Source organism: Sceloporus occidentalis, unplaced genomic scaffold, assembly GCF_023333645.1.
Source record: "Sceloporus occidentalis isolate IW3139 unplaced genomic scaffold, rSceOcc1.0.p SCAF_10, whole genome shotgun sequence".
Lineage (NCBI taxonomy): Eukaryota > Metazoa > Chordata > Lepidosauria > Squamata > Phrynosomatidae > Sceloporus > Sceloporus occidentalis.
The window spans coordinates 37,301,407-37,424,790 of NW_028316990.1; the positions used below are offsets into that span (position 1 = coordinate 37,301,407).

The following is a 123,384-nucleotide window of genomic DNA, read 5'->3' on the forward strand; positions in this document are numbered from 1 at the left end:
GGGCAAGCCACATTTTCTCAGCCTCAGAAGAAGGCAATGGCAAGCCTCCTCTGAACCAATCTTGCCAAGAAAACCCCACAATATTGTTGCCTGAGGGTCGCCATAAGTCATTTCATTTCCATTACAGCAAATTGCCAGCATAACCATAAGAAAAAATACATTGATATTGGGCAAGTTATACTTTCTCAGCCTCCGGGGAAGGAGACGGCAAACCTCTTCTGAACCATTTCTGCCAAGAAAGCCCCAAGAAAGGGTTGCCATAGGGTTGCCATAAGTCAGAAATGACTTGAAGGCACACAACACATGCGCAGACAAATACGACTGCATTCATTTATTTGGGTTACTCTGTTCTAGGACATGCCCTAAAGGAGAACGTCTGGCGACACGGACGGAACAGTCTGCGGCGGCCTAAATAAAAGTGTATTTTGGGATCGGGAGACCCTTGTTGTTTCCTAATCCAGGCCATGTTTACACTTCAAGAAAGAGGAGGGACTAGGTACACAAATGAAGAGCTGGGATCCCTGTGCAAGGGCCATTGATGGAAGCTTGTTTGTCCAATGTGGAGGCATGAGTCAGACTCCTGTGAGCATGAGGTCAGGCAGGGAGAGAGACTCACATGATCCCCACATCTTGCGTTTGCGTTTTCACTCCGCAGCACATCGGCTTTGGTCACCGTCTCTGGGAAACAACCGAGGCCTTCTCAGCCCTTATTGCAGAGCCTGGGAAGGTTGCTTTTGTGGGATCGCAACTAGTGCAGCGGTTTGAGCATTGCCACTACACTGAGCATGACTCTGGAGACCAGGGTTTGGATCCTTTTTCAGCCTCAGAGGATGGCAAATTGGCAATGGCAAAGAAGAAACTTCCTAAGAAATCCCCACAATAGGGTCGCCGTAAGTGAGAAAGAACTGGAAGGCATGCAGAAATAATAACAACAACAACTGGTGTAGTGGTTTGAGTGTTGGACTATGACTCCAGGGATCCAGGGTTCGAATCTCAGCTCAGCCATTAAACCCACTGGATGGCCTTGGACAAGTCACACTCTCTCAGCCTCAGAGGATGGCAATGGCAAACTCCCTCTGGAGAAACCTCCAAAAAAAAAAACCCATGATAGGGTTGCCCTAAGTCAGAAAGAACACAAGGAAGGTACACAACAACAACAACAACAACAACAGGTGTAGTGGTTTGAGCACTGGACTATGGCAATGGCAAACCCCCTTTGAAGAAACTTGCCAAGGAAACCCCACGATAGGTTAGCTTTAGGGTGGCCACAAGGGAAACTACTTGAAAGCAACAACAACAACAACAACTAGCGTAGTGGTTTGAGCACTGGACTATGACTCCGGAGACCAGGGTTCGAATCCCAGCCCAGCCATAGAAATGCACTGGATGGCCATAAGTAAATCACACGCTCATATATTTTCGGAGAGCCAGCCTGGCGTAGTGGTTTGAGCGTTGGGACTAAGACGCTGGTGGATCAGGGTTCGAATCCCAGCTCAGACATGGAAACCCATTGGGTGACACTGTCTCAGCCTCAGGGGAAGGCCATGAGGGCAAACCTCCTCTGAGGAGACCAATCTGGCGCTTTTGCGTGCCTTCAAGTCGTGTCCCACTGACGACAACCCTAAGGCGACCCTATAATGAGGCTTTCTCAGCAAGGTTTGTTCAGAGGAGGTTTGCCATGGCCTTCCCCTGAGGCGGCTGAGAGAGTGTGACTTCTTGCCCAGGGCCTTTACACAACCAGCCAGGATTCGAACCCTTGCCAGAGACAAGGCCTTCTTCCTCTGAATTTCCATTCTTCTCAATTGTAGTTTATTGTGGAACCAGGGCTCTTTGACAGAGAAGGCTCAATAGCTCACAGTCCATAGCATTGAGCCAGGGCAGTTAAAGCGGTCTCAAACTGGATTATCTCTGCAGTGTGTTTTGGATTGGACCATAGTCTCATGCTCAAACCACTGCACCACACTGCCTTCGCAAAATTCCCTACAAACCCTCATTGAGTTCAACAGGCCTTGGGCCTAAAGGCTCTAAGAGAAAAACCCTGACTCACGCTTAGTCTCCTTTTCCCCGCCATCCAAGAGGCTGCTGGAGTGACATAGCAGAACCGGCGTCAGGCACTATAAGACGGGGGCGCTCCGGATTGGTCAGGCGTTGGGGTGACGTCACGGCAGGCGCCGCCGGATTGGCTGCGGAACCAGGAAGTGGAAAGATGACTCAGCAGAATGGCGGCCCAAGAGTGCATAAAAAGCCCTGAGTGAGCCAGCAGCAAGGAGTTCATTCAAAGGGAGTAACGCGTTACATTGGCTGGTAAGCAAGTTATAAAATGTAACGGATAATATTAATTGCAGTTTGGGGTTTTAATATTTGGAGAGTCTTTCTTTTTCTCCTCTTCTGCCTCGTTCCTTTATTTTATTCTTTGCTGCCAACAGAGAATATTATTTTTATAGATATCTTTATTTATATTATATTATATTGTATTATATAGATATATAATATTATATTTTTATATTATTTTTATAGAGATTTTTGGGAAGTGTGTTGATCAATAAAGACTCCTGTGTGGACCTTTAAAGGCTGACATGTTTTGTAATTTCAAATTTCCATAATATGTATATAATATGTATATAATATGTATATAATATGTATATAATATGTATATAATATGTATATAATATGTATATAATATGTATATAATATGTATATAATATGTATATAATATGTATATAATATGTATTATACTAAATAAAGTACTTTATTTAGTATAAAACATATACTCAATACTCACATATAAAAATCAGACGTAACAAAACATATAACGCATCGCATATCCTTAAAATCGATGTAATTTCAAATTTCTGAGTTTGGAAAAGCCTGGCTCCCTTCATGAAATCGTGACTGAAAGTTGGTGGAAAAGCCTCAAAAGTTAATTGTTTTTTAAATTATAATTGTAATTTATTTATTTATTTCAGGTGCGAAGAAGCCTTAGCGATAATAAAGAAGAATGGAGTTCCCCAATCTGGGCGAACACTGCTCTGAGAAGACCTGCAAACAGTTGGGTGAGACGCTAGAGACGCACAGAGCGCTTGAAGATCCCTTTTCATTTAACAGTAAAAGAATAATGTTTTAAGAGGCCCGCCATCGTGGTTTGTGTTTTTAAAATACTCTCGTCCCTCCATATTTGCAGATTTGATTATTCACGGATTTGATTAATACGTTCTCTCTAGGAATCTCCAGTTTCCTCCAATGCAACTCCAATCTCTAAATGTTCATTCTTCTCCTTTGCAGACTTTCTGCCCCTGAAATGCGATGCGTGCGAGGAGGTCTTCTGCAAAGACCACGTTGCGTACAACCAGCACAAGTGTTCCTCTGCGTACAAAAAGGTAGGTTTGGTAGTTAAAATCCTCTAGATCTGGGAGAGGGAAGGCTAACAAGGGAGAAAAAGTGGACTTAGAATGAGTAGGATGGTTTCAGTGGAGAAGGCCAATGTTTTATGCGAACCTGGGATGATGAAATGTACCTTGGATCTTCAAAATAAAACCTAGTCTCTTGTTTTGTTTTGGTTTTGTGCCTTGGAAGTTATTTCTGGCTTAAGGCAACCCTAAGGTGAACCCATCACAGGGTTTTCCTGGCAAGGTTTGTTCAGAGGAGATTTGCAATGCCCTTCCTTCGAGGCTGAGAGAGTTACCCACTGAGTTTCCTTGGCCAAATGGGGATTTGAAACCTGGTTTCCCAGAGTCTTAGTCCAACAGTCAAACCACTATCCCATGTTGGCTTTGGCGTCTTATGTATATTACTATTTACTTCTTATTAACTTCCCTGTATGGATTGAGGAGGGTCACAACAATAGATTAAAATGCAACAATAGATTGAGCACAACACCAATTGAAAAACAAATAGCATCAGTTAAAAGAGCACATGAAACCAATGCATATTAAAATCAGTCAATACATTAAATGTCTCAGCAGAGTTTAAGAGTGTGGCTAAAGGTGTGAGCTGGTATATTTTTCTATTTATGCTGCTCCTTGGCTGTGATTTTGATCACTCTCCTGGCTTCCTTGGCCCAGAATATGCATCTGTTGCCTAGTCTCTTGACAGACATCTTGCGAATTCTCCTTCCTAAGTTAAAATCTAGGCACTCTTTTTAGGATGTGCAGGTTCCGATCTGTCCTCTTTGCAACACTCCCATCCCAGTCAGAAAGGGGGAGACGCCAGACGCGGTTGTCGGTGCCCATATGGACCGAGATTGCAAACCTGATTCTGCCCAACAGAAACAAAAGGTAAGGAGCATCTCTCAAACTTCTTCACTGTATGTGAGTGGTTGCTCTTATTAATTGCTGTCCAGGTCCCTCTATCATCAACTGCTCAAGACTTGCAGACTTAAGGCAGCCATGGATTCCTTGATTGAATCCATCTATCTGGAACACAGCCTTCTTCTTTGGGGGGCTCACACAAGTTCCCTAGCTTCCTACACTTGCCTATACCTGAACTGCATGTTTCTCTGCATCTGTTTAACCTCTTCTAGTCGTTGTTGTTGTTAACTGCCCTTGAGTCATCCCCAACCCGTGGCAACCCTGTCTATCTCCTAACTTGATGTTTTTGGGGAATGTTTAGATCTTCACAAACAAGTGCTTCAACCCAGGCTGCAAAAAGAGAGAGATGATGAAGCTGGTTTGTGACCAGTGTCACCAGAACTTCTGCCTCAAGCATAGGCACCCTCTGGACCACGCCTGCCCAGGGCAAAGCCGTGCCATTTCCAAAGCAGGGTAAGGATATGGACTTGGGGAGCTGATAGTCCTTCGCTGGTTGAAGCAGATGTCTGCTGAAAACATTCAGGGTCATGTTGGGGAGACTTTCTAAAGCAAACCTGTGAAGATTACCAAGTACAAGTTTTGGCCTTGACTGAGTGTGGCCCATGTTGCCTCTCCCAGGGACTGTCCCTCACAACATTGTCATTGTAGTCTCACCAAAGCCCATACCTTGTGGTATCACAAAGAGCTTATCCTATTGGCCCCAAAATCTTAGGGCCTGGGATATGTCCTGGTGTAACCCATATGAATTATCTGTTCAGCCAGTGGGTGGGAAAATGTCTACTAAGGGATTGATTTTATCAGTAAGTCAAGAAAGAAAGGGAGCTGGAGAGGAGCTGCACTTGCCAGGGATAAGGACTGGGCTGCTTTCCCCTTGAATATGTGTATGAATGCATGGTCCATGGAGATTCACATCCCTGCTATAGAGTGATGTAAACCAAAAGATGCAGTCCTCTGCCTTAAGCAATATACAATAAAGTATTTTATTTTGGAGTAAGGGATGATTCATGGTTGGGAAGGATCAATGTGGCAGTGACATGATCTGAGATTATGTGCCAACCTAACTAGTAGCTGAGTGGTATTCAAGGGATCTTGTAGCACCATTGAATCTCAAAGGTGCTACAAGATCCCTTTGCATACTGATATTGCTGACTAGTATGGCTATGTCTTTGAATTCTAACAACATAGTTGAGCAGTGTGGATTTGAACAGTGAAGACCTTTGCCATTTCTACTGGGCTTCTGCAGATCGATCAATCCCCAAAAAGCATGTAGATGATAGTTGCTTTCTTGTAATACAGTGCAACCTTTCCCCTCAGGCAAAGGACTCTTTGCTCCATACAGTGAAGCTTCAAGAGTAGTTGAAGGGGAGAAATACTGTACAAAATGTGGGAACACAACACAGTTGGCTGGAGGACTTGGGATGCTGAATGTGGCTGTTTCTTTGCAGATACGCTGCTTTAATGAGATCGCTGGAATCCCAGACAATGTCTCTGAATTATCAGCTTCTGAAAAACAGGTGAGTGCTGGTGTCACACTTGTCTGATGGCTGTGATCTCGAGCTTTGTGTCCTTTATGCAACAAGTCACACAATTCCCTTGTAACAGCAACAGGTTAAAAACTATTAAACCCTAAACCACATCGGTCCAGTTCATTTGAAAGGCTGTATTATTTCTTACAAACATGTCCATGTTTTGAGATTTCTGGGGAGACCCTTGTCTCTGTCCTTCCACTCCCAAATGTACATCTGCAGCAGCATAATAACATCCGTGGCTCAGTGCTGTGGAATTGTGGGATTTGTATTTTTGTGAGGTATTTAGCCTTCTCTATCAGAGAGCTCTGGTGCCGCAACAAATTGCAAATCCCACAATTCCATAACATTGAGCCGTGGAAGTTAAAGTGGTGTCAAACTGGATTGTTTCTGCAGTGCGGATGTAGAGTAAAACCTTCTCCAATGCTCCAAGCTGTATTGTGAATGTTCCTACATCGACAAATAAATAAACATAAATAAATAAACAAACATAGACAGCTCACTTAGAAAGGCTCTGTGTCTCCTTAATAGTCAAACCCTGTATCTATTTGTACTGCTTTTCTGTTTCAGGTCCCAAGCGAAATGCTGACGTCTTACAACCAGAATCTAAAACTACCTCATCCTGTTGATTGCTGTCGAAATCCAGTTCTTAAAACCTCTATGCTTTTTCTGTACAACTTTTGTATATGCATTTTCTTCTCAATAAACGTGTCTTTTTGCAATATTAGTTGTTTGGTGCTTTAATTAACAGGATGCGAGTGACCAACTTGTCTAACCTTGTATAAAGTCAAGGGTTGCAAGGGAAGGAAGACTGTGATTGTAGTTGTTGCTGTTGCGATAAGCTTTCAAGCTGACTTTTGGCTTATGTTTTCTGTATGTTAGCCGTCTTGGGTCCCACTTTAGGATAAAAATAAAATTAATAACAAAATTAATAATAATAATAATTGGGGAAGTGAACATGTGGACACCTTGTTTTAAGCATTTTATTCACCAACTAAAATGAATCATTTTATAACCCATATATTATAGATTCAAAAAAGGGATATATTTTGAGTTTTTGTTTTTCCCCTTCTGGGCTTTTACATATAATTTGTTTAAAATGCAAAATTGTGGTTTTCTTCATTATTGTTTGTTGTGGCTGATGGGAACTGCAATACAACAATCTGAAAATTGCACCATTGCTACCTTGATAAATGCTCCCTTGAGGTCCCTTTACGTTTAACTTGGTAAAGATGGAAAAAAGCCCTTATCCAGGTAAGAACACCTGAGTTTTTGTGCGACTTTCCAGTATTTGTATGACTTTAGTTGCAATATCATGTTCAGCCACAGGATGTCACAACGAAAAGAAGCTTGTTTTTTAGTTCAGCCAAGACAACAATATTGTCGTACTACACTGTTAGTGCCATTTGTTGTTTATTGTTATTTATTTATTATGTTTATTCGCATCCCACTCTTTCCCCATGATTGGGACTCAGAGCGGCTTCGCAGCATTAAAAACAGTACAATTACAATAATTTAAAATACATATATTAAAAAGGAATTATTACAGTATTAAAACAGATAGTTATTAAAAGAATAAAACATATTTTTAAAAGATAAAACTATGTATAGAGAAAAAGCTGAAAAAAAACCTTGTGTATCTTATTATTAAGATTTATTTATAAAGCGCTGTAGGTTTACACAATGCTGCCTCTGACTGGATTAATGATTATTTAATTTTAATTTAATTTTAATCTTTCATTCTTTTAATTCTTGATTAGTTTATATTTTTATTGTAATGTTGGGAGGGAGTAGGGACTTAAAGGATGCATTTTAATTTATGTTGTATTTAATGTGTTTTTATCTGATGTTGTAAGCTGCCTCAATCCTGTGGGAGAGGCGGCATATAAATAGAAATTTATTATTATTGTTGTTGTTGTTGTTATGTACAATCAATTAAAATAAAAAAGACCTGCCAGTTGTGTACACTCCACAGAAAAAGAATGGAGATTAGTTCAAATATTAAATTAGAAGCGATAAAATAACACAGGTTAAAACAGCATAGGCTAACAATCATGTAAGGCCTGGGAACGCTTCAAGTCATTGTATATATTTATATTATATATATATATATATATATATATATATATATATAATATAATTTATATTTTATATTAATAATAATTATTTTATATATTATATGTATTATATTACTTACTATATATTTTATTATATGTTTTATATTATATTTTATTATATATTTTATATTAATAATTATTTTATATATATTATATTATTATTTTAAATACGTATTATATATTTTATTATGTATTTATATATTATATTGTATAATTTTTATTTTATATTAATAATAATAATTTATATGTATTATTGTAATAATTATATACACACACACACACACACACACACACACACACACACACACACACACACACTTTATTATGCTTCCACTTTGACTCCCGTGGCATCATGGGGTTTGTAGTTTAGGGAGGGGCCTTTTAGAATTGTCAGCCATGGACCTTTTGGGGCGTCGCTGAACTACAACTCCCAACAATCCACAAAGAAAATCTATGAACGATTGGCGTGATAAAAGCCCTGTCAGCGAGGCAGAGGACGGCAGACGTCACTCAGGTGCGCCTCGACCAATAGGAAGACAGGGAGCGGTCATAAGCGCCCGCCCTCTCCGGAGTCAAATGGCTCTTCCCTTCCAACCGTAAACTTCGCGACGAGGCACGCGCTGCCGCCCCGCCCACCTAGCGTCGAAATGCTCGCGCCGAGGGAGGGGACAAAAGAGCGATACTGGACTCTCATTGGCTGAGCTGTTTGATGAATGCGCAAGGGAGCCAGTAAGAGGTCGCGCGCGGCCGTTCTGAGGCGGCAAGAGCGAAGCCGGTTGAAGTGAGGGCGACAGTTCGTGGAGTGCGAGGTGGGTGGCTTGTGAGGGAAATGGCGGAGGCCGGTTTGTGAGGGAAAAAGCAGCGCTTGAGTAGAAGGAGGAGAAGGAGAAACAGAAGGACTGAGGGGAACGCTGGGGCCAGAAAGAGGCCCCTTTGCCCCTCGTTTGTGGGTGCATTTCAAAGGAAAAACGTTTACATCCCAGTCCTTTGGTCCTGAAGGGAAGGCATGCAAGGAACGTCAGGAAAAGTTACTCTTGTTTATAAAACAAAACAACACGAACATTTATTTATATCCCACTCCTTTGAGCCTGAAGGGACTGAGAGAAAGTCCAGAGCCTGGAACAGGATAGGAAACGAGACAGAAATATGATGGAATAATAAATAAAATACACTTACAGTAATAATAATAAAATCAAATAAATATTTATGTACGTCCCTTTGAGCTGAAAGGGACTGAGAGAATATAAAACAAAACAAAAATATGATAAATGAAATAATAAATACAATAAAAACTAATAATAATAAATAGTAAATAAAATACATATAATGATAATAAATAAATCAAATATTTAATAATATCCCACTCCTTTGAGCTGAAAGGGACTGAGAGAATATAAAACAAAAGAAAAATATGATAAATAAAATAAACATAATAATAATATTTATTTATATCCCACTCGTTTGAGTCTGAAGAGGAACGAGAGGAACCCCAAAGCTTGGAAAAGTTACTCCTGTTTTTAATTTTAAAATGTTATTAAATATTTATTTATATCCCACTCCTTTAAGAAGAGGAATGAGAAGAAGCCAAAGCTTGGAGATATATATATATATATATATATATATAATAATTTTATTTTGAATAAGTACATATCCCACTCCTGTGAGCCTTAGGAAGCGGGGCTGAAAGAACCGCCAGAGCTTGGAAAAGTTACTCCTATGTTTATTTCAAATGAAATGACTGGACCAAGAGCACCTCTGCCTCTGGAAAAAAACTCAAATAATAATAATAATAATAGTAACAATAATAAACACTGTTCTTTTTACCTAAGAGAACACCTCTCTAGGAATCTCTTGGTCCTCCGGTGCAACTCTATGGTCAACGTCTGCCAGAATTTGACCATGGAGTCACGGCTGGAGGACCTACAAATGCCCAGAGAGCCGCTTTCTCCAGGAACTTCTAAGTTCTCCGGCACAAATCTATGGTCAACCTCTTGGCAGAGTTGCACTGGAGGGCCTAGAGAGAACATACGAATCAAAGCCGCAACTAATCAAAGCCGCAAACGTGGAGGTATATATTAGTAGTAACAATGGTCCTGTACAGCCAGGCCAAAATAAAGCTGCTTTGGGTCACTTTGGAGGTATGCTGTTTAAAGGATGCACGTGTCCTGAGAGGTCAGAAGCTGCTCCAAAGCCACGCTCCAGTACTTAGGACTGGAGACTAGTTTTGGTGCAGCTTCTGGACTCTTAGGACATTTAAACATCATACTTCCAAAGTGACCTGAAGCAGCTTTATTTTGGCCTGTCTGTATGGGGCCAATGTTAGCACAAGGCATTTCATCACCAAGTGAATTGTTAGGCTACTTAAACAGAACATTATGGCCTGTTACAGACTGTCAAAATAAAGCTGTTTTGGGTCTCTTTGGGGGTATGCTGTTTAAATGATGCATGGGTCCTAAGAGTCCAGAGGTCGCGCCAAAGCCACACTCCATTCCTAAGCACTGGAGGGCAGCTTTGGTGCAGCTTCTGGATTCTTAGGATGCATGCATCATTTAAACAGCATACCTCCAAGGCCCAAGTATATTTATTTAGGTATAAAATGATACACAGTATTTACCATATATATATATATATATATATATAGGACCTTGAGTGATACATTTCTACCAATCTTGATCCCACCTAAAACTGTTTCCAAGTTCCTTTACAGACGTGGCAATGGCTGGACTGTTACAGATGTGCTGCTGCTGCTGCTGCTGCTGCTGCTGTTGTTGTGTGCCTTCAAGCCATTTCAGACTTATATGCCAACCCTAAGGCAAACCTTTCATAGGGTTTCCTTGGCAAGCTCCTTCGGAAGGCGTTTGCCGTTGCCATCCTCTGCATCTGAGAGAGAGTGACTTGCCCAGAGTCTCCCATTGGGTTTGCATGGCTGAGACCAGATTCAAATCCTGGTCTGCCAGTGTCAAAGTCCAACGCTCATGCACTGTCTCTCTAAATATTTCTTTAGGTATAAAATGGAAATATAAAATGCTATCCAGTATTTACAATATATTGCTCAGTGTTTTTAAATTCTGGAGCTGGTACATTTCTGCCAATTCCGATTCCACCCGAAATTGCCTCCAAGTGGCTTCACAGCCCCAATAGCTGAGTTTTGTGTATAGAGAAGCGGATTCCTTCTCCACACACAAACACACGGCTCCTTTTCAATACGCTCCTCCTGCAGTCGCAGGTGGCAAAGGGTTCCCTGTCTCACAAAAACAGACGCAGCAATAGATTTGTTGACTTTTAAGGTGCCAAAGTCTTGTCTGTGTGTGTGTGACAGATGAGCACAACTGCTCCACTGAAAAATACAAGTGTATGTAGACACTTCCATCCTGTGTTTCACAGAAGGAAAGCTGAAGGCATACTTGCTTCAAGAGTAGTGACTGCTACCTTGCTGCAACGCTTACATTGTATATTGCATTGCATTTACATGGTATATATGTTCCCAATTATGCAGATTTGGATCTGTATGCTTATGCTTAAGCAGTTAACTCAGAAACATTGCCAGTGCTCTTTTTTTAAGGCCGCTCTTTGCTTTTTTCCTGGGAGGATACTTCTCCCTACTGCCTTTTTTTTTTCAGAGATAGATTATAATGTTTCTAATTAAACCTGGAGCCCAGTTTCCAAAATGAAAAAATAGGCGTACGCAGTGTCTTATTACATCAAAAGGAGAAAATATATTTGCTTAACGTCCCTTCCTTTTCATTTATAACCCACACATTGACATAAGAAATGTTTTTTGATTTGATCTGCATCTTGCTTATGATACTGACCTCCTCTTTTACCGCACACTGCTTGCTGCTTTTTGTTTTTTGGAAGGGGTTCAAGAAGAAGCCCCCTTGTCCCAGGCCCAAACGCGGCGGCATCTGCCCACATTATCCAGCTTAGTACGCTCTCAGCAAGGTAGCCTCTGCCATCTGTTCTTGTGGAACAAGGCAGAACAAACTAATCTGGAGGCCTCTGGCTATTTGTTTATATATTTAAGGAACGTGGCACGGCGTTCCATATTTTAGGAGACGTTAATCCCCCGGCTTGCAAGCCCAATTTCGCCAGGAGAACAATTAATTCCTGTTTTTAAATGGAGCGATTAATCAGTTGCATGAAAATAAATCCCATCCACCAAATCTTTTCCAGGAGGGTTTTTAGTAGCCCTCTATCTAGCACAGGACTATCCCCGTTTGATTTGTTGAACTCATAGAGTAGGGGTTTAATAGTATCACTGGAGAGAGGGTTTTGGTGGGGGCAATTTTGCCTTATTTTAGTCCTATTACATATTACATATGAGTAGAGAAATCTTTAAAGAAAGAGCATAACACTCTTGTCCAAGATGTTTAATCCTTTGCTACCTGTTCTGATTTTCCTTTTCATTCTATGTAGGACAAGGCAAAAGCTGACATGTTTACTTGTGGTTCATTAAAAACAAGGATCCATCTTGGCCAGAGTTTGTATGGCTCTAGATCAGTGGTTCCCAAACTTTGGACCTCCAGGTATTTTGGACTTTGAATCCCAGAAGCCCTAGCAGTTCGGCCAACAATCAGGAATTCTGGGAGCTGAAGTCCAAAACATCTGGAGGACCAAAGTTTGGGAAACGCTGCTGGATGGAATCAGTAAACGCTTTCTGGAATTACATACAGCACTTACCCCAAGTGACAAGGTATTTAGCTTAGTTGTACAAGTGCAAGAATGAAGTATATGTGCAAGGATGATGTCTCTAAATCCATTGCGTAAATGTTTGGAAATCATGCACTTGCCAGGGTTATTATAGTGGTAGTTTTGAAAGTGGGAAAACATTGAGAAGATTTTCTGACTTATAACATAAACCTTAAGGAAAAGACAGCAATCCTGATTGTTCTTTCTTTGTGCATAGCTTCTTTCACAAACCCTGTGTCTTTCAGCTGTTGAATATAGACGGCCCAAGAACAGACAAAACTGCAAATAACAAAATGGAAAAGGGAAAGAAAAAAACGAAGCCTCTCACGTCAAGAAAGGAAAAGATGGAGAAGAAGAAACCGAAGCGTCTCATGTCAGAGAAGGAGCAACAGGCGCATGAACCGAAGATGAAAAAGCAAAAATTGGAGATGAGCAAGCAAGTATGAGTCTTCTAAATGCATTTGCATGTATATTCATATGTTCAAAAACAGTGCAAAACAATACTTAGAATTGCAGATGTACAAGAATTTGCAAAGTGAACATTTTATTGTGGTGCATGTCACCGCACTTTGGTATGTTGCCGTCTCTAGGAATAGACACTTGTTTTCTGGCTCATGTATTGAATGAGTATAAGATGAAAGTTAAAACTGGATCAACAGATACCAGCATCTACTAAAAAGGAGTTGGCCAAGATGCTCTCTATCTTAACCATAAACATATACTTGGGAATCTGATCTAGCAATCTACACATTGTGTGTAACACAGTTCTGTAGGTAGGAGGAAATAACTACTGTAAAACAGAAACGTCAGCAGGCATAATTATCTTCCACAGAATGGATGTATACATTTCTCCCACAGCTGTGTTGTTAAAAGTATATAGTGTTTGAAATCAGAGACTGGATCCTAGTAAATGGTTATTAGTTCATTATAAAGTCGTGGAACAACTCCCACTTGCAGAAAATGGATTGCAGGGCGGTGAGTCTCATCACTGTCTGAAGTCCTTTGGGTTAACCTACAGAGACTGAAATTTCACTGTTCTTATCTGCATTATATTCTGATTTTGTCATAACAGAATCCTGCAACAGCAGAAATGCACCCTGGAAAGTATCTCTACGCTCCTTTTAGATGAATTTTTAGATGGAGTTAAAATGTAAGATACGAAGCAGCTTTCGGATGTTGTCATTGCTCCTGTAGCCTGGCTCTGGAGAGCAGGACCTGGCTGACCGGACCCAACCTTCCTGCTGAGATAAGAGGAAATTCCTCCTGGGTCCCCTACTTCCCAGCCCTGTAGGGAACAGAGAGGGCAAATAGCTGGTTTGAGCTTTTGGCATCTTGTTTACAATGAATTCATATCCTAAGAAGTGGCAGCACACAGTTTTGAGAAATGCCAGTACATCGCAGCTGAACTCTATGAACAGTCCGAATGGTAGTTTTGTAACTGAAATCCTCAGCTTTCTTTAAGGAAGCAATGTTTGGGGGGGATGGGGGTTTGGTTTATATAAAATATGTATTTTCTAGATACCAAAAAGCCAACATTGCTGCTTAATTATAAAGCTGGGGGAAGATTTTCTATTTGATCACATTTGAAGGCAAAGATAATTTCACCAACCCATTAAGCTGCTGCATTTAGTGGTGATTTAAATCACTTTTCTGTCTGCATATTTCACATCTCAGAAGTTTAAAATGCAGGTTTTTAATGGATTTTGGGGTAGAGCAGTGTAAAGGCAAGCTAAAATGTTTTATTCTGGGCCTAGTTCAGTGTTGTATTGACCAACATAGTAAAATTTGTTCAAACAAAAGTTGTGCCAGCATCAAATAAGTCTATTTGCCTTTAAGACATGTTGACCTTTCAAAACAATCTTGTTACACTGATTTTTTTTATCTCTTAATTTCCTTCCTTTAACATAAAATAGCAACAAGTGACTTAAGTACTACGCTAAGGTATGAATAGCCTTAGAAGCCATAGACTGCTGATGTAAACCCAATGCCTTAGATCTCTTAACAATGCGCTAGAGATAAGGAATAGGCTACAGAGCCCTCCTTTTTGAACTTAAATACTCCTGACTTTTACATGCAGCCTCAAATGCGGTTAAGCCTTACATCTGCAGGGACATTTACCACACTTAATGCCAACCAGGTTAACCAGAATTTGCTAACCAGTAGTTTCAATTTCTAAGAGAGCACATGATTTAGTAACTCACATTAACACTGTGAGTATTTTGCCATGCTCATTTGGGTTATAGCTAGTTGGGAAGGATACTTCTATTTTGCTTTCAATCAGTCGACTTTAACACATTCCTAGAGAAATGCCAGTTGTTTCTCGTTTTTAAAAGCACTCTAGAAGTTATATAAATACTTGTGATAGTTCAGCGTTAAGATTTTAGGGGCGATAGTTGTTGCCAATTGCAATATTGCTGTTGTTGTTCTGTCCAATTACAGCAAATATTGATGTTTGTCTGAAGCTTGTTGTTCAGAGCTATCGTATTTATTATGAATGCTTGCTTGCTTATTAATGTTTTGACATCCATAGGCACAGTGTTGCTCTTTGCCTATTTTTGTAATGTCAATAAGACAATATTAGTTTACTTTCCTTCTCTGTGAACTGTGGAAATGCTTTCTTAGTCTTCCTGCAAAGCCAGTGTAACTTCTGCAGAGTCAAGGTGATGTGGATTAAATATTCCCTTGCTTTTGGAGCTATAATAGTAGTCTATGAGCTTTCATGTTGATGAAATCACTGTCAGCAATTGCTCAATAAGTCAGGGGTTTATTAATACTGTACTCCATCTGAAACTGCTGATGAATCAGTTCCCTCAAAATCCTTTACAACAGGGTGGACCGTCAAAGAGTAGGGAGGATTACTGCATCCCTATTCTATGTTCTTTATTTGGTCTGAGGAATTGCAGAGTTTCGTGGACAAGTCACTGGTACATGTTGGTTTACCAAACAACTTTGGGTTTGATAACTTGACATGCCTCAGTTTGCGCTATTAGGAGGCCAGTAGCTTTTTGAACAAGTGAGTCCTTTCTGCTGTCTTGATGTCTTGCTATGTCCCTAGGCATGCATTCTAGAAGGATCTCCATCCAGACACAACAACCGCTTTGTGGAGAACAGCCAAAACTGGGAAATAATTGACACTTTCCTGCAGTCCTTGATGACTTTGTTGGATTGAGCCTGTTTGCGAAGGTTTTGGTAGGGATGTCTCAGAGTCTAGTGACAGGCAAATGCTTGTCAACTTCATGAGCTGCTCCCTACAGAATCCCATAAGGTTCCCTCCTTCTTCTAGCTCTGAGCTCTAGTGATAGTCATTTATACCATTAGAACCTCTTGACTACTCCAGGACCATCAGACATGATCACTATGTGCAACAAGTATACAATCTAGTGGGCTGTCTGCCTTGTGTTGGGCCTGTCCTGATACATAACACACCTGCACAGTTCAACAAGCAACAGAGGACAAGGGGGAAAATACATGGAAAGAACAGATAGGAGTAGCGGCAGTTGGTTCTTCCCTTAGCTTTAAAAGCAAGAAACCCTACTCTTGCCTCAGGTAACTTGCCAGATAGCATTTTGAAAAAGACCAAGTGAATGTTTCTGGGGAAAGACCACAGTACCTTTTGCAAGACATCATAGCCAGCTAAAGACCACAGGGGCTATGGAAAAGGCTTACATTTGGTTTTGTGTTGTTGTTTTTGCTTTGTGCCTCTTAGGTCAAGACCCATCCTTTTTGTTTTTGGTGGCAAGGCTTAAATGGGTCATTGTGGATTTTTGATTTCTTTTAAAAACTGGCAGGAAACTTGTCAGTTGTTGCTTTGCGTTGTTTTTAAGGCATTCTGCTGCCATGATAGTAAATTCCCCAAAGTGTAAAATATGCCAGAAATATTTAAATGCATAAATGAGGCTGAATAATTTTGCATTCCTTTGAATATTAGTCTAATGGGTTGAACAAATTTCCCAGGAAAGTATATTCACAGCTGGGAAAACAGTTCCTACTTTGAAAATGGCTTTCCCAGGCAAAAAGCTTGCATCTCCAACTGTTTCTGGTATAAACACAATATTTTGTGTACTGTTTAGCTGGGTTTGGAAAGGTTAAGAATGCTTCGCCGGGCATTAAACAATGGGATGGAGCCCCATATATATACATACATTTCATGCTGTAGTTATGTTTCTCAGTTTGCGTTTTGTTCAAAGTTAAGAGAGTCGAGATAACTCAGGTTCTCTTTTCGTTCTAGATGCCCAAGATCTCCTTTTCATTCTAGAACTCAGGTTCTCTTTTCCTTCTAGATGCCCAAGATCTCCTTTTCATTCTAGAACTCAGGTTCTCTTTGCATTCTAGATGCCCAAGATCTCCTTTTCATTCTAGAACTCAGGTTTTCTTTTCGTTCTAGATGCCCAAGATCTCCTTTTCATTCTAGAACTCAGGTTCTCTTTTCCTTCTAGATGCCCAAGATCTCCTTTTCATTCTAGAATTCATGTTCTCTTTTCGTTCTAGATGCTCAAGATCTCCTTTTCATTCTAGAATTCATGTTCTCTTTTCGTTCTAGATGCTCAAGATCTCCTTTTCATTCTAGAACTCAGGTTCTCTTTTCATTCTAGATGTCAGACATCATGAACGATTTTGAAATCCCTGGAAAACTGTTACTTAAAGGTTGCTCCTTTTTTTCAATATAGAATTGTCTAGAACACTTATAATTTTTTATAAGACCAAGCAAAAAGGTTTCCTTGAGAACCAACCGTGTGGCTATGGCTCAGGATTGTTCATGACCAGCTTCTGCGTATTTCATTAGGCTTAACTGGTAATAAAGCTCACTTTACAATGTAAACTCATTGCCAGCATGTCTCTCAGAGGAGGGTAGACAAAAATCATCCAAGAACACTTGACCTTTAAGGGGAAAATATGTATTTTTACAATAAAGAAGCAGTCTCTGTAAAGAAGCAATCCACTGTCTCTGCTTTGAATGAACCCAAGACTGGGCTTGAGACCTGGGTGGTATTATTGGCACTCCCAAGCTCTGATTTTTCCCCAGCCACTTAATATTGCAACAGCATTCATTAGAATTGCTTGCTATGGCAAGTCAGGCAGCCTCCATGAGATGATAAGGTGGAACTGTGAAGTCTCAGCTCCTCTGAACAAAGCAGAGCTGGCAGCTTTCCTCTGTTGCCAGCCAGGATAGCTGGCTCAGCAAGCGGCTATTTATTCTTAGCCTCTGGTGTTGCCGTATCCCCGGGCGAGGGAAGGAAGACTACACTCAAATGCAAATAGAAGCTTGAAATGTTTGCGTGTTATATATGTGGTGCATCCTGAGCCATATCCCTCCACTTGAACCCTCAATGAATGCTTATGGAATCAGACCGTTAAAGTCTGACTGTGAAGGGAATGCAGTGCATTTGGTTGGTTGTGCCTTGGGTGGCCATGATATCTCCGATTGAATGTTCTCGGGTAGCACAGTTACACCAAAATATCCTTGGGGACTGTGTGGCATTTCACATGAACCAAATCATGAAGCCATGTTAAAATGCATCAAATGTCAAAAATAATAGTTGAAGCGATAGTAGAAGATGGCTTAAGACCAACTTCTGGTCCCAGTTAGAGTTTATTCATTGTGTCAGTTGCTGAACACTTCAATAAATCCCACTGATTCAATGTGTCTACTTTTATCAGGAATAGCACTTGGATTTAGACCTCAGATACTAATCCTAAACCCATTTTTATATACCTTTCAATCAGAAATTATGGCTTCATAGTTTGTAGCCAATATACCAGAAAGAAAGTGGGGCCTTGTATCACCAGCACAGTTCATATCAGGACATAGTTATGGCCCCAATTGCCATAGCAGCCACAAGCTATTACAACCTTTAAAAAAAACATGGGGCCATCCAGGGCTCATATTCAAATGTTAGTCTACTGTAAAATTATGGTATCCTTTCCTTTCATTAACAAGATTATGATCTCTGTTAGCAGAGCACCCATTCATGCCTATTGCATGGACCAGGCACCACCCTTTTACCATAGGAAGAGAACATGGGCCTCCATCAACTACTGCTGGCTGCCAAATGGATTTGACAAGCAGTCTTTGCTTATAAATCAGAACCACACATATCAGTTTGGCCTTCTGCAGAATTGTTTCAAGTCTAGCAGCTTCATTAAGCAGCTCTTGTGACACACATGCGGAATGCATTCTACTTTTGCAAGCATCATTTTGAAACCGTGTCAGATGTCAGCACATGCTTGTTTTGTTGCTTGGCTGCCAAATGGTTGACTTTGAATGACATCCCACATACCAAACTCTTCTGGACTTCAGACATCTTTTCACATTGAGATTTTCTCATGAACTGCTCCTCTTGTTCCTCAACTACACATGAAGTCTTTTTGTCTCTTTCACAATCTTGTAATGCCTTTCTGGTGGTCTCCTATCTTTCTTCTCTCTCACTTTCCCTCTGTATGGCAGAGAGAAAGTTTTAAGAGTGTTGATCCTCACATCTTATCTTGGTGGTATTTTAAAATTACTGTATTCTTGTTATCCTTTTGTGAACAGCACACCTTGTGACCAACATACTGTGTTCAAACCACCCTGAAGTGTTCCACAAACAGCTCCTCTCTGTCAGATAACTATGGGAGAAGGGAGCATGATGTTGTTTTAACATTTAATCCTTGCAATGCTGGAAAGATGCCAGGCAAAGCCAGCTAAAGGCATCTTTTTTTCCAGGAAGTGTACAAGATGCTGCTGACTTTCCCACAAAAAGCCAGAGGTTGCTTGATTCTTGATCCAGTCGGCGTTGGCTGCACTTAGGTCCCTTTAAAGTCAAGGCAAAAACTTAGACATTATTTAGTCCCACTTGATTAAGTGGAATTTAACTGCAGTTATTTAATCTAGCCGAACCCAGTACTAACAGCACCAACAATATAGAACTTTGATATAGAACTTGAGAGCATCCAAGTGTTTTACACTTAGTTATTTTCCCAACATTTGAGCAAGACAGGGCAGTATTATTGCTCATACTGCAGAAAGGGCATCAAAGCTGAGAAGGGTGGCTTGTTTGAGGCCACCAGACACACTCCTGATAAATTTGTCTCTGTTCTCTTTTTATTCTCTAAGGTCTCTTTGCCACTATACAGTTATAACACTTTGATATCCATTTCGCTGCCATGATGGCATCCTTTGGTATTCTGGGATTTGTAGTTTGGTGAGGCACTAGAGCTCTCTAGTCTCTAATCATTTTCACTGAGATTATTCGTATAACTTTTGAAGGGGAAGGAGTATGGTTCAAGATATGAGACAAATGATGTTGAAACATTTTCAAGCTTAGAATTCCCAATGAAAGTTCAAATCCCAGGATTCCTTGGATGGACCCATGACAAAGTATCAGAGTGATACAATGCTTAGCATGAACAAGATCTCTGTCTCTGTGATGTACAAGCTTGGTGATACAATTGACTTTTGACTGGTACACATTATATAAACCTGGCACTAAATAATGTTTATGAAATGCTTTAAACACTTCAGAATGCTGTGTTGAAACTCCCAGCATCCCTCCACTTGCTCTGGTGAGGGGTGATGGAAAATGCAATGCTTGATTCCCATCTCTGGTCCCAAGACCCTGGAAAGAAGTGAGCCAGTCAAACCGGTCATTCAACCAAATGTTGTAGTGCGTCTTTGCCACATAAGAGGTATGTTGTCAGTCAGCCTCAGACAAAAACTTTTGAAAGGAAGGATATTTTAAGAGAGGAGAAGCAAAACATGATTACCACCTTCAGACTTTCTTTGGTGTGCTGTGTTGCGTGTTCGAAGATAAGGTGTGAAACTGAGCACTTAATTGCTATATTTTGTGTGTGTGTGTGTTGTGCGGAGTAGAAGAAATGGGGCCTTTTCTCTTTCTCCTGAAACATCCTTGTATAGTTCTACAATGAGAGCTTTCACCATTCATGTCATGCATGCCTCTTTATGATACCTGCCATAAACTCCTGGGAGCTTGAGCATCTGAATTTCTCACAGCCCTCCATTCCCCTCCATTTTTCCAGCTGCTGTTATAATGTTCTTTGTCTCGCCTACTCTGAAGCGTAGAATTAAATGACAGAGTCACATTTTCAGTTGCAGGAGACACCTTGCCCTCCTCCCTGGGTGCAGTGGTGAATGGTGGTTTCCATATCACCGAATCCCTTTCTGCAGTTTAGTTTGAACTTTAAACCTTCTGAGCTCATTATGGGAATAGGGCTAAGAACATTGGCTAGCTCTCTTAAAGTTCAGACATTAACCTGGACAAAACTGACCGGCCCATTGCTAATGCAGAAGTGACCAAGTGACACTGCCTGAAGGGCATTCTTGGGATTTTAGCACAGATGATGTTAGGCAGCAACATGTGCTCATCCCTATCCTTCCCACCATATTTCAAACCTGGAAGTTTCATCTTGTGTCTCTTTATCCATAGAGTGTAATTGCCATGTGGGCTGTCTGCATTCCCTGGGCCATTCCTGAGGTGCTAAAAAGATTTTGCTTTTAATTGGCAAACCTACATAATAGACTCAAGTGCTGTCGTTCTGCTGATGAAACCACTTTCGTCAGTGGAGAAACCTGTTCTGGACCTTCGAAATCTGTTTGGTAGCTTGGGGGGGACATGACCTAGAATAGGAGGTTTGTGAGTTGCTTCCTTGGTTTGTTTTGAGTGGTAAAGCAATGGCTAAAAGTCTAGTTGCATGACTTTGATTTGATATTTCTGCGCATCTGGCAGAGTATGTTCAATATGTGGAAACCATTACCTTATTTTGGATGGCTCCTGGAAATGTCAGAGATTTGAAAATCAGAAAAATGTAGCAGGAAGAGGTCTCCATTGTAATTCTAGAGTGGTTTTCTGTTTTCTTAAATCACTGTATGTAACAGAATGCATCTGTCTAAATATAGTCCTATGCGCTGAACCATGTAGCTCTCTTCTAAACCAGGTTTGCAACGTGATATACTAGGATGGAAAAATCAATGACTTTTATTTGTGTCCATAGCAATATGTGCTATTGCATTTTTCCAGTCTTAGTGTTGTTTTATTGTTTTGTTCTGTTCAGGGCATCCAACATACGCAAGAAAACTAACAGCATTGGATAATTCTATTATAGTCAGGTCCTTCTTTCATTAATATATCTGGTATCTTATTATTTGTAACTATACAGATTCAGCCTTCCATGAGCCTTTTATTCCTATGCAGACTTAATGAGATCTGAATAATATGTAACCTTTTACATATTCTCATAAAAATAGAGTACAAATCTGTCTATATGGCAAATGCACAATTTTTCTGTTAGTAATAAGCATTGTCTCGAGGTCCATCATGGTACCTTTGACGCAGGTTAAATTAAACTTCCGATTGCTCAGCGCTGTCAGTAATGACCGATTTCAAGGTAGCATGACAAAAGCGGTGTAAAATTGACACTTTGGTTTTCTGTTCAATGTACAGTTTTAGTTTGTCTCTGAAAGTTTCGCCTAGGAAGCTGTAGATAAGGGGATTCAAACAGCTGTTGGAGAAGGCTGCAAGGTTCACAATGTGTCCCGTTAAAGGGTGATTGTGTCTGAAAGACTGACTCCTCAATGCGTTTTGGTCTGTCTTTTGGAGAAGCTGTACACTTATGAAGACATTTTCAGGAAGCCAGCAGATGAAGAAGACAAGGACAACAACCACAATCATGCGAAGCGCTTTCTGTCGGCGTATGCGCAGACTTCGGTGCTTGTGGGCTCGAACCAGGACTCGAACAATTAATGAATAACAAAGGCCAATGATGGCAAATGGGATGACAAACCCTAACGTTATTTCGAGCCACTGGATTTCTTTTACGTCTGCAAAGCAGAAGGAAACCTCTCCGGTGTGTTGCAGGTACACAGCTGTGAAGGGAACTAATGTTGCAGAGATAGATGCCAGCCAGATGAGGCCACAGCTTAACCTGGCATGTTCCATCGTACGAAATAGGTTGGACCTCATTACTTTTGCCAGGGCTATGTATCTGTCAAAGCTCATCCATGTTAGGAAGAATATGCTACTGTACATATTGATTTGAAGGAACAAAGACATAAAAGTACAAATGATTGTGATATCGTAATACTTGACGTCAAGATTGAAAACTTCAATGAGGGAGTCAGCCACTAAAATTAGATCTGCTGCAGCAAGGTTTATAAAGTACAGGTCTGGAATAGTCATCTTTTCCCGAAAACTGATATTTACCACCAAAATAAGGATGTTCCCTACAAAGCCAATAGGAAAAAGGAATATTGTGTAAAGGCATGACAAAAAAAGACCTATAACATATTGCTGGTGTTCTGATTTGTCCGAAAGAGTTTTGTTTTGATTGTACAAACATGATCCGTTGCAAAGTACCGGAGTTGTAGATGTTGTGTAAACTTCCATGGTTTACTTTTCAAATAGGTAGATCCCTTCAGTGCCAAAGTGATAAAACTGTTGGTGGATCCAAAGTGATCTGAAGAGATAATTTCTGTAAACCTGGCAAGGCAGAAGCAGTTAAGACCCAAGCGGGAACAATTTCTATGCTGCTTCAAGAAAAAGTCGGCCTCTCTTCATGACGACAAGCAAGAGAATATCCATATGTTCTGTAATACTTTATGTATTCAATAGTGTTGATGACTTCAGGCATATACATTTTGCCTTGTTTGCCGACTTGCTTCGAGGTTGAAAGATGCAGAACCATAATAGCTCTGTTTACTTCAGTTCGGCAACAGTGACTCTGACTGGACCTGAAATTAATGAAAGGGGGGAAATATTAATCTTGTGCCTGGAAGATTGAAAATATCTCATCATTTATGACCATTTATTGGCATTTGTTCAAGCTAGTTTGTGATAAGGTCTTTTAAGTAAATATGTTCATTTAATTAATTGAACCACAAAGGCATGAGCATACATGATAAGTATCATTTTAAAAAAGAAACGTGATTACATGGGATCCATTCAGGGACAATGTGCAAAACATCTTCCTGGTGTTGCTGTTATCAGAATAGGAAAAGAAAATCGGGAATAAAGACCATTGTGGAAGCAATAAGAGAGAACTTTCCTTTCCATAGATTACTATATAAACCTTAACTAATAACCCCGCTGCAGGCATTGGCTACAAAACTAATAAACCCCTTTACAAGTCTGAGCAAAAGTGTAAGAGTCTTTCTCATTCTCACCCTGTGTTTCTCTCAAGGTTTCTTTTAAAATCTTATATAAGACTGGTACTTATCTGCACATTTGTAATTGCTATTCATTGCTTGCCGTAAGTACATAGTTGGCATCTTTTGGAAAGGGACTGTGATATGTTCAGCAGCTACCTTTTCTGTTAAGGTTTGTTTTGTTAATTGGATTAGGAAGTAGGAAGTATTCCTTCATACTATGCAGAGTACTTGCAGAATTTCTTAGCACAGCTTGTTGCAATGCTGGCTAGTTTAGGTTGAAAAACAACAGCAAAAGACTAGAGAAGTTCAGTGACAATCATCTTTAACAGTTTGATATGAAACCTCCATATTAGAAGGCCATGTATCTCTGAGTACCAGATGTGGGGATTGAGCAGCAGGGGATGCTTTTTGTCCCCTTGCCCTGTTTGGAAGGATTGAAGGCTAAAATTAAAAAAGCACGCAATCTGATCCGGCAGAGCCATTCTGATTATTTTATGAGAAGGCATGCATAAAGTAGATTTATGGGGGTTTGTTGCGTTTATTTCTAGAATGAAAATTTATTTTCACTTGCTGAAAATAAAAGCTGTGTTATGTCTGAATGACCATGAAACTTGGTAGTGTCACATTTTTAGATTAAGGCATTCTTCCAAAATGTAACTAATCTTGTAGACATTTGGTTTGCCAACGGAGGGTTTAAGAATAACCCAGCTGTGTTTAAACTTGCCTTCTTCTTTTTTGATTAATCCTTGTTTCTAAAAGATTGCCTAAATCGCTTTTATAAACCAATGGAAAGCGGACCAATAGAAATGATTAAGAAAATAATGGTATCATTTATTGTTCTGTAGTACTGCTATTGTAATAGTACTGTTTTACGGGCATCCGATGTACTGGAGTCTGCAAGGAGCCCAAGTTATTTCAGTACTGTTCTTTATTTTGAGTTGTTAGGATTTATTGTACCTTCTCCTCCTCTGCATCCATAGGCATGAACTGGTCCAGAGCTGGTTTTCTTCCAACCACTAGTAAGATGGTTTATATTCAACGATGGGTAAAGTCACCATTTACAAGTAAATGATAGCGGATTGTACTGCAGGCTGCTACTGGTACAGTTCAGTCAGAAACCTAAAAGCATCTTCTATTTCTATCAGAGTTCTTTAAAAAACCAAAGTACTTTATAGCAACAAATTCAGACCTGTTTGCAAGTCTTACCAAGAAAACAGAGCTGTACTGATGCTCAGGGTTTCTCCAGTCTATGTTCAGCTTTTTAAAGACTATGCTGGATTTGAAACCCATTTCTGCTGGCTTGTTTTTCTTTGCTGGTTTAGTCTGTATATTTTAAAATACCTTGGGATATTTGCCTCTTGTCTTTTTATCCATTGTTTGCTTTTGGGAATCCTATTTCATACAGAAGGAAAAACATGCTTAGATGCCAGTACACCGAGCATCATTTTTATAGACTCAGCTAAAAAGCAATGCCTTCAACAGATGGAGAACTTATTAACAAGGGAGGCGAAAACAGAAGCATATTAAGGGAACTTGCAAGTGAAGCTAAGGAATAAAGAGTTTGTCCTACCCTCTTTAGGTGAATCCTTCTCTTAACTGCCTCTATTTTTCAGTAAGCTCAGAAGGTGTCCTCAAAAGCACGACATCTTGCCTTGCAGCCTTCACCATCGAGATCATTTCTCTGGAACAGACTCAACAGGCTGATCCACTCCGGGTGTCGATAGTGCTTCCAAATCCTGATGCAGCAGGTGGAGGCTTGGTCTTCATCTGCCTCCGAAGGAAACTGCTTGACAACTGAACAAACTCCACCTGGCGGCTGCCAGAATTGCTCCGCTGACTGTGGGAAGTGAAGAGTCGCTCAGCCACACTGGGTCCTGCTTTCTCACTGCGAGGGACTGAGGCTAGGGCTGCTGTGCTCAGCAGAGGCAGCCTTCACTGTGGTTTGTGTTTATATATCTGTGTGAGGGGGATCTGTCTTCTTTTAGTTTCAGTTTTCTGTGTGTCAAGCACCCCTTTCTGTGCATAATAATATCTGTCTCCTGTGTGAAAAGCTTTTTTTTTGCTCATTTTTACATACATAATCAGAATTCAAAGATATAGCCGTGTTAGTCTGTAGATTCAGTATGTGGAGAGATCTTGTAGCACCTTTGAGACTCACTGAAAGAAAGAAATTGGCAGAATGAGCTTTCGTAGATTTCAGTCTACTTCCTCAAATGCATTTGGTGGAGTGGAAGCCAGGCACAGACATATATATACCATTGGTATGTGAGGATGTTAATGCAAATTACAAACCCTTTGTGTATGAAAATGAAGTTACATGTCCAGTTAGTGCACAAAGGCGTAGGAAACTGGTCTCTGTGCGTGGAGATGAGCTGGCAGATCCAGTTTTGCGATGGGACTAGCCTGTGGTGAGGGGAATAGATGAATGTAGGGCACCCCCATGAGGATGGGGTCAGATAGTGTTGAAGTGTGTGTAGTGAGTAAGGAAACCATTGTCTTTGTTAAATCCATTGCTGAGGGATTGTAGTTTGTGGATGAACCCCAATTCTGCAGTTTCTCTTTCCAGTCTATCTTTGTAGTTCTTTTGTTCAGTGACTGCTGTTCTGAAGTCTGAGATGGAATGGTCAGGGAGACTGAAATGTTCTGCCACATTCAGACATAATCAGAATGTTAGCCATGTTATCTGCACATTGTGATATCAGGACACTATTTATTCCTCGGCAGAATCAAAGAGTTAGTGTGATGTAGTGGTTTGAGCATTGGACTACAACTCTGAAGACCAGTGTTCAAATCTCTGCACAAACACAAAAACCCACTGGGTGACTTTGGGCAAGTCGTAGTCTCTCAGCCTCAGAGGAAGGCAAAGGCAAACTGCCTCTGAACAAAAGTGGCCTAGAAAACTTCAGGGAAAACTGGTTTTAAAACTGAGTTGGATCTTCAAAAGCATTTTGTGTGTGAGAGAAGGAGGAAATGCTCCTTGTAGCATTTGTCAGCCGTGGGTTGTTAATGTTTCTAAAATTGTTCTCCCCAATAAGGTTTGTGTTCATTGAGTATACCAGTTAAGCATTGCAGACCTAGGCCTGGATCAGACTGGTGTACCTCCTTCCCAGGAGCCCCAGTGCACCCTAAAACCTCCTCTAAATGCTAGGAAACCCACTGGAACATTTTCGTGGCCCTACAGGAGAGTAAGAACAGGGAAGAATATTCCATTTCCACTATCATTAAATACTAGTGCCAAATGACACTATTTGAATTTAGCCACATTTTTATCCATTGCATCATCTGCAAAAGGTGTGCAATACTTCAAGACACAAACATTCATAATCTGTTAGATTTATCAGCAAGGGATGAGTGCAGAACACAGTGGTATACTTGATTTTACCACAAGTAACAGCTATTGCTCTCCCTCAAGCCAACTGAAATTTGAGCTACAGTTGCCCCAGGAGAAAAAAAATAGGATATTAAAAACATATCAGGTCCCACAGGCTCCAGGTAAAGAGCTAATGTGTATTCAGACTAGCCATCCTTGCTCATCTTTGGATGTTGGTGATGTTCTTCCCCATTTAAGCTCCTGGGTTACTATAATAGCATTTCCTTAATTGCTGCAGGGGAAAAAAAGAAGAGGCTAAGGGCAGTTGAATAGCAGCAGGTAGATTTTCTCAGGACTGGAACAAATATCCCAACGCTGAAAAGCTTCCTGTTTGTGCTTACTATAAAATTGAATTTTGTAATAATTGGAAAATCATTTAGGCTGCAGAAATATTTTTAGAAATGTTTATTAACGTTGTACATGGTGGGGAAAAATTGAATTTGATTCACATTTAGAGAACTGAACAACAGTTTTGACTTGTTGTGCTTATCCAGATACATATAATCCCTCGCCCCACTTGAAAACCAGTTCCTAGCAGTCTGTCATCTCTTAGTGTGAGGAAGAACTAGGATGCAAGGCAGAACTAAGCTGGTTCTCGGTTGGTGGGTGGGAGGGCATGCTTAGTCCTGACCTGTATTTATGCCCCATAACCACCCATTTATTTTCACACATCCCCATGAAAGCATTATATTTGGGGATTCTGTTGCAATGAAGGCAAACGTGGCTTCTGTCTTTGAAATTAGATATTTCTGCCACATGTTTCTCAAAGTGATGGGTGCATGGACTGGTGCTGGTCCCTGAACCATCTGCTTCCAATCTCTCCAGAACCTCCAGGAGAGAAAGAAACAGTTGTAGTCAATGGGAACAAGTATTGCCAGTCTCCTGTGTCAGTTAGCTTAAGATGCATTAGTAAAGCTCTTGCTAACATGTTGCAAGGGACTGTGGTGTCCTCAACTACAACATGCAACACCTCTCCAACAATCCTCGCATTATATAAGGCCTTTCTGTGCACAGAGAGGTGTGTATATATGCACACAAGGCTCCCACATCCCTCTGTGAGAAAGATGGGCAGTGGGTTAGTAGAACAGAGCATAAGTGCTTTGCCCCACATCAGTCTGTGTCAGCCAGGCAGCATCCTCTGAGCCCTCTCCTGGCGCACGGACTTATTGCAGCACCAAACTCAGTGCATTCAGCAGCAGTTGTATCATTTCTATACTGTAAATGATGATTTCTCCAGGAAACATTGGCGATGAAACCTTGGTAGCTGCCCTGAGTCTCTGTACTGGGAGGAAGACATAATAATGATAATAAATGAAGTGCTGTTTCTGACAGCGATCATAATGTGTGACTGCACCCAAACGTTCAATGCAGTGGTAGGCCTGGAAGACTGTTTCTGAAAGTTATTCAGGCAAGTAGTTCTTTTTCATGAGATATCAGAGTATTAATGCAGTGGGCCCTTCTTGCAGAGGTTTCATTTCCCCCACCTCTGTGGATGGGGAAAACCATGGGAGCTGAAGCCCATATGAGTCAGTGGGTGGCACTGCACACACATTAGTGTGCCCACAGGGACATGCCACCATCTGCAAGAGCTCCAAACTACAGATGGCTAGTATTCATCTTAAATATAATGTATTTAAATATTCATCTTAAATATAATGTATAAACTCACTGTATTCATCTTAAATATAATGATGTGTATGATAACATAAGTGAACATAACGCTTTACAGGAGTAGGAAAGGATCAAGGACAAAAACGTGCCCCCACTTTGAGGAACTTACAGAAGCAAGGCTGAGAATGCATGAATGTGAGAGACACGCGGTTAGATGTACTTAGGCTTTACTTCATTTGGCTTTGAAGGATGTGTTGTGTGCCACACGTGCGTCCATGTGCACACACTTTAGGAATCAAAGAGACTGAGCCTGACGTTTTTCATCATCAAACATTCTCAGTGTACAACACAGGTAGTTTGTTCCTTCTGTAAGAAACACATGATTCCCTCATGAGTTCAACACAGTCAAATGTCTGAGTGTGATCTTCTTAGAGGGCTGTGTCCACTCTTCCTACATTATTCATTTGAGTTGTGCATCCTGGGTAGAATACATTTTGGTAGAGAAAGGGAATGGGCATGCAAAAGATTCCTTTATGTGTAGCATAAATGAAAAAAGCCACCTTTTTGGCCTCTTATGGATGGATTGTGTTTTTTAGTTCTGCCGAATTAAGATGTAATTTAAGAAACATTGAGTTTAGATTATACATTGTTTCTTAGGTTACATCATAATCTTTCAGTGTAACTTGTTGACCATCAGATAATGATCTGCATGCAAAGCTATCGCCCTGTTAGATGTTACTTCTGGTTCCTCTGTTCATGTCAGTTTTTTAAATTACAAAACTCTCTTAGAATTCTGTTTATTGCATCGCTTAATGAAAGAGCTATTGTCTTTACTGCCTTTAGGGTTTTCTTGCCATGGTTATTGGCATAGTTTCAGTTTTCTCTCCATAACCTTTTTAAAGGGGTCAGAATCATCATAAGGACACTGTGTTCTTCTAAGATGCCATATTGCCTTCAGTAGCTCCCTTTGTAGACCTTTCAAGTTGTTAATGCTCTTTGTCACCTTGTTTGGGTCTCTTGCAAACGTTTGCCTAATATATTTAAGCCCGCCTTAACCCCAGACAATTAATTTGCCTGAAGCTCAGAACAACAGTTTTGCTTTGCAGAAGTAACACCTTTCTCCCATTCCACTCAAAGCAAGCCCTTTTTATCTCCAATAGTGCAGCGGTTTTTTAGTTGTAGCTAGGCAGTCTAAATGAGCTGTGCTTTACCAGCAAAAAGCAATGTCCCTTTAGTTCTCCTTTCTGTTCCTTTTAGTACGCTTGATGCTTCGGAGGACGTCCAGTTCAACAAGATTGCATGTTCTTGTGTCGTTATCTGCATTGTTGTCTGGTCCCATGCACTGGAAAGCCTTTTAGAAGCAATCTCACCTTTCCTTAGATTGGTTTTACAAATCTTAGGACTGAAAAAATAGAGTTGAGATTCTGGTCTCAATGACTAGAAATCAAAGAAGAGGATCCTCTCCACAAGTGACTTGTATCCCTTGCAAATACATGTAGATCAGAACCTTTGAAGTTGGTGGATCAGGGTGGTTGACATTTTAGTTGATGTTGTCAGTATAACAGAGGCACTAGTAGAATAATGTACAGTTTTACAGACGATAAGCAACTACACTGACATCTTACTTCTCTCTCCCATGCAGTCTTTTCATTCCACTTCTTCATCCTGCATGCAGCCACTCTCATTGTAAACTTCATCATCATCAAAAAATAGAAAAATGAAAATACATGATAGAAATAAAGCGAACAGTTCTCTTGAAAAAAGCTCTTCAACCAAGCTGTCCATACTCTGCTGTCTGTACAAAAGCAAAGGCTCAACATGTAATGACAACACTTGCAAAGCTTGCGATGGTTCATAGCTGTCCACATCTCTTCTTCAGTAGCCAAGCTTTAGGAGTAAAGAAGGCTGGAAGACTTTTGTTCCTTCTGGTTCCTCATGTAAGCAGATATGTGGCTATTTTCTTTAATGCTAATAATTTGGAAGATCATAGTCAGTGTGATTCATTTTCAGAAGGCAGAGATGAAACTTCGGTATGAAATTCACGTATTTCAAGAGCACTGTTGCTGTCGTGTCTCCTGCAGACTTTCGTAAGTTTATTTACAACATTCAATAAGCCGCTCCTGCATGGTTTATGAAGGAAAAGTATGATTAGCAAACTAAGGCAGCTTTCACTGAACAGCAAGATCTCGGCAATATTCATGGTCAGCTCATGTTGGGGTGTCCCTACGCTTCTGTGTATCTTTAAGACAGTCCTAGAGAGAAGCATTATGTTGTAAAACAGGCGACACGCAAACATGGTTATTGTGATAACAAAAACAGCCAAATAAGGGTGAACGTTTTGTCTTGAGCGGTTGATTTCTGTCTGGGTTTTTTTAACAAACGACAGAGCAAAGCAGACTAGTTTGCCCAGAGAGGGAATGCAGAAGCCAAAGGTAAATTTAATAATCTCATACTCTGGCCATGCAAATAAAGGATCTAATTGACAGTCTGTGTCTTCGTGGTAATTCGTGACGCCCAGCAGCGCCACCACTATCAGTGTCACGCAAAAGGCACATATCAATACAAATCCAATGCATACCATTGTGTTTTGGTGGGCCTTACTAATCCAAGCATTCTGGGGCGGGTGCTTGTTGAAAAAGAAGCTCAGCATCATCAATATGCGAAGGTACTGAGAATTGAAGTAGCTCAAGTTGAAGAAGAAAGACAGAGTGCCACATTCCAAGTAGGATACTCTGAGATAGGCTGGCCTTGTGATGATAGTGAGCGAAAGAAGAATCATGAAGATGCTGCTGACAGTGTGAGCGACAATCATGATGTCTAATTTCTTTAAGGCGTGCTGCAGGTAGTTCTTGACGAAGATGCCCAAAATAATGAGTCCGGCGATTAAACCAGTTGGCACAAAGAGGGCAATGTAGCCGTGCATCAGTCTGGAGGTTACATGTTGCGAAAATATGATGTCTTCAATATTGGAGTCTTGGCTGTGGCTCGGGTACTTTATCCATGTCATGTTATGAGAGACCATCTTTGTGGTTTCTTGGAAGTCCTGCAAGCTGAAAGGAAAGTAAAATGAGTGACTGGGAAAATGTAATCCAAGCCTCCTATGGGAAACAGTAGCAGTGTGTGCCCTGTCAGAAAGCATCGCTTTCTGTTCCTGTCACACTGAGGTTGCGGTCGAACTTCCATAGGTTGTGAGCTTGGAGAAGCAGCACATGAACCCACCCCCTGTGTGCAGTTTCTGTTATGAGACAGCTGTTTCTTTTCACACAAAAAGACATATATTTCTACTGTTTTTGAAGGATGTTCACATGAGCTGGGGGAGAGTTTGTTTCTACTGACTGGTATTTCCTCCTTGAGCATTACAGAAGCACTGTAGTTAAATGGAGGTGGAAATGCATAGTGCTCACTTTCTCTGGCCCGATACAGACAGGCCAAAATAAAGTTGCTTTGGGTCTCTTTGGAGGTATGCTGTTTAAATGATGCATGGGTCCTAAGAGTCCGGAAGTCGCGCCAAAGCCACACTCCAATCCTTAGTGCTTGGAGCGCAGCTTTGGCACAGCTTCCGGACTCTTAGGACCCATGCATCATTTAAACAGCATACCTCCAAAGAGACCTGAAGCAGCTTTATTCTGGCCTGTCTGTATCAGGCCTCTGTAATGTATGCATTGGTTCTCAGTGGCTGCATCCACAGTACAGAAATAATCCAGGTTGACACCATTTTAACTGCCATGGCTCAGTGCTGTGGAATTCTGGGAAATGTAGTTGTGACACTAGAGCTCTCTGACAGAGAAGGCTAAACGTCCCACAGAACTACAATTCCCAGAATTCTGTAACAACATTGAGCCATGGAAGTTAAAGCAGAATCAGATTGCTTTATTTATGCAGTGCAGATGCAGCCAGTGTGGTTTGGATTTGGGACTGATGTCAGATCATCCCGCATTCATGGTGCTGAGCTAGAAGGGCCTGTCGTCTGGTCTGATCTGTGGTAGTTTTCTGTGTTCCTACCTATACCCTCCCTCTGCCACATCTTCCTATAAATTGCTTTTTAAATTCCCCTTGATTTCTTGCAATATAGGAGGGCTGCTATTCAGATAACTCCAAAGCTTCTCTCCCTCTCTTTCTTCAGCGCATAGAATTAATTGCATAGTTCCTTGACTCATGGACGGTGTTAATACCGTTTATGGCTTCGAGATTCATGCAGAATGGCTTGATGTTTATAACGGTCAAAGCCTAACCTGTCCTGATATACTGTCAGCCAGCCAGGAAAATGATGTATGTCACACACTAGACTTCTGAAAAACTAAATATATTCTACTTTCTAGCTTCTGTTTGGTCCTGCCATCATTTCAGATTCATCTTATGTATACACTGGCACAAAGGACTGCTGGTTTTTGGGAAAAGGGGGGTATAAATAAAGATGGTGATAATAAAAATGAGGATGAGGATGAGGATGCTTCTGTCCTCCCAGTGCTTGTAATGTGTCTAAGAGTTTCTCTTAGAACAATAGATGTTTTACATTAGTTGTGAAAACTACCAATCCACAACATTAGTAATGGGGCTTTTTTATTTAAAGAGCTTGGTGGAGTTACTAGGGATCGGGGAAAGTATATTGCTTCTTTCAAACTTAAAAAGTTTTAGCACCATTATCTGATTATTTGCTAACTTTGGGCTCTTTGTGTGCATGTTTATGTTTATAGCCGTTATAAATTCCTAAAGATAGGAGTTTCTTAAGGTGAAGCCGAGAGGGAATTAACTGTAATGGCTCAATCATGTGCTGCCATCATGATTCTGTTGCCATGAGAAGGCCTCACTTTTCCCTTTAAGCAAATAATAGACGACGTAAAAAAGATTCAATGGCTGTTTGCTGTACAGAAAATGACTGCAATAAATATGGAACATGTAATTCTATTGGCCACCTAAAAGCACAATTTGTTCATTATCAAAAAAGGTGATTTCCATATAGTTTGTCAGAGGGAATCTGTTGCCAATATTACTCTGGCTTTTTTAAAAAGAAGATATATGGCTTGTCTTGCGATCGGATAAACATTTCATATTTAAAATAATGTAGAAAACTATGTGGAGCTTTAAAAAATGATTAGCACATTTCGAAAGCTAGTTTGTACTGCCCACGCTTTGCGTTGGCATTAAAAATGTTTCTGCATATCTGCAATTAAATATATATAGCATGCTATGTTTGGTATTTCATCTTCTGTTCCCTTTGTAACATAAGCATTTCAGTTTTTGCATTAATCCCCAGATTTAATACAGGGGCTTCTTCAAATCATTCAATAATATGCAAAGCTGATCTGTTCAAGCTGAGTGTATCTATACAATGAATTGCTGGGGCACTGCAATGCCTTGGGTCTTTTTCTTATCAGAGGTTTCCATAGAGTCTCATCTAATAATGGAATAATGTTCCTCCATAAGGCTTTCTTCCATGGCTTATGTCTCTTTAATAGAGTTCTGTCACTGTTGAAATTCTGCACTTTATGCTATACCATTAATTTAAGGGTTCAGTCCTATGTCCATCAAAGAAAGAGCAATATAATATACAAAGAGCCCTGGTGGGTAGGACCAAAGGTCCAGCTAGTGTAATATCCCACTTCCTACAGTGGCCAAAGAGGTCCTTCTTAGAAGGAAGCAAAGCATGAAAGAATAGGTTCCCTTCACACTGCTACTCCATGTTTTCTCTGAACTGGGATGTTATCTTGGGAGTAAATCGTTTGAACTCAACAAAGCCCATTTCTAAGTAAACATGATCAGAGCTGAGCTCTATGTTGGGGCATATCCAGACTCATGAAAAAGTCCAGAAAGTCCCAGATTTTGCTCCTGTTCTTTATTTTGGAGAGCCATGCATGTTTTGTCAGTACCTGGTATGATCAGAGACTTTTTAGACCGGCTCCCTATGTTGGTTTATTTTAACCCAATATAAAATTGGAAAGAACAGGGACTAAAACGGGACCTTTCAATCAGTCTGGATCCAATCTTACTATTTTATTCCAAAACATATATCCTCATATGTAGCTGGAACTGTCTTGTTTGGGGATAGATATCTAGAAATTAAAACCCACTATAAAAATGCAGTAACAAGATCATACATATTCAGTTATCTGGATATGAGTATCTGTGTGTGAAGTGGAATAGTTTATGTAGTATTCACTCTGAATTTTTCATCTCTTACATTTTTACATTGCCTTCCTTGAAAGCCTCCTTCTCTGTGTCCTCATAAAAATCTTCTGCAGTGCATTAGAGCAACTGAAGTATTTCAGTAAAGTCATCTCATCTTTGTTGTGGCAAGGCAAGGATTTGAAGGCTGTCATCAAACATCAGTCAAATTCCAACACTAACCGTTGCACCACATTGGCTGTCTTAGTATTCACTAAACTGGACTGGAGGTTCAAATTCCTGCTTAGCCAAAATTCACTGGGTAACTTTGCAGTAGTCACAGTCTCTTATTCCAGATGTTGTTGGACAGTAGCATAGCCAACTGTGAGGAATGGTGGGAGTTGCAGTCCAACAGTATCTGGAAGGCCACATGTGTTCCAGCCTTGTGTTAATCTAACCTTTCTTTACAGGGTATTTATGACAAGGATGGAAAATACTGTATGCTCTGGTGTGAGCTCCTTGGAGGAGCCCTGCTGTTGCAATGGTTAAATGCCTGTACAGCAGCTGCGAGGTTATGAGTTCGATTCCAGGGGCTCCAGGGTCCACTCAGCCAGGCATCTTTCCGTAGATCGCAAAAATGAGTATCCAGATTGTTGGTGGCAACTAGCTTACACATTGTAAACCACTTAGGGAGTGCTTAGTTCACTGATAAGCGGTATAGAAATGTACTTGCTACTTGCTAGATAGTGTATCTGATCATTGTTGCTTCAGTGGTAGTTTTGTGCACCTCAGCATGCCTTCCTTTCTATATCATGCTCTGGTTGTATTACTCTAGATGTAACCTTCAAGATACTTGCTCTAGAGTATGTATTGAAGGTGGAGGAAGCACCTTGAGTGACTAGGCACCTTTGTCTCCAAGTACACAGCTAGAAACAGGAAGGTAAGCATGGCTAAAACGAGGCTGCTTTACCGCTACTGTGTGAAAGTGAATCACAAAATACTAGGTGTAAAAATACTGCACACAAGGCATAAGACTAAATGGTGTGTATGCATGGGAAGAGGGGGATTTGTCTGCTCCACTGACAGTCATTTGCTAGCGCTCAGTGAGGAATTACGATTTTGATGTAAATGGGATTAGTCCCTTTCCTTTCAAGCTACCAATATGAATTCTACTTCATTAATACACGCCGGAGTGAAAAATCACTTGGGAGTTTGTTATGGTGGAAAAATCCCACAGAAAAGCACTTACTGAGAATAGTAGATCTGCTGAAGCCTGTGCCGTTAGGTGATTAAAATAATGAGCTGGAAGTCAGCACACTCTGGCCCTGTCCTCGGCCTGAGGATCGAGGGCCACGGAGGGGTTGTATCCCCCCCTCCAAAACATAAAGTGCTTCATCTTCCATGCCAGAAATCTGTTACTAAGAAGTGGTACCTAATTTTCTTTTTCCTCTTCCTGCCAAGTCCTTTTTTCATTTTTCTCTAATGTCTTTGAGATTATACACCCATAGATGGGGGACTTATTGCTAATCTTTCTAAGCCACTTTTGGAGCACTTGCATGATGGCACATACCAATGGCACATACCAATCTCCCACCCTCAATGCAAGTATATTGGCTGTAAGGCTGTTTAATGAACATTACTTTTTTGGGGGGAAAGAATATTTACCTTGCTCTCTTTGATTGCATAGCATGATGGCCCATTTTATTACAGTGATTCACGGTGTATTTGCATATAGCTGCATCACTGCCACATCCTTTTGCTTTACTTACCGGTTTCTACTGAATTAATTGCTTTAGAACACTGGCATTTCATGAGATTTATTCAGAATACACTGAGTGCAAGCTGGTGGTCTTCATACTCTCTGCTTTCATGGAGCTCTTTCCACTTTTAATTTGACTGTTGAGGTTTCTGGGCATTTTTGCCATAGGAATCAATAAGGTGTAGAGCAGTGGTTCCCAACCTGTGGGTCGGGACCCCTTTGGGGGTTGAACGTCCCTTTCACAGGGGTCTCCCAAGACCATTGGAAAACACATATTTGCATGTGGCAATGAAAATAATTTTATGGTTGGAGGTCGCAACAACATGAGGAACTGTATTAAAGGGTCATGACATTAGGAAGGTTGAAAACCACTGGAGTAGAAGATTCTGCAAAGTGATCTAAGGTGTGCATTCAGGTTATAGAAGTTATTCATCTTGCAGATATTTCACATTAAATGAGTCTTTGTCGTAGAACAAGCCAGATGCAGTTTTATGCTGCATGCAGGGAAATATGGGAGGTAATGGGCACACTGTATTTTAAGGAATCCTGATATTCTCTCTGAAGAACCCCTGTTTTAGAACTGGGGAACTCAGGAGTTTGCTAGGATATAGTATCTCACTAAAGCAAGGGAATAGTATTTACCTATATTTTACAACTATGGGAAAGGGAGCACCAGTATGCAGTTTGTTTCTTTTAGAGTGGGCCCTCCACATTCCCTGGGGTTAGGGGCACACGACCCCCGCGGAAGTGGGAAAACTGCAAATAAAAGAACACTCCTTTTTTATATTGGAGAGAATACCTCTCCAGGAATCTCTAGGTCCTTCTGTGCTCAAGAGGTTGACCATAGAATTGTGCTGGAGGACCTACAAATGCCTAGAGAAGTGTTCTTTCTAGGAATATAGGTCCTCCAGAATGTAGAGAGGTCTTGCAGCACCCTTGAGACTAACTGAAGGAAAGAAGTTGGCAGCATGAGCTTTCCTAGACTCAAGTCTACTTCCTCAGATGCAGAGGTTGACCGTCGAATCACGCCGGAGGACCTAGAGATTGCTAGAGAGAACCTTTTAATCAAATCCGTGAATAATTAAATCCGCAAAAGCCAAAACCACAAATGTGGAGGGTGACTGCAAATGTTTTTTCTCCTTTAAACTATTTTCCTTCCTCGATTTGTTCATCACATTTTCTCCCAGCTCATGTTCTTCCTTTCCCCCTCTTCTCCTGACTTTGCCTGGCCACTCCGTTTTTAATCCAGAGCCCTTTTGAGGCACTGTGCTGCTAGTGTGTTAAGCTTTATTTGCTTTGGCAATGAAGGTAAAAATGTCCTGGAATCCTGTTCTCAGGCTCTGGGCTCATAAATGATCCCTTGCTGCCAATAGATGGAGCTGAACCATTCCCCGCGACACACAAGAGACGGTTCGGGACGCAAGCACCACAGAGTCAATCTCGAGAGAGAGAAAGCCAGGAGTCGGAATTATTTTCCCCCTGCGTGCGTTTGCTTACAACACTCAAGTCTGGGGACTTCACTTTAATGGCTTTAACTGACAGCTTATTTGAAAGCTTCCAAGCTACATCACTATGTTTAGGAAGCCTTGTTTTAGAAACCGAAGCTATTTTTGTATAGAGGTTTCAGTACAAGAGAGACCTACCCACCTCTCTTTTCTTTTTTTGCTGTACAAGAAAAAGACATACTTCGTCCACAGAAAGTTTGGCACACAACGGCTAGCCGTTCACGACGGATCTGTGCTGTTTTTAACCGTTTAATGCTTATATGTTTTAGCCAAAAGGTTCCTGCATAGTTCTTGTGTTATGTAGTGGTTTTCTTCTAGGAACAAAATGCATGGAAGGGATGAAAGAAATTGCTATACAGTTGAATGCAATGAGAATTGAAGGGGGGCAGCAATTATTTCTGCACAAATGTCTCTAAAAATGAGGAACAAATATATCCTATACATAGAAGAATGTCAACAATGCTGTGTTTAAAAAATATGTGATGTGTGCAACACTTAGTTCCTTTTTTCATCTAAAATAGCAAAGGCAACATTCCCGTTTAGTGCAAATAGACGATTCCCCTTCCCCCTGCTCTCTGTTTAAATAGTTGAAGCATCTGGCTTCTGCAACGTTTAAAAACTGTGACACTTTGATTATTTATCATGCCTCATAAAAGGATCCCAATAGGGAAAAAATCCAATTCTATTTAGGTTTTCTTTAAAAAAAACAACAATGTACGTTTTTTCCCCAGCTGTGATATTTGTAGGCTGTTTGCACAGTTTAAAAGTATTAGGGAAAGGAGGGAGGGAGGGTTAGAAGTCCAGAGCTCTGTGAGTACAATATTTTTGGCTTTCGCTGGTGGTGAAAAATACTTCAGGCTTAAAACAAAGCAGAGAACTTACCTGTGAAGGAAAACGTTCTGCAGATGCAACAGGCTTGGGCTCTCTTTATGATCCGCTTGATGGAAGATAATTGCTGCTCAGAGGGAAATAACAGTTTTAGTGCAACCTCAGCTTCCTGGATTGCAGTGACGTCTTTGGTTTGAAAAACTCAGACTACAAAAACCTACAGTTCTGTAGGGGAACCAGACTTGGTTTCAGAGTAATTCAAACCATACACGTTGCTGCTTTAGCAGGCATATGGCTCCATCATGTGACTTTGAAATTCACGCTGTCTTACGCAGGGGGATATTTCGGTACTTCAGAACAGAAAAGTAGTGTTTAGCCATATATTTTTGAGTATGTGAGGCCATCCAGTGGCTTCTTGCTTAGCGTTTGGTTTTTATTTGAAACATAAAGGCATTCTGCCCGTATTTGCTTGGTACTTGAAAGGTATATTTTCTGAGGCAAGATGTTTTGCATTTTAAAAAAATGCTACAAGTATGAGAAAAATAACATTATATTAAATCCAGTCCTTCAAGCTTCTCCATCACACATTCAGAGACTGATAATGAAGACTTTGATTATAATTAAAAGTTTGAGAATGAAGGTTTCTGCCTTGGAAATCTAACTGGAGTGTGTGTTGTCCACGATACATTGCTATTGTTGTGTACTTTGAAGTTGTTTCTGATTTATGGTGGTTCTAAAAGGATCTTATAGTATGCTTGGCCTTTTGGATCTGCATGGGTTCCATTCTGGAGTCCTGTGCGGACGCCAAAAAACATGGACCTCAAGTCTCATTGTTTTTAATGGCGCCACACATATGCATGGCTCTGCTGCCATTGCCACCATTTGAGAGATGGGGCCGTGCCATCCGCGGATGCTCCAATCCATGGATGGCAAACCTGTGCTTGGGGCAGGCTGGCTGTAGAGTTTTCCTGCCAAGAATTATTCAGAGGCAGTTTCCTATTGCCTTCCATGGAGACCAAGAGAGCGTGAATTGTCCAGGGTCACCCTGTGGGTTTCCATAGCTGAGCAGGGATTTGAACCCTGGTCCCCCACAATCCTAGTCCATGCTCAAAACGCCACTGCTGTCTCCCTGGATGTATTATCCCATCACCTACTAAGCAGCTGAACTGCTTATTGCTATTTCATATGGCCACTTCACAACTCCAGTGTGAGCTTGCCGTCTGTAGACAGCTGCTGTTTATTGTAGCTTTCTGGTATGCGCAACTCTGGGAGAAATGTGTAATATAAATAAATAAATAAATAAATAAGAAATAAATACTTATATGATGTGTTTGATATGTTAAATTCTTTTAATCTCTGACTTGTGTTACATTTTCCTAGCCTCTTGGGCCAAGAATGGGGTAAGTGCATCCTGAGAAACGCATAAGGCTCCCCCAGGACATGTTTAGTCCCCTGCGCTACCCTAAAATGTCCTCATGTCCCCAGACATCACTAAGTGTTTTGAAGATGACTGGCCTGTTTAAATCCCAGGAGAGGCCCTTGCTCAGTCAGGAAGTAAAACAGGCATTTCTGGTTTGCATTATGACTGAAAGAAGACCTTCCTCAAAGCATGAAACTCTCCAGGGAAACCTCAAAAGATGGCAAAATTGCCCCTGATGAGGGTTAATGAAAAAAGTCAAAAGAAGATTTTGGAGATGGCCAGTAGCTGTGGCCTTCATGGTCCCACGGAGCTCCTGAGCTGCCCACAGTTGTCCACAATCATACACATAACCCCTTATATGTAACCCTGGCCTACAGTGACTTTTACTTAATGGTGCATATGATCAAAAAGATAGAATAAAACAAAAATTTAAACAGTTTTCATTTGCATGGAGAAGGCATTTGCTTGCAGAGTTCTGTCCAAAAGCTACTGTCGTTCTTTGAAATGGAGAGAAGGAATCAGAAGTGAGCGTTCTTCTCAAGCGTAGCTCTCCTTCAACGTTTATGTAATCTTTGTTTGATTTGGTTGAATCATCATAGGATCCAGTCATATGAGGTCACTTCATTCGGTTGCCAAACAAGGGCTGCTTTTGGGGAGGGAGGCTGCGGAGCAGTGAATATTTTATAGATGTTGTTTAAACCAATTACACAATTGAAAGACACTTTAGGGCTAGCTTATTTTGCAGTTTAGGAGGTTGCAGTCCTTGTTAAGGTAAGTATTGAACAAAGTTAGAATCAGTGGGAGGTTTAATTCCTCCTTTCTCATCTCCAAGGCACTGCTGTGATCCCAGCGGGGACACTTCTGACATTATGGCCCGGCTCCAAAGATTATGATAATAGTTTCCCTTACAGTTGCTCATTTTAGGGGACAATCTCCGGCCAAGGGGAAGCTTGTTCCACATTATTAAGCACTTGTGTCCTCCTCTGGAGTATTTATAGTACTTCATATGCCTTATCTTACCATCATTTCAACCATTCTTTAGGGTAAGTGAATATTATTGTCCCAATATTGTTCCAAGTGAGAGCTGAGCCGGAGACAGGGAGAGACTTGCCGAAAGCCACCCATAGCTATTTCCTGGTTTATACCTAAGATTCATAGCTCTTTTATTCCACCAGTAATTTTTAACTGCACCAAAGAGCTTGCCCAGTGAAGACCTCACGGATAAAGAGCCTGGGCTCCTGGTCAGGCATTGCACTGTTGGATCTGAGCTTCATCCACTTGACATGTTGTTGTTGCAGTACCCGAGAACCCAGATATTATGAAGAAGGGTAAGAGCTGGGACAAGAAAGCCAAAAAGGATCAGCTGGGGGCTCTGTACTGAAAGCCCCTTGAGCACATAGGTGAATGAATTCTGGAGAAGGAACTTCTGGATTTGGCTCAGGAGATATTCATAGATTCATACAGCTGGAAGAAACCCCAAAGGCCATCCAGTCCATGCAGGAACTCATAATCAAAGCCCCAGCCGATGGCCATCCAGCCTCTGTTTAAAACCTCCAAGGAAGCAGACTCCACCACTCTCCAATGCAGCATCTTCCCCTGTCAAACAGCTCTTACTGTCAGGAGGTTCTTCATAATGTTTAGGTGGAATCTCTTTTCCTATCGTTTGCATCCATTGCTCTGGGTCCTATTCTCTGGAGCAGCAGAAAACAAGCTTGCTCCATCCTCAAGATGACGCACCTTCAAATATTTACCCTGGTGCTGCCTCTCATCAGAGGAGGTTTCATTTGGTCTGAGGTCTTTTGGGTCCTTGTTTGTGAGGGGCTTCAGCAGATGCTGATGACCCACTCAGTGGGGTTTTTCTGAGACTCCTGCTGCCATTTGGGATTAGGATAAGGATGGAAAAGGGCAAGCCAGACTGGAAATCTGAGGGTGTGAGAGTGAGAGGTTTCATCAGCTTACTTTCTCTTTCTCTTTCTCTCTTGCACCTCTGCTTTCAAATAGCTGGCGTTGGGCCTCATCCCCAATTCTAAGCCCAGACTCGACATACTTTTAATCGGAGTGGGCACTGCTCTCTACTGGATGCTTTTTATTCTTGCACCTCTGCAATGTGGTGCTGGTTCTTGGTGATGAAGTTAATAATAATCTAATCTCTGTCTGTACTGCTTCCCATATCTAATGATATCTCTAAGTGGTGTCCTTCAAGATATATATCCATAGCTGGCGGCTTCTGGGAACTAGGAATACATTTCTGAAACTTGAGATCTAAAATGGTAATTTAGGGAAGCTCAGGTTTCAAATAGAGCTAATAGATATCTGTCCCTTTCACTTCTTTAAAAAAAAGGGGGGGGGGCTGTGTTAATATAGATGCGGCAAAAATAATGGCCCTTAGCACAACCGTCTCCTGACATGTTAGTAAAGGAGTAAGGAAGTGAATGTGAGATTAATAATTTGGGGTTCACTAAAATAAAGGCCCTGTCTTGGTGGCCTTGTGGCTTCTGGTTTGGGGGCAAGACGTCCCTGATGCAAGAGGTGGTTTGGCATTTTATATCCAATACAGTTTTAATGAACCTTGAAATAAAGGGATTGCAGCAGTGAAACAAGTGGATCCAGCATTTAAGGAGCTTTATTTGTTTATTGATTTGACATAACTATCTCCTCCATTGAAAGGAGACCTAGGAATCATCAAGCATTTCCCAAAAATACTAATCATCACTCTGAGACGATAATACTGTTAATAATGGCACTCTTGTAGTCACAAATCTGTATACAGTACACCTCAAAGAACTCGAGAAGTTTATTCTTTTAAATGGCAATACATTGGTATCTTAGGAAATAATTTAATAAATTCTTTAAATTGTTCTTTTTACATCAGTAGACGGATTCTCTTTGCGAATATACAGTAATGCTCATTATAATGCTATACAGTTTGGCTCATATTTACAAAGTAACTGGAAAGCTTCAGGCATTGAAATGGAACTGCCCCACATTTTGATAACGCATAAGCTTTTGAAATATTACAACAGATTTCTGTTCTAGTTTTTAGAAATGCTTCTCTTTTAAGGCTTGGTATTTTCTCTTAACACTGGCTGCTTTTTATTGCTGTAAAGGCTGCCTACTTGTTGCCTGTTTAGAAATCTTGTTGTTGTTTGCCTTCAAGTGTTTCTGATTTAATGGCAACCCTATCATGGGGTTTTCTTGGCAAGATTTGTTCAGAGGAGGTTTGCCCTATGCTTAGCTGAACGTCACACAAACGCAACGTTTATGAAAGTGTCTGTGACGAATGGAATTCATGTTTGCCATCTTAAAGAGATAAGGATGGCAAAAAGGTAGTTTGTGGTAAATCATCTGGGATGTAACTAAAAGATCAAGCTCTCACCTAAGGAAATCCAAAGTCTTTATCACACAAGTACCACAAACACCCCGTTTTCCCTATGGAAAAGAGCCAGTGGGAAAACACAAATTGTGAAATTATCACAATTACTCTGAAGGAAATACGCAAACATGTTGTACACATATAGCTCAAAATACAAGACACAGGCTCCCAATATTAGTAGCTTATAGCATCCATTACCAAAACAAAAGTGACTGATTTTTTCCCATGAATCCAAAAGTACTTCATTTTTCATTTCACTAAGCCCAGAGCTTTGGAGCACACTTGTGAGTTTGGTGCACACTTGTGAGTTGGCGCAGCTGAACATCCTTTCATGTAAACATGCCCAAAATGCAAGATGCAGGGGACCCTCATTGAACTTGATGGGCTAATGTCAGAATGGACATAAATGAGATTGCACAAATTACCAACAAAACGTCAAGGGAAACCAAAACTGCACAGTACTTTACAGCTGGGAAATTAGCGCTAAATATATGTTTTCTGAAGCATGGAATTATTTGAGTAGCAAATACAGTTAACAACATTTTCCTGCAAATTTAAGAAACTGTGGAATTCAAACAGGAATTCACCGTAGTTTGCTTTTACAATGCTTAGACTCACACAACAGAGACATTTTAAAAATCTAGTAACATGTTGGAATTAAAAAAAATCTTATTGAAAAAAGAAGCTTTAACTTGGTAAAAAAGACTAAGACAATAAAAGGCTCTTGCGGCACGCAGTTTTCATGCCTAAAAACAGAAAAGGCCATTGTGAGCAATGTATCGTATGCAGGGCTGAATACTACGTAGATACTGCAAACTAGGATAGCCATTGCTTCAGTGATGCAATCACAGCTTTGTTCTGTTAAGGTATTTTTATGAGTTGGATTTGCAAACAAAGGTTGGTCAACACCATCTTAACACCGTCTGATGATTTAATGCATTGCGCTGACAAACACACAATAGAAATTGCGAAATCGCGTCCTATTTTTCGTGACCTCTCACTCCTGATAACCACTCAGCTAGAAATACCTCCTAATACTGTTAAGGGTTGTGTGGTGGCAAGAGCAGAAGAGAGCCATGGACTTTAGTGTCCTCACCCAATTCAATGAAAACACAAAGTGCCATTATTGCCACAACTGTCTTCTTAAAAGAAGTGCAGTATATGTCTCAGGACAAGGTCAGGGCTCAGTATCCTGTTCTGACATGGACTGCAGGTGTTTGCAAACCTAGGATCTCTTGCAGTCTTGGAACTACATGCTTGAAGGATAAGAGGCAAAAATATTGTGTTTTTGGCAAAGTCAATGTGTCTTTCAGGCGTCAGCCCTGAGATTTCATTCATCTTGCTCATGATAGGCATTGATGTTCCTCTTTCTGCTTGAGAGGAGCCCTGATTTCTGAGCCTCCATAGGACTGGAGGTTGCTCACCATGCCAATGTGACTCTTTGTCCATGTATCCTAGTTCAAGCCTCAGAATCTCTTGACAGCTGTCTCTATCATGCAGATGCCTTGCCATCTACTCACATTCACTGCTCTGTTGTGGAAGCAGTGTGTATAATTCCATAAAAAGAATGTCATCTTCAGCACATAAGGTACATTAAGCATAGCTTTGCCTTTGCAAAACATGTAGACAGCACTGTCTGCAATCCAGAGATGTTGAGAAAACAGTCAGTGAAACTGGAGACATGAGGAAATGACTCAAAATCTACTTTTAAAAGATAGTTCTGCTTCGTATGAAGAGGATTTGAAGAGAGACCTGGAGAGTGCGAAAGGAGAAAGATCATGGTTGTTTCTTTCACCTTTTTATCCTGAATTTAAACAGTACATAGTCTATAAACAGTGAAACTAAAAGAGGTACCACAGGATGTTAAAAAATGCATTTTACTAATAGAAGGATCAGAGGTGTGGAGAAGAATGCTGTTGTTGTGTGCCTTCAAGTCATTTCTGACACTATTGGGTTTTCTTGCCAATATTTGTTTAGAGGAGGTTTGCCCAGTCAGCCCTCCATATCCACGGATTCTGCATCCACAGATTCAACCGGCCACAAAAAAATCCCCAAAAGCCAACCTTGATTTTGTCATCACCATTTTACCACCTTAGTCCAACATTCAAATCACTATAACATGTTGGTTCTCTGGAGAAGAATGTACCTGTATGAAATCAGAGAAAGTAGAGGAATTATCTATTTGCCTGATGAATCATTTTTAGTTCTGGCGTTTTTCATGTACATTGCACTCTGTGTGCTTGTGTAGCAGTCCACAAAGTGTCTGTATGCCAAAGATGGAAGTGGTTTGCTGTGGAGCGCATCATGAGCATTTCTGAGACATGTCTGTAAGCTCCCATTGCCAGAGCATTGACTGATTTCTCCTCTCCATCTGCAGTCCTTCTGGGTTCATTAAAGGGTCTCTTGACCTCTGGTAAAGGTCTTCTGGAGATAACCATGGGACTAGAAAGAGTATATCAAACACTCACTTCTTATTCACTGTTGGAACATAGCCTAGGCTTTCTGTTTATACTGGTTTACTATATCTGATATCAATATTGGAAAGGATTGGCATTGTATATGGATGTAGCAAACCTGGTCCATAGCGGCACAAAGCCCCAAGAGCTAGAATGATCAGAAGTTTCCTCTTCTTGCATTTCAGAAACTATTTTCTTCTCAACCTGTGGTGCAGGTTCGTAAGAAACTGACTTGTGTTTTCTTCCATTTCTTCCATCTGTCAATACCTAGACTGTATATTTATATTTTTTAAACCTTTAAAGTTGCCCCTTTCCCCATTATAGAGGTAATAATACCTTGAAAATTGTAAGCATGTTTATTCAGTAATTAAAAGAATGCAGTACGGCTTCATGAATGTTTGTGGACCATAACAGCAATATAGATACTTTAACTCTGTGGTTGTTCATATTCACCATAACATTTATCAACATCATCCTTCATTTTACTAGGTAAAGCAATTTTTTGTTTCCTTTAAAAGTGACTACCTGTGACTGACTGAAATGTTTTGTAATGCAAAACGAGAAAAACAGATAAATGGGTTTTTGTTCTTTTTGGTTCATTGTTAACTGTAGAAAAATATAAGTACATTAAAACAAAGCTAAGTCTGCAAACACACAATTTTAGATTTCAAATAACTTTTTCTTTTAAATCAGAATATTGCAAAATTAGGGAGAACATATAATTAAATATTAAAGTAATGTTATCCTTGGTGCTTCATTGTTTAGATTGTTACACAGTTTGACCAGTCTGATCATTAATGGAGGTTATCTTAACGAAAAAGGCGCTCTCCTCCCCTGGAAATAAAACTACTTTGTAAAATTAATAATCATATTATTTTATATAAAAATACCTCTTTTTAACTCTACAGGATTACAAAGTGCTAAATGTTCAGCCAAAGCCTTGAGTAGGTCTTCTAGTGATTTTCTCCAGACAGGATTAACACAACAAAGCTTATACTGTGCGACTGAATCAGTGCATTGAAAATCTCAGCAATCAAAGGATTCTCACCCACCGACAGCTTCTCAATAGTTTCCCACACATCTTTACTACCTGTGTGCATTCAAACTGTCTCTTGTTCAGCCTCCTTGCTAGGTGTTCTCCACATGAGAGTATCCTGGAGAATAAGCTTTCCACACGGCATTCATTCGCAGCTACGTTATGACTTGCTGAACAACTGTGCGTTCATGGGAGCACCCTTGGTTTCCGCAGTGCAGTTTCTTAAGCAGCCTTCGCAGTTTATTCGGAAAGTTTTTGTTGATGTATCGATAAAGTAGAGGCATCACAAAGCTGCTAGAAAAAGCCAAGAACTTTGACAGTCCCTTGGTAAAATGTAATACTCGAGTGTAATTTTCATCCATGACTTTCCCTTGCATGCTAGTTAATGTGTTTACTAGAAGAGTTATGTAATAGGGTGTCCATAAAGTGAACTGCGTGCACACGGTTGCGATCAAAAGCCGGTGCACGGATGGATCCAGCCTTCCAGTGTCTTGGTCCAGTTGCGTCGCCTCCTTGCGTATTCGGAGAATCAACACAAGTGCGTACAGCACAGCAATGGATGGGACGATGTAGCCGATAAAAACCATGATGGCATCAGCGGCTTCTTTGTTCTGCATCTTAGAGCATTCAATGATTTTGGTGGACACATGGTTGCAGACATAGAAGAGGAGGGATGAAAAGCTTGTTAGCATAGCTCCCCCCCATATAAATCCACACACATGCTTTGTGTTGTACACACTGGACATGTAAGTTCGCGGCAGAGCACGCTCAATGTAGTAGTCCAGGCTGAGCAGGGTAGTCGAGTACATGATAACCAAAGAGGATACGTTGAATAAGATAAGCAAGGTAATGTAGACTTCATTGTTGAAACTCCAGATAGCCCATTTGGTACTGGCAGGTCCCAGAAGGTACATTGGTGCAATAGCATTGATGATGAGGCCAGCAATGGCTATATTGACAAAGTAAACATCTGGCATGGTCATAGTTGCTTTGTTGTATAGATTGACTAAGACCAGGAGGGCGTTATAGCAAAGGCCAATCGGGAAACAGATGATGAGGTAGAGCAGGGAAAAGACGGAAAGTACGAGATGGAACTCATGGCAGAGATGCTGGTCCTCTGTGGTTTTGGTACCATTGAAAGCTTCACAGCTCCACATAGTGACCTCAATATTCGCAGAGGGCTTTGCTGGTTACCAGCTTTTCTAAACAGAGAAGAAAAAGACAAAGTAAATATGCTTTTTTAAACAAACAAAAACAAATGAAACACCCACCTTTTCCCTCTTTTTTAACCATACATAGAATCATAGAGTTGGAAGAGACCACAAGGGCCACGCAGTCCAACCCCATTCTGCCATGCAGGAACACACAAAGCACCCCCAACAGATAGCCATCCAGCCTCTGTTCAAAGACCTCCAAAGAAGAAGACTCTATCATACTCCAAGGGAGTTTGTTCTACTGTCGAACAGCCCTTACTGTCAGGAAGTTCCTCCTAATGTTGAGGCGGAATCTCTTTTCCTGGAGCTTGCATCCATTATTCTGGATCCTATTCTCTGGAGCAGCAGAAAAGAAGTTTGCTCCATCCTCATTATGACACCCCTTCAAATACTTAAACGGGGCTATCATATCACCCCTTAAGATTCTCTTCTCCAGGCTAAACATCCCCAGCTCCCTAAGTCTCTCCTCATAGGGCTTCATGGTTTCCAGACCCTTCACCACTTCAGTTGCCTTCCTTTGGACACATGGCTCCAGTTTCTCAACATCCTTTTTGAATTGTGGAGCCCAGAACTAGACACAGTATTCAAGGTGAGGCCTGACCAAAGCAGAATAGAATGGCACTATTACGTCCCTTGATCTGGACACTATACTTCCATTGATGCAGCCTACTAAACATCAAAAATACACAATACTTACACTACTGACTTCCCAACCCCTAACGGATGAAAATATCCTAGGACTATCTATACTTCCTTCAAATGATAGTATATTTGTGCTTCTACTTGAACTTGAGCAAAATATTTTCCATGGGTAAGTATTTTCACGTAACCTTTCCCCCTATAAATACAGCTTTAATCACTTAATAACTTACACTTAAGAGATATTAAAAATGGTCCTCTGTCATCTTATTAATCATTTATCTAGCATATTAATGTGGCTGGTGCTTTCTGATCCTTTATACTGGAATCTTCCTTTCTGATTTACACTCCATTCCTTTATGGATCTAGTGAGTCTCCGTCATTCTCCCAGGACATCTAAATCTGCCACATTTCTCTTTTCTGTTGGTATTTCAGAACCAACATTCTCTGTGAAGCCCTTAACTTAAGCACATACTGAGGTGTCAGAGGAGTTGCCTTGGTGTAGAACTGGAGAACCTGGCCCTGGATCAACATAACACAGCTTGTAAAAAAAGCACATGTGCTTTGTTTGTGTTTCCAATTATGCGCCACTCTTCTATCTCACGGATCAAGCCAGCTCCAAAGCCTTTTTTTATCAGGTGTAGAAATGGTTGGATAATTTCGAAGAACCATCTTCCCCTCGCAGAAGGTGCTCTTTCCCTGCAGGAGCACCACACGAACCTTTGGATAATTGCTTTGGTCGCAGCTTAATTTCAAGGCGTGTTGCTTCTGCTTACAGTAATTTCCTCTTTTATTAAACTATGGCATTTGAATAGCTAACTTTATGAGTCTTGAACAATTTTAAGTTTATCTGAAAATCTCAGGCAGCGTGCAAGTTTCTACTTCGGCTTTTAATAACTTTAAATAATAATAAAAGCCATTACTTTTATATATACATCAGGAAGCTGACTTGCAGGGAATCGAGCTGCTGTTCATCTGATGCAAGTTTGTTTATCCTGAGAGAGAGGTCTATTTCCAGCTGTACCTTTTAAAAAATGGAGATGATGGGGTTAAACCTAGTGCTTTCAAGGTGTGAAATGTATGCTTTACTACTGAGCTGTAGTGCTGCCCCATCTGAAGATGGCTAGTATCCTAGTTAAGTGTGTTTGGCACGGTTTACTAAATACTGCTTGCTATGTAGCCTTGTGTCAAAGAAATGAATATTGCATGCACCCCCCTGGCCCAGTTTAAAAAGGGGCTGAAGACCTTCCTGTTCAAATCAGCATTCCCTGATACAGGCCCCAATTAGTGCTTCCCTCCTCTATGCCAGCAGTGGCAAGCTGGCTAGAATGTTTTTAATGTAATTGTAATTGTTTTATTGTATTGTTATTGATGTATTTTATAATGCTGTACACTGCCCTGGTTATATAGAAGGGCGGTATATAAATAAAATTTTTATTTATTATTTATTGTTTATTTATTATTGATTCCATCTGTATCACCTTCATCTGCTCTCATTTGCTGCTTGCCACCAGAATGTCATTTCATATCCTCAGACTTGCGCTCCATAGCCCATATTTAAAGAAATGTTACTGTTATTATTACTAATGCTACCGCTACTAGTACTACTACACTAGTTTTGATAAAAATTTATTTTTATGTGTAGTGGGATTCCTGCGTTTGTAGGTTTTATAAAATGTCAAACTTAATTTCAAAGGGCTTACGTCGTATAGCTAAATCTCAAACATAGTCTTTTATTGAGAATGAGTGGCTTTCTTGCATCTGGAATACAAAATTGTCATTGCAAATCAATTAGCTGAAAGCACAGAGCAAGAATCTTTTAAGGAAAGAATCCGATTCTTCTCCTGCTTCCTTCTAACACCAGGGTATAAGTTTGCAAAAGAAGCATTTGTTGGCTAAATACCCAGCCGGTGTATCTCTGTTCAGGCCTTTTTATCCTTCTGATCAGAAAAGTCAGTTCTGTAGTACTTTGAGAGTGGTTGCGCTAAGTGCGTTACCCTTTCCAGTTCAAAACAGTACAATAATAATGCCTTGAAGCAGGTAATCTCTGTGCGCATGGCTGCAAGTGTTTTCTCCACAATTAGTCTTGACATGGAAAGGACATTCTGAATCTCTAGATTTTAATTCTGAAGCTTGCAGAACACGACTGACTCTTTTACATTGACAGTGGTTCCTTACAACTCCCAGCTCCCCCGCCCTTTGCCTCAAACTCTCCATCGCTCCTGCTACCAAAAACCTCTTTAAACTCCTACCTTCAGTTTGTGCAGCATGTTCCTTTGTACTTCAGAGTCCAAGCATGGCCAGTAAACAACATTTCAGGTGAGAAACGCATGCCGGAGCGTGCTGGGTTTCCCCTCTTTGAATTCATAGTGATCATCTTCTGTGATCACAGGGGATCTACACAGCCCCAGTGCCTTTTTCTGTCTCTGTGTGTGCTGCACTTGTTTTTCCACTAGTAAATTACTCACAAAGTTCCTGCTGCTCTTGGCAATCCAGGGCTAACTCCTCCCTTTCTCTGCCTACAGTCAGTTTTCAAGAACTGGGAGGCTGCTCCCAAAGGGGAGTGGTTCCTGACATTACACTCCACTGAGTCTTAGCTGCTTCCGATTCATTGGTAGAGAGGGACATGTTCCTGGAATACGCTTGTTCGGTGTTGTGTTACACTTTTTGTTGTTGTCAGTTCCATCAGGCGGGTTTACGGCATTCTCATTGAGAAGGGAGTTTGCCATCAGCTGGCAGATTCCATTGAGGGGATGAGATGTCTTACTGGAAGCTATTACTGGGAAATTCACTTTCACGTTCTAGGCAATACGACTTCCCTCAAAAGACAACTGACTGGGGTTGATGGGAACTGTAGTACATAAAGCACCACGCCGGAGAAAGCTATATTACAATACAGCGTTCGCCAGAAAGTTCAAAACTTTAAACAGCAATGTTTTAACTGCACTTGAGGATGTTAAATATTAGGGCTCCCTTCTGATCCGTGTTCTTGTTTGCCTCTTCCTTTTAGATCATATTAAGCCAGGAATGGGTAGCTGTGCCCCCCCCAGCTGTTTTTGGCCTGCTATTTCCATCCTTCTAGCCAGCATAATCAGTGGTGCAGGATTAAGAAGTTATATTCCTGCAACACCCAAAGGGGTAGCAATGCCCACTCCGGGATTAGTCAGTGGACAGTTTTATTCAGGGTCTAGTGTACTAGGCCAGGTCAGCTCCGTAGCTTGGTAGTAGACGCCAAGCACATGTTCTCCTTGTGAAAGGTCCCCATGTCAGTTCCTTTCACTTCTACCCAAAAGATCCTAAAACTGGAAAGAACTCTGCCTAAAGCCTAGGAGAACAGTGCTAGTTATTTCTCAGCAAGATGGACAAATGTTCTCTTGGTATTAAGTAGCTACTTGATTATATGTTCGTATCATCTTTAATGGCAATCCCCACTTTTCCACTGCAAACACATTTGACTCATTTAAATTTAGTAGACTACATTGAATGAATTTGTAAGAACCTCACCTTGCATGAGTTAGATTTCTGTTTAAGCTTATGCAGTAAATCGTACATGGATAATTAAAGACAGAGTTCTGAAAGTCAAGGCTGAGCAAGCTAACAATGTAATGCCAAGTCTTGCAGGGACTGTTCGTTGTTTGTACGTCATCTTAAGAATTACTATTGTGCACGACAGATTAAGGACAGGTTAATGGATACTTCACCTGTTCTGGGGAATTCAGAGGAAACAATATTCACCTGGGGAAAAGCTGCCAGTCTGGTATAGCCAAGGAAGATTCAAGTGGCATGCATTGTTTCCAAAGCCAACAACTAAGACTCGCGTAATGTTTTGGGTTCATACTGCACCGTATCAAACTGCATGACATTCTTTAAGTCATTGTTAGCAGGGAAGGCAGGCTGAGCAAAAGGATAATCTTTCACTTGCACCTGACTGAGTCACCATTATTTATTACCCAGGTATTTGATTGAACAGAGATAAAATAGTTTTTGAATTAGTGTAGAGGAAAATCCTGCTTGGTCAAGGGTGTTGGCATGAATAACTTGCAACCCTTTTTTCCAAACCTGTCATTTAAGATTGCATGGTGGCGCCCATGACCAGTTTGACTAGTGGAAGAGTTCCAGCTTCAGTACATCCTATTGGGCCATCCCTAGCATACAGTGAAGGTATGGCATTCAAATGCATTCCCTGATTATTATTTTTAAGATGGCCAAAATATATCTCCTCTACTGTCCCTTTGCTCTTCCTGTGTGTTTTTTCCCCTTTTCTTCACAAGGGGTTCCTAGAACCAAAAATGTGTTTTGAAATTCGAGGAATGGGAACAGCTGGGAGAACCATTTTGAAGTAGAGAAGTACTGGGTGGGAAGAGTCAAGTATCAGGTCTCGACTCTAATTTCCATCCCCCCAAAGCAGGGTTTTTAAAAACTGTCTTGTAGCCCCATTGTCTCCTTGTTTTTGCAGTCTGAGCAGGTAAATTCTGGTGTAAAGGTTTGCTCTGGCCCTCTGCAATTTCCCTGCTTGATTTTCCTCCTCTGTTCCACATGTTTCTCTGTTGTCTTAGTGCCGCCTTCTTTGACATGCTGGCTGGGGGTGATAGGAATTGTAGTTGAACACATTGAGAGGAAGCCAGCTGTGTTTGCCCTTCTTTTCAATGGCCAGCCTAGGGGGTCTTTGGCCATGAGTGCGTTGAACTGAATAGCAAGCTCTGTTGTCTAGGAATCATGGTTGGTAGTGGGATTCTAAAATGGTTGAGACAGCTTAGAGGCCTGCTGTTTAGAGACAGTAAGAACAATCTCATGGGTCAGCTCCAAGCCCTTGGATAACATTTTGGATGCTGGCCATCTAGTACACTATCAGTGGATGTACTGGTTCCGTTTCACCAGCCCTTAGTAATTAATGGGGCAGAGGTTTTACGGTGTCATGTAATTATGTGTCAGCATATACTGTCTGTGTGCATATGGATTGTAACATACGTGAATATGCAATATTCAGCTGAAACTGGCTCACACGATACAAAGATGATGGGAGATAGATATAAGGGGTGCTTTTGATCTTCCAGTGAATTGAGAAATTCTTTTCTGCCCTCCTGTAATACTTTAATAAGGATAAAAGGTTCACAAGAGTCTAGCAAAACCAACAGCTAACTTTTCAGGAAACAGCAAGTGAAAGGAATAGTCTGCAAGCTCAAGAGACCAAGGTGTCAGCACTAAATCTGCATGTCATATGCAGGATCTTCTGGGTGTATTTATATGGTTATTATCAGGACTGAAAGAGAGGCAGATCTTGCTCTGGAGTAGAAAACAAGGATCAGTTGGTGCCTTTAATTTACAAATGATGCTATGGAGCGAGCTATTTCACATCTCCACCACTTGTCTGTAACTTTAAATTGGGGCATAGATTATCCCTTGGACCATGAGGAAAAAGAACTTATTAATTAAAGCAATTCACATAGTTTGGACTAGGATTCTCTCCATCATCCCTCCTGTCCAAAAATGCTTAGCTACAGCAGTTCAGATTCAGCTTCAGTGTGAGAAACTGCAGTACTTTTGATTTTATTGTAGCTTGGCTGCTGTTTCAGGACTAAATCTGTCTCAATGAATTTGGCACCACAGAAACAACAGCTCATTCTCTAACCCAAACTCCATTTGTTGAACTCACCAGAGCTTAGGCTTTGTTCATGGGGAGAGGAATGGACTTGGCATTGCAAGAGCATTCTCCATAGATACTCTCCTGCCAGTTGGAGAAGACTGACAGGAGGCACAGATGGTGCTTCTCCTGGAAACCATTATGCAGTGCTACTTCCTCTCAGTTAAACAAGTGAAAGGCAACCTAGGGACTTAGCAGCAGCACATTGGGCTGGTTGCATAGCAGATTCCTGCTCAAAAAGAAACTCAGGTTCTCTGGGCCCAGAATTCTGGGACTGCTGGTACATAAACGTTTCCAGAGGATGCATTGAAGCAGAACATTGTCCCCAATATTCTTGTGCAGAGGGTGGTACTTTGTGGTTGAGATTTCTAGGAAGTTTGCTGATTCCCCGATAAGCCATACTGCCTTTATCCAATCCCTAGTGAAAATTTGTGTGATACCTAAGGAACCTGATCTGTAGGTGTCTAACAAAAATCAGTCATTCACTACCTCACATTTAATTGGGTTTAAATAGTCCCAAACAACCCTTAACTCCCGAAATAGATCTATTACCTGTCAGGCCGGATTCTGGCTTAAAATACTCATGACTCGCATCCTTCTGGATCCTATTACATTCTGTCCAACTCCTACACCTGTGTGTGTGTGTGTGTGTGTATGCTTTATACTTGGGCATTATCATTCTGTAAGTATACAAAGAAGTAGGTTTATATCAATGAAAGCTCATGCAAAAATAAAAACCAGTTAGTTTTTAAGGTGCTGCTATCTTCCTTGCCCCTCCCTCCCTTCCTAACCTTTATGCCTTAAAATAGGTGAGACAGTTGAGCTAGATGACCTCTGGGTACCTTTAGACTATATGCTTATCTCCACTGCTTGTTTCGAAACATCATTCCATTTATCACCATCTATTTGTATCCCTACAAGGATCGAAAATCTAGAGACTGTATGACTAACTACAATTCAGTTTTATCATTTTCGCTTTTACATACAGAGCGTGTGTTAATGAGGTGAGTATGGAGAGTGACCATGGGAGGACAACTAAAGGCTGGAGGATGGGAGTGGGAAATGACAGACCAAACCCACAGCCAAAATTAAGTTGGGGCATTTTCTCTTACCCCTATCGTCTCCAGATGCCTTAGCATCTTGCCTGGCTCCTTTCTCTCTACTAACTCTGTAGATAAGTGGACAGAGGAACAATCGGTTCACATTCTGTGTGAGAAGGCTATACCTGATGAAACTGTTACTTCTAGACAGCTATTAAATGTACAGGAATCTTCCTTCTCCTTTGTGTCTAATGGCATTTTGGCCTCATGACATTTTTCTGCAACTCCATAGATTGTGCAAAGGATACATGCACATTTAAGAGAATTTCAACTCTTCCTTAAGACAACATTTCCATCTAGAATGCTTTCTTTGTTTTGTCTCTTTATTATTTGAAGACCTGAAGTCCTCTTAGAGTTTTTTTAGTTCAGGGACCATCCAGGTTAGTATCACTGTTAAACATTTGCAGCAAAACCAACAAAGAATCCTGTGGGACATTAAAGACTTACATATTTATGGCGGTGCACGCTTCCAAGGACTATAGTCCGCCTGGTTAATTTGTTAATCTTTAAGTACTACAAGACTCTTTGTTCTAGCTCAGACAAGGTTTCATTTTAGTCTTGCTTAATTCCACAGTCGACATGGAGACACCAGACTTATGAGAATGCTGGATGTCTCTGTATATAATTAATATATGTAGTATTGCAAAATAGGATTCATAGAGTTTTTTAAAATCAATGTTAGCATTAAAGTACTGGAGAAAGTCTTCTACAATATGATGAGGTCTATGATTTTATTCTTTCCTTCTCTTCAGTGTAATTAAAAGCCAACCAGATTGCTAGTTAAGAGCCTTAGTTGCTGACTCTAATACTGTATATTTAATAATGTATTAGATGTAAAACATAAAATGTAAATTGTAAGATGTAAAACGTAAAGCAGTTCCTTCACTGGTGTGTGTGTGTGTGAGTTTGTTGTGAATATATATCTTGCACACACAACTTTATCGTAAAAGTACATGTTTTGTGAGTGGTAAAGGAAGAAAATATGAAATTAATGTTACAGGTGTATGCAATAAGTTGCTTTCCAGAAAAATGTAGATATGGATGCTTATTGATAACATTATTATTATTATTATTATTATTATTATTATTATTATTATTGATAAAAGGAGCTGGGGTCTAATTAGAATTGAGATCTATCCTGCAAATCCATACTTTCCCCATTCTTTTTTGAAAACATAGCATAGATAGCAACATACAGTGCTTTCATATACTTGCTTTTCTTTTGACTCCCAAATCACATCCCAGCTGCATGCTGCATTCTGCTGCAGGACTCCTATGCTGCTGCTCCTTAGCTGTCTGCATGCATAACAATTAATACCGTGTCCCAGCTTTCATTCTTATTATTTTTGTAGAAAGAGCACGCCGTAAAGCCAGCCGGCCGACCACTCACCTGCTGCCCTGCTTCAGCACATGCGCTTCTTCCGATCAGGCAGAACTACATTTTGCTCCTCGAATGGGAACTTTCTCCCAGTGAGTTCAGCAGAGGCTCCGCTGGCGTCTCATCCCTACGAAGAGTAAACAATAGCAGAGCTTAGGAGAGGAATGCTGACTCCGCTGCATCCCTGTTGTTAGTGGCACTGCTCCCCGTATATTCCTGTGACCTCCCCCAACACATACATACACAACATAATCCTTTAAGCTGTGGCTGTGCCCTGCGATTGGCGGAGAGGGCTGTTACAAAATCGAGCCCTCCACAGCGATATCTCTCAGTGATTAAGTCAGGAGGGCGAAGGGGCATTAATCATGAGGTCTGATTGCTGCCCCGAGGCTGGCTTGCCTCTGCAGCCCTCCAGAGAAAGAGCCCTGCTGTCTCTCTGCATGTTTTAATAAAAACCATAACCTATTAAAAAGGCACTTTCCTAGTTAGAAAATGGTTAAACCTTCTAATACCATTTCACAATAAAACCTATATCAAATTCAGGCAAACCATGGAAGCACAAAGGGGAGTAGACTTCAGAGCAGCTTTGAATGAGTTAAAAACAGACATGGCGAAGCATGTTAAAAGCAGACGTAATGAAGCATGTCAAGTTTCACTGTGGAAGGTTTCTTTAAATCTGTCAAACATTGTAGCATTATTTTAATAAGATAGCCCTAAGATAAAATAATAATACTAGAACGATTTCTATAATACTGCGCTACAGTGGGATTTTGTATAGGAACCGTGGGCATACTGATGCATATTATTTCCCCTAGATAAAAATATTTTAGGGAGCCTTAAGTTGTTTCTGCTTAAGGCTAGGGATAGGCAGCTGCTTGTCCAGTAGTCCAGTTGAACACTGAGAAAAAAGGGGGTGGCAAATGTGGGTGCAATGGAGGTGGCCCTTCAAGATCTCCTTAGGGACCTTTTCAGGCACTCCATGCTAAGTTGAAAGCCCTGTTCCCTTGGCTCTTGGATCCTTTTTGGACTCAAATATCAAACCTTAGTACTGACTGGAGCTGCCCTGCAAGTGGTTTTTTCCTCATGGCTAGTAGCAGGCAAAAGAGCCACAAACCCCTTTCAACCGTGTCTCAACAGTGGCAGAAGTTTTTGCAGAATTTGCTCCTTAGGAATGTAACTTTTTACTCCTTCTGGCCTGCATCTTGGTTCATATGGAGAAACAGATGGTGGGGGAGAGGCTTTGTTAGAGGTCCTGTTGTTATTCCCAAGGGGAAAGTGTTATCATAGGATAGTTGAGTCACTAGGCATCGCCAGTGTTGCAGGACCTTTAGTTCTTGCTCTGTTGAAATTACGTCCCTGCTTAAACATTAGTTGCCAACCTGACTAATGTGAGTGTTTTTTCTTGGAACCCATATTGCCAGAATCCAATTTTCAAACAGCTTTTAAAGGAGAGTGGGCATCAAGTGCCAAGGGCCATTCTTTGCATGTAGAAGGTCCTTGCAGGGCTTTCATTCACCTTCATTTCGCACCCCCACTATTTTCTGAGTACAGATCTTTTCCTCTTTCCCCTCAAATCTTTGAGGGCTTTGAGGCTTTCCTGTCTTTCTTTCTTTCTTTCTTTCTTTCTTTCTTTCTTTCTTTCCTCCTAGACTTCTGAAATCATCAGGATACATCTAAGCCTACTGTTATCTCCTTGTGTGGTGGTTTGGCTTCATATGAAATGGTGCTCACCCAATAGGCTTGGGAAAGAGGAGGAATGACTGCATGAGGGAAGTAGTTCAGATCTAGAGACCATTTGGAAGAGGCTTTGTAGGAAAACTAGACAAGATTCTTGTGGCAGCTAGAAGAAAAATAAGTTTACCATCTTAAGCTTTTCTGGACCAGAGCCCATTTTATATCAAAGGATGTGTGTCTTTAATTGGTGGGGCTGGATTAAGGTAGTTGGTGCCCTGGAGCAGTTCCAAAACTAGGGCTTTATGGACATGTGTGAGCTATTGTAGGGGTTGTGGCATATTAGCCAATTACATAAATACATGCAAAGTACACTTAAAATGCAGCACACACACAAAAACTGTAGTGTGAACCCACTTTCAGCCCTGCAACTTGGGTGAGATTAAGAGGCTGATCCCATGAATTGTTTACTCAGTTACTCCAGCAACTTACAAAACGATGATGGTAACAGAAACACTGGGAGATTCATGAAGTAACTGAGGAAGGAGAAAATGTGCAACGCTACAGCTTTTCTTTCCAGCAATGGGCCCTTAGCCAGTCAGGGGCCTGGAGCACTTGCACCCATTGAACCATTGAAAAGCCAGCCCTGGTACAGGGAGAGCAAAAAAGTGAACAGGGGCCAAAGGGCTGTAAAATATAACTGCGTCTATGACATTTATATGCAGAGCCTAGATCAGTGATGGCGAACCTATGGCACACATGCCAGAGGTGGCACTCAGAGCCCTCTCTGTGGGCACATGTGCCATCACCCCAGCACAGAGTTTGCCCGAGTTTGTTACTAGAAAGCCAGAGGGACACGGCACTTTGCAATAAATAAGTGGGTTTTGGGTTGCAGTTTGGGACTCGGCCTCTAAAAGGTTCACCATCACTGGCCTAGATGTTAAGGTAACATATGTGGTGGCAGGAATCCAGAATCCCCATTACGTTAGTGTTCACTAACTAAGGATAACACCTCATGATCTGGTGAGGTGGACTCTAATCTAGAAACGCATGTGTCACAATAAATTGATTAGTCTCTAAGGTACCACAAGCCTCTTTGTTGGTGGTGGAAACCTAAACCAGTCTCCAAGGTCCTCTTATCTGCATGGCTTTCCAATGCAGCTCAAGGCACATCTTTTATCTCTTAGGCCTTCTCAGAGTCATGCGAAGTTGCATTGGTCTATATGTGCTTCTAGCAGCAAAGGCTTATCTTTCCCCCCCTTTTTAAGCCAGCAAGGAAAAGTGGCAGTCTTTGTGCCCAACATTCACAGAAGAGCATTGCTGTTTCCTACAGGATTGACGGCATGAATAATGCTCCCAGATATATATAAAATTTCCCCTTGATGTGGCTCTGTATTACACTTGCTATTCAGTACACAGGCGAGGTGTAAATTCTGTTCCATCTGTGTAAACGTCCACAGTAATATATTCTGCATTAGAATTTGACAGAATCATCAAGGCCTGGATCAGTCTGTTTGAGATAAAAGCTACCTCTGAGCAGCTTATATGATTTTATAAACGGTTCCTGCAGTTGTTTAAAATTCATTAGCGTCCTGTATTTCTGTGTTGCACATATGCACAATTTGAGTTCATTTCAGCAGCAACTGCACGCATGCCTCAATAGGGAAATACCACTCTGCAGGGGATTTAATAAGAGTATTGCTTATGTTGAGCAATGGCACGTCTCTTCACCGTTCTAAAAAATATATGGGAAACAAGAAAAGTTTCCCATTTCTTGTTATTTTTTAATATTGGATTTTATTACTGGTGGATGGTTTCTTTCCCTGCCCTGAACTTCCTTTTGTTAGTTGCGGCCTTCCTATTGAAGTGGATGAGTGCAAAAGAGGCAAATATCGGGGATCCTTTATCTCTTCAACTTATGAAACCTATACAGGGGCTTATTTGCATTTCTAATCTTGAGTAGCAGAGCTGTGGAAGTTCAGTGTTAGGTCAATGGTGGTGTGGCAGATGTGTTTAGATTGTAGAGGCCAAGTTGGCCGCTCTGCAAAGGACCTTATTCTTTGGGTTATTCCATCCCGCTTTATACAGATGCTCATTTAGGTGTACTTTTAGCTCTCTTGTTAAACTGTTATAATCTCAAATGGACTACTGCAGTGCACTTTTCTGTGGGGCTGTGCTGGCAAACAGCTTGAAAACAGTTGCATGATGGCATGCTCTTCTGCTGAACTTGACCAGCCACTAGTGAGCTTTAATTCAATTCAGTGTCCTGGCATTGGTTTTTTAAATCTTTAAAGCTCTTCATAGCATAGAATCTACATTTCCCTCCTCATCCTACCCCTCCATTACCCACATACAATCTTTAAGACATTAAGAGCTTTCTGGAAGAGTAGGGCTTTTTCAGCCCTCCCAAGGCTTCAGGTCTGCAGAAGTGGCACACAAATATACAAGGGAAATGTAAATAAATCTTGCCACTTCACTGCCACTATGGCTACTAGATTTGTTTGGGAAAACAGTGAACAATGCTCTCGGTAGGAGCTTTCTTCCCTTTGCTCTTTCACTCCCTTCTAGTTTTAAAGCGAGACCCTGTGTGTTTGAAACCTCCACTATAAGAGGAAGAGAGAGTATTGCAGCCATGCTGTTGCAGCAGCATTTCTCTTGTTAGAAATAGGACTCTGCATGGAAAATGTATAGAGGAAGCAGTTGCATTTCAAGTAAGGCAGGCTGAGGAGGAGGAGGAGGAGGAGGAGGAGGAGAGAAGAGAAGCTTCAGCAAGTTGAGCATAGTTTGGGTGATGGCCCCTCTAAATGTATTTTGAGGGCTTTCTTGCACAACGAAAAGCATAGTATAGTGGTTTCAGCATTAGGCTAAGACTCTGGAATACCTGGCTCCAGATTCAAGCAAGTGGAGACCATTGGATGATCTTGGACAAGTCACATTTTCTCAGCCTTAGAGGCAGGCGGTGGCAAACATCCTCTGAAGAAATCTTGCCAAGAGAACTCTATGTATAGGGTCACCATAAGTTGAGGTGACGTGAAGACACACATCTAATTCATAGGGCATGGGAGAAAACACAGGGGACAAGAGAAAGCTTCCATCCTTTTATGTGAAAAACAGATAGATCACTGTTTTTCTTTTTTATCCCACACAGAAAGCTTAGATCAGATAGCTGTCTTCTCTGAATTTGGTGATTCTATACAAAGGGGGGAAGTTCTAGGATGGGAGAACTAGAAATCTCCAGAGTTCATTATTAAGGATACCCCCTCTTCACAGTACTGATGCATTGCTCCCTCTAGAAAACAGTGTGCGCTTGAACAAATGGCTTTCTAACAATGCTGTGCAGTGTGGTAAGAGAACATGAACTCTGTGGAAGGGATCTCTCCAGTGCAATAACAAGCAGGGCCCTTCTTAACATTCTTGTCAAGTGTTACTTTGGCAATCCTTTGTAGCAGACGAGAGGAAAACTCCGATGAGAGGAACTGCAAATGAAGTTTCATTATGATGGAGTGAAACTGTGTGTGGTGCAATCTTGCCGTCCCCCCCCCCCCAATCCCCAACCATCAGCTTCTTAGAAATTGTTTGCTGCCAAAGAAGCATAGATTATTTTCCTCAGTTCCTCCTGGCAGTGAATTGAAATCATTTAGGCTTTGTAAAACCTCCAAAGCGAGAAGGATTAAACAGCGTAGCCATAATTTACAGTTCTGCTAGTCTATGAACTCTGGATGTCGTCTCAGCAAGGTTATTGCAAGAGATCAGCAGATACAGCAACGCATACTTCAACTGTATTTTGTAGCTTTGGGAGCGTTTTGTGGTGCATGGTGGCAAAGAGACTGAGCTATGGATCAGGAAATCCTGGTTTGCATCTTACCTCCGCCATGAACTGACTACATGACTTTACGCAAATTTCCCTCCTTGCCTCCCTGCCTCAGCCCATATGACAATAAATAGACAAGAATACCCATTGATTTTACAGGGCTGTTTTACTGTTGATTAAAGTCATCTGTGTGAAACACTCAAGCGCTATATGCATTTAAAGTGTTAATTTTTTTGGTAGACCATTGAGCTTCCCTGCATATTTTGAAAACAACACATACAACTATAAGAGTAGAATTCAAAGATATAGCCATGTTAGTCTAGAATCAGTATGTAGAGAGATCTTGCAGTACCTTTGTGACTTTCCTCCATCTGCATCTGAGGATGTAGACTTTAGTCTCCAAAAGCTCATGCTGCCAACTTCTTTCTTTAAGTCTCAAAGGTGCTACAAGATCTCTCTACATACAATCTGTACTATAATAATCGGTGCAGGGAAACAGAAGACAACAACAAAAAAGGGAAGGATGAGAGACCCCACTACCTATGGCAGTTTCAGTCTGTCATTCCCCCTACTCTCAGTTCCTCTTTGCTGGCACAGTTCTTAGCAGGAGAAGGTTTTTAGTGATGCTGACCAACATGCTCTGGCTTATCATTAATAAAGAATATGACTTAAGGGCATCTCTGGGAGAAGCCTGATGATCATATTCCTTAAACAGTGAATATTTAAAACAGGTGTTCCAGGAAGTGGCTGAGCCTGGATGAGAAGGTAATGCTGGAAAGGTGCATTGGCACGGCGAGGGAGATCTCCAGTCCTCTTTCCTATGTTCCAGAGCACAGAAACATGGAGTGCAAATGGATAGTTCTTTCAGTTGTCCTTCAGGTTCAGATGCATCAAACTGCTTTTAGACATTTGGGGGCAGTGTGCTACAGTGCATAATAATGGATGTTTGGATGTGCATAACTTAAAGCATAGATCTCTGTGCAGCCGTGCAGCTCTGCAGATGGCCTTGGGGAAATTGGAATTGCTCATTGTACCCTAATAAGTTGCCCTTAAGAGAAAGCAAATTTGACCTGAAATAATCAAATGGATGTGGGTGCTTCGTTGTTGTTTTTAATGGATTATGGTTTTACTGCAGTCTTATTTTATGTTCAACTGTTGGCAGTTGCTCCGGCTTCCACAACAGTTTTGTTTAATTGATTCTAGGTACCTCATAAAGTGTTTAAGGTTAAAGAAAAATATCAGGATTTTTCAGCACTTTGTGTATTTAAACGTACAGTACAAATAAAGCTGATAATGGTGATAGGTCTTTGGCAGTCCTGTGCACGCTCCATTAAGTTGACTTTAAAAAGCATTGGGAAACTAAAGTACAAATGGGCTGGGCAGCTGTTGCTTGGCATAAGAGATCTCAGAAGACAACTCTTTAAGATGGCATCCTTTAAGATGGCATGCACTCGCTGTATTGCCTGAAATGTAACAGCTAACCAAGATGCCATCCTGGTTAGCTGTTACATTTTCCAGTGCGCACAGAAAGTCTGCAGGAGGATGACAGGTTAAGAGACTACTGGTTCTGATGGAAGCGGAGGGATCTGGAGTAAGTGGACCATAGGATTTTGCCCAATATAAATATACATATAAATGTCCACAAGGGTTTTTGAAAATCCCCTTTTCTCTCCAGCAGCCTCAGTTTGTATGAATGGAACATTTGCTTCTCTTTGAAATATTTATAGCACATTGGTAAATAGCATCTGATATTCCGTTTACTGAACCAAAGAAAAGCTACATTCAGGATGTCGATTAAATCACACATTTTTGACGATGACGTGAAGGCGATCTGAATGTTAATGCCAAGGGAAGGAAATGGTTTTGGTGAATTACCATGGAGCAGAGCAGTCTTCTTGTTAATGCATAAGTGCATTACTGTGTTCCTGAACTTTGCCTTCTGATCTAATTATTGCTTCGGCCTAAAAGGAACAACTGTCACATTTTCCCTTTAGGATCTTGGACAGCAGAGAGCAAACGGTGCTTTTAGCAGGTAGAATGTGGCCTTCAGAAAGACGTTTACTACACATTACTTGTTAGTGGAATCAGGAAAAACCCATCAACATCATGCTTTAACATCTCCCCAATGATTCCTGGAACTGATTTTCAAAGTTCCTACCCTTTCCATTTTGATATGTTTGCCAAGGAACATCTGCATTTTTCAATGTTATATTGTGTTACAGAATTGTGCGTGTGTTTGTTGTATTGTTAGGTGCTGCTCAGCCTCACCATGTGCCAGTTTTGTGACTTTGTGTATACCTCAGGTGTCTCCTGCACTCCTCTGTGGCTGTGCCCCAGATGGGAAAACCAGTGATCATGTACATGTTGTCCTTCGGAAAAGCTTTCCCAGCATGGCTGATCTTCTCAGCAGGGAACGTCTCCACTGCGTATGAATGTTCCTCAAAAGAGGATTTGATTTATGCTGCAACTTGTTGGCCTCTCAATCCCAATGTACCTTTTCAAGTTAAATTCATTTGAGAGGGTTTTGGCATCGAGATGCGACCTCATTATTACTGACTGTATTTCATTCCCCATAAAAGCTCTGATAGGGGAAAAAAATAAACCTCACAGGATGATGGAGCTTAGGCAGAGACACAGAGTGCAAAATGACCCCCAACAGCAGTGTTTCATAGCTACAAGCAGAAGATAAAACTCCTACCACAACTGTTGCAACAAAAAAGCCAGTAAGTCACAATAAGGCAGCAGTTTTTCAGTATTAAAAATTGGCTTTGCTCCTAGTCCCATTATCTCTCCTCAATAATGCCGTTAGTATTATTTGTTCTCCATGTTAATAATCCCTGCAAGTTCATTTAGAACAGAAATGTACTGCTAAATCTGCACCAGTACAGTTTGTCACAGTGACTTTGCTTGCGTTCCTCATCAACCTCCCCCAACCCCTTATATAATGGTTTTTTAAAATCCTATTCTTTTCCACAGTGTAATAGAGAAGCTTACCTTTGCTTTGCTTTCACATTATAGCCAGGCCAGAATAATCCTGTTAGAATAACTAAGTGCACCTGGACTACCTTGAGTGCTTTGCTCTTCTTTGCAGTATTCCACAGCCCTGGGAGTGAATGCCTAGTTTGGATCCCTCCCAAACGTATGTATACACAAGCATCCTCATGCATATTCTTACAAATGTTTGTATACCCAAACATCCACACAAATGTTTGTGTAGCGTTCCTCACATATACTTGTCTGTTTACCTTTGTTGTTCTACCAGCTGTTGCAGAACAAACAAGAGGATTGTTTCTGACTGAGAAACTCTTCTAAAACGCGCAGCTTAGCGCAACATGACTAGTACGTTGTGTGTCTTGTGTTCTCTAGGAACTTGGGGCGCACGTTTCTCAAGCAGTACTCCCCCGATGTACCTTGCACATTGCTTTTGAAACTGAGACCCGTTTCAAAAGCACTTTTGTGTTACCAACATGACTGGTGTTGAAAGACAAAAAAAAGAGAGGTTGCAAACCCTGGATCCTGCCAGAAGAAATTCATGCCATCCCATCAGCCATCATTACAACACATGGTTAATGAATACCAACGCTGTTCTCATACTAACTTTCTCATTGGACAATTTGGTTCCATGATGTACTGAGACTTGAAACATGTGGTGCACTTTCTTTTGGATTTCTTTTGGATGGTAGGATTTGCATCCCTTTTTGGCCCTGGAAACCCACCAAGCGACCTTGGGAAAGTCACACTCTCTCAACCCAAGAGGAAGACAGTGAAATGTCTTCTGAATGAATTTGCTAAGAGAACCCTAGGATAAAGTTGCCATAAGTTGCAGTCAGTTTCAAGGAACATAAGAAAGAGAAGGAGAGAGAGAGCTAATGGTGTTTGAAGCCCCTTATTGAAAAGGATGCTATGAGATGCATTTCTGCTGTTGAAGTATTTCCACTCTGTAATTTCCTGAAAGATATCCAAGTTACTCTGTTGTAGCAAAATCAGCAAAATGCCTTATGACTACTTAAAGACTAACAAATTTATTATGGCTTAAGTTTCCAAGTACCACTGGAATCTGAAGCAAAGAAATCTGCACTTACAGGCTGTAATGCAACAATTGAGATGGCATTGTTTTAATTAATTTCTGTATTGACTTGAACCCTGAACCTGACCCTGAAGCTAGCCCAGTCTGTGCGGCAGAACCCAAACTTGGTTTAAAACACTCTTTCCTCCAACTTCCTTACCTTAACCGCATTCAGACATTCATTCATTCAGCCAGCCGCAGAAGTGTGCTGCTTTTGTGTGTGAAAACACTCTTTGTATCTTTCAAAGTGCAGATCAAAATACCAGAGCCTCGAAAAACCCCTGAAACTAGTTTGACATAACTTGTAATTGGAAAGTTACAAAATAACATTTCACGCAGTAAGCAGCTGTATAATTTGGATGTCCTTTGAAGTCAAATTGATTTTTCCAGCTCGGATGATAGTGCCGGTAGTCACTCGCTGTCTGGGTAGGTGTTGTTTTTCGTACTCCGTTAAAATGCCCGAAAAAGTGGATACTTAAATGATCAAGGACCAGTAGTTTTAGAGAGAAGATGATATAACAAGCCCTTTGTTAAGAACAGTAAAGCATTCAGAAGCTTCCCCGCTTCAATTTCTTTCTATAGAAATATCACTGCTATTTCCATTTCTACCGGCAGATTGAATCACTTCTTGATAAACATAAATTGGCTTGGGAGGCCAAACTGGGCATCGCTGCTGAACTTTGTGAAATGTTCAATTGTCCATACTTAATTTTCTAGATACAGTATAATCAAAAGCATTTAAACTATGGTTGCAGCTATATTACAGAAGACTGTGTGGCTTTTAGCATTGATGAACTTTCAGATGACTCTTACAGCCTTATTTGTTCATTGTTGTTTATTCATACATTAATCACGGAGCACAGTTTTGGAAGCGGGAGCCATAAAAATGTAAATGTTATTGGACTTACTGGTTACAGCTTGTTAATGGAACAAAAGCTTTTTTCATCTATCCCGAAAACAACTATGTGATGCCATAGAAGTTGGAGAAAATGGGTTTTATTTAGTGTGAAGATGATGACCATGAAACTTAAAAAGTGCATAAACCAGAAACAAAAGGTGAGGCTGTAAAAGACTAGATGACAAGCTGGGCCCAAAATATTGGTTATAATGTTCAAATGGATCTGGGGGGGGGGAGGGAATGCCATCTAAAGATATACAATTGCAGTGGTTTAAAAGAAGACATATATAAGATGGTATCTTAGTCTTGGTCTTAGTCTTTCCCTGTTGAGTTGTCACAATGGCACCAGGCTATGGCATTTGCAGGGACTTGGTGCTCCACAGTGGCACAAGGAGGGAGATTTGTACTCCTACGGGTTTTGTTTTGTGTTCCTAGCAAATAAATGGCACCCACATGCCTTTGATGCCAATAGCAAAGTCCCACAGTGGCGTTGTTACATGTTCTGCCATGCTCTGTCTGAATGCAATGTTTACTTGCTCATCCAAGAAGAGGATAATGAAATTATGATATCAGTTTACTAGAAAAAGAGTGGTAATTGTCGTAAATGCCTTGGAAAGGGGAAGGGATGGTTACAATTAGTTATGTGCATTTGCCAGTCTTGGATGAAATCAGCTTCATTTGCCAAAGGCAGGGGAGGGCAGAGGGTGGTCCTGGAGCCCTGTGCCTCTCCTCTCTAGTCTGCTCTGAATCCTCCAGACTCCAAAGACTTTCCTTTTTCAAAGAAAAGGAAGGGTGGATGCATCATACAGAAGCCCCCAGGAATGGGTATTCATTTTTAAAAAATAAGTTGTATCTCCCCCCCCCCCCCCCATTGAATGTAAAAAGAAATAGTTCTCAAAATCAGAAGCAGACTTCTGCCCTCTTTTTCTCATTCTCTCTCTCTTTCTCTTTTTCTGGCATTTTTGACAGTCTGTGCAATCCACAATTCCCACCATTGATCCCAAGACCCACTGCGGTTCACCATCCAAGGTCTTAAGAAAAGGTACAGGTTGTGCTTCTTGCATTTCATAACCAATATTTACCTTTCTTTCTTTCTTTCTTTCTTTCTTTCTGTATGCTGCAGCTGCACTGCAGAAATAACCCAGTTTGACTCCACTTTAACTGCATGGCTTAATGTTACGGAATTCTGGGAACTGTTGTTTGTTGTGGCACCAGGGAGAGAAGGCTGAATGTCTAACAAAATTACAATTCCCAGAATGCCATTTCACTGAGCCATGGCAGTTTAAGTGGTGTCAAACTGGATTATTTCTGCAGTGCGGCTGCAGCCTTTGAAACCAAAGGAGGAGGAGAGATGAAACTTTTATTGATTATTGACGTAGGCACACATCCTGGTTATAGGAAATAAGCCAACATCTTACACTTCAAAGAGACATCCCTGCATCTAGAATGCTTAGAAATCTAATGGCATTTTGGCTGGCGTTGCTTGTGTTTCCTGAATGTATTTTGTAGTGATGTGTGGAGAGGAAGTCAGTTCAATAGAAAACGAAGCAGCAGCTCCTGCAGCCAAAGCACATTGTGTTTGTTTTGTTAAAAGTATCCCAGACTTGGTTGCAGCATGATTGCTTTAACGTCACCTCTTTTGTATACGATTGCATAACAACCGCATAGTGTTCATTTCAGGTTTAAAACCTACTATTAAAAGTTTCTTTTATCATTTGCAATGGAAAGGAACAGAAAAGTAGAGATAATATTTCAGCTCCTAATAAATGAGCATGTAAAAAAATGTAAGCATAAGTGCAGGAGTTTCTGTTGGAAATGTTCTTAGAGAGCACATGCTATGCATCATAGCTGTGTTCGTCTGGAAAATAAGCATGCAAAGGGATCTTGTAGCACCTTTGAGACTAAGTGAAAGTTGGTAGCATGAGCTTTTGTAGACTCGGATCTGCTTCCTCAAAAGCTTGGGGTAGAGTGCAAAATCCAGGCACAGACCTCTATAAGCAGTCTCTGTGTGAGAATGTCCATAGGAATGTGGGTATGGAGGTGACAAGTTCAGTGTCATTGGGGAACAAGGCATTCTCATGGGCTGATAAAGCAAGGGAAAAATCAGGAATGCCTGCTTTAGGCAGCCTGGAAAGGCTCTTTATGGAAACAAAACCATCCCCTGCCCTCGCCATTGCATTTGTTGGGAGAGGATGGTTTGACACGTCACCTTCTGGCCCAGTAAACATAGGAGGGATTCTTTCAGGTTTAAAAGATTCAGACTTATGTACCCAGATGCAGCTTTGCTTCTCAGAGGAAAGCATGTTTAATCTGTCTCTGGGGAGGAAACCTGTCAGTTTAATTCCTGCTTGGGCACAACAGGAAAGCTGTTTCTCTCACTCTCCATTATCCTCCGCTCACATCCTAATGGCTAATTTCCCCACCTGCTGCCTAGACTCATTCGGATAGGCCTTTTTCATGCTCACAGATTATCTCCTTTCCATTGGCATGTGCCGTTACTCACCTAACATCTGCCTTATTAGAAAGCATTACAGGAGAAAAATCCTGCCTTCTTTATTTAGTGTGCTGGCCAGGAGTCTGTTGAATCAGAACAGTATAGGGATGCCCAGCATATAGTTTTTGGCTATCCCAGGAATGAAAACTAAATGGGATTTATTCTTTTTCCATGCACATCCATATGTGGCCTTGTGTGTAGGTGGAGGAAGGAAAACGCACAGAGCAGAGCTTCTGCACTGACACGAAGCCCAAACTCACACAGCTGCTTAGCATATGGCCCCTGCTTGAACTCATTTATCGCCTGACACTTGATAGCTGACTTCTCTCCATGCAGGAAAAGGTTGGTGGAGTGGGATACTTTTCATTGCTAATCATCACTGGATGCCATATAATATATATGGATGCTTCAGTTAATGTGGAAAGCTGGGGAAGAAAGTGCACCCGCATGTGGGCGTCCACAGAGCAATTTGAGCTAATTGAAGGCGCCACATTTTGTGTTCCTGGGGTTAGTGGTTTTCTGTGCAATAATTGCTCCATGATTTGGAGTCTCTGTCTGCTCGTGAGTTTGGCTCATTTGCCAAAAAATGCTATTTATAGCCAATAAAACTGTCATCTTCGGAATATGTTATATGCCTTGGCTAGCAAGGAGCCCGTTTATGCAAAGGCTGTGCCATTGTCTGCATTTCTTGTGGCCTTCTAGGGTCCCTAGTGCGCTTCATGACAACCAGATGCCAACTGCCAGAGCAAGCTACTACACAGGTGAAAGGTTTCCAGTGCTTGAAGGGTAGGCTTTCCTTACTAAAGCATAGAAATAGTTGGGCCTACCTCAGAGAGAACAGCGATTTCCCTTCTTCCTTATAGTCACAATCAGGCACAAATAAAGGCTGTCTGTGGCTTTGGATCAAAACCCAGGGCTTGTTAAACTCAGGAAGCAAAAAGGGAACAAGGGTTTTCTCACTGGTTTGCAGAGCTATCCATCACTACGAATATAGAATGTACACAGCCAGCCCATATTGTATTAAACACAAGTAAGAATTGGCACACACATGCCAGTACTCTTGTTTTCAGTTCCCTTGGTGATCGTTTTTGGCTCTTTGAGACAGTAAAATTGCCCAGAGTGAAGCTGTTGCCCATTTGGCTTGGTCCTTGGCAGAAGACATGATCCAAAGATCTACTTCAGGAATGCCTAGGGTGGGTTTTGCACCTGCGCAGATCAGGATGTTGTACTGTATTCTTAATTAGATGATGAAGTAGTCATTTTAAACACAGTTTTCCAAATGCCATTTTGGAATTTAGAAGATGGGGAGATTTAGGGGTCGCAGCTCAAGAAATACAAGCCCAGAGCCTCTTGAAGGCTTGGAATTAGTTACAGAGTTCTTTGGATCCAGTCTTTTGACTGCAGTGTCTGTGTCTGAATCATCCCATAGGAGCACAAGGTTTGGCTTGGATATGAGCAGGTTCTGCACGCCTAACAGAGTTTTTCTGCCTCTTTCTTCCTGCTGTATGCTCAAACCTTTACGAAAGTCAGTCCTGAGGGCCAGTGGTTCTTCCAAAGGTACAGCATGCGGCTCAGACGTTGCAGTTTAAGCAAGACTAGTGCTTTGCGAGCACACCTTGCAGAAACAAAATACTCTGACGAATGCAAGAACGCCTGTGTATTCAGTTTTTTTGACATCAGTCATCATTAACTTGACTCTTGGCACTATACCCAGGTTTCAGCTTTTGCGTATGCTTATTATTGACTTAAATAGAAGTTGCAGTACTTCTTCAGTCTTCAGTTACATACTCACTAATTCTTAACAGCAGCACTTACATCGATTACAGTAATATTGCAGATGTGATCCTGAGCAGCCAGTGACTTGCCAAAGGCCATTTCATGAGTTTATGGCTGAGGTGTAATAGCACTCTCTGAATGCACACTTTAGAACTAGGAAATGATATCTAGAATATAAATTAGTTATTAATTGACCTTTTCTTCTCAAGAAGCTTTTTTTTATAAAAAAAAATCTTGAGCAAGTCGTTTGCATGAAGATTTCTCTGGCTGATATGAGTGGCGCTGGAAACTAGGAAAGCTTGTGACATCCCTTTTCAATTAATACTGGTGGATTCATGTGCAAAAGTAGGGGGGATTTACTATTGAAGGCAAACAGGACATATCTTTTCCCCTACACTGTATGTACAATAAAAGCATATCTCCTCAGGTAAGAAAAATATATTTCTATATCTCCAAACTGCATCATCCAGTGGTAGGTATATTCCCCCATTCAGAAAGTGGGTGTTTCTACACATGTGTTTTTACAAAATCCTACAAAGAGCTGGCAGTACTGGTGTAAAAACATTGCACCTGCTTTGAACAAGACAAAACAACTGTGGGTCCTTGCAGGGCACATGGGAAATACAATCTATACAGGTTCAAGTCCTCAGGCCCCTCTTTGCAGAAATGAAGCACTACCCACATCTCCCTGGACATCAGTCTGAGAACTGCTCCAGCACTGCAGAATTAATGCGGTTTGACACCACTTTAACTGTCATGTGTCAGTTCCATGGAAACATGGGGTTTGAAGCCTGTTTTGGCATCAGAGATCACTGACGGAGAATGCTAAGTATCGCTACAAACCCCAGAATTCCCTAGCATTGAGCTGTGGCAGTTAAAGTGGTGTCAAACTGCATTAATTCTGCAGTACAGATTCAGCCATAATCTACAACATTTTCTGGAGCGTTTAATAAGAAATTATAGTTTGTGACACTACCCTTGGCCTGGTGGCATTTACTTAGTGGTCAGTCACACCGCTTCATTGCTATTGAGAGTCCACATGAATACAGGCTATCAATATTACCATTACTGTGACAGCTTATCATTTCTGTACTGTGCAGCATGACTGTGTCTCCTTTCCACCAGTATTCTTCCATTACAGAAAGTGTTGCTTTTGTATCGTGAAATGCAACCAATGAAAGAATAAACCTACCTTTGCCAATGTGGGTTGACAATTGTGGGTTGAGCTTTTCTGTTCTGCAGCCTCTAGTCCTAGACCATGTTTACTTGGAAATAAGTCCCATGACCTTCCATGGCATGTGTTTCTAATGAGGCATCCTTGGGACTTCAGCCCTGGACAAATCTATATGCAAGAAGTGGGTCCAGCAAAGTGTTTTTGTTTGTTTGTTTTAAAGGATGAGTTCTTTTTTGGAGCTGAAACCCTGTTATCAAGGGAGCTGTGGAAATTGCGCCTGGCTGAAGCATAATGAATGACTTGCCATCTTCAGTCTCATTGTTGAATTAAGCTAGATCATAAGCCTTGCGGTTAGCACCAGAGGGAATGTTATCTTCAGATGAAGGGAAATGCGGGTTCGCTAATGTTACTTGACAGCGACCGGCAAATATTACATGGCTGTTGTTGTTTTTGCTGCTGTGTCTGCCTATCACCTGAACCTTGGGAGTCTGGTGCCAGTGCAAACCCCAAGAGGGACTTCATGCAGCCAGAAAACACTGAGCCTTTGGCAGCATGTCAAGGTGGATGACTGGACAAAATAAGTACAGCCTCCGGCATCAGGTGGAAGGGCAGGCCGAAAGCTAGCTGAAGGATGTGTGGAAAGTTTATCCACTTCATTATCATTATACTTGACTTTTCCCAGCTATCACATGCATTACTATTTTTTTGTTTCAAAAAACCCTTTTGTGTATATGTGTACCTGACTCTTTGTTACTATTGCAGAGTCTTATTTATTGGTGTTCCATTGGTATAACATCAGCCAGACTTCAGGCTTTTCTGTGAACTAAGATCTCTTTCGCACTACACAATCATAGCACTTGGATACCACTTTATCTCTGGCATGGCTCCATCCTAGGGAATCCTGGGATTTACACATTGCGGAGGAGTACTTACGATCCCCAGCCAAAGAACTCTGGGTCCTTCCGAAATTATAAATGCTAAAATTCTGTAGGATGTAATTGTGGCTGTTAAAAGGCATCATATTGCTATATATTTGTGTAATATGAAAGGCACGTAAGAGTTGAAAGCAGTGTGGAACTCTCTTAAGCTCCCATCCAAACAGATGGGACATTTTAATAATAATAATAATAATAATAATAATAGGATTTATTTATATACCACCCAATCACTGGGAATCCGAGCGGTTTACAACAGAGGGGATAACAGCCTCAGAGACATGTTTTGTTGCAGAATTTGTGCAGAAGTAGACCCACAAGGTAAGCATCTTATGACAGTGCCACCTGAAGAGCTGGAAGTCATGTCAGTTGTGAGAGGTGTGTGTGTGTCTATTTTAATCTAAACCTGTTAGGAAGAAAGGCACTTGCTTTTATCAGTTCCAGCTCAGGACACAGCCGTTCCAAACTGAGTGTTTTCCCTTCCCTCTATAATTATTATGGGCAGCAAGTTGGGTCCCCCCCCCCCCCCCCATGATTCCAAATTTCTAGTCATATCAAAGTCATGACATTTGGCAGCATGACTATCATCTGTCCCATTGTTGTGCATTTCACCTAGGGATGCAGCACAACCTCATGAAATGAGCACCAGTTAGTGGTTCTTCCTCAGCTAAGGCAAAATGTATTAAGCCTTATTCAAACCTGAATTAGTATGGAAGAGGGGACGAAGGTGGTTTGGAAAGTCTTGATTTACAGTTGGCTCTCTGTATCCATGGAGTCAACCATCCACAGCTTGAAAATATTCCCTCTCCCTCAAAAGAGTCCAAAAATCAAAGCTTGATTTTGCCATTTTATATAAGGAACGCCATTTTACTACCCCACTGTATATCATTTTGGTATGTACAGAGGGTCCTGGAACCAGACCCCAGCAAGATACCAAGCTCTCACTGTACTTGCTTCTTGTTTTCATGTATGATTCTTGTATCCTTACATGAATATTTTCTTATGACATACAGATACATGTTTTCATATAAAAATAACAATCATTAAGTTGTACCCTGCATTTCTGTTCTGAGAAGCGTAACAAACATTAACTTTGGTGGCTTTTAGAAAGCAGGCAGACTGCTTAGGGTGCTCTATAGAGCTGCTAAAGTGGACGAGGCTTTCTGCAAAACGAATCAAGTGCATGCATGCTCCATTTGAGAGCCATTACTGATACTTCCAGAAATGCAGTTTGCTTTCATTGTAGGGCCTGTGTGTTGTTTCACAATGAAAACAGCGGCTCAGGCTTCCTAAAGCGTGGAACGCAGTGTCCTTTAAGGAGCGGGTGGAGTTATGTAATGGCCAGCCTCTTGTCAATAAATCAAACTAAACAAAAACACAGTGAGACAAATAAAGAAGGAAAGAAACCCGTTTCCCCAGGCTTTGCACACTTTTGGTCTTTCCTTGTGACCCATAGTTTGCCCTGGACGAATTTTCAAAACACTCATGTTGCTAGAATAGGTTGCATTTACATTGTCTTCTAGAAAGCATTAACAAGAAAGCATGCCAAAATGTATTTTTTAAAGACAGTTATGAAAATGAGTGTCTTCTCTTCAAACTTCAGGCTTTCTGACAAAATGCTATAAACTACCCAGAGACTTACCAGAGACTGATCCTGAACTCTTAAGAGGAGATGGATTTTCGGCTGTTTTTCCTGCTCTGCTTTACCGAAGGCTGACCCTCTTCCCAGGTTGTCTCTCCTCCAGTTTCAGACTTCCACTCCGCATCAGTTGACATTCTGTCCAGAGAGCTTTCTGCCAAACAAAATCCCATGTTTTCCTCCTCCTTTCATCTCCGTGAATGTTGTTCTGCTATAAACTTCATCTTCTCTGCCCCATCGCCATCACCGCCTTCCTCCTGAAACGCAAGAGCAGGCACTTGTCCGGAGGCGTCCTCCTCCTAAGGCAGGTTTCACGTTCAAAACAATCCTTTCAGTCCTTTCACGCTGTGAAAGAGAGCAGAGAGGGCTGAGCTGGAAGGAAGCTTGAAATGCCTTGTCCGCTCACCAGGGCCCCTGACCAAAAAAAGAGAATGATTTCCCAAATAGTCCGTCGAGTGCTACAAGGAGTAGCGTGTTGTTTGGTTCAAGTTTAACTTTTAAGGAAAAGGAGAAAGTAGAAAGCCAAGGGAAGTCTAAGGCAGAGGCTTGGTTCTGCCCCCACTTGGGCCCCTTGCCGACTGTTTTTATTGATTTCAATCACTGGAGGCTAGCTTAGCTCTCTGAAGAAACACTGTGTAATGTGTTCTTTCCTGGCTTTCATTAAAGAAACTCAATGCAGCTCGGTCACGCTGCCGAGCTTGCTTGGCAACCTGCCTACTCTCTGTGGTACTTCTGCGCCTTTCATTGGCGGAGGCTGCGTTCCTGTTTCCTTCTCCAGCAAAGGACCTCAGAAAACATCAGACTCTCTCTCTCTCTCTGCCACTGCCTTCCCTCCCCTAACACTCCAGCCCCAATGAGCCTGGCTGCTTTTACCCACAGCCTAAAAAAAAGAAAGAAAGAAAGAAAGAAAGAAAGAAAGAAAGAAAGAAAGAAATGTCTTTTCTAGGGCTAACTTGGAGCTGCAGACCTTACACTATTTGAACCAGCAAACAAAGAGAGGCGTTGGATGTTCTTGTTCCTTTTCCAGTTGGAGGATAATGCTGAGATGTTTGGAAAGTAGCATGAAAACATGAATGTGGCTCTAGGAATGGATATTAGAGTAATTTTAAGAGCCTTTCTTTCTTTCTCTCTCTCTCTCTCTCCCTGCCTCTCCCTCCCATCTCTCTGAACAACTACAATTATTTGGCATGCATCTATCAATATCACTTGGTTCAGTGAACTGTACAAAACTTAGACATTCCCTGGTACCCTTTCAAACTACACAGTTATAGCGCTACTATTGCACTTTATCATGGGTCCCATCCTGAGGAATGCTGGGATTTGCAGTTTGAGGAGGGGTACTTAGAATTCTCAGCTAGAGAGCTCTAATGACTCCCAAACTATAAAGCGCTGTCTCTTGAGGAATGAGGCAGGCATGAAAAATGCTGGATAAGCCTCTGCATTTGGGAAGAAGAGAGAGGGCTGGAACAAGGCCATGATGCGACTTAGGGCTAGGACAACATAGGGAAAACCCCTTTGACTCCAGCACTGAATTCCCACAGGACAGTGTGCATATGTCATGGATGTACATACACATCTATGTAAAGAGTCAATGAGAATTTATGTGCAACAAAAATGTAGAAAGGAAATTAATTTTCCAAGGAAATTAGGAATTTACTTTTTCCAGCCTTCTTAGAAGCAAAGGACTAGTAGAAGAGTAGAGGAGTGGAAAGCTTCCCAGGGTTGGGAGCCTATGTTGGATCCCAGGAACCAATCCAAGGTGCGTTGCCTCCAAATTTCTTCCTGCAATGACTGCTGAAATGGAACAGCAACCACCACATTTTCTTCCAAGGCAGTTTGGGGGACCGCCACCCAATGTGCCATCACTGGCACAATTGCATTCAAATGGAAGTATGGTACCTTTCCATGATGCAGGAGCATCTCTCCCAAGAGAACAAGAGGTGGCCTTTCACGGAGGAACAAGGAAGCAAAGCATCTGGAATTAAGTTTTGCTGTTGGTGGGATGGAAGATAGCAGATTCACAGTGGTTGTTGGAACGGGAGAGACGCAGTAATGGCAGGGCAATGCATTGGACGCTACCTGCGGCTGTCACTGCTATAATACCTCATTCATGATGGAAAACTGAGAAGCAAAAGCTGCCATTTCCACTTGCTCTTTTACGGCACACAGATACAGGAAACAAAGGAATAGAGGTTCACAGACACACACACACAGTTCTGTAACAGTCTTGCTTCCATATGCGTGTTGTAAATACACTATTTTTCCCCAGATGAGATTGCTTTCTATGCCTCTATTGAACACTGTCATAGTGAAATTATAGTATAAACTCTGCTGTTATTCATTGAGGGGGTCTGCTTTTGAATGTCTGCCCCTGCTTTTTTGCCTTTTTGAGCGGATTAATGTCTTATGCATATTAATGTTTAAAAAATACAGTTTGATCATGTAATTCTTCTGCAAATTCTCTAGACACTGATGGGAGACTGTGGTCCGAAGAAAGCAACTTTTCTAAATTCTGGCTGCTGGTGGTCAAAATCATCCACCTTCAAGCCAGTCCAACAATCATTTTATGAAACTCATCTTTGCAGTCTTGTTTTCAAGGGACACATTCCATAATATAGAAATTAAGTTTTAGAACCATTTTTCTTACTGTGCCCTAAAAATGTCTCATTGGAGTAGATTTAAACCAAAGCATGATTTTGTACTTTTCAGAAATATGCTTGGTTTGGTATGAAGCAACATCAGGGCTATGGAGAGTTTTAATTGAACACATGCATCTTGGTTTTGGCTTTAATTGTGAAATGAGAATGCCTTCCTCAGTTGTTCCTAGTGAGAGTTAGAAGCAGGGTGTGTGTGTGTGCTTTTGAATGGATGAATGAATGTATCTTTCCCTGCTTCCTTTCTAATAGTTGAAAGCATGCTTTCCTAGCGCAGAAAGGTACAAAGGCTTGTTCTCATTTAAATCCAGCTTCCTGGAGAACTTGTTTGGTTTTCTTCTGCTTGAGCTGCATCTAAAGCAGCCTTTCTGACTCTCTTGTTAGCGTAATTTCTTTCCCATGTTTCTGAGTTGCCAAACAAACTTTTAAGATGGCAAATTAGCCCGAATCTAATAACATTTATGTAGAGTACGCTGCAGCAGATGCAATTTGAAATCTTCCGTTCAGATGTGTATTTATTTAATTCTTCCTTGATTCATTTATATCTTGGCTCTTGGAGGGTGTCCCAGCCTAAAAGGCATTTCACCGAATAAATAAAACTACCATATTCCACAACAGATGAAAAGATTGCAACATTGTTTTTGGGAAACGCTTCAAAAATCACAATGTGCCCTAAAAACCAAGAAGCAGGACAGCCCTGCAGGTCATCCAAGTGCCTTTGGAAGCAGAACGTCTTCATCTAAAGCCCATGGGCTGACAGTGTGCCATTCATCCTGATAAGCTTCCTTTGAAAGAGAATTCCAGGGAATGGGAGATATCTCCCACCCCCCAAAAAGACCCAGTTCCTTGCAGCCATCCATCTCATTTATCATGGCTGTGACACTTGGTCTTTTCCTTGCATTGCAGTCCCACTTGTAGTATAGCCTGGACTCTTTCTGCTTAATGTTCCAGTCCATCAACCATGCCTTCCTTTAGGACACTCTGTTCCATTCCCTCCCTCATTCAATTTTCTGTGTCTCCTTCCCTTCATTCAGTTACTATACTGAGCTTGCTTTATTGGCATGTTTTTGGGTTGGGTTTTCATTTTGTTTTTTGTGGGGGGACATTCCTGCTTGCATTCCTCCTATACATTTTTATTTCTTCAAACCTGGCATTCCCCCCAGGCCTCATGATAGCACAACAGGGCAACCTTTAGCAATAATAGATGTCTTAGCAGGGCCATCCCTGGTTAGTACTTGGATGGGAGACTGTCAACAGAAAGAAGTGGCGAAACTACCTCTCAGTATTCTTTGCCAAGGAAAAACCCTAGAAAAACCATGGAGCCATGATAAGCTGACAGGTGAGTTGAAGGCAGAGAGAGATAGAGAACATCGCTGTTACTCTCTGAAAAAGCTGTATTATAAAATTGGGGTAGAACACACAGCTTTGTAGGAACATTGCAATATTAATTAAATGTAGTGATTGAAGCAAATATTTCTCACCAGACCTCAGCCCTGAGCTCCCATTTTCTCCTGAACAACCCATGCCTTCTAATAATTCTCCTTCTGTCCCTACAAGCCCTTAACGTTTTCCATCCTTTCTTAGCAACGTTTCATCCTTGCTTCTTTCCTCACATTCCTGCTTTTCCTAATCCTTCCCATGCAAGGATGAGCTTTGTAATCAACGAGGATCTCATTTGCAACTTCTCCAGAGCTTTACTTTTTTGGGGGGAAAACCCCATGTGGACTCTTTATAGGGTTTCATGATGGGGGGAAAATATTCTGCCTACACTATTCACATGACCTGCAGACACCTTCCTTGGAAAATTCCACCCAGAGTGCCTTTTATCATTTGGTTACTGATTGATGTGGCCTTAAGGGAATCTTTTATGCAATCACATACAAAGGCAGGAGAGATCTGCTGAGTTATGAGGAGGCTTTACAGTAGCGCAGCCTGAAAACTGGTCTGATGTAACATCTACAAATTCGCCTTATAGCCCAAATTGCCCTACAGATGTTAAATCCAAAAACAAGGAACTGGAGGGAGCTCATATAAAAAGGTGCTCTTTAACAGGCTGAAAGCAAGCAAGCTAGCCTCTAGGCCACAATGGCTCACCAGTAACCCTTTTCCGCAGAAGCATCCTTTCTAGCTCAGACCTGAATTTGGCCTGACTCTTTCATATTGCCCCATGGTACCAAAACCTTAAATTATGGCCAGGCATTCCATTGGGCAAACCGAATATATGAGCGTGTCTGGGTTTCTGAATGCAATGTCTTAATAAACGTACCACACTGGGCTGAAAAGTGGACGGAGGGTATCATCAAGAGGAGAAGGCACAGTGTGATTAGTGGCCTTCTGAGAGTTATAAAAATACTTAGCATTCTTTCGGAAAGTACTTGGAGGCTTGGAATCTGAAAGCTGTGTGGATTGTGCATTAATATAGCTAATACTATGTGTACCGTGTGTTGCCTCACTATTTGCCTTGGCTTATGAGCGCTTGACTCTCATGATCCAGGTGAACTCCTTAGTAAGAGGAGAACAGCACTGTTGCTTGCTTTGGATGTATGCGGGTATATCATTATTATCTCCCAAATCCAGGGTCGGTGCTCTTTCCTCTGGCCTTGCTGCAGGTCTGCCATTCCCTGTTTTGTTTTGTTTTTCCACTGGGAAGGAAAACATGAGAAGGGAGAAGAATAAAGAGATTTTTGAGGAATGTGGAGGAGGAAGGGGAGCGATAAGCATAGACTGCACTTCTGTAGGAAGCAGGAAGGACTCTCTTATCAGATGCCTTCTCAGGATAGAATAGAGTAATTTAACTCAAAAGCTTTGTGGTTGGAGGCAGAAGTAAACAAATTCATTAGATTGCTCTAAAAAGAAGATTAAGTCCAATGTGTCTCTGTGTTGTGATAAACCCTGGCAAACAATTTAGCAATAAGCACACTTTCTGTTATCTACCCCTCCGCCATCCTGTCCTGGCATGATGGTTTGTTTCAGCAAATAGATTCCCTAAACAATTGCTCATTATTTGAAGGCTCTGCATCCTGTCATACGGATATTTTCAAAACATTGCTGATAAAATATTCTGCCAACAGATGCAACCCTTACTTTGATGCTTACAGTCAACATTACAGAAAAGCTAGTGGTGAAACTTCGCACAGAGGTAGCTTTGTTCTCAAATATGTATATATCTCCGACACTTACATTTCTTCTTCCTACCTGTGCTGGGTGTAAGGATGAATTAAAGGGTGTTGCTGGAGCCCTAATTCTGTCCTCTCCTCACGTTTTAATGTCAGAAAGTCTTTAAAAATAGCATTGCAGGAGGCTGATGAAAAGGAATGCGAGTGAAAACAGAGGGAGGCAAAGCAAAGCATTGCAAGCTGATGCCTAGCTGGGTTCAGGAGCAAGCTATTGCCATCTTATCTAATTATCCCTTTCCTTTGTATTTAAGGAATGAGTGCCTTCTTGTTTTTCCTGTTTGTGTCCCGCTTTGCAGGCAAGGTTGCCACAATAGCTGCGTGTGGGATGTGCATAGAAGATGGGCTGTGGCCTCCAATCCAAAGGTTAAAACCTGGCATAGACTTTGCTGCCATGTGAACCACAGGGCCTCTGCCCACATTATTTTTAACCTGCGTATTTGGAAGCATAATGTGTATAAGTATAATCTTATGGGTTTGAAAGCACCTTGTGGCAGGGGCAGGGGCTAGCCTTAACCAATGAGAACCCAAAGAGTCCTGTTTCAAGTGTGTCAGGTGCTTTACGCCCCACCTTAATATTTCTTCTATGTACTGGTCCTCTTTGCACATTCCCCCAATGTATTATCATGATAGACATCTTCTAATAACAATGAGTTGAGTTTTATTTGTTTGTTCTTCAGAAAAAGAATCAGGAAGAGGAAGAAACTGAAGAAGAGCTTTCCCCAGAGGAGAAGAGGACACTGGAAAGAAAGCTGAAAAAAGAGCGCAAGAAGGAAGAAAGGAAATTAATGCGAGAAGCAGGGATCGTCACTAAGAAAGAAGTACCTAAGAAACCGTCAGGTTTGGAGTTGGCATTGAACTACCTAACTAAGTAAGTTTAACATCACTAAGAAGATCCCTCAAGAGAAATGGACAAAATATATTGTTGATCCAGAGTCTAAAGTATAGGATTTGCCTTATTCCCATTTTCAGTTCCAGAGCACCACATGGAAATAAATAACCATTGTATATTGGGATTTGTTTCCAGGTAGGAAACTTTAGGATTAGATTAATGTGGATATTATCTCAAGAGGCCGGTTAAAATACAGATTCCTAGTATCAACACTATGAAACCTACCTGAGTTGATACAGGATCTATGCAAGCTGGGCTTTCTAATAACTTTCAATGAGCTAAACTGATGTGAAGCTTAATTCATTAAGAGTGGACTACAAAAGGCATGGTTAGGATTCAAGTTGCCCCATTCAAGCTTGCCTGCTTCCTTTCAGAAAATTACGCTCCACATCCAATATCACAACATAATTCCTTTTACTTTTAGTCTGCCATATAGCAGTGTGAGAATGGAAGTTTCTGTTAGAGGACTCAAAATAATGTAAAGCCCTCTGAAGTTTATGCAATTGGTTGAGTAGGTCTTTGCATCCTAACCATGGGACTTCTCCCCCACTCCCATCTTATATCTCACTTTGCTTCTGTTATGGGACTCAGCTTGACATAAACAGGATTCCCAGGCAGCCCCCAATGCAAAGCTCCCCAGACACAGACCAGCTTAGCTTCAGCAGTTGCCTCATGTACCTTTAGACTGTTCTGAAGCCAAACCCAGTTTAGCAGGAACTGCAGTCAGGGTCAGTTCACTCCCAGGATGAGGTGCAAATGAAAGTGGGAGTGTGCATTCCTGAGGTTAGCTTCCAGTCTTTTAACTGTAGTTAAAAGGAAATCCATATTATATATGCACTGGCGCAACAACGTGGACATATAAAACAAGGGAATCCCATTATATTCAGGTCCAGCTCTCTCCTGGGAAAGCAGGAAACTCTATTAGGGCCCAAATCCCTGATGTGAAGCTTTCCAAGAAAACGAGAAGTTGGAAGCTCTGCACTACAAATTGTAGGCCCATGGCACAAAACGGTCATAAAGTTGGTCTAACACACATCTTATATATATTCCCACAACAGCTGTGTAGCTAGATAGGTTGTATTTTCTAAGTCTCTTTAAGGGAGACAAGTCGCTGCTCTTTCTTCCTTGCTTAATGAAACTGCAGTACATGGAGTGTCTTGAAAAATCGTGCAGCTTGGTTTGAGGCAAAGGCTTGTGTGACATTTGGTTGACATAAAAGAGCTCCACTAAACGGCACTTTTTAAAAAGCTGGTGAGGAACAAAGCCTTATATTTGCATACCGGGGTTTTTATAATTATACGCCAGAGAAAGTGAGTGGTTCCAGACGTCAAATAATTATTTGCTATAATTAGTATATTTGCATGGAGGGCTTAAAATTCCATCATGGGGGCTGAGAAGAGAGGGACCTTGGTTAAAGTAAAAAGCTTCTGCGTAGCCGGGTGCCGCCAATTATGGGATCCAGATCAACACAAAAGTGGTATTTATTTTTTCCAAACAGGGACCCAGTCTCCACTCTTACAATCCAGAAGACTAGCATGTTACAAAATATAAGTTAACATTTGGAATAACTCCAGTTCCTTAACTCCGACGGTTTATGGAGCAGAATCCTCAGACAGTCTGAATGATCACTGACAACTTTTTCACTTTGGAGGGAGGAAAGTAATTGCGTCCCAAGATGGGGGACATGTGTGCTTTGTGTTACATAATCCTCATAATGGAGTGATAGCGGAATGACAGCAATAGTCTCAATATGGAGAACAGCTGGGATTCTTTGTCCTTTTCCCTCTCTTTTTTTAAAATGCTCTTGGATGAGTGGTTGTCTTCCATATGCTCAAACTCTTCTCTGGGGAAAACAAGGGACTAAACTTGACCGACCTTAATGTAGCCCAGTAAACCTCATGCCTGAACAGGAGATGCGAGTCCTACTTCTCAGTTTCATGGCCTGGTTGTAAGCCTCTGGGAACATCTAACTAGCTGTAGTTCACAACGGACTGCAAGCCTGGAAAGATGTTTAGTCTGATCTAACAAGGCAGTTCTTACATTCATAGGTAACATGAGGAGATTTAATTCTGTTTGAAAGCAGGTATCCATAATTTATATTCAGCCGCCATGCACCTTTGGTAATGTCATTTTGCTTTTATGGCCCAGAAAGAGCTGTACAATTCAGTAATGACATTAAGCTGCTTATAGATCCTATTCAGTTTGATATGGATGGGGAGGATTGTGGAATAATAATTGCTCAGAGTAGCAGACAGTGGGCTTTTCTTTGATGTGACAACAGTCTGCTGCTACAGTGAGCATTATTGACCAATTCTTGGTTGCTACAACTAACCCCACTGATTTAGCTAGGAAGAGATCTGCATTCCTTCATTGGAAGCCCCAAGATAGTCATGATTTCATAAATACCACAATTCATAAAGACACGAAAGGGCAAAGGCAGTCTTTTGAATATTGAAATACGAAATATTGGAAGTACAAACATTTGAATTTCAGCTGTCGTGGTTCCCTCCAATGACTCCTTGGAACCATAGTTTGCTGTAGTTTGCTGAAGCAACGGAGTATTGTGTTAGAGACCCCCTGTAATCCCCTTCACATGCCAGGGATTCCCGGGGGAGAGGGAATGTGTGCTAAATCAGCTTACATCGGTAGTGTAAATACACCCTTCGTCATTTCAGTCAAAGCGCATGAGCCACCGGGGACAATTTTGAGAATCCTTTTCAACAGACATTAAACAGGAAATCACTCATAACTTAATGGGATACTCATTACACATTTCTATGCTTGATGGAAACGCCTTCAAGTGACTTCCAAGGCTAATAACACCTTGTAATTGAAGGAGCATGAATACCTATGCTAAGGAGAGCAGATTAACTCAGTCATGTGCATGGGGCATTAAAAGGATGCCGCCTCATTACATTTTTTCAAAACTCAGTGATGTCAAGCGCCATCTCTGAATAATAATATAAAAAGATGCTCGCTGGAACCTGTGTTTTGGTTTAGCTAATGTTCAAATAGGCATAATAGGGAGAGTTCATTTGCATAATATTATCATAGTATTGTCATACTCGGAATTGCTAACCATTGCTTGCATTCAGGTGTTTTTCAAGCAGAAATATTTGCTGCAGGCTTTTTCTTCTATTACCATTATGGTGACAGTGTCCTGCTCCCTCTCTTGATGGCAACTTGAGATTTCGGTGGACAGGGATGGTGGCGATGGGGAGGAACCAGCATCAAAATATTGGGGATTCTCAAATTCCAACGGTTTGTTTAAATTTAGCCCTTGTTTTATTTTTGAAGAATGATGGCAATCTTTAAAGACCTGGCTCTGCTGAGACTTCCTGGCGTCAATTGAGGGTGGAATTATAAGAATCTCCTTTGAGGAGCAGGAAAACTAATGTTTCTGCTTCTGATCTTGATGAAGCCAGGAAATGCTGGGCTCGCATTATAAACAGGGAAGAAGGAGACAAAAGGGAAGGCTTCTCCCCTCCGCCCTCAGCCCTGGGTTTATCCAATGTTCTGCATACCTTTTTATTTTGGCTGGTAGATCCAGATGCCCCTATGGGATAAAGAAGTATTTGACATTTTAAAAAGCATCAATTGGTAAGATAAGAGTCCAGGGCAGGTTTCAAGCATCAAACAATAAGCAGTACCTTAGATAGTTGTTGGTGGCCCAGGCCATCTGTGTCCCTTCAAGTCACATGTGGACTCAGGCAACCTCAAGAATTTCATAGGCTTTTCTTAGGCAAAGAAGGGATGGCTTTGTTAATTCCTTCCCCTGAAATATAGCTTACTGCACCTGGTATTCTTTGGCCATCTATGCAGCTTTACAATCTGAGGTGAGAATCACTAGATGGAGCCAACAGAAAGCAGGTTTCAGGGTTTGTTTGTTTTTCTTCCTAAAGGTTTTCTCATTTGGGAATGACGAAGAAGGGAGGTTAAAAGGAAAGTGTAATCACATCTTCTGTTGCATTGAGTTCCCATATTCTCCTTCATCCAAAAGTGATAGTAAATAATATAACAACCTCCATTGCCATTGACAGTGCACATTAAAACAGAGCACACAAAGACGTCCAGATTGGGACGTCTTTTCTTCCTCCCCACTTTATATCCTTCTGGATCACCACAATCCTGCTTCAAATGGCTTCCTACCCTTCCAGGGCAGGTTTTTTGGGATGTGCAGGTGGCTGCAGGAGGAAAGGGAACATTTCCAGTGGCAATACTGTACGTTTTCATTTATATTGTAAACTGTTTTGAGTCCCACTCAGGAGAAATGCAGGATATCAAATCAATAACCCCATGTTCCACTGGCTCCTGCCCTATATTTTAACATGCCAACAATAAAAGAACCAGCAGTTCTATTTAATAAGGCTGAGCAAATAAAAAATTATAGCCTGGCGCTTAAAAACAGTAATGGTGCCGTTGCCAGGTGTGGCTTTTTCATGACAAACATCTTCATTTGTAGACAGCATTTTCCATCAATGCAAATATGCTTTTTATTGATTTTAGTACTGCAGCAATGTTGGTCTGTTTCCGTCCATGCAGAACATGTCAGCGTTAGGGAGTTTCCCATTTCCTGAAGAGTCAGTCACACAGTCACTGCCTGTTGAACTCGTCGGAAACATTTCCATTGGCTTTTCTGCTTGTGATGCCATGCTTATAGTGATCAAGTGAAGCATAATGTACATGCGCATGTGGGTATGTAATGCTTAGCTGCTATGGTAAATATACATATAGCTCAAAGGAAGCTGTTTGCTCTGTCTCCAAAGCTGTTATAACTATAAGTCATTGTGCCTAATGTGCAAGTTGTGTATCATAGTTTTAAAGTCCTGCACAGATATACTTTGGAGGGTGTCCTATTGAAGGACTTAGTTATTAGAAGATGTGTATCAAATTACACTGGCAAAGCAGAAGGTCCTCGATTCATTCTCTTTCACCACCGATTTACTAGGCAAACGGTTTCCATTTCCGCCTCCACCCTTGATTTACATGGTGAGAATGATGAGCTTTAGAAGGTTTATGTGTTATGGAGGCATTGTCCTGCTCCATTCAATATTCCATCATCTGCTCCAAGCAGCCAGCAATCCCAGGAGAGACCAGACACAGGCCCACAGCCATCATTGCTGATACAATCCAGGGCTTTGACTTTGGTTCAGAACCATGGAGAGCAGTCTTGCCACTAACCTACAAAGGTTGCCCCAACAGGGACCTGGAGCAACTGGCAGGGATTTATAGTCAGGCCAGGTACTTATACCCCGCTCTTCAGCTCTAAAGGCTCTCAGTTTTCCTGGAACTTTTACACCATCCATTGAGTTTTTGTGGCTCAACAGAGATTTGAACCCAGGTCTCCTGGAGCCCTGGCCCAGCACTCCAACCACTGCCCCATGCTGACTTCTCCCTCTGCCTTCACGCATATAATGTTGGGAAGTGTTCATGTGAAAGGCCCAGGTGATGGTGGGAATTTCACAGTTTCTTTGCAAATTGTTTAAATTATGAATCCACAATAAAAATGGAATGTGAATTCCCTTCCCAGATAGAAAGAATGCTTTCAATTTAGTTAATAGAAATAACTATTTGTTGTAATTAAGGAGGAATTTGTTGTGTGGGAGGGGGAAGGATTGAAAAGGTGGGATGTCTTCCAAACGGATTATTTAAAGTAACTTGAAATGCTGATGATGTGGCAATTATTTTGTACTAACACACAATTTAGGCATGCCTTTTATAACTGTTTCTGGGTATTTGAACAAACGATCCCAGTTCATTATTAACATTCAGTGACTATCATGTTATTGTGCAATACATGAACAACTTGCAGACTCTCTTTGGAAGTGAGCAGTTTAAGCTTATGTTTTTAGTACCCAAAGTCTGATCTGCTGAGATTATCACTTCTTCTGATGACCAACAAGGTCTTAATGTAGCAAAGAACAAGCAAAAGCTGGAGTAACCTGATTATCTGAAGCAGGGATGAGCAAAGTGGCCCTAGAACTGCTCCAGTGAACTCCAGGGATGGCCCTGGAATTGTGAGTGGCTCTCCAAGGCTGTTTTTTAATCCCTTGAAGCCAGGCTCCCCACACTACTGTGGCAAGATACAAATTTTAAACAACAGTCTCTTCTGGAAGCCTCACAGAGTAGGGTTTTATCTTTTTAAATTGGTTGTAGGACCCCTTTCCGTGATTAATATGGGGGGAAAATACATGTTTTCAAAACCAGAAGTGGACTTAATTCCTTAATAAAATGGCAAAATCAAGGTTTGCTTTTTTGAATTGTTTGTCTGTGGATATATTTCAAACCGTGGTTGATTGAATCCATGGATACTGAATCTGTGGATATAGAGGGCCAATTGCAACTCTCTCCCCACCAAAGAAAATGTCGAGGAAATTGCCTTTGGGTGTGTGTGTGTGTTTTTAAAGGGTGTGGTGCATTATATGGGGTGGAATGTGTGTTAAAATCTGGAGCGAGTATGTTTTGATTTCCTTGTCCTGGTTCTGTCCCAGCTACCACGCTGTCTTGAATTATTGTTGTTTGCTTGGTTGCTTGAGTCATGGAAATTTATCGAATGTTGTTTGGGTACATTTATGTAATGCATTGTATTCAAAAACATGGCAAGAGTTTTATGTGGCCAGTCCAAAAGACCCACATTGAGACGAATCTGGATTTAATTTTGTAAAGCCAAGGAGTCTCAGCAGGTGTGAGTAACAATCCACATCCATCAACATTTTGGAATCCCTGTGGGACAGGTTTTTCTGTCACTGGGAACATAATCTCTTCTGGTTTGGCTGCCCATTCTTAATTTGCGATGGTCGCTGGGGAGTTTCTTTTAAAAGATTCCAATTTATTGCATTTCAATCCTAGCAAAAAAAAAAAATTGCTAACGCTGGTTTCAACAGAACCTTTGTTCCCCCCAAAATAGGTTGGTATGCGAGTAAAATCTATGGCTAAATCGTAATGTATCAGTTCAGTATGCTTCAAAATACGTTAGCTGCAAAGTAATCCCATACATGATGCTTTAAAAAATACTTCAGATTAGTAATGCCCATTTTCAGTAGGAAAGTACTGTGTGGTAAAAAGGTGAAATACTATCAGGATCAACCTTTAGTGCCTTTAAGAGGAGGAAGCCAGTCAGGAATTTTGGATAAAGCTTTCTTTAATACTGAAATACTGAACTGCACCATGAACAAAAGTCACCCCAGCCCTCCCAAGTTAAGGTATTAAGTAAGTATAGTATTGGATTCACTTTTGAGTTTTGAATCTTAAGTCGTGAGGCTCCAGAGAGCCACTGGCAAGGAAAAGGTTGGGAACCACTGACTTAGAGTGACCTAAAGAGATGTAGGAGGATTTCTGTATCCCTGTTATACCTCTACAGATGGACATGACTAGACAATCTTGTCAAAGAAAAACCTTAGACTCTAGGGGTATCATATTATCTGAAAACAAAATTAAAAGTTTCCAGAAGCACAGGAACAACTGGTGCCTTTAATAAATCCAGTCTGTGTTTTAATGTGAACCATACCATTCTGCAGAGAACTACTTGGGCCCAGTCTCAGTAAGGTCTGTCATTGCCCAGGCAAAGTCCCAGCCTGAACAGAGCCCTTCATAAGCCTCCTTGTTGGCCAGCATGGAATGAGTATTTGGGGAAACTGTGGCTCCCTGAAGAAAGGCTCTCCTTTCAGCCCTGGTGACGCATCTCATTGTGTGCAGAGTTGTGGGTTGCTGGTTCTACCCACGGCAGCTCCTAATAAGAGGACACAGAGAAAAATGGCTCTATCCACCAAAGCTGGCCTTAAATTTACATTTTTCAAACAGAAGTCCCACCACCACAGAAGAAACTACTTTAGAAATGGACTATTAGCTCCATAAGGGTGGATGAGCTTGCTACTCAGAGAAAAATAAGGATCATAGTCCAACCTGCTGCAGCTAAAAGCTAATCCCCTTAACCACTTCACAGTCGTAACCAGCGTCTCCAAAGACAAACAAACAAAAAAGCAGGCACACTCCAATTTTCCTTTGCTGTTTGCAACCAGGATTAATGCTGTCCTTCTGAACTGCTCATTTATTTTGAAGATGGTGGAGAAGAGAGAAGTTCCGATCTGAAGGCCTGGTTCAGCGTTGGGAGTGCCGGGTGATTGAAGATCTGTATCCTGCCATTATGTCTGTGCGAAGCGAGGCTAGCACAATATTTATCCAGTCAGACACTCTTTGGGGGCAGTGATGGGATGGGATATAATGCTGAACGGCATCAATAATGAAAAGTCGTATGGCCCCCCCATTAAAACGCACCTGCTGGGTACAAAGTCAGCTGGCGTTCGGTTTCTGTTACTAATGCTTGGAGCCTGAGGCCACAGTGAAAGAGAAAATGCATTTTGCAAAGTCCTATCAAGACCGGGGTTTAGCTTAAATTAATTCAGTAAGGCTTATAATAACAGGTTGAAAGGTGGTGCCATAAGAAGTTTTCCTTTCCCTTTTCAAAGAGACATGTAATAAGTGAGCTTCCAGATGTTGTGGGCCTGCAGTTCCCATCATCCTTCACTAATGACTCTGCTGTGGTAGGACTGATGGGAATGGTAGCCCGGCAACATCTGGAAGACCACAAATAACCCCTGGATTAAGAGGAGAGCGGGGGTTTTTCATGTAACATAAGGCAGTACATCTACAAGTGTTGGGCCTTTTAGCGCCACCATGCTGGGTCCATAAAATGTTACAAGATTGGGATTTAAAAAGCAAAAATTGGCTCATGATGTTACCTTGTTTTTGTCACAAGCTCTCAGAAATCTCTTCTTCCTTGAAGACTTGTATGTACTTTATAGCCTTACTACATCTACCCTTATCTATAGTATAAGAGACTCTGAGAATGTCAACGGTGGCTGCATCCACATTGGAGAAATAACCCAGTTTGGCACCGCTTTAACTGCCCTGGCTCAAGGCTATGGAATTCTGGGAGTTGGAGTTTGTTGTGGGGCCCAGAGCAGAGCTCTGCTCCGCTCTGGGCCCCACAACAAACTCCAACTCCCAGAATTCCATAGCCGTGCACCAGAAAAGAGTTAAAGCAGTGCCAAACCAGGTTATTTCTCCAGTATGGATGCAGCCAGTGACACCCCTCCCATTGCATTGGTTTGCTAAACATATCTAAGGTTCTTCCAATGTATGGGGACACTAAACACGTCTTCCTTTTCCCAGCCCACCGTGTCCATGATGGGTCCCTTTCATCGTAAACATTCCCAGATAAAACATAACAGCTGTAACACTGAATTAATATTGAAGCTCAGCATCCCGCTGTGAGCGTTTCCTCCAGCACATAAAAGCACGTAACAGGTGTTAAATATTTGAGTATAAAGCTCATGTTTCTCGGCCCGATTCCTTCCTGTAAAATAGCTGTTTAATTTACAAATTTAATTCCAGTTTTTTAAAAAAATTAAATACTTCCCTTCTTAATGACTCTCATTTCCAGTAAAATAAAATGTTGCATAAGTGAATTTCCTTAGCAATTCATTAAATTTCAAGATATATAGTAATTACATTAGTTTAATTGACATTTGGGCGATGTGCAGTAGAGGCAGCTCAGGATTTGTTAAGCAGACTTGATGTGAGCTGCGTGTGTATGTGTGTCTGTGTGTCTGTGGCTTCAAGTCTCCTGTCGAGTTACGACAGCCCCATTAACTTCATAGGGTTTTCTTAGGCAAGGAATACTCAGAGGTGGTTTGTCAGTCCCTTCCTTAGAAATAGGCAGAAATTCAGTGACATGGGTGTAGTCCTTCATGCGCTGTAATGGCTGTGGAAAGATATCTTTCATTTCTTCCAAGAACAATTGGAGGCGTCTCACTCAGAGCCACTGTGGCACAATGGTTTGAGCATTGGACTATAGGTCCAGTTCTCCACTCGGCCGTGGAAACCTTGGCGAGACACATTATCAGCCCTAGAAAACCCTGTCATAGGTTCACCTTCGGGTTGCCATAAGTTGGAAACGACTTGAAGGCATGCAGCAACAACAAATTTCAACACATTAATGCTTCACATCCTTGTAGACCTTCCCTAGTTAAAAACATGCTCAGGGACCTGTAATTTCTATGCATTCAGCTGGTGACATCGTAGTCATCATTATCTTTTGTAATGGTTGAAATAATGAGGGATCTTTGCTTTTCCGTTGGGTTTCTCTGTTTCCCTGAACTCTTCCCAGGTCTTGACCCTTTTCTCAAGCTGACTTTCTGTCGGGAGCCTTTTCTTCTTGCACAAGGTCAGTCTGTGGGATGCATAAATCAGTCAAATGGGTGGAAAAAAATCATTTCCATGAAAAAGAAAACTGTTGACTTAATGCAATTCACTAATGTTTCCTGGTTATGCTATATCTTATAAAGAATTAACAGCCTTACTCCTGGGAAACCTGAAATCTGCTCAGTTATAGCCCAGGCACATGAAATATACTGGCAGTTCTTGGCTCCAGGGAAGTGTTTAAGCCTGTCAACTGGAGATAAAATTAAAATTTTAAACAGCTGAACATGATTATTAATCAGAAAGCCCTAGGGAGTCATGAGAGTTTCCGTACCCCGGAGTTAAAATAGTAATAATAAAATATATCTATAAAATCAAAGAGGGATTTTAATGCAAAGGTTACTTCTTGCATTTGTCATTAATAGGATGATGCCACAGAAGGTAGAGTTGGCAGAGGTCTTAATAACACCAGCTTGAAAATGCTCCTTAATTCGGAGGAGGGAAATTAGAATGCTTTTTGAAATCTCAGTTTAGATGTCTACAAAACACTAAAGAGTAAGTTTCATTGAACTCCATGAGGTTTCTGCATAAGCAAGTAAGCGTTCTACCTGGAGAAAAGGAAACAAAAACAGCAAATGTACTGGATGTTCTATTACAATAATTGTGAAATTAACTATTTCATATGAACACACGTCATCCAAAAATCTTGTAAGCTTTTCTTCAGTTCATGAAGATTTCCAACCTTCATTTTTCTCCATTAGGATGGAATAAAGACTACAGGGCGAATATACAAGCTAGAACTGTATGAGAAACATCTGTTCATACGTATTGCAGCTGATGAAGTGCGAAGCGACCGCCTCCTCAAGGGTGCCAGCTGCAGAGCTGCTTGGTCACAAACCTCTTAAAATAGATCAAGCCAGTAACCAAACAATATAAATGCCTCATGAAACATGCCAGGCTGTAAACTGGCCTTTGGCATCCTAGCGACACCAAAACAAAAGCCATCCCTGAGGTTCAGTGCTGGTTCATAGCTCCTCTGGTTCTGCTTTCACATAAGTGATGTTTTCACAGCATAGCATCAATGCTTGCCAAAGTTCTTGGAAGAACAGTTCTCCTGATGCGGGTGACAAATAATGGCAGGAACCCAAGAATATCCTTTCATTGTTGGCTGTTGGATTGGTAATCTTTGTTGGAGACTGAGAGGTGACCAGCTCAGAGGGTAAATCTGCCTTGAGTTAGTCTCAAAGTCAATTTAGGACTAACACTTGTAGAGTTGGAAAGGGACCACAAGGGTCATCCAGTCCATCTGGCATCACACAGGAATACCCCATTGAAGCATGCCCAAAAAATGACCATCCAACCTCTGTTCAAAGCCTTCCAAAGAGGGAGAGGCCACCACCAGCCACAGAAGTCTGTTTCACTGTGGAACAACTCTTATCATTGGGAGCTTCTTCCTAATGTTTAGGTGGAATCTCTTTTCCTGTAATTTGAATCTGTTGGGTCATGTCCATAGGGCTGAAGAGATGGGCCAAATAAAGTGGTTTCTGCCCACTTTGAAGGCTCTTTCGCTTTTCCCTGCTTGTCTGTTCTAGGCCTTCATCTCTGCAACGGCAGAAACCAAGCTCGCTCCACCTTCTACATGGCCTCCCTTCAGATGTTTAAAGACAGCTATCATGCCACCTTTCAATCTTTTCTAAGCTCAGGGGTGAAACTGCTGACCTCTCTAATAAAGAGAAGAGTTCTCAAAGACAAGAACTCAGACCAAAGTGGAACCTAATAAATTATTGGAACTACTTGAAACAAATGATAGAAACAATATATAATATTACAAGCAAGTAAAAAAATGTATAAATAGCAACAGTCCAAGCAGAAACAAAGCGAACGAGGATAAATAACTGCAGAGATGCAGCTCTGGATAAAATGCCAGTAATTCATAACATAGACCATAAACAACTACATTGAATCATAACTCCGAGACAAAAGAACCTTACTTTGTTCTTGGATGTCTTTTTTCCCATGTTGTTGTTTCTTGTACAATTCAAATGACGCCAAAGAGAAAAGAGGAGGGGGAAATCCTCTCCAAATAAGAAATAAATAAAAAGAAACCAACTCAAAAACTCTATAATCCGTTTGGAACCCCCCCCCCCCCAAAAAAGAAAAAGAAGAATCTGTCAGACTTAGCCAAGCTCCGCTCCGCTTCCATCCAACCAGATCTCCTCCCATCCAAGAATATTTTTAATGCAAGTATCAGACAGCTTGTGACATTGTGGTATTGTGGGGAAGAAGAAAATAAGACAGTGTTATGCCTTTTCTTTTCCTTCCCCCGAGGCTGGTAACATATCCATCGCCTGGTGATCATAAAAAATTCTGTATAAATGAGAGGGATTAACCACACTGTTTGTAAATGATCCCGCATGCTTGAGCCGTACCGGTGCCAGAATGTGGGGCCCTTTCCCCTTTCTGCTGCCACCCCACAAGATGATCGTCGTGGGAGGGAAGGGAAATAAGTGGCTTTCTCTCTTCCACATTGCATTGCCACCTAATCAGGCCTGACCCCTGGCCCTCCGGCCGATCAGAAGTAGCTGTAAAATAACATGGACATCTGGGCATGACGCTCAGCACATCTGCATTATGTCATACTTGGCATGGGACTACGTAGGAAGATGTCCGAAAAATAGTCTTGGCCAATGGGATTCTAACTCTGTACAGCCCATATCTACTAGGGAGTGGGGTTGGAGTTAGTCCAGCCACCCCACTTCCAGGGCCTCATGCCCACTATGTTTTAAACCGGTTTGCAAATGAGTTTGAACTGGTTTAAACAACACTTGTTCACACTTGAACCAAATCACTGAAACAATTTGGAGAGGAGGGCCATGCGCTAGACCCATTTGACCCACGTCTTCTTGACGCTGATTTTTTTCCGCGTCTTTTTGGATAAATCAATTCTCTCAAGTGTGGACCATATGCGGATTGGAATCGATTTAAATTTGCCCTTTGGCCAGCTGGAGCGGGTCCATTTTGAATCGATTCATTTGTAAATGTGAGCCACAAGTGGGTTATTTTATTTTATTTTGCGGCAAGAAAATGCGATCAGGGCAAATGTAGTGTGAACCACGCACCACTGCCGAACTGACCCATCGATTCGGATTGCAACGCAATTTATTATTAAGGGGGAATGTGGCCCAGGCATCAGTGTTGCATCATAGGGCTATGGAGAGTGTATTCAACTCTTGTAAGACTCATCCATGGACTGGGGACTTCATTTTTCATATGTCCTTCCTCCTCCCAGTCTGTTCTCTCTGCGTTGGACTTGTCTCATGGGGGTCAGTTGGTCTGCCTCAGTTCCCGACTGCAGCAGCACACGGGTGGGCTGTAAACTGAATGCTGGATGCAACATTGGTCCTCCCCAAAGGAAACTCATTGAATTCAATGTGACAAGTTCATTGTGGCTAACCAGTCCAGTTCATTTTAATGGGTGTGTTGTAGGTAAGATGAATGTTGGATTTATCCTGAATGACTGACAACTGGAGGGAGTGAATGATGGGAAATGATACTAAGAGGATTTATCTGCAAAGCTTCATTGGCAAGACGTATGAGAAGGCTTTTAGCTCTTTACTTGTACTTTTGCTTTGCTAAACACGGTAGGGAGTAGAATATGTTTTTAAAATTCAACTTGCACATTTTTAGTGTTGTTCTGCTTGTTCTGTCAACAAGTATCAGAATGAATAAGCTTCCCTTCTCTTCACAAGTCTCTAGCACTGTTTTATATTTGAGCGAGATAGCAGATCATATCCACAGTTGAGTTGAAAACCACAGGTTGTACAGACTTAGTAGCTTTGCTGTTCTTCCAGAAAATGGCATTGATTCTAAATTCTGTACACAATATTGTTTTTAAAAAGTGTGGGAGGATTTCCTTGTCATTTTTGTGTATTGGGATCAGGCAGAGAACTAGAATATGGTCATTTTTTGCTCCCACTATGGCTCCTGTGCCATCCGCATGGCAGAAGGTTGGATGAACCTCAGTTGACATGTTCATTTTTGCTTTTAATTCCAAATCCTATGTCAGCCTTCTCTAACAAGATACCTTTCAATGTCTTGGACTGCAATTCTCATCATTCCAAGCCAATAGCTAAAGCAAGTCAGAATTTGCAAACCCAAAATAAACTGGTAGTAGGGAGGATCAAGTGGGAGCAGTTGAGTTCTGTGAACAAACATACAGATCATTTAGGCACACAAAGATCAGCTTTATTATCTGTCTGCTTGCTCCCTCTATGCTACTCTTATTGATATTTAAGATATTCATTGCTTCTGTAAGTACTCTGGATGGAAATGCAGTCCAGTTAACTGATTTTCTAGTGATTCCAGGGACTTTAGAAATGAAGGGTGATGTTTTTATATTTAGCAGCGAGTACAACAGCTCCCTTCTGGCCAAATGTGTGACTGTACTGAGTTCAATGAGCAATTTGTTTGCTAGGGCAGAATAAATTTAATTTGTGGCCTTTTTCAGTCTATCCGTCTTGACAGTATTTGAGTTATATTAGCACTCTTGTTGGATTTCCTTTCCAGTGGATTTTGGAGCTTAAATATTTCTGTGTCAAATGAAGATCAGACACTCTATCAGCCTTCCATGCATAGCTCTACAAAATTGAATCCTCCCCCCCTCTTTTGTGCATGAATATTCAATTTTAAGCTATTGACATTTCAATTTCCAACACAGTATATTCCATAGCACTATTCTGCTGTAAGCATTAACTCTTACTCTCTCTCTTTCCCCAGTGATACAGACAAAAAGGTCAATACTAGATTTTGTTTTTAAAAATGTAGGTCGGACTATGTAAGAAGAGTCATTTTTCTTTCACTACACTCCCAGCCATTTGCATTGGTTTTTGAGCCATGTTCTTAGTCCAGTGATTTAGTGTTTACATATACAAAGCTAGGAACTTTTCCTGTATATTTAAGGTTGCAAACGAGAGCTTTTTGGGAAGCATTTGCAAATATTGTGAACTGATTATGGATCATTTCATATGAAAGATGTCCGTCTTCTTTATGTTTTGAATTTCATAGAATCACAGAGTTGGAAGAGACCACAAGGCCATCCAGTCCAACCCATTGATTCTGTGGTTCAGTTTGTACTGCAGATCCAAACCTGCTCTTGAAGTGTGCCTCAAAATGAGCCAAAGTTTTCATGGCCAAAAATACCAAAAACAATAACAAAAAAGCAAAGTAGTGAGAAGTCCACTTCAGATTGGAAAAATGTAGAAGGAGAGTTAGGTTATATGGTTTGGTGGCAGCAACCTATTTACAAGGAAAATTCCCACTCTTGGGCACTTCCAGGAGAGATAGTTTATTCTTTTTATCTCCAGAGAATAGTTGATCTCAGGAATTTCAAGAAACTGGGGGCTTGAAAACCAGCTTTGGTAGGGTTGCATAAGGCCCCAGGGGTACACTTTCTCCTCCATGATTTAACCAATCAAGACCACCAGACTCCCCTTCAACCCATCTAACCACAACCTATTTTAAAATCAAGCACTGGCAAACTTCTTGGAGGGTCGTGCCATCCAAGTGAACACACAATGATAAGCCTTGTTTTTGCAAGATTCCATAACTAGTCTTAGGCTTGCACCCACTGCTGTCTTTATGTGGAGCCATGGGTTGAGCAGAAGCTTCCACATCTGTTTACAATAGGTGGGTAAATAATAGCCTTCCTCATGCTGTTGCACTGTCTTCATCAGACTTCACCAGCATAGCCAATGGTAAGTAATTTTTGGAGATGACATACTGGAAATGATATCCAAGCTTTTAAGCAGCTTCTCTTGAAGTGTCTCTGGACTCTTGGACCCCTGTGCTTACTCTGAGACCCAACCAGAAACATAATGTATATCCTGGGACCTCTGGGAGTTGCCTTCCCTAGATGTAGAGGTTTATTTTCTTTCTATATTATCTTGCTCAATTAGTTTACCTGTTTACTTGTTTTTCTGCAGCTGGTCTGAAAGCCCCAGAGAATGGAAGTTTCAAAAGACGAGGCAAACGTGGCTTCTGTTACACATGTATGATAAAGAAAAGGTATGCCTGATGTTTATCTTCCTCACTCTGAACATTAGCCAGGGAAGTGCATCCTTATTGCATTTGTTCTTTAGCTTTCACCTTTTGTATGACTAGTATTCATGAGGCTGAACAAAAAACTTTTAGCTTGTCCTGGGTTGTATAACAGACCCAGAAGCGTTACCAGCTGGTAATAAGTGATTTTCTTTTTCTGAATGTCCACCTTTTGGTGTTGCTATTGCCAAAAGCCATGAGTTGGTCTGGGTAGTTCATCTTTTCTTCTTTTCCTTCTTAAAGGTTCCTGATAAATACTTTTCCATTTTGCTGCGGTACCTTGAAGGCCTCCAAGGCAATGCGCGAGAGACGACCGTGCAGAAAGCAGAAACCTTGATGAAGGAATATGACAAGTCCGAAACAGAAGATGCTAGCCTTTTGGAGAAATGTGAGCGCATTCGGAAAGTTCTACAGCTGTTGTCCTGAAGTCGCCAGATCTTGTCAGGCTTCCCTAGATCCATACATCTGCATCATGATATGAGACCAGAGCCTTTGCGGGGCTCCTTTGAAATTCAGACACAACATTCAGCTTTAATCAAAACAATGCTTTTAATCTCCAGCCTCCTGGTTTTAGAGCAGATCTCTTCCAAGGTTTAAAAGGTGTTGAAAATAATAGTGAAATAGAGTGGGTCGGTCAGTATTGAAACCAATTACACTTGAACTCAAACCTCTTATTTTAGGAATCTGTTTCTTTTAGCCTTTTCCACTGTATTTTTATTAGGATTTTTATCTGTTCATTGCAAAAAAAAAAAAAACCACACACAAAATAAAAACCCAATACAGTAGTTTTAAACCAGAGGCAGCTGGTGTCTTTCACAGTTTGTGTCCTCTTTGGTTTGTTAATTATTGGTTTCATCATTTACACAACTTTAGCTTCCACAAAGCATCACATAACCTTAAGATCTGGAAGCAATTTTTGTTGGCCTGCCTTCATTTACCTTTCAACTTAATTTTGTTTCAGCTAAATAATGGACATATGAACTAACAAAATCCCATGCTCTTCAATGCATTATGGTCAATAAAAGGAAATTATTCTGCCTTTCTGCTGCATCTCTGATGTTCCTGTTTTTCTCACGTGGTTGTTTTTCAGTTGAGTAAATATTTGTTCAGTGGTTTTGTTCAATGGCGTGTTGCTCTTGCAAGAGACTGGACTTCTGCAGACGTTTATGGAAAAAAATAGGTAAGGGCTGCAATGATGAATATCCTAATGATTCAAATATTGGAGGTGCTAATTGAATTGTTGTCCAACTTCAACTACGAGATTTTCAAAACAGCCTACTGTTATTGAACCTGTAGCATTCGTCTGGGCTTTTGACAACCCATCACCAGATTGACTTGCTATAAATGTTAGAAAAAGCATGGAAGATATTAGTAATTCTGAAAGCTGCTAACATCTTGCATTCCCTTTAAGACAACTTCATCTGGGAAGCCAAAAACTTAAGTGATCCAAGATGTGCATTGCTAACACAGTAACCGTAATGGAATTTAATATACTGGCACAAACAAAGGTATGAACTGAAGGGAGAGAGAATGAGATGGAGGGAGAGGAGGCAAAGAAGAAAAGGACAGCAAATCCCAACACAGATACCTGGGTTACCTAAGTTCTCCCTGATCTTATTCCCTTTCTTTCGTCTTAGTATACTGATTGCTTTAAGCAGAAATTCAGATGGTCCAAAAAAGAAGATGTGTTCTGTCTTCTCTACACAGCGCAGATCTTTATTAGTGATAAAACTGCAATCAAAATAAAACCAACCAACCCAAACACGTGCTAGAATTTCTTGCTCTGTGTCTCTTACGTTACCTGCTCTGTTTGCTTACATATGTAAATCTTCCTGTTATTTTAGGAAAGTGTGGGGTTGTTTAAAGGCCCAGATCGCCCTGGCATTTGATGAAATCATGTCTCTCTTTCAAATCAGCTAGTTATATCAATAAAATCCAAGGCACAGAGTAACAGGCTGAGAAATGAGATCTTCATTTGCCAGGTCTAATGGTCTTCCGGCTGAGTTAGTCCGCATTGTGTAGGTTTGGTTGGGAGGATTCACGTCCAAAGAGAATGCTGAAGTCAGGGTTTTCATGGAGATGTTTTTTGAAATGCTGAAGTTCGCTCGGTTTAGAGATCTGCTTCTGATGATAATGCTAATTGCTAAAAACATTGTCAGCGTAATAGTGTTCCTTTTAATTTGGATGTTCTTCGTGGCGCGTTTTGCATTCCACAGAAGCTGTTCCTCTTTTTAATTTGTAATTCTAGTTTTATAAAGTTACTGGGGAAATAGATCTGTCATCAGCTCGGGAATGAGGCTGTGCGCATATTATTTATGCGCCCTTCAGAAGAATCTGGCCTGTTGTCATTAGTTTGACTGTTTAAAAAGAGATGAAACTGGCTTGACCTTGCACTGGGTCAGCCTCGCTTATTACTGTATAAAGTGAGCCGAATAATCCTAAAGGAGCAAGAGAATGAAACCAAATAATCTTAACTGCAAGAACACAGACCTCCCACATTCTTCTAACTTCCTATGAGGCTCAGAATGCCAGCAATTCTGAATTTTTAAGTGTTTATGCTCACTAGATTTAAAACAAACCCCCAAAACATTAATTTTCTTAGGACTTATGCCAGTTTCATGCTTGGAAAAGGTCACTGGCATCAAGAATTTGATCACTTGCTCTGTTGAATAATGTGCATAATTCAGTGATATTAAGGCTTCTCTCTTCCAGTCCACCCCTATGTTTAATACTCAGCAGATCAGGGCCAAGACCAAACTGGAGCTATGGACCATTGTACCAAAATCCTGTCCCTTCCAAGATTTCACAGATGAAAACTGGGATGCCTGTGGCCAAGCAACATCAGAGTGTGGTCAAGAGGGCAAAAGGTATTAAGGAGGAAAGACGACTAGAAGAGGCGACAGCAGTTTCCTTTTGCCTGAGTCTACAGGAAAGTGCAAGATCCCCATTCCCCCCTCCCAGCTTGAGTTAATGGAATGGAAACTACTTTTCCACTTTGAACTCCATAGCACTTGAAGTGAACTGAGGACAAAGAGAGAAAATGGGAGGAAGAGAGAGAAACCGGGACAGTTTAAAAGAAGCTGAAAAGGGTGAGATGGCAGAAGATTAATCAGAATTGTGCCTGTCCAGTCAGAAGAGTTGAAGGGTGTGAAATCTAGACCCAGAGTGAGTATTGTTGTGTACAAGGCCTTGAGATTGGTTGCTTCAGCCAACAACTGGAAACTGAAGCTTGAAAAGTAGTAAATAGGAGCTCCTACAGTGGGCCACTTGTGTCCACTAGGGTTTGGTTCCAGGATCCCCAGTGGATACCAAAATCTGTGGATGCTCAAGTGTCATTATATACAGTGGTGGAGTAAATGGGTGCCCCTTGTATAAAATGGCAAAAGAAGTTTGCTCTTTGGAATTTATATGTTCTTCAGATATTTTTCAAGCCGTGGATAAAGAATCCGTGGATACGGAGGGCCAACTGTTAACATGCCAATGGCAGAAGCCTGCGTTCGCAGCCTTAGTTGATAAGGCATGGCCAACCTGGCCTTCGTACTGGCTTCCAGTCAGAGAGGCCAGTGGCACACTGCAGTTCCTTTCTGAGCCTGGGCTCAAGACATTCCTCTGTTGGCCAGGTATTGCCCCTGGGCCATCATGGCAAGAGTGTCTGGCCATGAAAGCAAATCCGTTGCAGGCAAGCAAGCAATTTAGGAGGAGGTGGAGAGAGATAGGGTGGAAAATTTTCCAATGCTAAAATTTTCCACTCCGTATCCATATCTGTTTCTATCTCTGTATCTCTCTGTCTATATCTATCTCCTCGCAGTCATCTTGGCTATTGTCTTACAATCAATCATGTTATAGGTTACAAAGTCCTGGTTAATATTCTGAAGCGACAAGCATAGACAAACCCTAGAAGAATAGACTATCCAATGAACGCGCAGGTAAGCTTGCTTGCTTCACAAAACATCTTGCTTTTCAAGTAGAAGTACATGTAGATGAGACGAAATAAGTGCCCTGGAGACACAGGACAGGTACCCTGTGATAAGCTGCATGTTCCCACAGACTTAATGTCCATCCTTTAGTGAAATAAAATACGTAGCTAGTTGTACTTCATCTTTTTCCCTCAACTTGAAAAAAGATAAGCAGTACAGAAAGTGAGTCACTGAGGCTGAAGAAAGTTAAACTCTTTATGCATGTGACCTTTCCAGCGAATCATTTTTGTTAAATAAAAGGGAAATGTATTCTGTTTCAAATATTCTAGTAACACAATTTCCATATAAAGCTTCGAATGTGTTTGAATATAATATTTCAACCAAATGTGGGAGATAACATTATTTAGAGCGTGGGGAAATTTTCCAGAAATTTCCAAGTTCTACTCCTTCTGGAAAACCCACATGACGGAGCATGCCTTGCGTCTCGATGTTCATAACCCGCTCCTCTTCACCAGCTTGAGTCTGAGTCAGTAGCAGCTGCCTGTTTGCCATCTGGGGCTACGGATAGTTGCCACCAGTTGTTTCAGTCTATTTCTGTCTGCAGGGTACAAGTGGCTAAAAACAAGAGCTGTGTGGGTGTACGCCAAGCTAAAACCCTCCATCATGAGGAGGGTACAGCTGTGAAAATAGCTTCTTGTCTTCACCGCAAACAATGGGCATTGTGGAAAAAGGAGAGTTTGCTGGATGAAATTCCCTTAGTCTGCTTTGGGCTGTTCCTTACCAAAGAACGAAATCTCCCAGTCTTTCCAGAATTGGTTGCAACTCATTTCCACTGAAGAGAAATGTGCTGGAGGCAGCCAAGATGCCATGTATGGGCATCAGACATGTGCCTGAGGGCTGGAATGACTACAGGGAATGTAACCCTCTCCCCAGTGCCATGCAGATGGGCATGACATTGGTACCACTGTTTCCAAAAATAGAGAGGTGGCCTCCTACATACAAGAGCAGAGATTTTGATCTTATGATGTAGCTTGGCCAACTTCTTTAATCTTCCTTGGAAAGGCAGATTTAAAATTTCGATCTAGTTTTATGTCATGCAAGATACTGAACAAGAAATTGTGCACTTCTTGGAAAGTGCTGGTGTTCAAGTGTGTATGTGCTCTGTAAGCATCAGAGCCCCAATTACTCATTTTACCATTTTGTTCTTGGAGAGATGCATCCCTTCCAACATTTCACAAATGAAAACTGGGCCATGTGTGGCCCGACATCAAGAGACATGAAAGTGTGATCAAGATGGCAAAGGTTGTCCATGAAGGTATTCATGCAGTAGCTTTTTGTGTTGCTAATGGTATTTAAAGTTTATTTCCTGGACTTTAAGAATCTCTTAGAGGAAAGAGAGCCTACCGTCTGAATTGGTTCATACCTCCTGAACTGAAGACAACCACAATACTTTGACAAAGTGCAGGCCAATGACTAACATTCTCACAAGCTTGCAACATGTTCATTGTGCAATAAAGATATTACTGTTTTGTTCCCTCTGCCAAAATGGCCATTGACCAAAGAGACAGTGTTTTGTTTAGGCCTGGCTTCATGCTCTGCTGGATTATTGTGTGACATATAGGTGTGAATGCCACTGGAAATCAACACAGTCTGAGCCATTACATTGACTTAATGATATTCGATTGGGAACCAGAGGGAAAGGACCTGTCCTGTTTCTATCGATCTGTTTTGGCCTCTCTGGGAGCCCTTTCAACTGAAGCAAAAATGCTTTGGGTAAATCATAAATTCCTCGAATGAGGTAGTCTTCAAATTCCGAAATCACCAGAATGGAACAGAGGAGGATGGGGGGAAATGTCACCTGGGGACCGGTTGGAAATATTGCAACTGGATTGGAGGTACCTTGAGCCATTTGGAAGCGTAACCCTTTCTGCTAGGTATATAAAGCTAATTGTACTTTGTAATGTCCCTTGGGAGGGCTCAGCCAACCAGATTATCCCCAACCAGATTTCCAACCTAGGACTGTGAAACCATTGTCAAAACTTGGTTAAATATTGGTTGGCATCCTTGTTTGGAAGGGGTGATTAATGCAAAGAAGAGAAAGCATTGGAAGAGGAATAACTGTGTTATGGCTACCTCTCAATCAGTGGTTAAAAGAATCAGCAACATTACATCGCTGTATTTTCTTTTAAGTATATTAAAGAAACATCTATGTTGGTTTTGGTGTCTGAGAACAAGGAGGAGTTATACACAAAAGGAGGAAAAATCTGTGTGTATACATATCTCAAGGTTTTACCGTTTGCAACATGCGTTTTCATTTTTAACAATGAGAAACCTTCGACAAGCAGATGACTGTACTGAAAATGTATCCCATCTTCCTTCCTTCCTTCCTGTACTAGAATTTCCTGAACAAATTAAAGCTAAGCCTAATTAATAGGTGGAAAAAGTTATCTAAGTGAATTTACATGTAAAATAAGAAAGATTTTTTAACAAATCAACGTTACAGAATAATCCTTAGCCATTGAAAGCAGACGTTGGCTTTGGTTTCAAAGCAACATGGAAAGCTGTTTAGATTTCAGGTCTTTCTGGCATTTAAGTAACAAAACTGGGGCTAAAAGTGACCATCTGTGCAGTAATTTGATGTGAAGTTGCGTTTTTCATTATATTAGAGTTGTTCAGTATTTTTCAAGTGGTGGAAACCTCATTTATGGCATGAAAAACTACAGTTAAGTTTAGCTTTTGTTTCCAGAAACTGGCTGAGCTATTGAAAAATTTCAGCTTGGTGGGTTTTCTTTTAAAACCAAAGCTCCCCTCTCTTTGTTTTCCAAATCCCCTGGAATATTATTTCAGCTGTCCCAGAACAAAGCAATAACAACAGACCTAATACAGAGAGATCAAGCGTACAATTACAAACTTGATGAGGAAACGTGAGTATATCTTAGATTTTTCCAGAATAATATAGAAACTACAGCAGGGAGTATATGCTTGCTGGAGAATTATGGAACGGAACTGGGACTCTTGAATGTAGTGTAAAGCAAAATAACAGGATTTGTAGGGCTGATGGGCAGAGTTGCCAGAAGGCTCCAGGAACTATTGAGTCAAGGTTGAGAGCATCATGCCAAAGGAGTCCTCCAAAACCAAGTACTGTAATCCGTAGGTTGTGATGGATTCTGTGTGTCTGAGCGGGGAGTGGGTTGCAATAAGCCATAGCAAGCCAACAAGGTATTGAATGCTGGTGGAGAGTGGGTTAGAGTCCTTTAGTGGCCTAGCCAGCCTCTCACGGAGTTTCTGGCTGACATGGCTAATGTTCCTGTTGAGCTCTAGCAGGATCTCTGGAATTCAGATAAAAGCCAGGTGGCCGACTCAATAAAAACAGAGCCCATATGGTTACTGAGTTTTCCAGGAAGGTAAGGGACAGTGACAGGGATTAGATAGTAGGACTTGCAAACCAGACACTCACATCTGTGCCTTCTCTGTTCTGGTCAAGGTGAGAAAAGGGTGCAAGATGTACCAATGGTGACTCAGCCTCATGGAATCAAAGTAAGGATAGTTGTCTGCCCCAAGATGATTACCATCTTATGTTCAAATGGGATTCAGTTGCTGGTGACCCAACAGTGAGCCAACTTGGTGTTGTGGTTTTGATGTTGGAGTACAACTCTTGGACACCAGGGTTCAAATCCCTGTTCAGCCATGGAAACTCAATGAGTGACTTGGGCGAGTCAAACTCTGTCCCTTGTGGAGGAAGCAATGGCAGCCCCCTCTGAAAAATGGTGACTAAGAAAACCACAGCCCACAGACTATTGCTTTTGGACAATTCATTGGCATGATGCTTTCAGCCTTGACCCAGTAGTTCCTAGAGCCTCCTGACAACCCTGATGTAGGGTCACCTTTTGTTGTTGTTAACTATGGTGACCCTGTGGAGGAGACGTCTCCAAGACCCCTGTCCTCTACAAATCAGAAACTATATACAACAGCTCAGCAGGTTCAGCATAATCAACTACTAAGGGAAACAATTGCAAATGCACAAAGACATATTCAAATATATAACAGAACATAAAGAGACACCTTTCTGCATCCTGAGACCTTGTCTTAGTTGGGGAGGAGAACTGATCAGCCAAAGCCTTTACAGAAATGGTGGATTCTTGGGAAGAATTTGAAGGGCAAAACAACTCCCACATAAATGTCCAAGAGAGAGGCATGTTCCAGATACATCTACTGCAGTTGTGTGTGTCCCATAGCACAGCAGACAGCATCAGTGCTGGGACATTACACACTTCTGATGTTTTGTGTTAAGGGGGAGCCTGTTCATGAACATCGGTCATCTAGTCCCAGCAACTGGGGTGGTCTTCAGGGGATGCGCATTCCTTCTGCTGCGTTGCTTAATTCCTTTCCCCAGAATATCCCAAGTGGGCTGGCTCTTTGATCAAAAACTTGGAAGTGGTTGTGCTGATGAGATACAAAGGAAGGGAAAGCCAGGAAGAATGGCAGTAGAACATTTTGTAAGCGGGAGGGAGTGAGCTGTTTTGGTTATTGGTGCTGAAGCTTGTCCAGTAACACTGGACTCGAAACTGCTTTACTTATGACTGTTGTTGGAAGCACCAAATAAAAATGGTACTTGGACAAGCCCAATTGTATAAGTCTGAGGAATTCTGGAATATGTCTTTCTCACCTTAGGTTCTCATCATTCTCAACCTAGGAAGTAATTTATACTTGACTCATGCTCAGTTTGGACTATCCACAACTCTGTGGGATTGTTTCAGATCCAACGCAATTAAAGGTTTTGTGCCCTTTCCAAAATACCTAAGATGCTGGCCTCTTTTCTTGTTTCCAGCTCCTGCTGCTGGCAGAGCTGCTAACAGCTGGATTCCTGGAGATCAGCACTTTTCAAACTTGTTACCTTCAAGAAAAAGCTTTGTCCACACTAAGTGACTCCCTCCCAAGTTACAGGTACAGAAAGAGTCCTGCTAGGTAAGACCAAAGCTCTTTTTGCTCCTGAATTCTGATTGAGCTCACTATTAAGCATGCATTAACCAGCCCTTTATAGAAAGTCTGGTGTTTACTGTCCTTCTGTAGTGATGGAATCATAGCTTGGAGTGACCCTGTATGGAGGCTTTTCAGAGCATAGAAAACCAGTAAGCACACTAGGGCTCTCAATCCATTGCCTTGGAGAAAAGGTGAATGGGTGCCCAGATCTTTGCTGGATTGCTTCTCATTTTTACACATCACAAGAGAAGCACTGTACTCCCTGGGTCTGACTTGTCACCCAATAAATATCACAGCTACTTAAGAAGCAATATGGCAGTGACATCTTGTGGCTCCATGACTGTAAAGTCAAGGGAATTATATCCAAGTGTATTTAAGGTGTATTTTTTTTTGTCATTGCCCTCCACTGCAAGTTGTAATTATTATTCTTGTCTCTATTCTATTTACAGCATTTTTAAACACTGTGAATGAAAAATACGGCCGTTTCCTGAAGAGTGCAATGCCTTTGAAAAGACTTCTACAAATCGGTTCCACTTCATAGACAGAGGTAAAATTTACGTTATAAAATTATACACTGCTTTGGATCAGCTTTGATTGCATTTATATATTGCTTAAGCTAGTAACATTTCAAAGTGGTTTACATAGTAAAGCGGTCTAGCCACAGGGCTGCATTTTCTCAGGGTGTTGTTGTTGTGTTGTTATGTGCTGTGTTTCTGGCCATGTGGCACTTGGAACAAGGATTTCAAGGTCCAGCAGATAAAATTTGAATTCCACTAGTTGTATAGAAAGGTTACTTCTTCTGAGATTCAAGATGCTACATTCCTCAAAGAAGCCCTGTCCCAGTGCTTTGGACACCAACACCCATCAGCCATGAGTGATTTGTGTTCAAGGATGATGGGACCCATGATCCAAAACTTCTAGAAAAGAGCAGGTTAGACACAGTCGGAGTCACCTTGTGCGTCGATTCGTTCAATCCACTTATGTGCTGCTCACTTTACTGAGACATCTTTTGAAGCAGTGAACAAATCTCAAAAAGACTGAACTCATGGTCCCAGTGACATTTCAACTGAGGACATCCAGTGCATCGATTTAGCAACACTGCTGTGTTAATTTGCCAGTGTCGATACGACTGAAAATGGCCTAGTTCCACAGACATTGCTGATGGTTAATTTTTCACAAGGGTCATTGCCTTCAAGGTAAAATGTCGCAGCCCTCGGATTTAATTTTTAACCCGGTCTTTTGCCTCCATCCCACAGATTGCTTCAGTCTAGGTCAATAGAATTGCTTTCCTTCCAGGGGACCCTCTCAGAATTGAGAAGGGAGGGAGACAATCCGTGGAGCAGACTCAATGCAGTCTGCCATGAGAGTCTTGGAACGGCCTCCTGGTCACGCACGCTAGTTATAAATTTACTAGTTATTGACGTTTCACAGAGTTGCCACAGGGACCCTAAATGTTTTAAGGAAAGCACCAAATACAGGTTTTCTGAATCACTTGAAAAGCCATCGCCCACAGAATTTTCTCCTCCACCTTTGCTTTAAATATCATAGTACTGTATATCTGGTTTGATTTTTCTTTCTTTCCTTGATTAATATCCCTTCTTTCTCCCGCAAAGGGACCCAAAGCAACTTATCAACTTAAAACAAAAATATCTAAAACAGCATCTAGTGCAAAAGTTTTAAAAGACTTTGTTGTTGTTGTTGTTGTGTGCCTTCAAGTCATCTCTGACTTACAGCGAGCCTAAGGTGGCCCTAACATGGAGTTTTCTTGGCAAAGTGTACATTTTAAAAGGAGGTTTTGGCATTGCTTTCCCCTGAGGCTGAGAGTGTGTGACTTGTCCAAGGTCCTGCAGTGGGTTTTATGGCAGAGCTGGGGGTTTCCAGAGTCTTAGATTCAGATTTCCATGTACAAGGCTTCAGTCACCGCAGTTAAAAGAATTTCAGATAGCTGCACTAGGAAAGCTGACGATGCATCAAAGAAATTGCCCTACGATACTGAGAGGACCGTCACTATTATCACTACCACCTTCTCTGTCATTAAAAACGTTCTTTCCCTTCCCAATGCAGAATGAATCTGGTCTCAAATGGCTGACCTCTTCTCTGGAAGATTCATTGGAAGCAGAACCTACTTGAGGATAGGAATTGCCAATATTTGACTAAAAATTCTGAGAATGCGGTAGGCCTTTTTCAGTGACAACACGATTTGCGTCTCTGTGCTTGGAGAAACATTGCCTGTGTCATAAAAGAGGGTGTGTGCAGATTGTAGAGATTGTGCAATGCCTAATAAAATGCTAAAGGAACTGCCAAGTTGACACTGGCTGGATAAATATCTTCTATTCAGCATCACTGTTTTAGACTGTTTCCTTCCACTGCACCGAAAATCGGACTCAACATGACTCCTTGGGCATCAGTCCTCTTCAGCTCTGGAACAGTTGCTTTGCTGTTTGCACTGCTGCTATTAACTGCCTTTTGGTTTTTTACCCACCCAGGGAAGTCATCTCTGCGCATGCCTCCGGGTCCTCCTCCACTCCCCATCATTGGCAATTTGCATTTGGTAGACCCTACAAGGCAGGATATATCATTTATGAAGGTAAGATGTGAGTGTGGTTGTTTTTCATGGGTATGAATTCTGCTTTAAAGCCTTCTGTTTTTAGCATGGATGACTGTGTCTCTTCCCTTGGCCCAAGTTCTGAGAAATGCTTTGTCTATAACTCAGAAGAACAAAGAGTGATGGGAAAATATAGATTAGTATTCTTCCTATCAGCTTTCTTCACTGTCCAGTTCTCACATCCATACAGGTGACAGGAAATATTATGGCTTGGAGGATCCTAATTTTTGTGTTTGGTTTTATATCTTTGCACTTGCCACATCGTTTCCATGCACGAAGGCTAGTTTCCAATGCCTTTGTTCACAAGCGACCATCATTAAAACATTTCCATACACAAAAGATTTTGAATTTGAACTGACATTCTCACACATCAGCAACCTATATAGTCCTGTCCCTCACTTCCACTCCAGCAAATGCATCTGAGGGAGTAGAGTTAAGTCTACAAAAGCTCATGCTGCCAACTTCTTTCTTTCAGTTAGTCTTAAAGGTGCTACAAGAACTCCCTACATACTGATTCTACAGACTAACAGGCTAAATCTTTGAACCCTAACTTTTGGGTTCAGTTTTATATCTTTGCACTTGAGGTTCTTGTCTATTTCTTCCATACCTGCCCTTCCCCTTCCCAGTCTTATGATTTCATGGCTGCAATCTCCATTCCGACCAAAAATTGATCCAAGTTGTGGGAAGTCTTTACTTATTTCAATTTCTTCATTGTTTAGATTGCTTTTATGTAAATCCGCCATGGTTGTTATTTTTGTTTTTGTTAATGTTCAACTGTAAGCCTGCCTTACACTTCCTTCTTTGATTTTCTTGACCAATTGTTCCAAATCTTTGTCATTTTCTGCCAGTATTCTGGTGTCACCTGCATATCTTAGATCACTGATATCCCTTCCTCTGATCTTCGCTCCTCCTTACTCAGAGTCTAAAACTAATCTGCATATAATGCGCATTTGTGAATGTGCCTTTGAGTGGTGGCTTAAGTGACACCATGAATTTTATAAGGTTATCTTAGACAAGGAATAGTCAGAGGTGGTTTTGCCAGTTCCTTTCTCCAAAAGGCACCTAATATTCATTGGCAGTCTCCCATCCAAGTACCATCCAGGGTCCACCCTGATTAGCATCCAAGATCAGACAGGTTCTGGTGCCTTTGGCGTATTTACATTACTTCACATTACGTGAAGTGACGTTTTTCAAAATGCCGTTTTGTTTTGGCTCTCTGGCATCCTCCTGTGGTCGCCTGGGGTGCAACAAGCCAGCTTACAACCTTTGTATAATCACTGTAAAGTTTTCAATATGGATGGTTTTTAAATTTAAAACAGTGTTGGGTTTTGTCAGGACTGTTCCTGCCAATCTGAGACAGTTAGAGAGTATGCATACCCAAAGGTGCCAAATGCTGGAAGCTGTAGTCCTGGCGTATCTGGAGAGCCCCATGATTCTTACGCCGGCTCTTAGCAAATGATTTGTTGTGTCCTTTGTCATAGTATTGGTACTGAACCTGCTCTTTCCCTTGCAGCTTTCAGAAATATATGGCCCAGTTTTCACGGTTCATTTGGGTCCACGGAAGGCTGTGGTGCTGGCCGGCCATGAGGCAGTGAAAGAGGCACTCCTGAGCAAAGACAATGAATTCATAGAAAGGCCTTACATCCCCATCTTCTTCCTGGTCCAGCATGAGAAGGGTAATGCCATCTTGGGAGTTTACACCATACTTAAGTTGTGCTATAGAGGTGCAATTTGAAGAAGCCAGGGAAAGGCAACTATCTGAAGATATCTGAAGTTATCTTAGGTCCTTTCCCCGAAATATCTGATTTTTTATTCAATTGAATCTTGTATAGAGGGTAAAATTTCTGGAAATTTTGAAGTCATGGAAGAAATCATTTTAAAGAAACCATAAAACACTAATTATCATGAAAAGAACAGAGAAAGGGAAACCAAAACTGGGAATTGTAATGATCTGATAATCAGACTGAAAAGTCTCCCTCTTGCATTGTTTTTTTTAGGATTTGGGAGCAGTAAATATGTGAACACCTATCTTAAACACTTGGTTTGTTTTTTCTAAAAGGGGAAAATACCCACTACACACACACACACACACACACAATTTTTGTTGAAAAGAAAATACCAAATAAACAGTCAGCACAAACATCAAGGGGATGATTCATCCAAGATGGCAGATTCGGAGCCAAGTTAAAGGAAGCACTGCAGAAGCAACAACCAGGCAGCAGTTTTATAGCAATCCGACCCTTTCCTGGAGTCTAGGCAGCCATTCTGCTCCATGTAATGAAACCCCCATGACTGTTTTTGCACATCTGATACATTCCTTAGGCATATTCTTCTCTGATGGGGATTTGTGGAAAACCACCCGTCGATTCACCTTGTCGTGCCTGCGGGAGCTCGGGATGGGGAAACAGCAAATGGAGGGGAGGATTCTCGAAGAGCTCCACTTTCTAACGGAGATGGTCAACTCCTTTAAAGGTGATGCAGTTCTTTTGTTTTCCATCACTCCAGTCTGACAAAGGGGGAAAGTGTGGTGTAGCAGGGTTTGAATCCACACTTGGCCATGGAAACCCAGTGCATGATGTTGGACAAGTCTCCCTCTCTCACCTTTGGAGGAAGACACCGATAAACCATCTCTGAATGTATCTTGCTGAGAAAACCCTGTTTTTTAAAGCCAGCATGGTGTAGTGGTTTGAGCATGGTACTAGGGGACTAGGGTTTGAATCCTCACTCAGCCACTGAGTAACCATGGCCAAGTCACACTTTCTCAGCCTTAGGGGAAGGTGATGGCAAACCTCTTCTGAAGCAGCCTTGCCAATAAAACCCTGTGATAAGTTCACCTTAGAGTTTCTGTAAGTCAGAGATAACCTGTCATTCATTCTTTCCTTTTTTAGGTGAAGAGTTTGAATCAAAGGCTTTTTCTGCTGCACCAACAAACATCACCTTCTCATTTCTGTTTGGAGACAGGTTTGACTATGCCAACCCGACCTTCGTCACTCTCCTAAGACTCATCAATGAAGTGATGTCCCTTCTGGGACAACCATTTTTACATGTAGGTGCTCTTTCCTATACTTTTGCTTAGGTCCAGACAATCTGAAAGAGTGCATTTTCTAAAGGAGCCTGGCTAAGTATTAGGACCCTCGGAGGAAGTGCTTTTTCTTGGTTCCTGCACCATCATCACTTTCATTATCGTATTTATACATTTATTTATATCCCATCCTTTCCCCAATTCAGGACTTAAGGCCTCTTCCAACAGTTAAAACAAACATGCATAGTTTAAAAATTTCAGGCATACTAAAGTAAAAAATAATTGTACTATCAAAAAATGCAATTTGAAACAGTTAAAAGTCAAAACCAATAAAACATCAAATGAGAGTCCAGCACATTAATTGTAGAAGATCCTTCCCTCCAATAAGAGGGTTGGAGACAAGAGAAAGGCCTCTCCAGAAGTTCTCAAAATACAAGCAGATTAATAAAAGAGAATATAGTCCTTCAAACCTTGTTTTCTGCTGTCAGAGAGTAGTACCCAGAACAATGGATGCAAACTACAGGAAAAGAAATTCCACTTCAACATGAGAAGGACTTCCTGACAGTCAGAGCTGTTTGACAGTGGAAGACTCCACTGCCTTGGAGAGTGATGGGATCTCCTTCTTTGGAGACCTTTAAACAGAGGCTATATGACCATCTGTCAGGGATGCTTTGGTTCTGTTTTTCTACATGGCACAGGGTTAGAGTCGATGGCCCTTGGGGTCTCTTCCAACTCTATGATTCTATGAAATCACCAGTGGTATCAGCACTAAAAAAAGCCAGAGCCATCCTCAAATCTAGCTAGGGAAAAAAGAATGCTCCCCATCCCAGTGTCTGTGTGAGCGTGTAGACTGCTCATGCCAGCCAGCCCATTTTCACATACCCATTTGCTCTGAAAGTCTCTGCAACCCTCCCACGCAGATTCAGTTGCACAATCTGGGCCAGCATTTAAATTAAACCCAAATGTTGAAGAACGAAACCTTCCCGAGACTTGGATGAAGACATCTTTGGCGCTTTTCCTTGGGCCACAACAGCCCACCAACAGACCTTGGGGATCATCCAGCGTAAAACTGATTGGCACTTGCTTCAGGACAGACAAAAGAAGCTGCTTCTTCACTCACAGTCCATCACTAATGATTTTGCTGCCCAAAAAGTGGCAGTAGCCTCAATGGCCACTAGCTTAGATGGTAAGTGCGTATTTGTGCATTGGTGTGTCTGGGAACAATACCTTTGAGGAACAGCAGAAAGAATTGGGTTCATTTAGCCTTAAGAAAGGGAGATTATGGAGATGTAGCTCTGATGACATTGCCATGTAAATACTGAAAGATCTAGCTTGTATGTCACTTTCAATTTGCCTTGGGGTATAAATATCCATGTCTTTTCTAGGTTTTTAATGCCTACCCATACCTTGGATTCCTGTTGAAACCACACAAGATTATCTTGAGGAGAATCGAGGAAACCTGTGCCATTCTGAAGAAATACATCCAGGCTGCCAAGCAAAGTGTCAGCGAGAATACTGTGGGGAGCTACATTGACGCAATGCTGCTCAAACAGAAAGAAGAGGTATTTTCTTTAATACGTTCACTTGTAATGACTGTTTTGTAGACAACTGAATGTCTACAAAATCCAACCTTGCACTGATGAATACTCAGAGTTGTAACTGCTGAGGAGAATGAGAGCATTTCCCTTCCCCACAAACTAATAATTTAGATCTTCTCATGAAATTTTCCTTCATTCCCCAAATTTCCAGCAACAAACAGACTGGATCCTTGAAATTCATCCACACCTAGAACTCTTCTGTTTGCCGCTCTGCTCTCATTCCCTTGCTCACATTGCCTGCCTCTTTTCTTTGTGTGATTTAGGCGGGGTACAGACGGGCAGGGGAAGACGTCTTGGAGGTGTATTCTGCTGAATACGGAGCCTCCAGACCGCCCGCCCCGGGGGCGTGGCTCAGGTGTATGGGGCTTCCACATGGGGGGCAGTGAAAACGCCTCACCTGGGGCCGTTTCTGACCCGCAGTTTCCATACCGCCGCCTCGGAGGATGCTGCAAAGAGAGAGGCAGGTTCTGCACGGGCGGCCAAAAACAGGGCTTTTTTTTTTCTTTTGCCGGCTGGCGGATGCACAGCTGCGCAGCTGCGGCGTTCAGCACCGGCGGCAGAAAGCCTATGTGCACATTTAAAGCACCCAGGCCCCTTTAAACTTTTTCCCTCGCCCTGCCCAAGAACAATGGTGGTCTCCTGCCAGCTGGTGATCAGCTGGTGTTGGCATCCTTGTCCGCTTGCATGTTGGTAGTGTCACCAGCATCATGGATGCCTCCTCTCCTTTGGTCCCCACGCTCTTGCTGAATCTGCAATGCACAGCCACAACTGTCGCCGCTGCCACCGCTGTCCCCCTGCCAGCCCCCATCACCTCCCTTGTACATATGTAAATATTTAAAGTTTTATTGTTTTTTTATTGTTAGGTGAAAATGGCGCAGGAATGTGTGTAGGGGTTCACTTTAAATTCCAAACTTTCCCCAATTCTAGCAGCGCATGCGTACATGTTGCTCTAGGGTTAGGGTTAGGGTTACGAGCATTAAAATAGAGTGCAGCTGTGCTGGAGCTTCCACATCTGCATGGCATCTGACGCTCTAGAGCCTCGGTGCAAACTGCGCATGTTCCAGGACCCCGACTCATTATGAGACACAGCTGACTCGGAGCTTTTAAATGGGCAACTTAAATTAGCGGCGTAACAATTCTGGCGTACCGGTGCAGCAGCTTACAGACGGAGATGCGCAGCTGCGCAGTATATAGAAAAGAAGCGGGGAAAAGCAGCACCTTTTTAATGCCACTTCTTCCCGCTTGGGGCGTGCGGGCGGCGTGTTCATGGCGGCATTCAGGTAAGGGCCGTCTGAAGGCTATACCTTCATGACGTCATGAACACACCCGCCTAAATCTATATTTCTCAATGCTCAACTGAAGTTTTTATCAGGCTATTTTTTATCATGCTTTGATATTATTAGTTATTTTGAACTCTGTTTTTAAAAAACGCAGAACAGAGACATCACACGTTTTGCACCGTTTCTTTCTTCTCCTCAGGAAAAAAGCGAATCCAAGAGCATATTCTGTGATGCCAATATACTGGCATCGGTACTTGACCTTGTCATGGCCGGGACGGAGACGACGGCCACTACACTGCAGTGGGCCATTCTGCTGATGATGAAATACCCAGAGATTCAACGTAAGCTTGCTTTTTTAAAAAAGACAACCCCGCTGTATTTTGACTTCTCTTAGGAACATTCAAAACACTCCAACATACATGAAGACGGAGTGCCTGTCTTGCATAGACATGTAGGGCATCCCTCTCAGTAGGGATGCGTCTGTGTTGCCAGGGTTGGTGCTGTAGCTTTTCCTCTGCCCTAAGCCCTTGGCAAAGAAGAGAAGGCTAACCAACCAGGGGCTCTCTGCTCCTACTCGGCTACCCTCATGCTGGCCAACATCATTTTCTCCACCTTTATATCTTCCTTTGCCTGAAGATATAAAGAGCTGCTCTGCTAGTAAGAGGCGCCAGCAAAAGCAAACTGCTGCAGCCTCCCTTAGCTTGTGTGCAGTTCTACATTCATAGCTTTTGCTATCTTGACCACATTCTGATATTGTTCAGCCACACATACCCTGGGTTTTCAATACTGGGATTTGCACCTTGCTACATACACCCTTTGTGTTAAGAACACATGTGAACCAGTGCTTACATAGAGGTTTTGATGTCGAAAGAAAGGGACAGTCATGCTTAGCTCTCTTTTTGGGCCCCTCGTTGTCAGAGAATTCCTATTGTAGGAAAGGTCCGGGAGGAAATCAAGAGAGTCCTTGGATCAGAGCGGGGCCCCACCTATGAAGACAAGAAGCGCATGCCCTTTGCCACAGCCGTGATCCATGAGGTGCAGAGATTTGCTTCCGTCGTGCCGCAGTTCCCGCGCTGCACTGCTGTGGACACCCACTTCCGTGGCTACTTCATTCCCAAGGTATGAGCTGCACTGTCTCGATTCCTTTACCTGGGGGCATCATTCATTTTTATCCCACCTTTCCTTTCAAACGGGGGCTCAAGGTTGCTTCCAAAAATTAGAACACATACAGACAAAGGAGCCTTCGCTGTCAGTTCCTACAAAAATACTGGAAAATACCATCCTTCAGCTATTAGTAGACAAAAGAGCTGCCTAGGCAGCCCCATACCAGCTTGCTAGAGAACCCACTCTTACTCCTTTTCCACAACATCCACAGGAATGGCTGAATACAGTTTAGTCCTGATTTTATGAACATGTAATGTCATATCTTTATTATTGAGATTCTGCAGGTTGTTGTCTTTAAAACATAGCCTTAATTTTTCCAAGCTCTGGCACAGAACCTTTTTCCTGACCATTGTACTGACTTTCCCCCTCTTGTAACCTCAGTCTATCCGTCTCTCAGGGCACGATGGTGATCGCCTCTTTCACATCAGTACTGTATGACCAAACTCAATGGGAGACCCCCAACAAGTTTAACCCCAACCACTTTCTGGATGGAGCAGGAAACTTTGTGATGAAAGAAGCCTTCGTTCCTTTCTCAATAGGTAACCAAGCTTCTTCCTGCAGGCACGAAATGAAATGTTTCCAGGATCGTTCCCCATTTCATATCTTTACATAACTGATAGCCCTTTTCCTGAGTTAGAGAGGAATTGGGGCCCTAGAAGTGAGGATGGAGACCACTGGAGCTTTCTGTACATTTCCTTTCTTGTAATGTTAGTTTAAGGCCAAAATGAACAATTAGATTTTGTATCTCAATCAGTCATGAGAAGATAGCTCTCCCTGTCCATGAGGCATGATTGAAACAGTTGATGATCATGTTCCTATAATATAAGGATTTTCATTCATTTATAATCCCATTTTGGAAAAATTCCCAGGCAGATCTGATAGCTTTTTATATCTGCCTTCTTTTCTCTTAACTTTCCATCTTCTGCCTCAGTTTCATGACATGTTTCTAATCAAAGCACCGCACTTTGTGGTCCTTGCAGGCCGAAGGAATTGCGCTGGGGAGAGCCTGGCCAAGATGGAGCTCTTCCTTTTCTTTGTTGGGCTACTCCAGAAGTTTACCTTTCGACCTCCTCCTGGGATGACAGAGTCAGACCTGGATCTCACTGTCGAACCTGCCTTCACTCGGCGGCCGCGGCCGTACTCTACCTGTGCTGTGCCCTGTGACTAGACAAGGTGGTCCACACAAGATTTGGTTAGATGGATCCATATGCAGAAGAGGGAATCCTTCATGTCTACTCACCAAAGCCAGCTAACCTCTCCTGGCCCCAGTCCCATGCATCACAGACATTTCATTCACCTGGAAATATCATTCACCAACCTCCTCCTCTAACTCACTGTTACGTTTTATATGTTTTTAGATTATTTAAATTATTTTTATCATTTTGAACTTTTCAACCTTAAGATACCCTGAATTCTTTTTAATATAAGGCAGGCTAAAAATTAGTGTGAGAAGCAGTGGAGAAAGGGAACTCAGTATAAACTAGGGACAGGGGAGTTGATGTTGGCATGTGCCCATTAGGATACCCTAAGCGGACACACTTTCTGTCTGGGGGCACTGGTTGTGAACCCCTGGTTTATCTAGAAAAAGTGCAGACTGTACCTCTTTGGTACCAATTTCTTCTCTTTGTCTTTCTCTCTACCTGCCACTGGGGAACATGCACACAATTCAGCATAGCACAGTAATTCTATAGGCAGAGATGTGCCAGGTTGAGCCACATACCAGCCCTCCAATATACTGTATAGAATCTAATCCAGTTTTGCTTTTGCTTGTATCCCCAGCCTCTTTGTACCATTCCTTGTCCTCTTGTTTCCCTCCACTGCCACCTAGTGCCTCCCTACATTCAGCTACAGCTGCCCATCTCCCAATTGTTTCTTTGTCCTTCCAGCATGTCATCCCAGCTGGGTTCATGAAGTCAGAGGCCTTCATTTCTCCCAGGCGATTCACAGAAAACAAGGGCCGATTCAGTGGAATGGGGAACCCAAGCAACAAACTCTTCTTAACACACTGCTGATTAGCCATATTTCAGTGCTTCGTACATGTACATATAGCATACTATTTCTGTACAGCAATAGGATCTCATTTTGAGCCAGGCCAGGGCAGATGCACTAGTTAAGCTCACTTGCAGGTTCCTGTCTATGACTAGCCAGTCTTTGGGGTCATAGTCACTGTCTCCCCAAAATGGACACATGAAGTAGACCCAAGTGTGTCTAATAATTCTTAGTCCTTTCCTGGTCTTTGTACATGCATCTCAATCGATCAGACTCCTCACTCCCAGTAACTAATGATAATAACATTTGTAGAGTGTTTTACAGTTTGCATTGCTTTGTAATCCTTACAACAGCCTATCAGGTTATTGTTGTTGAATGCCTTATGGTGACCCTATGGCATTTTCTTGGCAAGGTTTGTTCAGAGTGGGATTGCTTTTGCCTTCTTCTGAGGCTGAGAGAATGTGACTTGCCCAAGGTCACCCAGCAGGTTGCCATGGCCAAGTATGGACTGGAACTCAGGCCTTTTTCCACTCCACTACCCCACGCTAGCTCTCAATCACATTGATTAAAAAAAGCATATCAACGATTTTTATCAACCCTATTTTCCAGTGGCAGCCTGTAAAGTAGGTCAGCACTAACACTTCCTATCTAGAGTATTTTATGCTGTTCAAAAGACTTCATTTGCATTGTCTTGTAATCCTTAGTACAGTCTTGTAAAGTAGGTCAGCATTAGAGCTGCTAGTCTAGGATTGTCCCAGGCCCTGACATTTCTGAGCCAAAATCTGAAACCTGGGAGAAGCCTTGTTGATGTCTTTTTAAGCATTTATGAATTAAGTATCAAGCACAGTTGCTCACAGCTTATCGTTCAAATATATACAGAGAGAGGAGAGAGAGAGAACATGATTTCCTGTTTGGAAATAAAGGAAGAAATCATAGCTAAGGAATCTGTTGCCAGATGAAAATGCATTGAGTGGATTATTCTTTCTCACTTCCTTAGGGAGGTGGCATACAGACATTTAATATGGCCTGCTTGCTTCTAGCAGCAGGTGGATACAAAGCAGAATAGAGGGTAGCCCTGGTGCCAAAACAACTGGAAGAGAAGGAGGAAGCTAACCAGGAAAATGCAAAGAGAATCCTTGCTAGTTGCACAATAAACGAATTAAGCCTTGGAAGCTGTAGCAAGCTGTTGCTCTACTAGCTGAGCTGGAGATTTGCACATACAGTCCTTGCCTCTTCCAGATTCCTCCGCTGAATTAATTTCAAGAAAGGAATGACATGTTTTCTCAGCAGAGACGAAAGCCAGAGGTACAGCCCTGTTTGTCTGTTGCAGTCTCAGATATACCAAAGAGCTGTCTTGCCACACCAGAGACTCCACCATTTGTCATGAGGTTTGGAGACTTGGTGGAACCACAGATGCAAATGCAGACTGCTGGAAGAGGCAGAACTGGCTGATCTTGCTGGTCTTCTCCCTGGTTTTGTTCTCTTTTCCCAGGTGGCTGTGGGCAAGGGAGCCTGGTGATGTTTCCTACAGCCCTGGGCTATTGTGGGAGAAGGAAAAGTGTGATAAGGCTGATGGCACCAATAACAGATGTCTGGGAGGAGAGACAGAAGTAGCAACTCAGCATCTTTAGCTGCTGTAAATTAAACCCGTGGCCAAGTGTGCTAATCCGGTGTACTCCACAGATATTCCTTCACCTCTTCTCAGAGTTTGAATGATGCACTACAGGGATGCATCTATTTTGCCTCTTTTAATTCCATATCCTTTTCTGCCTAATATACAAGTCTTTTGTAATTCTGAAATGAACCCCATGTCCTTGGTGGAAGATACGGGAGACCATCTTCTAAAATGCTTTCTTTGTCTTTTCCTGCACACTCTCAAGCTTGCCTCCAGAAGACTTTTTGCAGCCCTCCCAACTCCCTGCCTGTTTTTCTGGCCAAAAGGGAATGAATTGCCTGTCCTGGAAACCACCAAGAGCAGCCATTCCACTTTGAAAAGATTTCAAAGCCCTCCTGCATTCTTTAACCATTTGCATTACCAGAAATGAACCTCCACCTACTTCTAGAGTCCCTCCCCATGTACATTTTTCAGTCTGTGTGGGGCAGAAAATGGGCCCTTGGGTCTAGGGTCTGACTGGGAAAAGATGAATTTGCCCTAGTGCCAGGGTGAAAACACTTTAAACATTACACCAGTCTTCCACCCAGAAGTGCATCCCATTGCCTCTATGGGGTAAGAAGGGGAACTGGGATCATTGTCAACATTGGAGCTGGTTCCATGAACAGGAAGGTTGAGGCAAGAGCCTTTTAGCTTCCTTTTGTCAAAGTGATCCATGTGGCCCCTTCTTGCTCCCTGGGACATGGAATGGCAGTCGTGCAAAGTGTGCAGATAAGCTTTTCGACTCAATGTTTGACTTAGTCAGGTGGGAGCCGCTGATTCCGCGATAACATTATTACTAGGAAACGGAACTGGCCCAACCCCTGGCGCCGGGCACAAATGAGGCAAAGAGCAGCAGGTTAATGATCATCCTCCTTTATAGCCATACAAGGGAGCATTGGTTGGTTGGTCCACACGGTCAAAAGTCCATTTCCAAGCTCTGCATTACCAGCTTTTCCCATAATGAAATGTGAAGGGTGTGCCTGGAGTTGGAGGGGTCTCCTTCTCAAAGAGGCTTTTCTTTAAAGATGCTGACATGAACAACTGCATCAGTAACATGAAAACTCTGATGAATCAGCCAATGCCACGATTCTTGCCCCTTGTTCCCGAGAGCTCATGGATTTACATTGAATCATAGAGTTGGAAGAGGCTTCATGGGCCATTGAGTCCAAACCTCCCCCTCCAAAGACTCCAACCCTATATGGAGTGAGAAATCCCAGCTATGCAAGCTGCTTTTAGGAAAGGTAGTCACTAGGGACCCCATTGCAAACATAATGGATAACGGAGCACACCAGGGAATTCCAGAAATGTGTATTGTATTCCCCATCACCATGTACAGATGCAAGACCTGGACAGTGCAGAAAACTGATAGAAGGAAAAGCAACCCATTTGAGATGTGGTGCTGGAGAAGAGTGCTGAAGATACCATAGATGGCCAAGAAGACAAACGAATGGGTCAAGCCTGAATTCTCCCCAGAAGCCAGGATGACAAAATTAAGACCGTCGTCCTTTGGCCACATCACGAGAAGGCATGACCCATTAGAAAAGACAATAATGCTAGGGAAGGTAGAAGGCAGTAGAAAGAGAGGAAGACCTCACACTGCATGGTTAGGTTTGATCAAGGAGGTCATGGGCCTGAGCTTGCAAGACCTGAGCAGGGCAGCTGAGGATAGGAGAACTTTGGAGATGTCTCATCCACAGGGTCACCATGAGTCAAAGTCGACTCTAGATCAACAAATCTGACTCACTGTGAAAATCCCTATGATGTTTTTAAAAATCCCCATAGTTCTGCTTGTAAGGAAAAAAGGAAAGAATGTTTTTGAAGTGCAGGAATCAGAGATGTTCCACCTTTTAAGGTCACATTGCTGTTCAGTTTTGTGCATCATGCTGAAATTCCAGCGAATTAGTTTCATGTGCTCCATCACCCTGGATCCCTCCCCACTAGATGGCACCAGGTTTATTATGGAGCTTAAGCGCTTGGGACCAGGACCATGTTTTGTATGGGGGGAAATACACTTCTGCCCCCCCTTCACCCAATCTAGAGTCATCCAGATGTGTTTGACTACAGCCTCATGGGAGTTCCACTCAAACACATCCAGAGACAGAAAAGACTACAGCTCCCAAGCATATATAACCCAGCCATTTCTGATGTGTAATGAAGATAGATTGCAGTCCGTCTTAATCTTTTAATTGAGGATTCCTTGCCAAAGAAAACCCTGTGGAATTAATGGGGTTGGCATAAGTTGACAGGCTACCTGAAAGCATGTTTTAGAACAATGACATAGCTGTGGTGTGGGGTCAAAGTGTGACGGGATACAAAAAGATGCAAATTGTGACCCAGGCCATAAAACCTTGGCATTGGTTTTATTAAAGTATTAACCCCAATATGGGTTTTATGAGGATGATTCCTATTTCAGGGGCTGTGATGGGCTATGTAACGGTGATGTGAGTGTGGAGGGAAGCCAAAATGGATGCCTGGCTTCTAAACA

At 41.6% G+C, this 123,384-nt stretch overlaps 6 protein-coding genes and 1 long non-coding RNA gene across 17 annotated transcripts in view; 3 read left to right on the forward strand and 4 right to left on the reverse strand.

Annotated features, from left to right (window-relative positions):
* LOC149306493 (uncharacterized) overlaps positions 1-2,099 on the reverse strand; it is a 33,937-nt gene extending 31,838 nt beyond the window's left edge. Inside the window, exon 1 of the long non-coding RNA XR_016282467.1 lies at positions 2,048-2,099. This is a non-coding gene — a long non-coding RNA (uncharacterized LOC149306493). The remainder of the gene's footprint in view (positions 1-2,047) is intronic.
* Positions 2,100-2,223: 124 nt separating this feature from the next.
* On the forward strand, positions 2,224-6,560 carry LOC149306494 (AN1-type zinc finger protein 2A-like). 2 transcript variants are annotated; one of them, XM_089540564.1, is made up of 7 exons: positions 2,224-2,304; positions 2,967-3,053; positions 3,283-3,377; positions 4,143-4,274; positions 4,609-4,760; positions 5,753-5,821; positions 6,404-6,560. In XM_089540564.1, the coding sequence occupies exons 2-7, from the start codon at positions 2,999-3,001 to the stop codon at positions 6,420-6,422; spliced, it is 522 nt and encodes a 173-aa protein (XP_089396690.1). In that variant the 5' UTR covers positions 2,224-2,304; positions 2,967-2,998; the 3' UTR covers positions 6,423-6,560. The 2 variants fall into 2 exon arrangements, with proteins under 2 accessions (XP_089396690.1, XP_089396691.1); XM_089540565.1 differs by lacking the exons at positions 5,753-5,821; positions 6,404-6,560 and adding an exon at positions 5,622-5,741.
* Positions 6,561-8,652: 2,092 nt separating this feature from the next.
* On the forward strand, positions 8,653-100,357 carry LOC149306495 (protein cholesin-like). Of its 5 annotated transcripts, none has more exons than XM_089539521.1 (5): positions 8,653-8,759; positions 12,885-13,079; positions 82,183-82,373; positions 98,576-98,657; positions 98,934-99,853. In XM_089539521.1, the coding sequence occupies exons 2-5, from the start codon at positions 12,933-12,935 to the stop codon at positions 99,114-99,116; spliced, it is 603 nt and encodes a 200-aa protein (XP_089395647.1). In that variant the 5' UTR covers positions 8,653-8,759; positions 12,885-12,932; the 3' UTR covers positions 99,117-99,853. The 5 variants fall into 5 exon arrangements, with proteins under 5 accessions (XP_089395647.1, XP_089395648.1, XP_089395649.1 ...); XM_089539522.1 differs by lacking the exon at positions 8,653-8,759 and adding an exon at positions 8,823-8,896; XM_089539523.1 differs by lacking the exon at positions 8,653-8,759 and adding an exon at positions 10,936-10,954.
* LOC149306496 (G protein-coupled estrogen receptor 1-like) lies at positions 21,975-23,033 on the reverse strand. Its single transcript, XM_089476969.1, has one exon. The coding sequence runs from the start codon at positions 23,016-23,018 to the stop codon at positions 21,975-21,977; it is 1,044 nt and encodes a 347-aa protein (XP_089333095.1). The 5' UTR covers positions 23,019-23,033.
* On the reverse strand, positions 30,722-31,782 carry LOC149306497 (uncharacterized). The gene has a single exon (XM_089476787.1). It carries the CDS (start codon positions 31,780-31,782, stop codon positions 30,751-30,753), a length of 1,032 nt encoding a protein of 343 aa, XP_089332913.1. The 3' UTR covers positions 30,722-30,750.
* On the reverse strand, positions 42,980-76,545 carry LOC149306498 (G protein-coupled receptor 146-like). Of its 5 annotated transcripts, none has more exons than XM_089539516.1 (3): positions 75,679-76,545; positions 57,224-57,338; positions 42,980-48,436 (listed from the first exon to the last, which is right to left on the reverse strand). In XM_089539516.1, the coding sequence occupies exon 3, from the start codon at positions 48,394-48,396 to the stop codon at positions 47,395-47,397; it is 1,002 nt and encodes a 333-aa protein (XP_089395642.1). In that variant the 5' UTR covers positions 48,397-48,436; positions 57,224-57,338; positions 75,679-76,545; the 3' UTR covers positions 42,980-47,394. The 5 variants fall into 5 exon arrangements, with proteins under 5 accessions (XP_089395642.1, XP_089395641.1, XP_089395644.1 ...); XM_089539515.1 differs by having other exon boundaries at positions 42,980-48,441; positions 75,679-76,544; XM_089539518.1 differs by lacking the exons at positions 57,224-57,338; positions 75,679-76,545 and adding an exon at positions 55,286-55,359 and having other exon boundaries at positions 42,980-48,441.
* Positions 100,358-109,968: 9,611 nt separating the features above from the next.
* Positions 109,969-118,643, forward strand: LOC149306499 (cytochrome P450 2W1-like). 2 transcript variants are annotated; one of them, XM_089539964.1, is made up of 9 exons: positions 109,969-110,174; positions 111,706-111,868; positions 112,515-112,664; positions 113,081-113,238; positions 114,600-114,776; positions 116,292-116,433; positions 117,027-117,211; positions 117,654-117,795; positions 118,237-118,643. In XM_089539964.1, the coding sequence occupies exons 1-9, from the start codon at positions 109,977-109,979 to the stop codon at positions 118,422-118,424; spliced, it is 1,503 nt and encodes a 500-aa protein (XP_089396090.1). In that variant the 5' UTR covers positions 109,969-109,976; the 3' UTR covers positions 118,425-118,643. The 2 variants fall into 2 exon arrangements, with proteins under 2 accessions (XP_089396090.1, XP_089396091.1); XM_089539965.1 differs by lacking the exon at positions 118,237-118,643 and having other exon boundaries at positions 117,638-117,783.
* The last annotated feature ends 4,741 nt before the right edge of the window (positions 118,644-123,384 follow it).

Coding starts and splice junctions, on each gene's coding strand:
- LOC149306498 (XM_089539516.1), bottom strand. CDS start 48,396: ATGTGGAGCTGTGAAGCTTTCAATGGTACCAAAACCACAGAGGACCAG.
- LOC149306497 (XM_089476787.1), bottom strand. CDS start 31,782: ATGGTCTCTCATAACATGACATGGATAAAGTACCCGAGCCACAGCCAA.
- LOC149306499 (XM_089539964.1), top strand. CDS start 109,977: ATGACTCCTTGGGCATCAGTCCTCTTCAGCTCTGGAACAGTTGCTTTG. Junction 112,665..113,080: donor GATGGTCAACTCCTTTAAAG/GTGATGCAGTTC, acceptor TTCCTTTTTTAG/GTGAAGAGTTTGAATCAAAG. Junction 114,777..116,291: donor TGCTCAAACAGAAAGAAGAG/GTATTTTCTTTA, acceptor TCTTCTCCTCAG/GAAAAAAGCGAATCCAAGAG.
- LOC149306496 (XM_089476969.1), bottom strand. CDS start 23,018: ATGGAAGTTTACACAACATCTACAACTCCGGTACTTTGCAACGGATCA.
- LOC149306495 (XM_089539521.1), top strand. CDS start 12,933: ATGGAAAAGGGAAAGAAAAAAACGAAGCCTCTCACGTCAAGAAAGGAA. Junction 13,080..82,182: donor AATTGGAGATGAGCAAGCAA/GTATGAGTCTTC, acceptor TTTGTTCTTCAG/AAAAAGAATCAGGAAGAGGA. Junction 98,658..98,933: donor ACATGTATGATAAAGAAAAG/GTATGCCTGATG, acceptor TCCTTCTTAAAG/GTTCCTGATAAATACTTTTC.
- LOC149306494 (XM_089540564.1), top strand. CDS start 2,999: ATGGAGTTCCCCAATCTGGGCGAACACTGCTCTGAGAAGACCTGCAAA. Junction 3,378..4,142: donor GTTCCTCTGCGTACAAAAAG/GTAGGTTTGGTA, acceptor CACTCTTTTTAG/GATGTGCAGGTTCCGATCTG. Junction 4,761..5,752: donor CGTGCCATTTCCAAAGCAGG/GTAAGGATATGG, acceptor GTTTCTTTGCAG/ATACGCTGCTTTAATGAGAT.